Source organism: Polistes fuscatus, unplaced genomic scaffold (assembly GCF_010416935.1).
Source record: "Polistes fuscatus isolate 324 unplaced genomic scaffold, CU_Pfus_HIC Scaffold6, whole genome shotgun sequence".
NCBI classification, from domain to species: domain Eukaryota; kingdom Metazoa; phylum Arthropoda; class Insecta; order Hymenoptera; family Vespidae; genus Polistes; species Polistes fuscatus.
In genome coordinates, this window is record NW_025113140.1 from 4,994,853 (window position 1) to 5,115,846 (window position 120,994).

General features: G+C 30.7%; 1 protein-coding gene and 1 long non-coding RNA gene across 9 annotated transcripts; both read left to right on the forward strand.

Annotated features, from left to right (window-relative positions):
* The first annotated feature begins 855 nt into the window (after window positions 1-855).
* Window positions 856-86,144, forward strand: LOC122523088 (neural cell adhesion molecule 2-like). Of its 8 annotated transcripts, none has more exons than XM_043644647.1 (7): window positions 27,567-27,716; window positions 45,420-45,497; window positions 59,395-59,508; window positions 69,735-69,919; window positions 83,535-83,690; window positions 84,779-85,112; window positions 85,961-86,144. In XM_043644647.1, exons 3-7 carry the CDS (start codon window positions 59,442-59,444, stop codon window positions 86,113-86,115), a joined length of 897 nt encoding a protein of 298 aa, XP_043500582.1. In that variant the 5' UTR covers window positions 27,567-27,716; window positions 45,420-45,497; window positions 59,395-59,441; the 3' UTR covers window positions 86,116-86,144. The 8 variants fall into 8 exon arrangements, with proteins under 8 accessions (XP_043500589.1, XP_043500588.1, XP_043500582.1 ...); XM_043644649.1 differs by having other exon boundaries at window positions 45,420-45,493; XM_043644650.1 differs by lacking the exon at window positions 27,567-27,716 and adding an exon at window positions 44,977-45,222.
* On the forward strand, window positions 43,504-43,887 carry LOC122523090. The gene is made up of 2 exons (XR_006305247.1): window positions 43,504-43,664; window positions 43,757-43,887. It is a non-coding gene; the product is annotated as an uncharacterized LOC122523090 (long non-coding RNA).
* Window positions 86,145-120,994: the final 34,850 nt, after the last annotated feature.

Sequence of the window (120,994 nt, forward strand, 5' to 3'; positions counted from 1 at the left end):
AGTGTTGTTCGCCGTATGTAAAAATTTCATTTTTTCCGGGTTAAGAAACTCCGAAAGTTTCTTATATTCGATTTAAACACGTGTGCTGATCGACATCTTAAGGGTAGGAAACTCATCGGGCATTCATCACTGAAGATAAAAGGTAAATTAATTTTTCTATTAAACATTTTGTTAATTATTATTTAAAATTTTTAAACGATATCAATGATACTAATCGTTTTGTTCTTTTCTCTATTTTCAGAAACATGGGTAAGCATATGTTAGTATTTGATATTTGAACTGCGTGCAATGCAGTTGTAAAATTAGAGTCAGTGTTTGTGCGAATAATTAAAGTAAAATTTAATCACGGAATAAAATCAGTGCCGTGGTCGCGATAAGAAACTCTTAGTTTTTTATTTTCGTAATCGTAATATATGGGATTGTTATATCGTTCAAAATAATATTAAAATCACGAATTAGAATCACGTTCGTACATTAATTTCAATTCCATCGCGTTTCGCGAACTATTTTTGAAATTTATATAATAAATTAACTGCGAGCAAAGCAGTAATTGTGTTAGAATTTGTTCTATTAAAGTTACATTTTTATTTTAAAACAGTCGTACAGACTGTTCGCGTAGTAGAGTCAGTGCATCAATGAAGATCAAAGAAGACTTAAAACTTGCCGCGTTTCGAGATTGAAATAAAGTTTTAAATTTTTATATTTGCATTGATTGCGTGCAAAGCAGTGTTTGAAATAGTTGTAGAATCAGTGATCGGGTGAGTAATAAGTTAAAATCAAACGCGAATTAGAGTCAGTGTTGTTCGACGTATAAGAAAATTTCGGTCGTGATAAGAAGCTCATCTATAGTTTCTTATTGTCGTTAATAACGCGTTATTAGATTCACGCGAGTGCATCATCAAGGAACTACTTCTGCGATGAGTCTTCTTCAAGAGGAAATCAAGGAGCATGATGCAGCTTAACTATTGTCTACGAGGTAGGAGTGTTTTGGAGCCACCGCAGAACTTCTAATGCTAACTGTTCATGTTTCAAATACCTATGTGATATAACAGTTGGTAACGAGTGAGTCAAAAAATTTAAAGTTCCTCCAGCGCTCAATCATGCCGAGGATGTAAGGTCCAAATCGGCACAAGCTACTGGTTATAATTATTTCAATAAATTAATGACGAGCACATGAGTAATTCTATTTTTTGGGATAACTCATGAGAGAACTGTATATTCTATTGTATATTTTATTATTTCAGGATAGGTCTTAGTATCAAAGTACTAATTTATTTATTTTTAAATTGTCTTCATCCTGAACACACTATAGCCATAGTTTTCCAACAAAAATATAGTAAGTCTAAAGGTGTACGATTTTAAGTGACACACATTGTATACCTTCTTTGATATTTTCAATGATAATACGCGATGCGTTTCTCATTAAAAGAATTTTTTCAACCGAACGTGATAATTAATTTCTCTTTTATTTTTCGTTCACGTGAACGTAGAAACAGTATTTATTGTTGAAATAAATTCATGGGGGAATAAATCAATAAATAGACGAATGAAACACGTTGGATATTTTCTCGAAGTATAAAAAGAGTGATGAAAAAATCAGAACTAACTCGTAAAATATTATCGTTCGACAAAGTTGTTGGACGATAAAAAACAGAAAGAAAAAGAGAGAAGAGAAGAGAAAAGGAAAATATGAATAACTCAATAAATGCTCTAATTGTAAATCCAAAGGAAAAAGAAAAATGACGAAAGCATCGATAATTGAAAATAATATTGACGCGCTTTTAACATATATCTTACTCTCTTTCTCTTTCTCTTTTGTGACTATTAACGAAATGCAAACAACTCGTTCGTACAGACTTTCGTGTTTTTACACTTTACAAGATATATAGTTGGACGCATTAAAGTGAACACGATTACGATTTACACAAATCCTATATGTCCTCTTTGAATAATTAATTTAATTTGACTGTGCATTTCGCTATTGTAATGGCATATACATAATCGAATAAGTTAATCATAAAAGTTTCCATAAATGAACGCGTGCCTGTAGCAATACACAATTTCAATATAGATATGTTTTATTCATAACTGAAGAAATATCATAGTTTTTATCAAAACACATACATACCCACAAGACGATACGAAAAAAAGCGGCGTAATATTTTTTTATGCAAAGAAAAAGTTATTCGCGAAAATGCGTTTATTTTTTTGTTCGTTCATTTTTTTCTTTTTTTTCGTAAAAATAAAATAAATTACTTTCTGCGCATTTTTTGACGAGAGTTCAGTTAGGATTTCTTCACAGGGCTGTTACGCGAGATACGTTATAGCTACGTTCTTTTCCCCTGCTTTTTTTCTTTTTTTGCTTTATTTTTCTTTTTTCTTTCCAAACACTACGTTCAATTTCGAGATGCCGGGTTAGCGTTTATCGCTACAGCGCGCCGATCCCCTCATCGATCAATCACGTTCTCATCACTTTGATGCGTCCCCGTTCCCTTTCCACTTTAGGCCAACGCGTCGAAGGACAAATAGCAATTTGCGGAAATCAGAGACGGTGTGATGCTTTAAAAATGAAATTTTTCTCGACGAAGGCTGCGTTATAAAGGGCGTATTGAAATATCGTTTGAAAGTGTGCTTGATCAATATGTATATATGTATATACATACACACATGTGCACGTCTATCTCATTTGAAAAACTTCTTTTCGTATCATCGATTATGTAAAATGATGTTTAATAAGAATTCAATACGTTTACTTTGAATATTGAAAATCTAATAGAATTCCAGATTTTATATGCACAATATGTATGAATATATGTATGTATGCATTTGTATATATATGTGTGTAAATACCGAAAACACGTAATAGGATTTTCTAATTTTCTATAGCTATACAAGTATGTACATGTTATTGAAAATTGACGAACACAGAGAAAATGAATATTTCATACATTTCCCCAATATTATCATCATAAATTACATCATTGAATAATCTATCGTGGCGTATAATTATGAGTAAGCGTTATTAATGCTACCACGTAAGTTTAATCTTCCAAACGGTCCTTCCCTCGCTAATTGATTATTAACGGTACAGATTTGTTGTTACGGATCAACCATGGATCAGTACAAAATCGTTTAGAATGTTTCAATTAATTTTTTTCTTTAATTACTTGAGCTTTTTCTTAATCGTGTATTATGCTGAAGTACTCAGATTCAGCTATGTACACATACGAATTTCACATCCTGTATTATAAACTTTTACGTCCTATAATTAAATAATAAAATAAAATTCGAATAATTACGAATAAACTCACGTTTCAATTATATTTCATAATAGAATAATGTAATACGATGTTAACAATTTTTCAAAAAATCAAACAAATCTAATTATAAGATAAATCTGGTAAACTCAATTTTACAAAGACATCCCTTCGCTCGTCGTAAAATACGAAATATTTCAAGTTAGTATCAGTCCCTTTGTGAAATTCTTACGAGATAGATGAAATTCCCAAACGGGATCCCATGAAAAAGTGTGATAAAAGAAAAGAAAGAAGAAGAGAGAAATAAGAAAAAGGAATTCGAATTAGACAAATACCTAAATGTGTTGCATTGTTACCGTGTCTCACATCTGTGTAACACACCGTAAACCCATCTCATAACATTTAATTTAAACAAATCAAATACTAAAATAAATCAACAATTAAATTTCTAGTTAATTATCCGTTCGTCTTAATCACCTGTCTTAGTTTTGTTTAAAAATAATACTTGAGAAAAAAAATAAAATTAGAGAAATAACGAGGCGAATTTTGCTTAAGAAAATTTCTTATCGAAGATCGAAGTTAGCTTCGTCGAGCATGTTGTCTTCGTTAGGATCTAATCTCTTTTTTTTTCGCGTTACCCTCTTGGACAGTTTGCCAAGCTTAACCCGAAGCAAAGAGAAACCCTTTAAGTGGCATCGATTATTCCAATCGGTAAGATATGCAAATGATCGTCGTTGTTTCTCTCTCTCTTTCTTTACTTTTCCCCGTATCTTTTCCTATTGCCACATGTCACGCGCGACCAACATTTACATCTTTCTTTCTTTTTCCTTTTCTCTATCTTCATCTTTCTCTTTCAACGATAGTCTCACGCAAAGCGTAACGCAGTCACTGTCGCGTGATTTACGTTTTCTAACGAAGATATACTCCGCGAATTAGAAGAATCAACGTTTTTTAACTTACCACTTTAATTTCCATCTTTTTATCTTTCTCTCTTTTTCTTTTACTAACTGGAATAGCAGATTGATCTTTTGGAAAAGAAAATAGAGAGAGAAAGAGAGCGAGAAGAAAAGATAAAGAAGAAAATTAGCTTTAAAACACGTACATGAAACTTCCTTTAACAAATTCTACAAATATGTCTTTCTCTCTCTCTCTCTCTCTCTCTTTCTCTATTTCTCTATTTCTCTATTTCTCTCTCTTATAGTATTTTCAAGACACCATTATATGTACATACACATACATTTATATTGGATCTTCTCTCCTCCCGTTTCCCTTTTCATACACACACGTGTTCTAAGTATATAGTATAATACCTACAATAGTGCGAAACTGCCGAGGGCAATCGAAATATCACGAGCAGCTGCGAATCCCTTCTTCCGACCACGAGAAATGCTATAAAATCGTACGTGAACAAAACTATACAGCGTGACATCGTAAAATGTAGCTGTGAACAGAATTGTCTCTTTGTTTTCCCAATCTCCTCTCTCTCTCTCTCTCTTTCTCACTCTCTCGTTGTTTCTACATTGTTCGTTTTCTAATCGAACTTCAAATCATTTTAACAATAATTGCATTTTACGCGGAAAAAAAAAGTATACACGAATAATTGGGAAAAATTTGTTAAAATTACATTCCACAGTTTAACAAATGAAATAAAATTGGAAGAAAATTGGAAGACAAAAAAAAATATAGACGAATATAATAGTCGAAATAAGTGGTACGTATGATAAAAAAAAAAAAAAAGAAAAAAAAAGAAGAGAAGAGGAATCCTGGAAAAAGTGCATTTTTAGATAGAATGAAAAAAGAAAAAAGAAAAATAGGGAAAAGGTTATATAAGGCTCGATCGATTAAAAAGGTTGGTTGGCTGATCGTGACATGGAGGGAGTAAACGTAATCGGAAGACGAGCTAAACGCGCGCACCATTACTCGCATCGCATCGGGGCTTCACGTTAACGCCACAGGTATATGGTATAGAAGGTTACCGGCACCTAAAAGGTCTTTGTTCTCTCCGCGGTTGGGGCTTTTACATGCTTCCACGTGCGGATCCATGAAATAATAGGATGGCCCTACTAATACCACTGACGACTACACAACGATGACAACGACGTAGACGTAAACGTAGACGTAAACGTAGACGTAAACGTAGACATCTATCTTTACGTCTTTACAGTTCTATAGTCCTTGTTGATTTCATTGTATATATGATATTAGGTACATGTGTGGGTGCGTAAATACGTATGTGCACGTAAACGCATCCCTTCTATCGACACTTTCAGTTCCGGTCGAGCAACGCTAGGTGCAGGGTGCTTACCACCCCTTACAGCTTATACTACTCGTGAGTTTAATTATTCATATAGTAATTTCGTGCCATTGTCAGGACTCTAATGGTCGTTGGCTTTTAATAAAGGTACTTCTACTCTACCCTACCTACCTACCTTCCTACATACCCCCTTTTGGATTTTCATTGTCACCTTCTCTACTCTTCTTCTTCCTTTATTCGTTTTTTTGGTTCCTCTTTTGTTTTAGATTGGTAAGCCTCTTTTTTAGGATTGCTGCAATTTTTATATAAAAAATTATTATAATTTATATAATGTAATTTTCAAATAATCTCTCAAATCGGTATTTTAATAATTATTTCCTTTAAATTAGGAATGCAGAAACTAGGTATTTTGATTCTAAAAGTGGATTGTTAATGATTTAGGTTCCTTAACTAAAATTCTTCTATTTAAGCTCATTTAATCTTAGTTAATTATTTTTGAGATTTCTTATTAGCCATTCTCTTCGTTATTTTATACTCCATAAAGTTAAACGATTAAGGAAATAAAATGAATCTTTGGAGAGTTATTTAAAATTTTTTAGGAGTGTAACAATTGTGAAATAAAAATCATTAAGACGAAATCTTTCAATGCATGAAATTGAATTAAGTTGGAATTCTATTTAAATTTCATGAGAATCGTAAGGCGTTATGTACACGTGTAGAAAGATTGAAACTACTCGAGATTTTACGATCACGCGACTCAGCGTAGAAGTCGGTGGTGGTTTCCTAGTGACACTGGCAATTTATTTCAGCATCGAAAGACGCAAAACCTCTGGCCGGTTTAACGGATAACGATTATGGCTGGCGCGTTTTTCCGTTTCGGTAGCGATTTACGAGCGTACCTTGTCGAACCTTAGTAAGAAAGAGAGAAAATGATAGAAAATGATAGAAAATGATAGAGAAGAAGAAGAAGAAGAAGAAGAAGGAAAAGAGACGAAACGAGATTCTAGGAGAACTTGGATTTTCTACGTCGGGGATATTTTTATCGTTCTCGAACTGTCGACGCTTTTGATGTTGAATGGAATATGGTCGATCCCAGAAAAGTTCTCTATATGAAACGCTCGATGTGTTCTTTAGGAAGTGAGACTTATCGCACGATAAAATATACCCTGTTAACTATCCTAACAGCACGACGTTTCCTTCTAACATCGTCGATATATTTCATAGAACGAATGTAAATGGTATATTTATATTCATAATAAATTATTTCCGTAATTTATAATAATTTCATTCATAAAATATTTTCGTAATATACATAGTATATCAGAATGATAGGAGTAGTTGTTATCGAGAAAATTTGAAAGATTTTAAAGTAGATAGGTTCATGTGTGTTGTATGTGTGAGAAGAAACGAAATATCAGTAGTAGAAAAATATCGAAATTAACATTGACAGAAAATAAATAGAAAAAATACATGATAATTCGAACGAATTTAATATCGTATTAATAATTAATATGTATGTTCTAATTAATATTATCAGATATAGAAAATAATCATTATTATTGAATGGCATTTGTTTTAAATTAGCAAACAATTTATCGTATATTGTTTTCTTTCGGATAAAAAAGAAAAACAAGGAAAGTTTAAAAAAAGATTCATTGTTTTGATTATTACTCGACAAAGATGGCTTCAAAAACCACAGCATTTTCTGTATTCTCTCGTTACCCGCTTTAAGCTACTTTTTTTTTTGTTTTTTTGCTTTAATACCGCTCGTTGAGCCGAGACCGCTCCGCAAAGTTTTAATAACCCGATGCCACGCACTGCAGCCCATGAAAAAAAGGAGGAGAAAGAGAGAAAAATAAAAAAAAAGAATGAGCGAAACAGGAATTGTTTGTGGGTTTATTTTCATCGACGTTTAAAAAAATATACACAAGTGTACTTTTTATTTATTTTTTTATTTTTTCATTTATTCGTTTTATTTCTATCTTCTCTTCCTTTTTTCTTTCTTTTTTTTGGTCTATTTTTCATACTTCTATTTTTCGGTTCTATTTTATTTCTATTATTTTTCTTCTTTTTTAACATTACAAATCAAGCAAACAATAGCACTCGACGAAATACCAGCTGCACCATTTCTTCCTTGTTCGAAAATTTGCAAATATTTTGTTTGTTTGCCAGTCGATAGTCCATCAGAACGTTAACATGAATATGAATCGATTGCGACCTATCTTCATCCGATTTCTGTTACACCTTCGTTTTTTTATAAAAGCAAAACTGTTCGGAAATTGATTTTATCGGAATTTCTCATCAAGAAAAACATACGAACGTCTTTGTGCGCCTTCTTCGGAAGAAAATTAAAGAAAACAGAAAAATTCGTAAAATAAATACTAACTTTTATATATATATATAAAAAGATCGTTTTGTGAGCTGATTATTTCGTTTGAAAGATAGAGATAAACTCCTGAGGGATCAAGGGATGAAAACAATTTCCTTGCGGGTTCCTTCAAGGGACGAAAACAATCCCAAGGAAGTACTTTCGTTACTCCCGTGTGTTTCCATTGTGGCTCATTTCGTTCTTTTCCATTCCTTTCCCTTTCTTTTTTTTCTTCTTCTTTTATCTGTATTACACATATCTCTTGTCTCTTTTTCTTATCGTCGAAGTCTAATAACGGAGGAAACGTATAAAGCATTTAGCAAATGCAAAGATAATTTATAGGAACAATCCAACACAGTGTCGCAAGCTGTTACTATCGTAAAATTCGTTTTCCTGGCAGTCCAGTGTCACTAAGAAAAAGAGAATAGAATTTTCTCTCGCAATACCGAAGAAAAGAAAATTCGAATAGTAGCAGTAGTAGCCAGGTGCTAGAAGAAAGCTGACGATTCGCTAAACTAAAGTAGAATAAAAAGAAAATGACGAGAGAGAAATTATTATGAATAGAAAAAAAGAAAAAGAAGAAGAAGAAAAAAAAAAAGAAAATAGTAGAAGGAAGAATTGAAATATAGTATTTCATACGAATGGAACGTAATAATCCTAAGACTAGAATGAAATAATCTTAAGAGAAACTCTCGATCTTTGTGGATCTTGATCGTTGAGAATAGATCCGAACGTTAAACCCCCTTTTCCTTCGAAAGCTTTCGCAATGGATAGTCTTCTCTATCTGAATACTAATCAAGGAAGGAGAGAACAGCATCGAATCGACGTTACGTCTGCTCACCGAGAATTGTTCCTGATCCTTCCCCTTGCCATTTCAGTCTGAAGCACCTAAATCGTGCTCCTCTTCTATTCTATTCTCTGAGCAAAGAAGACAGGCATACATTGCTAGACGGAGATGAACAGACAGAGGAAGAGTGAAAAGGAGAAGAGAGGAGAGGAGGACGATGAATGTACGTTCTCTCGATGGCACGATAGGTATGGGAATCAATTAATGGTTGCCCCTGAACGACAAGGACCAAAGTAAGACAGACGAACGGATAGAGACAGAAAGAAGTGGGAGGGGGGAATCTTCACGTTAGAGATAGGTAAAATAGGAAGGTCCAGTAAGTACGTTTACGAGAACATCGGAAGACCGCAAGAAGCTCCTCTTCACCCAAACTAAGCAAACGCGTTACCTTCAATGCATATGCATCGACCACTTCCGGATGACCTAGTCGCATTAATTCTAATTGGATTTGCCATGATATGCGGAAACGCTTTTAGAAGCTAGTCCTCATCTCCCGGATAAAAACATTTTATTCATTCTCATCCTAAAAAACTTCTACGAATTCATCTAATTCTCTTCTTCTTCATCTTCTACTTCTTCTTCTTCTTCTTCTTCTTGATGATCTCATATCTTGAATTAGAGATTGTCAAGCTTTATCATTGGACTATAGTAAGGATTATAATTCTATTTTACCTTCTCACTCACATTTAGCGAGCCAGGCGTTAAGCTAAATCTCTGTCTACTTTTTGCCTTTTCGCATAAGTTTCAGATCCGGGTACGCTTACGCGACCAACGGACAAGGGAAGGCTTTTAACCGGCGGTAAAGCAATTACGTTTAATAAAGCTTGCAAAATTGAACTCTCCCTTCTCATCCAGGAAACGGTTTTACGTTGACTATTCACCCTGTTGTGTCCACTATCGTTATCTATTTCACACCTTCTCAATTTCATTTACGATTAAGCGTACTATACTTTAGAATTTCATGTGGTTGAAATAGATTTATGTAAATATTAGAGAATAATGAATATCGATGTTAATATTGATGTACCATCTACATTTTAAATAGATGAAAATTAAATTCTAGTTTCTATTGTATTAAAAAAAGATATCTAGTAGAGTAGAGCAGATAATAATCTTGTTTTCATTCGTAACAATAACTGGAAGGTAATCAAATAATAGAATGATTCAACTAAAAATTCCATCTCCCGTGAACACAATAACGATGATAGTCATACCTAAACATAAATTCAAAGGGAAAAAAACCAATTCAACTTTTCGACATCGATTATTCCAAACATTTGTCGTTTCCTTTTATTCCTTTCCTTTTTTTTTTCTTTCATTCCTGGCCTTTTTTTTATTCGCATCTTTTTTCTTTCTATCTTTTACGTAACATCTTCCTCCAATATTATTTCGAGATCCCCCTTAAAAGCACTTTCGTTTCAAGGTACACCTATACAACCCTCTGTTTTGTAGGAGGAAATTTATGGTATTGACACTGGCGTTAGCATTAATAGATACCACAAAGGAGGATGGATAGTATACATATCTCTCCTTTTCCACAATTTACCCTCTTATTTAGTTATACATACAAACAATATACAGATATACTTATACAATTTCTCGTACATTTACACTAGAAGTTTGGTATCATTGCGTAAATTTAAGGAAATAGCTAATTTGTAAGAAAAAAAATTAATGCCTTTAGGATAATTGAATTAAATTAATTTGCAAAATAATTTTTTAATAATATTATTTACATTTTAAGTTATTTTTTGTTTTATCAAGGAACGAGTATTTTATTTTTAAAATGTTCTTTCATGAAAACATTTGCCTTTATTTTTAATATATTCTCTGATAAACTGCATTCGATTGAGTGTCATTACAACGTGCATTTAATATATTCGCGAAATTTGCCTGTTGTTTTTATTTTTTTACTAAAAATTTATTTTTATGGTATTTGTAAATATGTAAAAAATATAAATTTTAATTAACACGCATTTATATGAATTGCCTACAGACGTATTTTAAACGACAAATATTTGAGAATTTTCGTGACCGATTTTTAGTCGATCGATCAAAAACAAAAATAAATGAAAATTCTTTTTTTAATATACCAACCAATCCATAAACGCTGCCAATGTAAAACATAATAATCAGCTATCTGTAAAAAATATTTTAAAAAGTCACTCGACTCTGTAACATTTGATTTAACAACGATGAATCGTTTGAAAATTTGTTAGTATATTCAATTTCTACGGAAATCAATGACTCGAAACTTTTAGCTGGTAGTATCGCGTGTAAAACAATCGCATTAAATAAAATACTGTTGTATAAAATTAAACAGTTATAATATATCTTGTAATTACCGTACTAAAAAGAAGTTGGAAAATTTCCATCCTCTGTTCTTCTTGTTCCTTGAGACGATAAAAAAAGAATACTATATTTGAATCTTTACGTTGTAAAGAATAGTTAAACATGGTCTACTTCAGGTCTAAGTACAAGAAAAGGGCAGTCTATTTACTCTTGGCTAAAACTCTTAGTCGTTACTTACAGAACTACCTCTTATTGCATTATGTTATATCAAATGTGAGTCATTAAATGAAAGTTCTGTTCCGTTCTACCTAAGAGTCATTAGATGAAACGTTAGTGAGGATAATTAAAGAAGTAGGAACACAACGATTAAAAACGTAGCGAAGTAGTTGGAACATTGTGTAGAAAGACTAAATCACGATAGGAAAGAGAATTCTTTAAGAGAATTTTTTATTTAATGAAGTCTCTTTTTATATTTTCTTCTTTTCTTTCTCATCTCAGCCTCAGATATCCGTCGTCAAATCCAAGATCAATTCTCGCTTCTATTAATACTTTTTAAGAGTTTTATATCGATGAAAAAAGAAAAAAAAAGAAGAAGAAGAAATCAAAAAATCAAAAAAGTAAAGAAGTTCAAAATAAAAAGAATATTTAAGCAGATTTAATAATCGTTCGAACTCGGAGAATGAGGAAGAGAAAGGGGACAAGAGTGAAAGAGATGATGAAGAAGACGCTTGAGTTTGAAAGAACTCATTGAGCCGACCATAATGAACTCGGAATGAAAGACGGATTCGGAAGTCGGGTCAGCACCCAACTATCTACCTCGACTACTATGTCGATGAGAACGATGATGACGGAAATGACGGTGTTCCAGAAATCCGAACGATTGGAAACTACTTGAAAAGTATTGTCAAACGATTGAGAAAGATGAAGAAAGTACTCCCTGATAATATCGTATATTCTGAAATGAAAATCCTTTTAAATTAAAATCATTTGGTATTGCATTGTTCTTGGTTTGGTTTTTTTCTTCCTTTTTTTTTTTTAATTATGTGAAATAATCGTAGCAATTTATTCTAGTTTAATTGTACAAAATTAAATCCAATAATTTTCCACGCGAATTTATACAATGATTTTTATTAAATAAAATATTTTATGTGACCATAGAATCATTTAACGTGTTAGCTTGAAAAATATGCAGTATTACCCTCATTACCCTTCTAACAATTTGGCTAATGTTTATAGTCAACTAGTACCAGTACTTTAGATGTGCAAAGGTTTATTCTTGATAAAATTGTTTTATATTTAATTTTTTTTTTTTATATTTTATTGAGCACGTAACGACGTCGTAAAAATAAAAGATAGTTTCGATCGACGAGGCGGATTACCCAGCAAGTTTAATTTTTTCTTTGGACGATCGAAAAATCGGTTGCGTTTATAAGACACTTTTTTTTTCTCATGACGTGGCAAAATCGACGGACAAACCTCCCTTACGAGATACTCGCTTTAGGGATAAAAGGTAGTAGAAAAGAAAAAGAGAGAAAAAAGTAGGAAATGGTTTTACGAGTAAGTTTCGCGAGCTCGTTCGATTTTATGAAATCGAGGATCGTTACTGGGTACCTAGAGTTTGCTGAGAAAAGGTACAAAATACTTGGATCCTTTTCTGTTGACTTGTGAAAAAAGAACTGACGACCAAAATGCGAAAAAATAAATTGAAGAAAAGTAAGAAGGTCAAGCAGGAAGGTATCTTACTTGGAATAAGGCTTGAAGAAAAGTGTAAGTATAGTGAAATAGAAGACTGTTGAAAGAAAGAGGAAGGGAAAAAAGGAAGGGTAGGTTTTGTAGTAGTAACAGCTACTACGGTACTCTACTAGGGTCTACGTGAACCGAATAAATGTCGATGTAGAAAATATGCTTCTTACAAACAGAGAACCTTTCGTTGGCCTTCCAAGAGATGTTGGGATCTTTATTTCATGTTCTTATAGCCTTTTCTCACTTCTTCTTATTTCTTCTTCTCCTTCTTCTTTTTCTTCTTCTTCTATTCCGTCTATCCATCTTTAGTATTTTTCTTTACTCGAGCACAAACAATATTACGAACGATCCTCACGCTCCAAATAACTGATCGAATGTGTGAAAAAAAAAGTCTATTTCTCATCTAACAGTCTCATACAATTTTCAAATACAAGATTTACGAGAATGTTTGTACAAGATGAAGAACAATCGTCGAGTGAATAATAAAATCCTATGTTTCAGCGATGTAGATAAAAAAAATAAAATATTTCATATCACTTTTCTGGCCTGTAAATAATTTTTTGATAGAAAAATATTTATTAATCGTTCAAAGAAAAATGAAAAAGTCAAATCATGATAATTCAATATTAAAATCAAAGATCTTTGTATAATTATTATTTGGATTAGATTATATGTTTGATTTCGATGAAATTGCAGAGAAATTTCAATAACATTTGGTTGTAGTTTTATGCGTACTGGACGTCTCGATTTTCATGAATATCTAGCCAATGAGATCTTCTTCGGCAGATCGGATATGCTACTCCGAGCAAAGAAGTCAACAGCAGACTGATAAGAAAGAGGAATACAGAAAGACGTTTACGGTATCAAAGTCACTTGAGAGCAGTCCTACGAAATGGAACAAAAGTTGGATGCCTTTCTCGCCTGAGTATACTATTTTCTTATTCTTTTGTTTCTATAATACCTGCCACTGACACTTTACTTTAACCCCCATAAAGAAACTATTTTAGATTATTTTCTCGATGCATTATTATGCGTGCAAGATGCATTTAAATATAGGCTGAACAAATTTATACGAATGAATTAATAACAAAATAAATCTATAGGAATGAATTAACAGAAAAACAACACTGTATACGAATGAATGAATTAAATCATTTTTATTTGTTTCTTTACAAAATTTATATAGAATTGCAACAAATATATTTTTATAAATATATATAAATAGAAGGTAAGATAAAAAGAATATAGCAACGCGACACATACGACAAAAATGCAAAAAGCGTATACGAAAGAAATGTGAAGTAGACGGGGGTAAGGGAATAAAAATGTAAAGAAAAAAAAGAATTAACAGAAGAAATCTTGCACGTGGCAGATAGAATAAGCGGGAGAGAAAGGGGGTGGGGGGAGAAGGAAAGAGGTAGACGCTTTAACATCGATGCAGAGCACGTGCAATGAAGGAGGAATCTGTTCGTACACGGGCACACTCTAGGTGGGATGCGTGCTTTCGTGAACAATCTATTCTTCTCTTTTTCTTTCCTTCCTCGAACATTCCCCCAAGTATTGAGAAAGGAACGCTTTAAAGCGACGCGTCCCTACGACATGCAAAGAAATAAATACATACGTCTTGAATCTGTCTACTTTTTCCGAAGAAACTACTTTCATATACAAGATATGTATATTTTACAATGTACGTATATATATATATATGCAATATACATCCATTTTATTAAATCCTTATAAGCAAATTATGTTCTCTATGAAAATTCATTTTACATAGAGTAAGATTAAGTGAACCAAAATTTATGGGGATTATTATTTTTGATTTTTTTTTAAATATAATATATTCCAAAATATCCGTAATTTTGATTTAACGTGTTTAGTGATTCAATTAATTTAATTTTAATATCCATACATATATATACATAAATATTTGTGGTAGATTATTTTTGTATTTTGAATTTAAAGAAAATTCTTTAAAAATACAATTACGAGTAGAGGAAACGTGGTAGAGATGATGTGAAAATTCATTTTATATAAAGTAAAATTATGTTAATCAAATTTCATATAATTATTATTTTTGATTTTTCTTTAAATATAATATATTCAAAAATATTTGTAATTTTGGTTTCACGTGTTTAGTGATTCAATTAATTTAATTTTAATTCACATACATATATATACATAAATATTTGTGGTAGATTATTTATGTATTTTGAATTTAAAGAAAATTCTTTAAAAATACAATTACGAGTAGAGGAAACGTGGTAGAGATGATGTGAAAATTCATTTTATATAAAGTAAAATTATGTTAACCAAATTTCATATAATTATTATTTTTGATTTTTCTTTAAATATAATATATTCAAAAATATTTGTAATTTTAGTTTTACGTTTTTAATGATCTACTAAATTTAATTTTAATTCACATACATACATACATAAATATTTTTGGCAGATTATTTTGGCATTTTTTGAGTTAAAAGAAAATTCTTTGAAAATACAATGTTTAGTAGAGAAAACATGGTAAAGAAAAAAAGAATAGAAGTGAGAGGAAATAAACGAGCAAGGAGAATCGTAAATTAAAAGTGTGATGCGCTTAGAGTTTGGTCTATCTGTCTTCCCAGAAGGCGCCATTATTTAGGTACTCTTTCTCTCAGTATGTTCTCTGTCCTTTCTTTCCCGTCCACTTGATAAGTCTTCGAAATGTAAAAAACGAGGGCAAACGGGATAAAAGAAGAAGATAGAGAAATAGTAAGAGAAGGAAAAGAAAAAGAAAAAGACCGAGATGTTCGAAAGGAGCTACATGTTTTACAAAGAGTTGCCCTTCTTTCTCTCTCTCTCTCTCTCTCTTAATTTTTTCTATTTCTTTCTCTCTTTCCATATTATTATTATTTTTCTTTTATTTTCCAATTTCTTTTAAAAAATTCACTTTCTTGTCATATAAATTTCTATAGACACCCTAAAATAAAATCACAAATATTTACTGAACAAAAATTAAAATTATTTCTTTAATTGATACTAAATATTTTAATATTAAAAAAATAATCTTGAATATTTCTAAAAGCAAGGATCCTTGTCAACAAGAAAAAAAAAAAGAACAAAAAAAGAAAATAAAAATCATTCATTAAAATAATCCCACCTCTTAGACCTACTACTCTACCTTTTTTTTCCGGTCTACGTCAAGCTGCCAACTTTCTTCTTCAACCCTCCTTCTCTTCACCATTCCTCGACATTTATCGTTCGCGCTCGTTTGTACTCGTAAAAAGAATCGTTAACACCTAGAACGGATTTGTTGTTGTTGTTGTTGCTGTTGCTGTTGCTATTGCTGTTATTATTCGTCTCATACTGTTCCTCGCAAAAAAAAATCACGTAGCCCCGATTGCTCTTCATCTACCCATCCTTTCCCTCTTTAACATTTTTCCTTCATTCTTTCTTTGCATTTTAGCGTTTTAGTTTTCCCGTTTTAGTTTTTACTTTTCCAAGCGTGATCGAGTAAACCGTGCATAACCTTCCGGCATAAATGACTACATCCGTGAAAAATACGGGGAATGTTCCAGGTCCAGGATTCAGCCAAGTCTCGCTAACAACCGCTTCTTGTTATCTCGTTTGCAACAACACTTCTTGAGTATTTGTACGAGCTGGATGAAATAATAAAAAAGGACAAAGTGTTTGCGTAGCAAGTATGCAACGATGTCACACTGATATTACCTCTACTTACATTTAGTCACTTCTCTTCCATCTCAAATCGTCTGTTCTTCTTCTTTTGCTACTTCTTCCCTCCTTTATTCCTTCCTTCCTTCCTTATCGTCTTTTTCTTTTTCATTCTTTATTTCTGTCGTACTTTTGAAACAATACACGGTACAATTTTAGCGACAAGTAGTATAGAAACTTTTTAATAGCATAGTCGAGAGAATATTTCAAAGGCGACAAGATGAAAGATATCTACTCAGTTTACGACAAAAATACAAATTGCAAATACGGGCTTATATCGTACTAAGGTAAAGTATTTCACGAATTTATTTTCACTCAAATCTATAGAGTGCAGCTAGGAGATTTGTCGTATAATAATCAATAATATTTACGTGTATTTCTTTTCTCTTTTTTCTTCCTCTTTTTCCTTTTTTTTTTTCCTTTTTGGCATGGGAAATTTTAAATACACACAGCTGCCGTGGGGTTGTTAGAGGATGAAAACGGATCAAGCTTAGGTAAACTTTGAATTTAATTTCCTTTAAAATTCTTTTCTTTATCGACTACACATTTTTTATTTAGATTAAAATGAAACGTAACAAAGGTTAATTTTAATTCGATAAAAAAAAGAAAAACCAATACACTCTCGGGTAATCGAATCCATGAGAGAGATTCTTTATTTTTATTTTTATTTTATATTTTATTTTATTTCTTTTTCTTTTTTTTTTTTTACGTCGTTCACTAGACTCTATCATCGATCACGGGTATAAATTCTATCAGCTGTAGACGTCCACCTACTTATAAATATTTCACGTTACTTTTATACAGCTTATTATACTTTTATATCGCACCGTTCGAATCACTATTCCCGCAAAATTTTTTTCACTGGACTCGCTCGATTTTTAACTCATACACTCTGATCGTGCTCTCATTGGCAAAAAAAAACCCAGGTATCTATCATTGATGTAAAACTGTCTGCAAGTAAACGACAAAATACAACTAACCTTATTTTAATCAGCTCTTAGCAAAGTTAACGAGACACATAATTTATAGGAATTCGAAATGATAAAATCTTTGATTCTTGGTACTGCAGGATTAGCTAAAAAAAAAGGATAATAGAGACTCGTATTAAAATAGAGTTCTTAATTTTTCTCTTCTTTTCGTAACAGCAATGATCTTCCTTCTGTCGCATTTTAATGTTCACGAGACATACAATCTCGAGACAATCAATTTATAACTGTGAATTATGAGTGAACTAAATCCCTATCAATAAGAAAATGAATAAGTTTTTTTCTTAAAAAATGAATTTTTATTTATTAATAATTATTCTTTTTATTTTTTTTATTTTCGTTTTATCGTAGTTTTTTTATTTTCTTTACAATAGCAAATGAATTATTCTGTAAAAAAGAAAAAGTATCCTCGTTACTTAAGCCCATTCAAAACTCAAGATTTTAAAGCACAAAATATAAACCACCAAAGAGACTAAAGTAATGTACCTCTTTCAAACATTGTTTGAATAAGAGAGAGATAGAAAGAGACTGAGAGACAGAGATGGAGAACAACAAAAGCCAGAAAGTCTTGAATGAAGTCTTCGTCGCAGAATTGCATATTATGCTAAACAGAAACGCACGAAATTCTAGCACAACAGGATAAATTGACTTACGCAAATACCACGTTACAACAACTCTATGATAATTTACCAAGCGCATTGTTGATAGACTGCAAACATGAAAATTCCACGTTGGAGGAAACTTGAATTTATCCACATTTAAACGACTGCATATATGCAGTAATTATTCGGATATTTTTTTTTTTTTTTATATCAAAATTCATCTCGATTTACCATATCGATGAAAAGTTTTATCTGATTTTTACGAGATACTTTTATTTTCACGAATTTAATTAAATTTCAAATAAAATACAAAATATGGCATTGAAACAACAACAAAATTTATATAAATTCATATTTAGAAGGAATTTTAATTGGGATAATTTTTTTGTGTGTAGAAAAAATAAAAACAGGAATAAATCTATGGATTATCCAACTTTTTATTTATTTTCTTTTTTTACCTAATATAAAAGCATATTTCCCATTAGAGAATGCTTTCTTATTCTGTTTATAACTGATCATTAAATTATATACGCATGACCAATTTCGATGCGCTTGAGAGATATGATAAAGTAGAGAAAGGGTAGGGGTAGATGTTTCGATTTTAGAAATTGTCCACGTTGATCTCGATTGGTAGTCTTGTCGTTCCATGAAACGAGTGTCTCTAACAAACGGTTAGAGTCAACGTTCATAGAACCGATTAATGTACCGAGACGAACGCTACATGTCTCTTATCTCTTACCGGATGTAATTTTCTTCTCTTAAACATTAAAATAAACTTTAATCCTAATAAAGAAACTTTAAAATCCAATCTTGTTAATGTAAACACATTAAACAATTATCCAGGTTTTTGTTATAATCGAATTAATAATATCATACACGTGTATGTTTTAATTTCAATTAATAATTTGTAGAAAAATATTAACCTAATAAACCCCTAAATAATAAAACCTGTGTGCTTTTGTTGTTGTTTTTAATTATTACGATGCTTATGCTATATATTTATTTTGTATAATGCACAAAAATTTGTGTAAATAATGCATTTAAATTAATATTTAATAAAAGGAATAACAATTTGATTTAAATTATTTGAAGACGAGAGAGACAATTATGAAGTAGTTGGATTTCTTTTGAAGGAAAAATCATGGACTTTTTAGTTCCTTCATTCGCATAACTGTCGACTCGATAAAACGTTTCACAAGTAGCCCTAACAATCCCCCCCCCGCCTCTCTCTCTCTCTCTCTCTCTTTCTCTCTCGTTCTCTCTCTCTCTCTCGAGTTCACCTTAAGTCACTTATACCGTACGTGCGAACATGACTTTCTTACGACTTAGTTCGTCGATTTAAAGTCACAGATAAGTACACTTCGGTAAGAAACTTGTGCCGGGAATTCTGAGGAAAGTTGTTACGTGAGTGTTGTTTGCCCCCGAAAACTGGGTCGTTGTATACGATGGACGAAAATCTTGAAAATTGTAGATACTCGAGACTTCCGATCGTTGCTCAGTCAACTAAAACATATTTTCATAATCTTATAAGATTCAGAAAAAAATTAAAAAAAAATAAAAAAGATTTATCTCGTCAAAATTTCATTTCATAGATCATGCGAATTTCAAAATCAATGTTATTTTAAAAAGATCAAAATGTTATAATAAATTGTTAGGGAATACAAAATTTGGACTTTTTCGAATGTCGTTTAAAGTTTTCTAACAAATTGCAACATCTTCGATAAAACTATTGCATCCCATAAGTTAGAAAACCTTAAGAAGAATTTCTATTCGTGTAAAGTCGTGGTAAAGAATAAGAAGATCTATGAACATACAAGAAAGATACATAGGAAAACTCGTAAGTCTAGTGAGAAACGTTAGTCTCGAGTCGACTTTCGCGTCGTTGCACTCGCTTGAATCCGCATAGTCAGACTGAATAACGGCTAGGGTGGGAGGTCGGTTATGGTGGTGGTAGTGGTTCAGAAGAAGAGGATTGTATCGAGATCCTCGCATATCGAAGACGATGGGATCACACTTCCGAAGTCATTTGGAAGTTGGGAGAAAGGATGGGGTGTGCAAGTATGGAGAGAAAGGTTTGTAGGGTGTATAAAGATACGGGAAAGGGAAAGAAGGGGGGAGGGGACGATTGAAAGAATGCAAACGTGCATGCGGAGGTAGATCAACGAAAAGAGAAGGAAGCGTTAGTGGGAGAAAGAAGAAACATTTGGTATATCCCAGTGACGGTGTTTTCCTCTTGGATGTAAATCGTAGCAGAAATTTCAAATGAAAGAAAAAGGAAGAAAAATGAATGTAAAGGGAGAAAGAGAGAGATAAGAAGAGACAGTGTAGAAGTGGATGGAGGATAAAGAGAAAAAAAGAGTAAAAAATGAAAAAGAGAGAAGGAGTGTTATAAAAGCAAGAGAAGAGGGGTGGGTGGGGTAGATTTGGAAGGAGAAGGAAGTACTCGACTAGGAAGCATTGCTTGGTGACGCTTTTCGAGGTGGTTTCTGTCGCACGAACGAAATTGCGGCTGTTTATCTGAGCCAACCGACAGAAATTCCATTTCGTCTCGTGCCGGCATACCGACTCTTCGTGGCATGCACGAAAACCTTACACATAGACTCAAATACGTTTCTCAACGTTTCTATAGTTGTATAGTGGATAAGAGAGAAAGAGAGAAAATAATATAGTTTGTTGTGTGTATATATGTGTGTGTGTATCTCTAGTAGTCGCGTTCGAGTCGTTGGCACTCTTATTTATTTCGTTTCATTGCATAGAACTAGCGATTCTCACACCGAACTAAATTATGTCCCCCAATATATATATATACATGTATGTGTATATGTGTAAACGTATGTATGCATTTAGGTAGTTCGTTAACAATACATGAACACACATTAGATTCGAAATAGAGTTTGCATGTTACCTGTCAATAAATACGACTTCGATTTTAAAGTGGTAACGTTTTATATCTGACATCTAATGGACACTTTTCCATGTCCTCTTTCTCTTTCTTTTTCTTTTTTAGCAATGGACTCAGAAGAAAAAATAACATTTTATATGTATATATATATGTAGATATATATGTAGATATGAAATATTAGCGTAAAATGTGTTACCCTTTTAAATGACGCGTTCCATTTTATTATAGTTAGATCAAAATTTATAGGACGGTTATATTTCTTTTCGTAACTAACTTTTCCTGGGTTTATACGTATCAAGCGTGCGGATTTAAAAATGGATACCAGAGGTATGGTATAAAGTTGCCGCGAATATTCCTGGTCTATATTATCTTGTTGTTTTTTGCTTTGCATTTTTATATGTTTGTTTAACTTTCTATATTTTTATTTTTTGTCTCGCTTTGTTTTATTTTGTTTTATTTTGTTTTGTTTGACTTTCCACCTCGTGTATTAAGCGATCCCAGATAATTTAGATTTATGACCATCCGTAAAGATACGTTTCCATAAAGCTTGTGTTATCAGTAAGAATAAAATACCTATACGAGTATGCTATTCGTTAATATCTCAAACGTAAATATCTAGAATATTTTTTCTTTATTGGCAGATTATCTAATGAGTTTAATTTTCATAGCAGAATACAAAAAAAATGGCTGTTTTTATTAACATTAATATCAACTGACCACATCATGCAATTGCTTTTGCAACGTTTCTTGCAAAATCTGGAAAAAGAGAGTATAAAAACCATTTTCCGAAGTATTTAAAATTCTCATGAAAAGTTGATTACTTTGAAACTTAAGGAAAAGAGAGAAGTTCACTAACTGAACATTTGTTCGTTCCTTCGTTCTCGTTCGTTCACGTTCGTTTGTTCGTTAGTTAGTCAAGTTCTTCTTTTGCCCTTTGCGTTCATTAACCGACAAGAAACTTCAAAATCCTCTACGATCTTCGTTTCTCTTTTGCACCGAAAGAAACGTATTCGCTGACTCAATCGTTACTTACCTAGTCTCGATTCTATTCTTTTCCACAATAATCATAAAACGATTATTTCATTTGGTTCTATTTATCTTTCTATCTTTTGGATTACTTTCTTTCTTTTCTTCTCATCCCTTCTTTCCTATTCTTTCTTTAATTACCTTTCTCGTTTTATGTGGTAAAAATAATTATAGCATTCAAAAGAAAACAGTCATGTATTGTTAAAACTTCTTGTTTTATATGGAAAATCTTTGCAAAAATAACTATTATCCAATTCTATTCTTATATAACTCATCATTGTTAAGGATGGAAGGAAGCTACTTGTTACTCGAAACGAATACTCCGAGGACAAGAATATTGTTCAACGATAATTGTTTTCCACTTGATGAGTTTTTAACTAGAAATCTTTCTATTATTGTTTAACCCTTCGTTGTTCATGAATTCATTGGTCTTGAATAAAATACATTATGAGAACTCATCTCTCTCTCTCTCTCTCTCTCTCTCTCTCTCTCTCTCTCTCTTGTGTGAAATATTTTTCGATAAATTTTACATAAAAATGAAAAAACTTAATGCACGAGAAAATTCATTATTTTATTAAACCATGGTAACCATTTTTTTCTTTAGGTAACTTAATATTTTAAAAATTACTGAAACCATGATAAAAAACTTAGCATAATATAATACTTGAAACGAACATTATTCTATTAAAATATCGCGTAACAGAATTTCACATTGACTCAGAGAATGATCGTCATCATGTTCGTGTCATATTTTCGAATGGAAAAAAACTTTTGACGGCTTTTTCCACTCGTCAGATTTCTAATACGGGACCATCCCTTTCCGAGGAGACATCTTGTCCATTCAGTTGTCACTTCATTATTCACCCGCATTTTTAGAAAGAAGATGACAACGAGTGTCTTCGAAGGAATCTATCCATAAAAAGAACCATCAGCAATATTCGACTGAAGTGTTCAGCTTTGATCGATTTCTTTCGTACTAGTAATATCAAAATTATCTAACCTTTCAAATTTTGTGTCTTTTGAAATGTCTCCATTAGAAAAAAAGAAAAAATAATATTTTTTAACCACAGCCACACACTTTAACCTGTCACAGACACTTCCCGATGCTCGATATGAAGATTAACTTAAACGGATTGACATTTCAATAATATTTAAATTGAAAAATGATTATTTCTGTAATAATTATTCGGCGGTGAAAAATTTTACTTATTAATTTTGATGGCAGTATTCATTTAGATTTCCGATAAGAAAAAATTGAATATTGATAGACAGATAGATCTATTGATAGATCTGATAGACAGATTGACTTTTTAAATTTGACAAGTTATCGTGAACGTTGAGCCAAACTTAGTAACTAACTTAGAACGTAGAATATTCTATCTCGAGCAGAGTGATTAACTTAAGATGTAAAGTAATACCACTGATCCTTGAGTTGGGTCGATGCGATTACCCCTATCGTAGTAACCGGAAGGCGGCTTCGGCTCTAACCCAATTAAATCGTTGCAAGCGTAATTCGTGTAGAATAGGCATCACACCTTACAACGAGAACGGTTTAGCTAAGTGACGACATTAATTGGTACTTTGAAATATATATGTGATCGTTCCACTCTACTCCACACTCCTAAATAATTATCAACATAATACAAAAAAAATTACCAAATATCCGAATTGATGATTATTTATTCGATATATTTTCAAAATAGAAGATCCTGTCTGTTTTTCTTTTCATTATCAAATGTAATATAAAAAAATGAAACGATTAAGTAAATTAATGAAAATAAATTGTCGGCACAGAACGTACGCGTATAATAATATTTTTTTCATATTATTTAATAATTAATTACTCAATAACCCCAAGAGAATACAGTGAAAAAGATATTCAATTGTTAAACTTAAATAAAAGATCCTATATAAGTCAGAATTAAAAATAATATTTCTTTGCATTCTAATTAATCATCACATATAAAAATGAAACAATTTAAGAAAGTAATGAAAATAAATTACTAATTCAAAATATACACATAAACCAATACTATTTCATAATGTTGGATATCTATTAAATATCAAGAAAATAACAACAACAAAAGTAACTTAAGATGAAGTTATCGAAGAAGCTGAAAAAGAAGACGTTAAATCGGATAAAACGAAGTTATACTATTCGTCGTTACTTTAAAAGAGAAGATCTCGTTTGTCAGCTTTTCAAATAGTATTTCTTTGTCTCGTTCGTAAAAGAGTGAGTATGATAGAGAGAGAAACAAAGAGAGAGAGAGAGAGAGAGAAAGATCACGTTGGTAAGCCTGCTTGCTTGCTTGCTTGCTTGCTTGCTTGCTTGCTTGCTTGCTTGCTTGCTTGCTTGCTTGCCTGCCTGCCTTTCCAGAAAAGTCCAACGTTTTTACGGAGAAGTAAAAGTGGAGCGGAAGAATGGAGTAGCCGAAGGAAGAAGAAGAAGAAGAAGAAGTTAGGTGCACCTCGGTAACGGGAGAATGCATTTACCCTGGCGAGCCGATGAAAGGTCGAGCGAACTGCCCAGTGAAAGACTAGAAGAAAAGGGATGAGGAAAATAGAATAAAAACAGTCGGATCGAAGGGCATTAAGTAGAATTCCAAGAAAATGGCGTAAAGAATTCTCCATCGTATACACCTATGAATGTACACGTGTATGTATATGTGTGTGTATGTATGCATTTATGTAATACGCGTGTAAACGCGTCCAAGTATATATGTGTATAAATGTCCTCGGAAAAAAAAGAAACGTTAGTTCAGGGGTCGAAAGTATGCGAAGAAAATATTACATCCTTGGATGCGGAAAAAATACTTACGCGTCATTCGCCGAAAATAAGAATTTTTTTTCTTTTCTTTTTTTTCTTTTTGTTTCTTCCCTTTTTAAATTACAAAGTCGACGAGAAAGTTTTCTACGGTCGGTTAAAAATGCATTTGCTTCTTCTATTTCTTAATTTTTTTTTCTTTTTGTTTTCTTTTCTTTCTTTCTTTCTTTCCTTCCTTTTTTCCTTTTTTCACTTTAGACAAATTAGAGGGAAGTTTGTGGTCAGAAAAAGAAAGGATGGAATAGAAATACGAGAATCGTTTAGTTTTTTTTTTTTTTCAGTTTTGTTTCAGGGTAAATGTTGGGATGTACAGAATTTCATTCAAAAATTTAATTAATGACTATGAGAAAAGGGAATTTAATAGAACAGAAATAGAACAAAAAAGTTCTCTTAGGATGTTCTTCGTGTTCTTTTACTTCGTTTTCAGGATGATAGTTGAATGTAATAAATGCTATGCGAAATCAGGATTTAAGCATAAAAATTAATGAGTAAGGAAGAGAAAGAGAGGGAGAGAGAGAGAGAGAGAGAGAGATAGAAAAGTTTTTATCAGTCTAACAATAATTAAAGGAAATACAGTGAAAAAGCAAATGAAAATCGAAATAAAAGTAAATGTTACCTAGATTTTCTTCGTATATCTCTACTCTCTATTTTTGAATGTAAAAAATGTCATTCGAAATCAGAATTTAGGTATAGGAATTAATGAATAAGAGAGAGAGAGAGATAAAACTTTTTGTCAGTCCAGCAATGATTAAAGGAAATACAGAAAAGAAACAAATGAAAATAGAAATAAAAGTAAATGTTACCAAGCTTTTTCCTCGCATGTTCCTTACTCCATTTTTGAATGTAAAAAATGTCATTCGAAATCAGAATTTACGTATAGGAATTAATGATTAAAAGAGAGAACTTTTTATAAGTCCAACAAAGATTAAAGGAAACGTAATGAAGAATCAAAGGAAAACGTTTCCAAAGTGTTCTCTTTCGTAGATCGTTACTTCATTTTTCACTGTAAAAAAAAACAAAAAAGCAGAAAAACCCGTCATTCTCTAAATCAGAACGTAGGCGTGGAGTTTGCAAAAAAAAAACAGAAAAAGAAGAAGCAAAAAGAGATATTGGGGACAAAGTGAATTAAAAAAAAATAAATTATCTTTCGTTCTCTCTCTTGTTCCCTCTATCTGTAAAAATTTTCGAATCTTAATTGCAGAAAAATGGTGTTTAATGGCGTGAAATATTGGTTAGAAAAAGATGCTGACTCTTGTCGCAACCGAGAAAGCTTTTAATCCGTTGGTTGGGAACCTGTGTGAAAAAATGCTGACCCACCGATTTCACTGCCAATCCGTTAAAGAAACGCGCAAGAGATACCGAAAGAGAAGAAGGCGCTTTTTGAAATAGTTTAACGTGAGAATAGAAGAGAATAGAAAGAAATAAAGAAAGAAAGAAAGAAGAAAAAGATGATAAAAGAGATGAAGTGACAGACAGAGAGACAGATAAAATATGAGTGAGAGAGAGAGAGAGAAAGAGAGAGAGAGTGAGACCGCGAGAGAAAGAGAGGGAGAGAAGGAGAAGGAAAAGCGCGGGATATGCGCGTCAGGGCCGTAACTTGGGGTTGGTATTTAGTGGGGCGCAGGCGTCGGAAAATAGGAAAGGATCCCCTCAGTCTTCGAGCGAACCCGATACGCGCGGCTTCGCTTCACTTCGTTTCGCTTTCCATGTGGAGTATCGAAAAATCCATTACTAGACTACTAACTTTCTTTCTCACGCGTATCTCCCTCTCCCCCCCTCCCCCTATACCTCATAACACAATCGTATTACGATCGATAAACTATACTTTTTCTAATAATAACATATGTATATTTAATACATATTTCTAATCCCAAAAAAAAAGAAAAAAACAAAAAAGACAAATAAAAAACATACAAATTTTTTGTTTTTATTTCATCAATAATTATTATTTTATTTAGTAAAGACAAAACATTGTTTGCTTTTTTTTCTTTTTTCTATTTTTCTTCTTCTTCTTCTTCTTCTTTCTATAGATTTTATCTCTTCTTCATTTCTAATTAATTTTATTATTTATCTTTCGTATTTGTTTTTTCTTTCGTTAAGAAAAATATTATTTTCTTCTTCATCCTCTTTTGAAATCGAGAGTCTCGAGTTGTTTATTACAATTTGTCTTAAGTGTTACTATTTTCACGCGATACTACTATCTTTTTAACTTTCCGATTGTAGTTTTATACTTTACTCGAATTTTAATTCGGTTTTATTCTTTTTTGTTTTTTTCTTTTTTTTTTTTTGGTAACGAAATATTTATGGTTGTTTCGTATTAAAGTATATATTAAGTTTTTTAATTTGTCCAAGTTGTAGTAAATTTTCTCTTTCAGTATGACCTGGCCGAGCCGTACTTAGTAGCAAATACACTGTAATTAACTCTTTCGATAATAGATTAATCATTTCGTAGCGAAATACGGTTGAGTAATTTCAAGTGCGTTGGTAATATTCGCTGACGCGTGTTAAATAATTAACGTGAACTCTCTCTCTCTCTCTCTCTTTCTCTTACACACACACGCAATCTCACACTCTCACTCTCTCACTCTCTCGCTCTATCACTTTCTCACTCGCTCGCATGTATCTATTTGGAAATATTGTAATAATAGTTTAACCAAATTAGATCGTGCTTCAATTATTATTATTATTATTATTATTATTATTATTATTATTATTATTATTATTATTATTATTATATGTAAAGCGTAATAGAAATTAAAGCGTTTATACTTTATATTCGTCAAAATTTAAACGATAACATCAAACGAGAAGAAACAAATTTTAATATCAACAAGAAGAACAGTAACAAGGAACAATCTTGGAAGAAATCATTGATACAATACAAAAGGAAGCACTTATACGAAGGTAAGCGATCAAGTATACTCGATAAACGAGTACGTACTTAAAATATATATATAAAAAAAAATAACTTTACTTACTTGAGTCACTTTAATTCATCCTCCGAGATCTCACTTGAAACGAAAGGAAAAATGAAAAGACAAGAAAGAAAGAAAGAAAGAAAAAAAAAGGAAAATAAACTTGAGAGTTTAGTTAAACCACTTTTCGTGTACTCTACACTTTTTATTATAATTCTTAAGAACGATCGATAACTTACCCTTATTGGTGTGTAATAACTCGAAGTATGGTTTGAATAAAAAAAAAAAAGATGAAAAGAAAGAAAAAAAGGTAAAAGAAATTTTAGCATTTAAGGGTCGAAAATTTTTCTTAGATTAATTATAGTCATTTACAATATTTTATAGGTCGAAAGTTAAGTTTTTGAAAAGTTATCGAAAATTTTATTTCGTGTAAAAATGTATACTTACTTTTAGGTAAACATTTGATTTAATATCTTCTTTTGTTTTTGAAATTTGAAAGTTAAATTTTATTAAAGATAAAATTACAATTATTTAGATTATAGAGATATTTCATAATTTGATTATATAATTTGAATTATATTACGAATTAATCATAAATTAATTTAAATGTTTCTTAGTATTAAAGTTTTCAAAATAGTGCTAAATTAGAATGTTTGGTAATTTGAAAAGATCGAAAATCCTGTCGTCTCAATAAAAGTAGTTCGAAAGCATCAAAAGAAACTTTAGTTCTTTAAGTAGAAAGAGAATGAGAGAAAGAGAGAGAGAGAGAGAGACAGAGAGAAAGAAAGAAAGAGATAGGGGGATTGGACTTCGACGTTAGAAGTTGAGTTATGGCTTTTTCATTCTCCCCTTTTAAAAGACGTTTAGAATCCTCTCTGGCACGTAAGGGCACACAGGATTGGTTGCTCAGGCACTGTGTGGCCAAGAAGAAAAATGAAGTGTTCGAGTATACTTAAATGGAATGAGAAATAGAAGCAGAAAAAGGGAGAGAAAGATGGGAAATTATTGATCTCTAAAAAGCAAATACGGGTTCGAAAAGGGTGGAGATTCTTTCGGCGTGACGTGAAAAGCAAAATGAAAGAACCCCCGTGACAAATTTCTTTGAAACGAGTCACGAGCCCCGAACAAGAATCGCAAGTACAAATACTAACACAAATACGAGTTACAACCACGGGAGTTAACGTATGCAGATTTATTACTACTGCTCGTGAAAAAAAGAGAAAAAAAGAACGAAAAAAAGGAAAAAAGAACTTAGGTAGTCATGCTTGCCTCAGGTTGCTGGAAGCTATCAAAAACGTTCTTACTTTCGTGGATAAAGACGTCAAGATATACAAACACGCATACACAGAGACATTTATATTGCGTCAGATAAAAATCGTCTTTGTATTTTAATGCAAAAATGAAACAAGCTTTGTTTTTTGTTCATATTTTATATACGACCATCTCCAAATTATTTAAAACATTTTTCTGATCGACGTTTAAATCTTTACTCACGTCATAACTACGTTAACGTACATAATTGTGTCCAACAATTCATCGATTTTTTCATTTATTAATCGATCAGAGTTCTTTTGTATCTTTCAAATCAAAATTTCCAAATGAAAAACATTTGAAAGAATTTTTCACAATCCTTATCCATACTGAGAACATAATTTAATTATTTTGTAATATATCACCTTTCAAATCTACTTTAGTATTATATTGACAAATCCAATTAGTAGTACGACCAAAAGTATACGATTATAAAGTAATTTACCGAATAAAATAGGAAGAAACTTTTTCCCCAAGTGCGATATATATTATCGGAACGATGGGTAAGTTGTAAAATCGAAGATTAACGTTGGAATTTTTTTTTAACGACTTTCGGTAGTACGATACGTGCAACGGGGGATACTCGAGAGCCAAGAAAAAAATATCTTTCTTGTATCAGCGTTACTACCACTGTGGCACTTTTACTTCTACTGCAACTGCAAATGCAACGAACGCGATATTCTCGCGAAAAATAATGGGGAATCCAATTACGCATGGGCCAGTGGCACATTTTCGTAGAAAATAATGTCGAAAGTACCTACCTCGTTACACTAACGAAAGGATTAGGGGGTCGAAAGGTGGAGGAAAGAGAGGGGTACTACTGAAAAAGTAGGAGAAAAAGAGAGTGCAATCAAGAACTTTACTTGTAGATTTTTAATCGTTATAGTAATCAACGAGTTAACTGCCGTAGAAATCGTAACGAGTTTCGTGTAGTCCAAACGGGGTAAAAGAAAGCTTACTGTTCGACTCGATTTTCCTACCATCTTGTCTCCTCTTTTTCCTCCTTCTCTTCCTCGTCTTTTTCCTCGTCCTGCGACTACGACTACTACTACTAATACTACTACTTTCACGTCTAATTATCTCGACTTACTGCTGCACTTTTAATTAGACATTCATTGTACATTTCCGGTCATAAAGTTTAGTCCTGCGTTACGTTTATTGTAACTAAATGAATACTACTACTTATCGTTCTAACAATTCACGACTAGATTAGTTGTATTTTATTAGGTGTTTTCTTTTTTCCTTTTCCTTTCTTTCTCTCTTTTTTTATTCAGTTGAGTTAAACAACAAATAATGCAAAATTAACTTAAGCTCCTATTATGTTTTTCTTAAAAATTTTCAATATTTTTCATGCACTTTGATAAATATAAACTTGTTATCCACGATAATTGTACCGCAAGAAGAATTTAATATTTTATATCTAAACAAATGACGGTCTAGAAAATATTTCGTTAACCTTACGATACTTTTTTAATATTTTATATTTAAGTAAACGGTATTCATTTTATTTTTTATTTGATATCCTAATATATATATTTTCTTCTTTTTTATTTTATTTATTTTTATTTTGTTTATTCGTATAGGACTATTTTTTCAGGAAACATCATTTATGTTATTTTGTTAACAATGTTAGCGCCTAATATCGACACGAACTTATGTTTCCGTTATAAATTTCATAACGATCGATCCCTATCCCCCTAACCATTCTAAATTACTCGACAAAGAAAAAAGACTCCCACGAAAAAATAAATGATTTGACCCGAAAGTGTCGTTCGATTTAATAACCGTCGGACGTTCACTACGTGACTAGGTTTCCCTAACGCAGAAATTCTCTACTATGGGGGGGCAATACTAATGGCCTCGAAAGCTCTCATTTTGAAACAACTTTTTTTTCTTTTTTATACAAAAAGAATGTCTAACTTTTATACATCTCTCTCTTTCTTTCCTTCTTCCTTTTTCTCTCTTTCTTCTTTTTTGTCTCTATCACCAAATCTTGTTAAAAAGTCGTTGATAAAACTTTCTTAAATAAATTCATTGAATTCGAGAGTGAAAGAATTAGAGAAAAAAAAAAGTAAATCGTCCGAGAAGGAATAAATATTTTTAATATCTATGAATTTTCGTCTCATTTGAATTTACAAACAGGAAAGAGATAGGAGGAAGAAACTATTACTCGGTGCATATGTATAATATATAGTACACACACACACACTCACAAATAGATATATATATATGTATATCTTTATGTAAGTAACGTGCGGAAACATTCGTCAACATGCAAATGCAAATGCAACGTGTGCAAATTTCACGTACAATGTTACGTGAAATCACTTGACGACATTTACATGAGAAATATTCTATGTGAGATATCGTTCAACTTTTAGATAAGAGTGGAATTTACAGGGTATTTCGTATAACATATACATATATATATATATATATATATATATATATATATATATATTTCTTTTTGTCTATTAACGATAACAATCAAATTATTTAAATGGCTTGTATTAAATGATTCACCTTGTATATGCTCATGTTACTTGAACAATGATGCAAAGTTTTATGAAACAAACAAAAGATAACAGAAATATAATGGAAATCGGTTTATCGTTGAATATAAAAGCGGGACAAAACTAAAGGTAAAATAAATGGCTTTTCTAAACCCTTCATGTATCTTCCTCATCGTCAATTTCCGTTGGATATTCTTTCGCTCATTCACTGGTTCGTTCATTCGTTCGCCCATTCGTTGGTTCGTTCATTCGCTCATTCATTCGTTCATTCATTCGTTTCTTCGTTCGAGTAACGAACATTCAACAACTATCATCGACCGAGTAATCCCTTCTAACGCTATCGTTCGTTCCGTCACGGAAACGAGAAACGCAAAGTAAACAGCTTAATTCTCTCTCTGTCCGTCTTCCTTGGAATTTAATTACAACGCTGAATTCCCTTTCTACCGCATGCAATTGCTATTTTCATCATTTAAAAGGCAACTATTCTCTTCGATACTATTCTAACAATAAACAACTATTGCATACACTAGATTAATTATTCTTCACTGTACGGATAAATGTTGATCGTTATTGTTAACCTACTTGATATATTAAATAATAATATTTAAAATATTTGAATACTTATCTTGAGAATATTGCTTTTTTTTTCAAAAGAGTGTATTTCTCGATATAAATTATAAATAAAAAATTCTTAATAATATCATACATCGTAAAGATATGATTATGAATCAGACAATGGAAGTGCTTAAATTAAATAAATCATCCTATCTGAAATATTATTTTGTTCCCAATCAATTTTCTGATATCATACGTAAAGTGTTAATTTTATACAAAAAAAAAAAAAGAAATAAAAAGTAAAAATAAAAAAAAAAGTAATAAAAAAAGTAAAAGTAAAAAAGTATAAATTACATAAGTGGTATAATAGAAATGAACTAAAAGAGAAGAAGAAAAAAAAAATAAAGGGAAAAAAAAAAACAGTTACACAACGGAAAGAAGGTAAAATTCCAGTCACATCTGCGTCGACTTACAGAATCCTTGAATTTTGGGATAGCTAGCAGTTTTCTCCGCGAATACGAATACGAGGAAAACTCGGAAAGTCGGAGTTTCGAAAGAAAAGAAAAGAAGATGACAAAAATAAGGAAGGAAGAAAGGGAAAAAAAAATAGAGTTTGGGAAACAAAACATGGAAGGTCTGCGGAAATCTTGTGGATCTTGCTCGCATTACTTTTTCTCTCCTCGAAACGGGCAGTCGGTGATGGGAGGGAAGGGGGGTTTAGAACGTGGCGACCACTGTTAGAGGAGAACTCGACCATGGAAAATTTGAATAAAACTCCAAACGAAAGTCAGAGAGAGAGAGAGAGAGAGAAAGTGCCTTTTTTTATTTCTGTCTTCTTTTTCTTCTTCTTCTTCTGAGTCGTCTAGTTTCCCCTCATCCCCTTGGCAAGACCCCACGTTACCCTTTCTTTCCTTTTCTCTTTCTTACTTCCACCCTCCCTGACGCAAAAGAAATGCAAGTTTTTCAGCGGAAAGTCGTAAAGAGTCGCGACCGTGTTCGGGAAGAATCGCACACTCGACTTTTCAACGTCGTCTCGACATCTGCGCTCTGAATTGCTTTCCTTTATCCAGCCCTATGTTTCCGTAGGGTTAATTTGATGAATATTCGAAAAGAATTTTCATTTTATTTTCTTTTTTTCTTCCGGTAGAATTCAAAAAGAGGATTATTATTATTATTTGAAGGATTTCTCGTTAATGCAAATTTATTCGTAATATCTCAATGGGTCGTTAGAATAACGTTTGAATGAAGTATCGTTAAGATAAGAAATTGATGAATCAGTGATATAATTCGTTGATATTTAATGTATGTTCTTTTAACTTATCTTTAATAAAAGGGAGATAAAGAGAGAGAGAGAGAGAGAGAAAGAGAGAGAGAGAGAGAGAGAGAGAGAGAGTAAGGAGAATAACCAAAGCTTCAACATTTCCTCCATCCATTTTCTCGAGTTGTTGAGAATCCACCTCAAGTATGCGTGCCGCAGTCCCCAGAAGCAAGTTGCTGTACTAACTTGTCGTTTCCGACCAAGGAGAAGGAATCCTCTTCTCATTTGTCCAATAACCCACGAACTGGAATATTCCATTTTCTCGAGTTTCGCACTTCTCTTGAGAACCGCGAACCAACCAACCAACCAACCAACCAACCAGCCAGCCAGCTAGCTAGCTAGCTAGCTTGCTTACTAGCTTGCTTGCTAGATAGCTTGATAACTAGATACCTGCTAATCCAAAGAACTAAATTCTATATGTATCTATCTATCTATCTATCTGTCTATCTAACTAACCTAGTTGAACCACGCCAGAAGGAGAAATTTCTTTCGAAAAGAAAATAAGGATATATCCTTGATCGTACGATAGAACGCAGATAGATCGTATACCGCATACGGTATCCTCCAGGGCTATCTTCCACAGTCACTCACTGACCGACACCCCAAAACCACTGGGAGAACTATGTCCTATCTATAACACTCTTCGATTTAAGAAAGAAACTAGGGATCGATTTCCACAAGATTTTCAACATTTGTGGACGTTTTATAAACTAGGAGAATTTATTTTTTACTTTCAAATATTCTTTTATTTCTTTTTTTGATTCTTAATATTTTTTTTATTACTTGATAACTATCATCCGGTATACAATTTTCGGTCTTCTCGAAAACTAGATATCTATCGGCTGGTATTTAATTACTATTCTTGTTTTTTTATAACTGTTTGGCCTACGACTGGTATCCGATTAATCGTATTTTTTTACTTTCTTTTTTTTTGGCAACACATATTTACCTTAAAACATAAACGCACAACATATTTAATTTTAATGCAGTTTAGATAAGGTTATAAAATGAAGTAGAAACATTTTGCATTGTGAATTTTTAGAAAAACGCAACTGATTCTAGTCACGAGTTCGTACTCAACTGATCTGGTACTTATCAAGTTTTCAGCTTCTGTCGTGAACGATCAATAAAATATTAAAAACATAATTGAATAGTATAATATAATATAACCTGATGTTGTTCCTTAACGACATAAACTTTTTTCTAATCTTTATAATAATAATAACGATAATACATTTGCATAATATAACGTTGATACGTCACTACTCATAAAAGACGTTATCACCCCTCAGATCTTAAATATTATAGATATACGGAACAAATGGCACGTGCAATACGTTAAGTATTATACTTACCTACGGAACTTTTCCAATCCCTTGGGAAAAGAATACAAAATCGGAGATTCTTATCGGTTACTCTGACGATTAGCATAAATACGTTTACGTATTGATCGTATATATTATATTTTATGTCAAGTTAACATAACTTTTCTTTTTATGTCATAGTAAAGATAAATTAACATTTATTGATTGACGAGAGAAACTGATCATCCTAAAGAAACAAGATGCCCAATCAGGGTACACCCTAGTAGTAAATGTAAATCTATCAAAGTCTCCCGAAACTTGGTATACAGAATTTACTCAAAGTCTGAACGTCGATCTAGGACGCTTACCTTATTACAGGTACTGGATCAATGTCCTGCTAACTCAGCAAACCAATCCTATAGCAAATACCTCAGTGGTCCATTACGAAACGGGTCGTTGATTCTCATAAAAGAAAATAAACCCAACTAGGGTTTAGACCTATTCTTACTTTTACGACAAAAGATTCTACTTTTATCTTCTCCAATTAATTTATTTTCTCCCAACCAGATCACATTTCATCAAGAGTTCACAATTTTTTCCGAATCCATAGAAAATGATGTTTCCTAAATTAAGTATGTTATCTGTTTGATAAAATTTAATCAATTTATGTGATATTTATTTTCCATCAAATTTCTATTCATGTTTATCTGACGCAATTACATTCAAAACGGGGTAAATCTTGTAAATAGATTTAATAAATTTAACTGGGACATCAATGATATATTTTAAATCCGTGTTCGTAATATATATTTTCTTATCGCAACAAACCATCCGAAATCATTTCAATAAATATTTGATAATCTCACTTATATTTTCAGATAAAAATAATTTACACACATGCACATATACACACACAAATTCATAGATACATATAATATTACACATTCTACGTCGATCTATCATCGTAATTACCAAAAACTTTTCAGGAATTATAAAGTAAGATGTATAAAATGAGAAAACAAAAGAGATAGAAATATATTATATAGATATATTCACTTGGAATTGTGTGAAATCGTGTGAAATCGTGGTAGAACGCGATCGTGATCGTAAGAGCTGATCAACTTGGTATAATCTATGCGAGAAAGAAAGAGAGAGAGAGAGAGAGAAAGCAAATGGAAAGTTTCCGAGTAGAACTTTGTGTTCCACAGAGGAAGTTAACCAGGACGATCATTAGCATAGCTGGGGATGAGTTTCGGTTAATTCCGTGGTTAGCACCCAGTGCCACCTCGTTACGGCCACCCTCCAAAGTGCTTCCCCATTTTCGGGGAGTCCCCAGGGACTTTGCGTACTTTTACTCGCTGCGTATCGTCCTATGTGGCAACTTAAATGGAACCAACTCGATATACATGTATGTGTGCGTGTATTCCTCTTATTCATGTATTCATCTATGTATGTATGCATGTATGTACATATGTACTTATATATTATGTATCATTAACCAGCCATTACCTTCAACTTTACACATGGACCATTTACTTTTTCACCTTCGCTTAACATCTATTTTATTTCTTTTATTTTTTGCTAATTCTATTTCTCTTTCTTTCTTTCTTTCTGTCTTTCTTTCTTTCTTATTAGAATTCATTGTCTTGTATTTGAAATTTTACAAATAGCCAATACTTGTAAATTATTGTCAGACGTTGCAGATGAAAATGTTACTTGGTTTGAAAATAACTGTATACTTGTGAAGATTATAGATAAATGACAGGTTGATATACTGATGTACAACTGGAAATAGATCGAACTATAAGCTTGGTCGAAGTTATATATAAGTATTACTTTGCTGAAATACGTGTATGCGGGCTTGAAGTAAACGTCAATAGTGCCATTAATAGATAACCGCATAAAGACAAATATCTATCAACGTGCAAAACAAATTTTGCGACCAAAAATAGAACATATTTGCATTTAGCTTTTGTTTCGTTTCAAACAAGTTTGCAAATTATTTTTCTTTTTGCGTTCTTCAACACATTTATAGGGATATAAATAAATACACGTGAGTGTGGGTTTCATTGAAAGAAATCAGTAAAAGAAAAAACATTGAGATAGTTTAAGAAAATAATCAACGAATCTAATTTGTTTGAATTTATCGTTTTATGGTTTAATAAGTCAAAAGTAATTGGATGATACTCAAATAGGATATTTGACTAACAAGAAAAATATTTCTTGGTTAGTTGATAGTCGAGGAAAATAAATTAAAATTAAACAGATGTTACGTCGAAAAGCGAACACGTACACACTACATGCGCACATATAATCTACGATGTTTCCAATTACAGTTGGTCAGAATTTCGTTAACAAGTCGGAGCATATTCCGGACATCTGTTCGCTGGAAGGGTCTCTATGACGTCGAGCTGACATTATTAGAAATTTTGCTTATATCTAGGTAACCAATGAAATTGACAACAACGATACAAACCATGTCATAACTTTTTTACAAAGTATACGCACATCTTTTTGTAACCGATTTATCATATCGCAAACGTGTCATTTCTTAACGAAGGATTTTTTTGCATTCCATTACGTATTATTACTTGATACGAAATATCACGATTAATTATAGTAATATTAATTACTTGTAAGGCTAATTTCATATTTTTAAATTTCAAATTCGTAGCATTCCTTAAATACGAAATCGCAATTTTAATTGACTTAACATTCTTAATTGTAAATATTAAAATTAATAATTGTATTATCATGCTAATTTATTTTAAGTATCAAAATTATTGTACAAATCCGAGATACTTTAGGTCAAGTTATTTGCTTTATTTTATCACGATTTTATAATTATATCAATCTAATTGATCCAATATACACTTTAGAGTTGGAAAATATTCATGAATTTTGCATTATTAGGAATGATATTAATTAGACCGTCATTAGTAATTAAAGATTTGTAGGAAATCCTGGAAGTAAACGAGTTGTATCCGATAGTCCGTACGAATGGAGCTTGTCTATCCATTTATCCATCTTGATAATGGATATTGAGTCAGGATACAAAGCGTTCGATGACCGGTCGTGGTACACGTTACGTCGAAATAGTAGTGTGAGAGTCTCGTACTATTGAACAGAGAAAATAGGAGTGAGAGAGAGTGATAGAGGACGGAGAGGGGGATAGAAAATAATGTACACCGATACGACCGCTAACCGAGCGAATGATCGGTTGCCATGATCGATCGTGATGCATCATGCCCGTTCTCGTTCGTTTTCCATTTGCTGCTTTTAAAATCGTCGTGCTTTCGAATAATTCGCTCGTCGCGTATAAAAGCTTTCACTGAACGCCATTTTTCTAAAAACCTTAGCTCCGATTCGATCACAAACCCCAACCTCCAACCCGTCCCTTCCCAGCCAATCCCGATTCCCCCACAAAAAAAAAGACCAAAAGCACAAATTCAGGTATATTTTATTTTTATTTGTCTTTTTATTTTTTGACAGTTTTGATAAAACTCGTTTTCATCTCCATAACAATTTTTGTTTGCTCCCTCGTAAACAAAACAAAACAAAAATATGGCCGAATAAATTTGGAGTAGTGAAATTCGTCTGACGATTGCATTTTTGACACGGCATACGGATATTAAAAATTGGGAAATTATTATTCATTACATTGGTATGTAAATGTAATATCTGATTACTGTTTAGGAATAACACTAATGCAACAATGTAATATATAGGAGTTTGGTTACTGTTCAATAGAAAACTTCCTAACGCGGGATTATCGAAGTCGATTTAAATTAGAATCTTTATTGTGTCAGAGTTTAAAATACGATATTTCTTCTTCTTTTTCTTTTTTTTTTATTAAGCTATTCCATAGAGTCAGCGAGTTAGTACCTAAGTTCTAACATGGAAGATACTTTAAAATAAGTACTTTGAACGTAAATCTTCTTTTACATTGCCATAGTAAAACTGGAAAGTACTATGATATTTAAATGAAAGTGATTGGTAATGTACAATAACATTTATTGTTAGAGTTTCAGTTTGCCAAATGTAACTTTATCTTGTTTTCTTTTTCTTACATATAATCGCATTTTGTATGTATACGTTTTGAAATTAAAATCGTCAGCTCATTTTCATTCTCTCGTTAAAATCCTTTCTCGAAATTTATTGTTATTATTTTGTTCTTTTTTTTTCTTTGTCTTTTTTTGTTTGTAACAGAATATTATTTTAAATATATATAAATGTATATAAAGATACGAGGATCCTTTTACTCGTTAGTTAAAAATTCTACATTGAAAAAAATTGGATTACATTTTCTTGTTCTTTTCGAGATGATTTAAGAAAATATTTATATCCTACACACGCGTGTACGTTTTCCTTTTATAAAATGTAATTTGGCGAAATGGTTGGTCGTAGTTGCTCGTTATCGAAGCAAGCTGTTGCACTACGGTTTAAGAGGCTGTGATTCGAGTCGTACAGTAAACTCACTACACAATAATGTTCATTTTTATGTTTGCTGTATTATTATCTTGCGGTTAACAAGTAATGCAGCATTGTATAGTATACTACAAGAGACTAAAAAAAGTATATCATATTACTAGGACTGGTAAAAAATGTCACCTTGCATTAATAAGTTTTCTTTTTTCATCATTATATTTTTCTCGTTACATAGAAAGAAGAATTACAATTTTTATTATCTTGCGGTTAACAAGTAGCATTCTATTTCGGTTTAGTAAAAAAATAATAAAAAATAATATCTCGTGTATACTTTAAACTGCTAAATGTTAGTATACATGTTTTTAGATTGTTAGATCTTATTGAATAGTAAATAGAAAAATAAAATTAGGAAATAGTATTAGATATAGTATTATAGTGATCTAAATTTTATTGAAAATCGAGAAATATTCATAGACATTTAATAATTTCAAACTAAAATCATAAAAAATGCAACGTTGGTTTGTTCGGTTTTGCAAAGAAAGAATTCAGGACATTTCTCTTGAGCATAACAAAGAAAGAATAAGAGAAGCTGACAGAAAAGTAGAGTAGAGTCGAGTCGAACTTGGGAGACGTTGTCGAGGATGTTTGAAGGGGGAACACACGATCGCGTTTACACGCGCTGGCATAAAAGTATATCCGACAAATCGTGACACCTGTTCCAAATGGAAAAAGCCTTCCTGTAACATCCTTTATATATATATTTTTTTTTCTTTTTTTATTTTGTTCAAAATGCTCATTTGTGCACTTAATTTATAATCAAGAATATTTCTCGTTATAAGGTACTAAAGAATTTATTTTTAAATATGATACTGCATAATTACAAACATATATTCGTCATTGCGTTTATAAGTGTACAGTTAATGATATTTAAAATATATTTCTTATAAATCAATCCATTCCTGTACAAGTTGCAATTGACTATAAGTTTTATTGTCACTTCGTGTGTACTTGAAATGGTACACGTGACTAGGAACGTGTTAATAAAATATTTTAATATTATTATTTTATATATTTTCTGCATACTAAAAATATATATATACCATGGTAAAATTTATTTAAACAAAAATAATTGAATACAAAATATGAAAACGCATGTATTATATCATGTCATTCACGTTTTTATTGAGCAATAATAGGTTGGATGTTAGAAGCACGTGTTTGAAATTATTGATGAAACGGTAGATATTTGGTAAAATAGAACATTGAAAAATCGAGGAACAAAATGTCGACACGACGTTCGAAATGTTGACATACGATATTTCGATAGCAACCGCTAAACTCTTCCTGGTTTCAAACCGTAAGCCATAAGTTACGCGTACTAACTGCTCATACACAAGCTCATGTTTTAGCGCTTTCAAGTTTTATGCATCCTACCGGACTGTTTCTCGATAGAGGCGAGAGATTTACGATCTTGTTTTCTATCTCTCCCCCCTCCCACTCTCTCTCTCTCTCTCTTTCTCTCTTTCTCTCTTTCTCTTTCTAACTCTGCACTTTCGTTTCCATATTTCGCGTTATTACAAGCTCATACTTTTAAATCGAAGTGCCAACGCGAGTAATGTTAAGTGTCAAAAGTTAAAAACAATATTTTGTCTCAAAGATAAATTTATTTCCAGTCGAACGAAACACGTGTGTGCCGTGCGCGCGCGCGCGCGTGCACACAAATGACCCAAATTCTTCGACAATATGCCAATATTTGTTACGCTAAAGAATAAATAAAATAAAATAAAAAAGACGAAAAAACCTATAGGTACGAGTATCCATTATAAACATTTGTCAAAGTTTGTTTTAGGACACTAAGCTCGAGTTACAACTTGTCAATTTATCTTTATGATCTAGACGCATATTACACTAGCAGCCTCAACTAACAATTCTCTCTTTATCTTTTTTTTATTTTTTTTTTTTTTGGTTTTGTTTCGTTTCGTTTCTTTTTGGTTTAATCTTTCTTTTGGATTCACGTTACAACGATACATAATGCCTCAAGTTTTGCTTCGGACATTTTTACGATATTCAATTTTCGCGCAGGATTAAAAATATCGAAGAGAGGAACGATCAACGATACGTTTCGTTCAGAATTACTATACCACCAGCGTTATGTATATTTAAAAAACATGAATTCTAAATTTACCTTGATTGGATTTTTCGCATAATTTTTCAACGTCGTCAAATTAATCGCCGTTGTTTGATTTCTTTTTTCTTTTTTAACAAACGACAATTCATCTTCTAATATTCGCAATTAATTTTTGAATCAAAGTTTTCATCGACATCCAAAATTCTTCCTTCTTTTCTTGTCATCATTTAAAGACACACACACACACACACACATACTTTTAAACAATTAATTACATTTGATAATTAAATATTAAATATTCGATTTCGAAGTGAGAATATAATCGGAGTAAATACGACGTTAATATTTATATGTTATATTATATAATGTTATAATATTTACTATAGTAACGCAATATTCGGATTATTAAAAATAAATATTAAATATTATTTTTATCAACGAAAGGAACGAATTGGGCGTATTTTTTACTTTCTTTTTTTTCATTTTCTTTTTTTCTATTTATATAATTCTCATCGACGTAAATTCGTATTTAAACATCAAAGAGTTAGGGATGTATATTTAAATGGAAACCCTTTTGACGAGAGGGTTTAAATCACGACGCGGAATATTTCGATTTTAATTAAACGTTGCATTCGTGAACGAACCAAGGCTGATAGTTAACAGTCAGCGAGCGTTCTAATCGCTTAATGCGCCGAGCACGACACGTTTACGCGCATTTTTATGCGTCCATTAAAGGTCTCGCCCGTTTCCGTTGTTTCAACTATCGCGCGCAATATTTTATCGCGGAAAACTGTGCTGGAGCTGGCCGGCCAGCTTGATTGTGGTGGTGTGATGCTGGCCTTTGGCAAAAGAAAGAAAAAAAAAGCGAAAATAAAAATAAAACAAGAAAGAAATAAAAAAGGGTACAATAAATTCATTCACTTACGGGCTTTTAACGTTACGTAAAGTATGTTCCTATGAACTAACACACGCACGCGCACACACACACGCATGCACACTTATACATTCAGACAGACAGACACGCGTGTGTGACATTTAATTCGCAATTATTGATCTCGACAATTCGTAAATCTATTTTTTTTTCTTTTTTCTTCTTTTTTCTTTTTCTTAAACGAGAATAAAGTATATAATAAAGTTAAAAAGCATTAGAAGGATTAGAATTTATCTGAAATCGACTTGATATAAATTTCGTGAACGATAAGGATCATTGTAATGTTAATAATAGCTAAGTTCTAACACTTTCTCTCTCTCTTTCTCTGTTAGTAAAAGGATAACGATAATGATAACGGTTACGATAACGTAGACCGAGATAAATTTCGACGCGGTTTTGTGCACATACATTCAGTCGAGAAAGTACGCCTTAAAGGGAATTACCGATACCGTATCTAGATCCTCCTGAGAACTCTCAGGGACATGGTTATCGTTCAACGATCGTTAGAAGACGAGAAGATAAAAATTTGTCTTACTTTTTTCTTCCTTTCTTTCGGACAGCTTAACTTTTATCGTTAGAAAGTCATTTCATTTTTCTTTTTCTTACTTTCTTTCTTTTTACCGTGCCTTACCTTAGTAGTAGATTTCATACAACTTCATTAATTTAGATTAGAACCTTAATAGATATTTGGGTACTCGAATTAAATACTCAAATAAATGGCAAATATTTAAGTATCGTTTATGTTGAATTATGTTACGTTTAAGATAAAAATAAATCGTGAAAATATTTTTAATTGAAAATCGATGACGGATAAAAAAAAGATGGGAAAGAATATGGAAAAGAAAAAAAATCAAGTGAAATTAGGAAAGTAAGAGAGAGTTCAGGTGAAATATATTCATGTAGGATTTCGTATATTTCTTATCGTTAGATCGTGACCATGTAACGTTCCATGTCACGACATTGTGTCACTGGTATCGACCTACTTTTAAGCGAAACCCGAACCAACGGGTCATTTAACATGTTGCATTACGTATGACAGGATTACAAGACACACAAGAGGTCGGTTATTAATTCGATGTATGCATATACGTGTGCATGAATGCATCATGTATGCATGTGTGTGTGTATATATATATTGAGCGTCCATGACGAAGCTTTCTCTCTCTCTCCCTTTCTCTCTCTCTCTCTCTCTCTCTCTCTTTCTCTCATTCTCTCTACGGATATGATATCAATAGTTCGACAAAGCAAACGTTTAACATTAACAATGTTAATGTAAAAGGAACGAATATGAAATATCAAATCAAAACGTTATAATAAATGCATTTATACATTCCAAGAGATAATGTCAAATTCTTTAGCAGGAAAGTTAATACTTAACGTAAACGTAGGATATGGAAATATACAGATTCACGAGTTGATAAATCTGCGAAGAGGAGGACAGGGGTGTTGGTACTGTATCATGTCATGTTAGAATCTTAAGAATTTATAAATGTGTTAGATCTATAGTGAAATTTACTGATCGATGTAATCATTATTCCTAGAATACATCAGCTTTGTAACTCAAATGATCCAGTTTCATCGAATCTCTCTATTGAGGTCAAACACTTGGATTTCACACGATTTATAATGCAACCGAATGAATCGGAATATGAAAGAACAAATTCTCGAAAAGTAACAATCGTATATATAATACATTAGTAACAACAAGAGTAAGAATTTTTATATTTGCTTTTTTCTTTTAAATCGAACTAACGTATTTCAAAATCGCAAGATTTCATTCGAATAGGTTTATCTAAAAGTTTGTACGTATTGAACGTATGGAATTAAACATAAATAAAGAATTATTAAATCCAACACACACACACACATGTTAAATTATTAAATAATAATCGTTTAACTGATATCAGTTCGTTGCATAAATTCATTTTAAACCGTTATAACTTTACGAAGACGTTTATCCAACCGCTTCATCGACCGCTATCCGATTACTCAGCTTTTCAGAGGAAACCATTGGTTATCGACCGCAATCCGATTAATCAAATTTACGGTTTTTACTCGTATCGTTGTTATTTTGTTTAAAAAAAAACTAAAAAAAAAACAGAAAGAATAAAACAAAAAAGAAAAAGAAATAAAAAAAACCGCACAACGTTTATTTTACAATATACTCAAAAAAATATTTCATTTTACATCGATATATCGATCTTACGAAATAGATTACATATAGATTATATATATTTGTTTAAATCTAATCACGAAAACGTATAACAATTTAGAAGAAGTTTCTAGTTTATCCTAAACTAGCGTAATCCTAACAACTCTCTTGTAACACGTAGGTACCTATAGCAAAGCCGACCACAACGGCAGACGTCGAGTTTGGTATTACAGGTTCTAAATCCTGTCGATCCTATCGTGTATCTTTCGTGTATCTTTCGTGAACGAGATTTCTCCGTTGTATCCTTCGTTATATCGTTTCTCAACGATATTTTCCTATCCCTATTCTCTTTCACCCAACCTCCCCTCCTTCCTCCTTTTATCCATTGTTCTTCAATTTTATTCTCCAATTTAATATCGAAACGAAAATCTATATCTGATTCCTTTATATCTTTTCTTCAATGTGTGATGGGGTGGGGTGAGGTGAGGTGGGGTAGGATAGAGAAAATTATTTTTTTCTTTTTCCGATTTTTATGAAGAAATACATTTCGTTTCTTTTTTCTTACGTCTTTACCCCCTCCCCTCCACCGCTCGTTCCTTCTCTTTTTCAATATAATACACACATACATACACACACATATATATACAGGAGTTCGTAAAGTTTGTCGTTATAAGTCGAGAAAGAAAAGTGGATTGATTTCTTGTATAGGGAAAAGAAGAAGAAAAAAAAAGAGAAAGGAAAAGAAATGGTATGAGATCGAGACGTGACCAAGCTGTTCTCGATAGGGATAATTTGTCAAAGAACAAAACCCTGAAGGAAGGAGTCCTTCTTCCTTAGCGGAATTTTCAACGAAAGGTAGTAGTAAGAATTCTTAAGAGAGATGTTTCTTCTTAGAGGAGGATCTTAAGAAATGCCTTGCAATCGTAAATCCTAAAGATTCGATCGACGAAATCTTTTTCTATCTTTTCGTTTTATTTTTTTTTCTTTCTTTCTTTTTTCTTTTTTTTTCCTTTTTTTTCTCATTTTTCCACATTCTTTCTTTTTTCTTTAAGAGAACTGAATGAGACTTGGAAATCGAGATTCGAGGAGACACACGACGAAAAGAGGTTAAAGAAGTAAGCTCGTAGTAAGTAAGTATTCTTATCTATGAGGATAAAGAGAGAGAAAGGGAAGTGGAAGGAGAGTGGGGGTTTGACGGAGAAGGGGTTGGAAAAGCTATGTCGTCTTAGTTGATAAAAAAACGATCTAATTCGATTGGACTTTTATCTTCTTTTAAAGTAGACATTCTAAGTAAGGAAGATAAATCAGTGGTTATATGTGACATTTAAATGATTTTTTGTATATATATATGTTAGAGAAATATTTCTTTTTTTTTTTTTAAGGTAATATCTTTTTTCTTCTTTACTTTTTTTCTTTCTTTTCTCTTATGGTTTCGATTATTCGTTTAAGATTTTAGAAATATATTTGTTTATTTATAAAACGTCCCTCAACGTGTTCATTTCATTTTCTTATATTCAATTTTCGCGTCAGTATGGTTAAATACACTCGCATAATTTGTTCTTACGGGAATTATTAAGAATATTTTCAAAAAATAATTACGAAATTACTTTGATAGTAAATAATACATAAAAACAAAGAGGAAACTTGTATTGAAATTAATTTGACTAATTAGAGAGAAGGGAAAAAAAATGGTAACATTTTATTGTCAATTGATTAACAAAAATAATACAATTTTATTATTTTTGATTTATTGAAAAAATAGACATTTTGTACAGACAAATTAACCTCTCTCTCTCTCTCTCTCTCCCTCTCTCTCTCTATTTCTTTCTTTCTTTTTATGATTACCATAAATATTTATCAAATATGTACTTACGAACATTTTTCATGTTTCATGATAATACATTTTGCGAAGAGAAGTAAAAAGAAGATCAAAAAAGTATCGTCATAGTCACGAACGCTTAACGCTATGAATGGAAGGGTGCGAATATTACTTTTCCACCCTCAACTTCCAACATATTTTCTTTCGTATCCCGTTGTCCTCGTAAAATCGAGGGAAACATATTGTACTTGACTTTTCTTCTTCTTCTTCTTCTTCTTCTTCTTTTTCTTCTTTTTCTTCTTTCTTCTTCTTCTTTTCCTTCTTCTCTTTCTCTCATTCTCCTATTCTCCCATTCTCCCCTATCTTCCCTTTCTTGAAACGGTCGTCTTACAGACGCTGATGTGGCAGGAGCCTTGAAATTCCGCCTCTTCGCTCCCGTCTTCCATTCCCTGGTCTATCTGTCGAACCGCAATCTCAGGAATTCTGCTTCTCGTGTTTGACATCGATAGGAGGGTACACACGTCCCTCTTCGTCCTACTCGTTGAGAGAATACCACAAGGGAAAGAGGGAATCTGAGAAATGAGGAGGAAGGGTACATGTATCCTGGGAGGAGTATATATATATATATACGTAGACATATATGTATTGATAGACCACCACAATTCCGTTTAATGAGTTCAAGTTTATCTCTACTATATGATAGAAATACCATAGTGTTACTATTTATACAGAACAATAATTGGCCAATTATTTTGATCCAAAATTTAACTGCAATTAACCATTTACATTAAAAACCTTTTTCGTTCGGACGAATCAATAGCAACTCGTGACGATTTTCCGCATATTTTGTGAATTTCTTTACAGCTATCTTGAAATGATTTAACAGAAAATTTAATTTGTAAAACATTTATATTTAAAAATTTTTTATATATCTTTATACTTCGAAAGAAGAACAATTGTTAAATATTAAACAATAATATTAGTATGACCTCCACGTGCTAGACTCTGAAATTTTTAATTCTTCTCTACGTATTAGACACAGTACATTTTTATTATATATAAGTATTACTTCCATTCGTTCAGAGTAAGTATGAAAAAATCTTATCGCAACCTTTCAAACATTATGACACAAATTTGCATCCCTCTATATGACAGTTTCTGAATTTTTCAATCCTTCATATGGTAGACTCAGGACTTTCTAGCCCCTTCGAAAACTGCTCTTCTTTTATATATAAAAAATACTTTTATGTATTCCATGTGTTGTCATTGTTATGTCGTACATTACCCGATCCCATAATCCGACAAAAATGGAACGAAATAACAGATATAATTCTACTACTTTTATAAAGTTACATACATTTTTTTAATTATTTAAAATCTTTATAATACATGCATGCATAAATTATTATTTGATATTCATCAAACTATAATTAATAAACATTTTTGAAGTTATACTTCTTTTGGCGCGTTGGGGAAACTGTAATGGGGAGTGATTTGTTCCGAGCGTCTGGAAAAACGACACCATGAAGTTTGTCAGTATTTACGACGCGCGGCAAAGCGATTTCAAGTATACGGCATGAAGTTGTCTTCTTCTTCTCCTTCCCCTTTTTTTCTCAAGCGGGTCACCCATCCAAATACTAATCGTACTCAGCGCTGCTTTACTTAAATGATCGAAGCGAGAACTAATGCTGTAACCGCGCCATTGCTGTTGATGCGTCAAGTAATTCGATATATCTCTCTTATATTTAGTGTGGACTGATATCTATATTTTGATGTTTTCTTTTTCTTTTTTTTATTCTTTCTTATATATGTATATATAATAATAATTATTTTTTTCTTTTAAGTTATTTCTTTTCTTTGAAGTTTTTTTTGAGGTTATTGAGGTTATATTCGTTTTGGTACGGCAAAGAAGTATAACTTCTTACGTGCGTACATAAGTACACACACCAGTTTTTGTATCTCTGACTTTCCTTCTCATTTAATCCGATTTCCTAAGACAAAATATAGATTTTTGTGTTATAAAATATATACAAAAAAGTAATATATATAAATATAATAGAGAATATCGAATTTTTAACAAAAACTTCCCAATTCTTTTTCATCATTAGCATAAAATGAAATGACGATACCGTCAATTCATTTTTTTATCGTCGTTTTCTCTCTGGATGTTAAAAAAAAAGAAAAGATAGAAAAAAACCAAAAAAAAAAGAAACAAAACAATAGAAAAGGAAAGCAAAGCGTTGTGCAGCCGTAGTATTGTTCACCAAAACAAAAATCGATTCAATCAATAGAGCAACGACAAAAATTGACGGTCAACGATTCAACGATTCGAACGAAATTTCCGGCAATTTGAAAGTCGACGAGTTTTCTCACTGTTTCGTACCTCTCCCCTCCTCCTCCTCCTCCCCTTTCCCCTCTTCTTTATTTCTGTCACTATTTTGTTCACTATGAATACTTTACCTTTCTAATCCCTTTCAACAACAACTATTTCTCTCTTACTCGTTTTCTTTTTCCGATTATTCGAGAATAAACCTCGAGAAGAAAATGGGGACTGATAGTTGAGGGGGAGGATGCAAGGTGGAGGAGTAACTTCGAGTGATGAAAAACTTCAGCGAGGCGAATAATAAAAAAGTTTCCTTTCAATCCGGTATAAAAATTTCACGCCACAACAAACCATGGATAAATATGGAAACGATGCGTTTTTTCAAACGCGTGCAATCGACCGCAATCGTTTAAATCGATCTATTTACTTGCCTACGATTCTTTCGAACATTCTACACCGAAATAATAATAGATTTAATTTTGTGTATTTATAGATAGAACGGATGTTTTTAATACTAAAAAGTATCAACTTTATTAATTAGATGAATGAAATATTTATTTTGAATATAATTGTTGAAGTATTGTTAGTCGTTTCTTTTCCTTTTTTTTTTTATATTATACAATTGAAAATGAAATTATTAATTTTATTATTTTAACTAATAATTATATTATGAACTTTTCGATAAATTTTAATACATATTGCGTTTATTAAACGTACGTATATATGCGTGTATTAATTTCTTTTTCCTCTCGAAATAATCGAATTTCTCTGACTTTAATTCACGATTATTTCAAGTTAGAGATCTCATAAAAAAAAGATATATATATAGGATGATATAAAAAGATAAAGAGAGAGATAGAGAAAGAGAGAGATAGAGAAAGAGAGAAGAAGAAAACGATATGGCGTTCACAATGCTCACAATCTATCGCGAATTCTATTTTTCTCCTCGTACTAAAAAGTGTTCGAGTTTGTTCGAGTGAGAGATACGAGTGGTACAAATACATGTACACATACATCCATACATACATACATACATGGTTATCCAATAAAGATAAAAATCGTAGTGATCGCAATTTTTGTTGCATCGAATCGGAACGTACGAACGAGAGTTCGATCATTAAACCGAACAAATCGAAATGACTGGAACGATAGTTCGATACGCTGGCCAAATTACAAAATCGGATGGTTCTGTTCGGCCGTTAAATCTTTTCTATATTAATCTCGATATTATTATTAAAAGAAATACGATCGGGTAAATTTAATAAGCTGACAACAAATGATAGAAAAATCATTTTTACAATTTTATTCGCACTATCACCTCGTTTAATTTAAAAATAAATTGTAAAAATAAATCGAAACGTAAAGTTCTTTAATTACGTTTATAATTTTTATAATTAATTTTTTACTCATAATAAAAATATTAGGTCTAAGTCTCTTTTTTTTTTGTATGCAAACAATACGTAATTTTATATAATAAATTTTTTCATTTATACTAACAATATAATTATCGTTATAATCAGCAAGTTCTCGTTTGATCACTAAAGTCAAACAACATTGGGCACGATTTAGTTTTGGATGGGTGACCGCTTGGCAAAACCTAATTATCCTCATCTAATTTTACATATAATAAAATAATGAAAATCACATAAACATTCAATGACATAGCCACGTTGAATTAATCGACTTAAAATAAACACGTTTCTATATCTACGTTGGATAAATAGTTCTCGGCAGATCACTAAAATCAAGCAATCCAGGTATCGTTAGTAAAATGGATGGGTTACTCGTCCGAAGAAACAAAAGATAAAATCCAGGCGGTAAAAAGACGCGACCATTTTTCAATGCTATTGAATAAATATGAAAAGGTATGTGTGTTTATGTGTTAGTAGAAAAATGAAACTGGAATCGTAAAATGGGAGAGAGAGTAAAATATACAAAGGACAATTAAAATCGAATAAACATAATTATTAGAATAAACATAGTTAATACTATATTCTCGTAACAATGTGCAGACATTGCAGAAATTTGCAAAAGTGACACAGAGAGAGAGAGAGAGAGAGAGAGAGAGGAATTTAATGGAATAATTAATTACGAATAACGAGTAGGAGAGAAGTGTCGAAGGCTAAACTAAAGTGTCAGGAGAGAGGATAATTGACACGCGACACATAGAAACAGCCCGTTAACCCTAAGTTGGACTACGCAACGATACACGCTAGGTTCACCATTGGTTCATCTAGCAATCCAGTTGCTCCGTTTCCATTGTCTATGCGGGAACATCAACTAATGTTTACCCTTGCTTAACCATACTACACTACCCAGACTGCAATTACTTCATTTGACGTAGTATCTTCACATCCATATCCTTCACACACATACAAACACGCACACATGTATATACACAATAGCATACGAGTTGGTCCCTGGAGGGCTCCGTACCCTAACGGCGTTCACTCTGTCTGGCAATATCGTTTATATGCGCCGTAAGAGACGAACTCGTGCATATATCCATATCCATATGCATGTATGAGTGTACGTAAGAGAATAAGGACTAAGGAGTAAGTAAGAGAGGGAGAGAGAGAAAGAGATTGAAATTGATGAAGGGTCATAGGGAAAGAGGATTAACCTGAACAATGGGCATTCTGTTAATTACCATCGTAATAACTAATAGCATAAAAGAGATAGGAATAAAAGGGACCACTAGATTTCTAACATCCTTTACTTTCAAGTATCAACGAGTCTTCATTATATCTTCGAGTAGTATTACTTCTCAATCCAATTCAATTCTATTGCCATATCGAAAGATACGAATATTATGGTTTAAAGAGGTTAACCAAATGTACACAAATTATTGGTCGAGTTCTAAAACTATACCAAACAGTTACTTGTCAAAGTTAAACATGCTGTCGGATTGATATGATGCGACAGTCTCGTTCTGAGTTTAGGTTAATGATTATTAAACTTGTCAATTTAAATGATTTTTAAATTATCGTTTATTGGAACATACCATATATGTGCCCATAATTATGAAAGTGGTCTAAGTCAAAATTAAAAAAAAATAAGTTTATTAGTTATTTCACACCACATTATTCAATGTAATTTTCACGATATTGTCAAAAATGAATCATTAGATAGTGTTTGTTATTTAAATATTATATAGAATTAATTTAATGTTCAAATGTTTTCCTTTAAATATCTTGAAACACAAGAAATATATGACTTAGACCACTTTCATAATTATGAGCACATATATCATACACATATTTTATATGTATACATAAACTCTCTTTTGGTTGTGTTTATTCAAGAAAAAAATGACGATGGTTATAAAAGAAGAAGGCATCGTGCTTTGGATACTCAAAAGTTTCCCCTTAGAAACTTTTCTTTTTTATTTTTTTTTCCCCGAAGGCTCACGTCGTTTCGTGCCTGATAAGCCCGATCAAATCTTCAAATACCTTTCAAACTTCCTTTGAACTTCTTTCAAACTGCACCACGTACTTAACTTTCGAGAGAAGAAGAAAAAGTAAGAGAAGGAGAAGAAAGAGGAAGGGAAAGGGAAAAAAAAAAGAACACGTTCGAAGCATAATTAAATTACGCTTCGTGGGGGGACTTCTTTCAAGTGGTAAAAAAGAAAAAAAAAATAGAAAAAAAAAAGAAAATGTCCCCACCAATTTTTGTTCTCCTTATTCTAAAATCGTGCAGTGAATAATATTATGCGAGATTTTCTTTCAATCCTTTTAAATGAATATTTCTTAAATTAAAAATCACATGTACAAATAAAAAAAATAAATATCAACGAAAAAGGGATTAGAAACAAATTATTCGTTTCTTTTGCTAATCGTAAAAAAAAAAGAAAAACACAAAATACGTTTAAACAAAAAATTGAAGTCTTTAAACTCGTATTAATTTGGAACGCAAGCTGTAGGGTTAAAACAAAACGCAAAGCGATTTAAAATGTGATTGGCGAAATAAAACGAGGAAGAAAAGAAGTCGAAGAAAAAAGGATAGAAACGTAAACAAAGACAGTATGCGAGTGAAAGAGAGAGAGAGAGAGAGAGAGAGAGAGAAAGAGAGAAGATAAAGAGAGAAATGAAGAGAAAGATGTCAAGGGATCGGGATCGTCATAGGGCGTGAACAAGCATCCTCTTTCATTATGACGTCCCCAATAAATCCGAGCCCTCACCGGGGGAGAGGGTTTGCCATCCTGTCGACGTTCGTTGGCTGACATCGACAGCTCATTACATCGTCAAGGAGACCGCTAGCTCACTCACTCGCATACTCACGATCCCGTGATATACATAATTCAAGTATTCCCGCGTGCGGCTTCCCCATCACGCGAAGACGTTTCCTACAAGGGCTTCTCCTATCTCCGTCTTTTTTTCTTTCTTCTTTTTTCTTTTTTTCTCTCATACTATGACGACAACAACGACGACGTCGTGACGACGACGACGACTTGACCTCAGCTTCTTCACGTCAGGCTTTAACGAAATACCATAAAAAATGAATTTACATTTATGGGAAAATAATTCGGTTTTTTTATCTTTTTTCTTTTTTCTTTTCTTTTTTTCGTCGAAGGAATTTTTTCGAAAGGAACATTCAATAAAGATGAGCGTAAAATTTTAATGACTTTTATGATGTTTATTTGGCGATTCGATGACGTGTATACGTTATTAATCCTTTGCACCCGAGGCCTTTTTTGATCGGGCGAATCAACGATTTAAAATGATTTTCCGAATATTTGGCAAATATTTTAAAGCTATCTTAAAATTGATTTCAACAGACAATTTAATATTTATAACTTTTATATTGTAATATTTCATATATTTTTATACTTCAAAGAAAGACATTTGTTATTGTTTTGTGTGTGATAATTTATAAAAGCAATCTCCATTATACGAAATTAAAGTTTATTTTATGACCTGTCAGTAATATATAATATTATTGACATGTCATAAAATAAATTAATAATATATATATGTATATAATTATTAAAATATATAACAGAACTTTTATTATAAAATATATAACAGTTCATAGCAGATTTTCTGTTTTTGTTAATATTAGAAAAATTAAATATTAGTTGTTAGAAGAACGTGTCGTCCCAGATTTTCATGGTATGTGCCATCTTGAATATCTACTACTACTTACTTCTATTCTTATTCCTTCTCTCTCATTCTCTCTCTCTCTTTCTCTCTTTTTCTTTTCAAAGGAAGAAAAATCTCTCCATATGTTACCAAGCCGGGTAAGGTGACGGAACGATACCAGCTCTGTGTAAGATATTATATTGCCTTCCTAACAATGGCGTTCACGGTATCAGAAGCGGCAAGAACGTATTACCGTTAATATATCGACGCTCACAGGGATCGATAATTTCGCAAGACTCGACATTAAATCACGCTTTCTCTCTCTCTCTCTACTTCTCTCTCTACTTCTCTCTTTCTCTCTATCTATTTCTTTCCCTTTTTCTTCCTTTCTCTCTTTCTTTTTTGTTCTCTTTATATATCTCTTTTCATACTCGTTAAATGGCACTTCTTTTGTAATATATTTTTATTATTGCTTATGACAAAATGTTTTTTTTCTTCCCCATTTTATCGCAAATTATTTGTCATAAATGTTTTTCTAGTTTTTTTCCTTTTTTTGTTTTTTTTTAATTTTAATTGGTAACGATTCAAATTTTTCTCTTCATTCTTGAACGACGAATTATTTATACTATATATACGTGTATGAATCTGTTGATATTCAGTATTTGCATTCGAAATAAATTTTAATTTAAGGTAACGTCCTACTCTATATTCATTTAAACTCGTATTTTTTTATCACTGAGAGTATCTGAAAATATAGATTTATTGTCATTAATGATAAAAATAAGTTTCTGATAATAATGATCATTTTTTCTAATAGATTTTTTTTAATTTTCTTGGGAAGATCTATTTTTGTTCTTTTTTTAATAATATGTTATTCTTATTATTTAGTAACAGAAACTGTACTACAGTATAAGAATAATTTTAATAGATTATTGCAAATTAGTTCATATCAGAGAAAAAGGGAGAAAGATAGAGGATTCAAAAAAAAAGACAAATTGGATGAATATTTCATAAGGATGTTAAAAATTTAAAGAGACCTTTTTATGTTCGTACTTAAAATTTTACAACGCATCGCGAGATTTTTCATAATCAAGAAAGAAGATATTATCTTTATAATACTCAAAAATATTCCTGTTTTTTTTTCTCCTAGATAAGGATTATGATACCAAACTCGTTTTTAGGCAAAGAAAAAAAATAAAGCTTAGAATTACAAAAAAAAAAAGAAGAGAAAGAAAAAGGCAGGAAATAATGGAAAATGAATCAAGAATCATATGTGTGAGAAAACTACCACTACTTACGTTATTAATGAGAAGTGAAATTATCCTTTAATGTTCTTTTTGTTTTCCTCTTTCTCTCTTGCATGTGAAACAAACACATCCACACACATACACGCACACACACATACCTATCTACATTCGTAGACTCATTGTACTCGCATTGAATATGATCGTCTTCGCATATAAAATATGAAACGGTAAGAGAGAGAAAAGAAAGAAGTATAATTCAAACGATTCGATGTGCGCTTGATCCAAGATTAATTCGTCGCAATTTACGCCTCGGTCACCCAACGCATCCACCCATCTAACCCCCTCTACATAGACACACGTACAGAGAAACTACCCTTCGCAAAGCTTCCCCGAATATACCATTCGTATACATACACAGAAACACACACATTCATGCAACCGCAAATCAATGTTAATCCTTTCCCACCGACATGAATATTCGTACTTCGAAACGATTTGCAAGCACGATTGTAAATCGACCTCCACTCTGCTAGACTTGCATGGCATTGCATTGCATTGCATTGCATTACATTGCATCGCATTGCATTGCATCGAACGATATAGAAAAATTATGGAAATGACATAGTGTTTAAAATGTCTACCAATTACAATCCTCTGAACTTATGTACTACAAGTATAAACGTTTGTTGTGGTTCGATGTATACGTATATGTATGTGTGTGTTTGTATGTGTGTATATATATAAATATAATATCGATAGGTATACTGGATATCACACAGTACACATTCGCATAAATTTCAAGTAGGTCAATAATACTCGACAGTTTCGAATGTGTACGCAAGAGTATAGAAATATTTACGAAAGTAAAAATGTATTAGTGTGTGTGTGTATTGCGTTTGTGTGTGCGTGCGAGAGAGAGAGAGAAAGTGAACAAATCGATCGAAACGAAAATTTAGATTCTTGATTCATCGACGAAGAGAACAAATTGCGCTCTTGGGAACGTAATTAGTAGTGACCAATTCATCGTACTTAATTGAAATTCGAAACTGACCAAACAATAATCTCTTATCTTTTTTACTGTTGTCATATCTTTCAACAAAAATTTTCATTATGATAGGAAAGAAGGATGACGGTAAAAGTTATTCATTTGGTCATTTACTTATTTGTTCATTTGCTCACATACACATTTACTCATTTACTCAGTTGCTCATTTACTCATTTACTGATTACTCATTACTCAAAGATACTGGTTTCCTTATTGATTTTTAAAAAACTAAATAGAAAAAATTAGATACTAAATTATAATAAATTATTGTATATTATTTCGCTATAGGTTTATAAAACTAATGAAACCTTTATAAAAGGGAAATGAAAAAAAGTGTTCTTGATGCGTTGTCAACGTAATCTTTGCTACAGAAAAAAAGAAAAAAATAAGGAAAATGAACCTATTATCGTATTCCGTGAATGGTTGAATAGATCTTATATAATCCAAGCAAAGAAGATTCAGGAAGAGAGATTAAGAAGATATCTGACAATAAGGAAATTGCTTACCATCCTTCCGAACTTTTATCCACATAATACATCGTCTAAGAATATTACGTTTAATCCTAAGTATTTTCTTTTGTCGTAAAAAAAGGAAAAGAAAAAATAATAATAATCGTTTACGATATGTTCTTGCATAATGATAAAAGAAATAAAGAGATAGAGAGAAGGAGAAAACGAAAATGGAAAATTGTCCTTAGTTTATATTCTGAAGTCAGTATTAAACATTAATAAAAGAAAAAATACACATATAAGGGAAATGAAATCTATAATAACCTTAATTTACTTGATTATAAAAAGTAATAGTACAATATAAAAACAAAACAATAGAGTGAGAGACAAAATATAAGAAAAAAGAAAAATCAATGAAGTCAATTATATATTTGATTCCAATAAACTAGATCGAACAATGATTTCTCGCGTACGATGAAACTATTTCTTTTTATTTTTTTTTTTTTTAACGTAAGCTGTATTCTTCGACCGAGTTTCTATCCTACCCTTCATCCTCGTTTTCCGCGTCTTCATTTTTCTTCAGATATATTTCTTTTTTCTTTTCTTTTAATTTTTTCTCTCTTCCCCAACTTCTCGTCGCGAATAAAAGTTTTCTTCCGCGCGCGAAGTTGTATAAACGAGAGAGAGAGAGAGAGAGAGAGAGAAATAAAATTGAGAATTCGTTCATCGATCGAAATGACAGAAAAAGACGAGATAAACGAAGAAATGAAAAGAGGGGTGAGGAGAGGAGAGGAGAGGAGAAAAGAAGTAGAAGAAGGGAAGAGAGGAAAAGTTAATAATTCGCGAGAGAACATCGAAGAGGATAGAATAAATGCAAATCGCAAAGTACGATGCGACGGTGTGACGTTGCATGAATATTCGCGACTCGCCGCAGGCACGATTTACGATCCGTCACGGATAAGATCCGTATCTTCCGGATGTGTACGAAATATACTATGCATATATATATATATATATATATATACCTATTCTCTATTTTGCTATGAAAATTTGGAAGGAAATTATGTCGCCGAAATACACGAAATACACCAATTACACGAATAATTTCATTATATTATCGAATTTTTTCTAATTCATCTTAAAATATCCAAATGATTTCTTACGTTACTTTTCTTTTTTCTATTTTTTAATTTTTCGATTTTTATACTAATTATATATAAAGGCTAATTATAGTAAGAAATAGTAGAATTATAAGTCTGTTATTCTAAACAGAACATTTCATTTGCTATTGGTCGACAAATTCGTTTATGAAGTAACAAAAATTTAATGGTAATTGGTAATGCTGTGAATAATTATAATAACTAATTATAATTACTCTCAATATACAATTTCTCGAATTTTCAATATTTTATTAAAAGAATAATTATTAAGAAAAATTTTGATCGTCATATTTGCAACATTAACAATATAAAAACACCTTAATATAATATAAAATACTTATATTATTATTCCTGTAAGAGATTCAACAGTTTCAATAATGAACCACGGAAATTTCATAGAGATAGAATCACCGTTACATTATTAAACAATTAAATATTATTACTCGAGTGATTAATTCAATGATAGTTATAAACGTTTAGAGAACAAGTACACTTTCAAAAATGATGCTCGTTTTTAATCATAATGATGAAATTAGCCGAACAAGTATTACACAGTTTAATTCAAGAATAGTCGAAAACGAGGAGACGATTGTACGAAGTTCGCAAACGGCATACTTTTGTAGAAAAGAGAAAGAGAGAGCGAACGAGTGAGTGAGTGAACGAGTGAGCGAGTGAATGAATGAATAAGAGAAAGACAGAGAAAGAGAGAGAGAGAAGGAGAAAGAGATAACAACAATACGAACACTGGGAACATAACGAGACGATGATTATGCGCTCCGTACGTTCTGCGACAAATCGTCGCTAATGCGAGACAATTTGCATTAGCAATTACTCGATAGAACGAGTAGTATGTAACTGCATCCGTTTAGTTATGCAGACTCTGCAAAATTAGGATAATAAAGAAGAATGTGTATGTATATATATATACATACAACTACAGTAAGCTTTGTAATACGATCCGTCGGGAATTCTATTATTTCGAAGAGGAATTTCATGATTTACCGATTGAAGTCTCACTTGATAAAATTAACCCCTCTTTCGAAGGATTGTGATCATTATCCATAAATCCATAAGATGAGAAAGAAAAAATGTTATAAGTTATAAATCCCTTAGGCATACAAATAAAATGGAATTCTATATGTTTGAAAAATATTCTTTTTTATTTTTGTTGTTTATTTCATTCTACAATTATATGCATAAGATTAATAAATAACACGAAATATTAACATTGTTAAATATTTATTTATATATAATAATAATGGACAATAAGTAGTATTGTTTAAATAATAAATTGATAGTTAATTCACTGTAAATTAAGCAAAAAAATTATGAAATCTTTGAAACATTGTATGACAAAAGGTTAATAAATTTGTTCGTATAATTTCAAATTATCAATCTTATTTAGAGACTTTAATTTACGAATGCATTCGATAATTAATAACATACAATTAATTTCTGTAAAATTTGAAATTTATCATTTCAAAAATTTATGTTTGATTATATGAATATTAATTTATGAAAAAATTGACAATGATTATTCTTAATTGTAGAATCGAGTATAAATAAATTAATGAAACTATGAAGCTCTTAGTAATACGATATATATATCGATCTCTCATAAATAATTTAACATAGTCAAACGAACGTTATTCTCGTGACCAAGTGCAAACATCTATTTCAAACATCATTTCGAAAGGTAAATGTTTTATAGAATAAATTATGAAGATTTTCATCTGATTACCCATACGCAAATCGAATAATGACAATCTATAGAAGACGTGGATTTGACCGAATTGATTTATTATTATTGATACACATATTTCGGTTATCTCTCGTGGTTATTGTTTAATCAAGAAACATATACCAGTTATTAAAGTTTTTCCATTATATTTTTCTATTACAGAAAACTTCACATAAATATCGTCGTTGATTATGGAAAGTTGAACGAAAATGGTGTTGAGCGTGTTGCTGCCTCTACTACTTGTAACAACTTTAATTTATCTCATACATTCTACCGGTAAGTATAATTACAATAATAATTACAGTAACGAATGAAACTTAACCGAAAATCATATTTAATTTGTCCAATAGTTTTAAAATAAACCATAAAAGTTTCTTTTATAGAATAAACAAATTTTTTAAACAAACACTTTATTTGTAAAAAAAGAAAAATAAATACATAAATTATTGATCACCATCCTGTGATGTAACCATACAATTCAAACTTTATTTTTATTTATGAATCAAATAAGAAGAATGGTTCGATTTATAGTTCGAAGATTAATTCATTGAAGAAGAAAACAATACAAAATAAAAAGAAGAATACAAAAACGAATTCATTAATCACGTAAGTAAAAGAGAAAGAAATATGTAAAGCATTTCTCGTGTAAGTCGAAGAAAGTATAGGTAACCTAGGTAGACTAGGAATAGAGGGAATAGTTCGACTATCTTCATCCAGAGGAAACATCGACCACGGCGTAGAACTTTCTCAATTAGTGGCCCAGCCTGATCGACCAAGAGCTCATTCGTATTCACGATGAAGCCACGATTGTAGCCACGATTGTAGTCCAGAACAGGACGATAACTCTCTGTTTCCTCCTTTACTTTATTTTCTATCTCTTTTTACTACCCCTTCCTAACCCCCTCTTTATATCCCTTTTATACCCCCTTTCCATCTCTTTTTATCCTTTTCTATTTTTCTCTTTATTTTCTATAGGCACTATCAAAATACTTTCTATCTGCTACTCTCATTAGTTCTCGTTTTATTTAACATTCCCCCCTCCCCAACCCCCCTCTTTCTCTCTCTCTCTCTTTTTCTTGTTTCATTCATCGTTTCTTTTTATCTTCTCTCTTTTTCTTTTCTATTTCTCTGTCTGTATCGCTTTCTATGATTTTAGTTTTCTTTCCTTTTTGGCCTATCAGAGTTTTATTTAACATTTTCTCTCTCTCTCCCTCTCTCTCTATCTCATATTTTGTTCCTATTTTCCCCTCTCTCTCTCTTTTTCTTGTTTCATTCATCCTTTCCTCTGTCCTTCTCTTCCTCTTTTTCTTTCAATTTTTTTTTCTTTCTATATATCCTTTTCTATGATTAGAGGTTTTTTTTCTTTCTTTTTTGTGTGGTCTATCAGAGATACCCTATCACTCAGAAGGACGACCAAAGATAGACGACGACTGAAGCTACAGCCTCGCGAAAATAATTAGGGTCGCTGCTTTTAATTACTCGTTCGTTCGTTTCCATCCATCTCCTCTTTCCTTCTCTATTTCTCTATTTCTCTATTTCTCTATTTTCTCTATTTCTGTAGTAAAGAACTGAACGATGTAACCCGTCTTTCTCGACTCTATGCACGACCATTCTCGATCCGGTCTAACGGACGTGCTTTAAAGCACGAGCTTTCATCTCTCTCTCTCTCTCTCTCTTTTTCTCCCATGGTATTCAATCCCAAGCTAGAAATAATATCGGGAATCGAAGTCAAGCGTGAATCCGAGTATCAACGTCAGAGAAATGAACGTTTAACAAAATTTTAAACTGTTATTACTATTTCCTTTCCCTACTCACCACCAACATCACCAACACCATCACTACCAACACCCTGCCTTTTCTTTTTTTATCTCTTCCATCTATTTTTCTTTCTTCTTAAAAATAAAGATAGAAAGAAAGAGAAAAGACAAATAAACAGACAGACAGAAGGAAGAAAATCGTTACGTTGAAATGAATTTAGAAAAATAAATCAAATAGAATAAAAATCTCTTATAAGCGGTGAAAAATACGGGAGGGAAAAAAAAATTTGTAAAGAATTTTCTACAAGATTCTCCATTACCCAGGATCTCTACTTTTTATTCCCTTCAACAACCCCCATAAGTCTCACGTTTAATACTGAATTTTTTTCATCTCTCGATTTCATTCGTTGTCGCCACCTCTTTAGATATTTTCCTCTCTCTCTCTCTCTCTCTCTCTCTCTTTCCTATTTTTTACTTTTTTATTCATTGAAATGCATCGGAAAACGCGATTGAAATACCGGTTGTTTCTACTTGAATAAATTTCAACTGAAAGTAAGAAGAATGAGAGATCTTTCAATGTAAAAAGAAAAAAGGAGAGAGAGAGAGAGAAAGAGAGAAACGAAATGGACAACTTGCTTTTTTATTTGCTTCTCTCTCTCTCTCTCTTTCTCTCTCTTTTTCATTCTCTTTCTCATTCCCCTTATTTCTTTCTCCCTCTCTCTCTCTCTCTCTCTCTCTCTCTTTTATTTTCTTTACTAAAACTCGATTCGTTTCCTTTACGTTAGATCTCCGCTAGGTTCTTTTTTTGTTTTTCAATCTATTTTCTTTCTTCTTTTTTTTTGTTGCAATCGAGCGAAGAAAAGGCGTTAGGTCGAGAACCAAATAAAAACCTCATCGTACAGATAAAAGGATTCCGAGGAAAATCAAAAGCAACATTACTGAAAATCTTTATCATCTTTATTTTTTTCTATTTTTTCTTTCCTCACACATTTTTGTCAATCTTATTACGAATGAAAAGGGAAACACGATTCGATTCGTTGTATAGATTAATTTGTTAACGAATAATAAATAGAAAATATATTGAAAAAGTTTAAACGCAAAGAAAATAAGTGAAAGTAAAGAAAAACGGAGATGCATCGTGTTAAATTTCATCGTTAACAATCCAACTAGATTTTTCTTCTCTCTCTCTCTCTCTCTCTCTCTCTCTCTTCCTTTTTTATCTTTTTGTTTCTCATTCTCTAACGTCTATGTAAGAAAGAAATTCGCTCGAAACTTTTCTCTCGGTTCTAACATTACAGCAAAATACTTTTCTATCGTTTCCAACATCCCACCCCACTTCACCCCACTTCACCTCTATGTTCACCTACCTACTTACACCCTATTCCTGTTCTACATTTTTATTGTTTCTATACGAAAAGACCTTTTTCTGTATAAGAATTACCACTACTAACCATTGTTGGTTGCAATCCCGATGTAATTGTATTCTCACCTAACCGTAAAAGTAAATATAATATTATTCTTACTATTCCGTTTAGAAATGATTACAAATTGTTAGTGTATTCTTCAAACAATAAGCTTACTCTAATTTAAAACTCTATATTAGTATTGCTCTATCTCAATAGATTGATCTAACTTCCTGCTGAGTAATTTAGTTCTCCAAACTTTGTTACGATGAATCATAACTAACAATTCTATCACTATAACGCTAACTATTAATTAGAAATTGTTTTCTTATTTAATTCCATTCGATATAATATAATAAATTCATAAATCGATTAATAAATCAAATCGGTAGAAACGCGATAATTAATTTAACATATAAAAGTAATATTTTCCTTTTTCTTTTCTCTTTTTTTAAAATACTTTATCAAATTATTAAATTTAGGCAAAGTTAATATAAAAAATTGTTCGATTCAATGATTCAAAAATTCGATTTACTGGCGAAGAGAGTGCGCATTTCAATGTTCATAGTTATTCTCTAGCTTCTTATTAGGAAGGAAAACATGCAGGAGATAGAGTGTGTGTGTGTATGTATTATATGTATGTATGTATGTATGTATATATGTGTATGTGTATGTATGCACAGCAGCACTTTCCACTTCTCTTTAAGAGGCCACGACGGCGAGCTCGTTTGCATCGTTATTGACTACTTCGAAGAACCGTTGCGAGCGGATCTCCTACTTTTGCCAACCACCCCCCTTCTAATCCTCCCCTTTTCCTCATCCCTACGTACCTCATTGTCAAACGTGTGCACTCGTGCTTACCTCAGGACCTGGGATACCATACCACTAGTGTAGTAGTTCTATTCCTAGCACATTGTCCTCCTACTGTTATATTTACCCACCAGCTTATACTCGCTGAACTAAAAGTTTTTACATTATTTTTTTCAATTAATTAATTAATTAATTGACTAATTATTTTTCAAACTTTGTTATCTAATTTTTTATTCCTTTTTTAAACATACGTATCATGAAACGAAACTTTATCTGCCCCCACCCCCACTTCAAAAAAAATACAAGTTAGTTGCAAAGTAATAGCAAGTTATTTTGTAAAAAATTCATTATAACTTTTTCGACATAACTTTTTAAATTAATTATTATTTTTTCTATTTTTTACATCGCAAAATCTCTCGTTCGTCCTAGAAAATTTTTTTTGCCCGATTTCGTACAACTTATCTCGTGAAATTTTTTATCCAATGGTAGAGCTTTTGGTACATTGTAATAAATTTTTTTTTTATTTCTTCCTTCTCCGTATTTTTTTTATGTCGTAAATTTTATCCTTTCTTTCTTATTTCTCTTTTTTCTTTTTTCTTTTTATCATTTATGTTTCGTTTATATACGCGATAGAATAAATTTGATTAAATAAATATTGTATAAACAATAACATGGGGCTCCTCTTATCGTACCTTTAAATGAATTTTGATCGATGTGGGATTTATGTAATTTGCATCTCTTTTCTCTATCGTAATTAGATAATACTTTATCAAAAAGTTTTCTCCATTCATCCATACCAACATCATCGTATATCTACATTGAGCATCAAACCGCGATAACTTGTACGAGGAAAAAGTTCGATACGGATTACATCTCTCTCTCTCTCTCTTTTTCTCCCTTTCTCATTCTCTTTTTTTTTTCACACAACCTATCATGAAATTCATGCATCCGTGCAATTTCATGAATCCTTTCGCACGTTCTTCTGACGAGTTTCCATCGCACTGATTACTATCGTCACACGTATAGACCTGAATCGATGAACAACGTATTTGTAGAGACAAAGTATTGGAAAATGTATGTAATGAAAATTTCAAAATAACGTTTTAATATTATATATACACAATAAAAATACATTTTTTTTATACTCATTTCTATTAGTTTATATTTATCCGCGTTACTTTGTATTTGTATCATCAACATTTTGTAATTATTGATATTATTTTGTAACCTGTTTAAAAAGTATTTAACATTTATTATATTAATTATTATTTTATATGAATTTTTATCAACCGATACGATTTCGTATTCATATTTTTATCATTTTGTAACTCCCAGTGCTTAACGTTTACTTTAATTATTGTTTTATTCGAATTTTTATCGACCGGTACGATTTCGTATTCATATTTTTATCATTTTGTAACTCCCAGTGCTTAACGTTTACTTTAATTATTGTTTTATTCGAATTTTTATCGATCGGTACGATTTCATATTCATATTTTTATTATTTTGTATCTCTCAGTGTGCATAACATTTACTTTAATTATTATTTTATCCGAATTTTTATTGATCGGTGCTATTTCGTATTTTTATTTTTATCATTTTATAACTCGTAATATTTTACATTTACATTAATTATTATTTCATTCAAATTCTTATTGATCGATGCTAATCTGTATTATTTTGAAATTTACATTATTTTACATTTATTGATTTAATTTCTTCTATTCCATAATATTGATTTAAACAACATTTATATTGTCGAGTTTAAATGTACTTACCTTAAGATCGATTATAAATAAAAAAAGAAAATATAAGTCACATTAGAATGACAATAATAACATAACAAACAAGTGCCAGAGAGAAGCCACAAATGTACTGCGAATTGACATTAAAGCATTCGGAATGGGAGAGCAAAGTACGATTAGGCAGTGACAACTAAACGATAATTTCACGCAATAGTTCGACGGATCACTAAACGAACCAACAGGTCTAAACCGATATAATATCCTCTACGTTTTCGAATGAACCGTCAAACGAATCACCACCACATTGCATCGATCTCGATTGATTTGAGTTTTGTATATGTGAGAACTGAGCTATTACCATATACAATTATTCCTTCTATATATATATATATATATGTAAATATATGTGCATATGTATATGCATTTATTGAGAAAATTTTACCATGTATTCGTCTGCATACATAATATATTTGTTAGTGTATATATGTTAATGTGTATGTATATTTCTATATCATATGTATAGATAAAGAAGTGTATCTGTTTGTTGTATGTTTGTTGTATGTATTCGATGATCGATTTGATGGTAACATAGAGAGTCAAAGCTTTCTCTTCTATGTAGAGATATATTTCTAAAGTTACCTTTATCCCTTTTAGTCAAAGCTCTTTCAACCATTGATCGTGTTCGTTTTAACTCCTCGGAGCTTAGCCAACAGGAAGATTCTTTATAATATATGTTGTTTGTGATTTATGTCAACTATATACGTGCATTTGATCCTTTTGATTCTAAACGAAGATCAAGAATAATCCAAATGACAAAGTTCAATTAATATATTATGAAGTCCTTTTGAAATAATTTAAACTCATTATCAATTTATTCCTCATGAAATATAATAATTTAAGCTTCATTATTAGTTTTAGTCATCGTGATATAAATTGGACTCATTATCAATTTATAGTCCTTTTAAATTATTATTATTTTTATTTATAATCGGATTATTTTAAATAATATATAAGAATAATCCTACTACTACTACTAATAATAATAATAATAATAATAATGAAAAAAATTATTTATGTTGTAGCCGAGTAAGAAGAAAAATATGAATAATGTTATATTATAAATAAAATTTGGAAGGATAATAATAGTGAAAAAAATAAATAAATTTGTTTTTATCCAAAACTTTGAATTTCAAATGAAGAGTTTAAAAAGACATAGTAGAAAACAGGTTAGTTTACGAGCGGTTAAAACAAAGACACTCGCTTTCCTTAATCGAACAAAGCGTATCCTGTAGAATGAGTTAAGAGATAATTAAGGTGATTCGCGACACTCGTTTCCTTCGTAATGGCATCGTCCAAGCAGCGAGCTAAGTTTTCGCGAAGGAAGCATCTGGAGACTTGTTCTCTTCCAATTTCATTCTAATCGACTTTGAGATCGAGATAGAGCAAATCTACGGATAAGATTTGTAAGAGAAAAATAAAGATAGAAAAGGTAGTGAGATCTTTTTCCATGAAGTATTTCGTTAATGAAATAAAGTGACAAGAAAATATTAGCTGAATAGAAAAATAAAACATTAAGTTTATATGTATATATGTAAAATTAAATTTAAGTAAAATTAGTAAGAATATATCTTTACTGAAAATACTAATTTAAATTTAATTCGAAATAGTTTTTATTTTAATGTAATTTTTTTTTATTTTATAAGTTTAACAATTTTATTTTTATTTTTATTACAATATTATGTCAATTTTATTTTATTTATTTAAAATAATAAATAAAAGAAATTTTATTTGTATTTTTTAATTTTTCAGACAAGATGTCAATTTTTCTATTATCCTTAAGAATATTTATTACCTATGTACTTTTTATAGAAATTATAAAAACTTAACAATTTAACACGAATGTGATTTCAAACGAATTGGTTTATGAATTTTTTATGATAGATACCTATACGATATCAAAATGCGAATATAGATATAGAAAGAAATATAAGTATGGATATATAGGGATAACCGATGGAATTACATCGTTGCCTTAGAAAGAAAGATATCTTGTATAATAAGAATTCAGATCAGATCTCAAGAGACGCAACCCTTATAAATATAAGGGTATATATATATATTTTTTTTAATAAACTGACGTAAGTTATTTAAATGTTTTTCTATACATAAAAAAAAACGCTCGAATTAAAATTTCCCCTCGCATTGAAATATATATATTCTCATTAATATTCAGAAATTAATAAAATGATGATGAAAAATAAAAAACGTGTAGGTAAGAGATTTAATGAGGGTTAGACTAAAGGGATTTAATTAGGAGAAAATTCGCAAAAGATTTCATCTAAGGGTCTTGAAAGGGTTTCGTCGGGTCTTAGCCAAATAGCGCATATAGTCCGTTGGTAGTCCGAGTTAATTCCCTCCCACTAACTCTCATCACCCTCTCCCTGCATCCAAACCACCCAACTTTACCCCACCTCACTAACAACATCGAGAGATAACGTTTCTCTGAGTCGGGGGATTGAATTAAACAGTGTAAGAGAGTAAGTGAATGAGTTGAGTGAGAGTGAGTGAGATAGAAAATGTTGTCCAGAACGGTATGCACAAGCTAGGCATACCAACGATGCAAAAAGATAGACAGAGAGAGAGAGAGAGAGAGAGAAAAGAAAAAGAAGAAGATGGAAATGTTAAGAGAACCAGAATTTTAAAGTACCCGCTTTAATAGCTAATGCAATTTAAGGAAAGTCTCGTCAAACAAGATGGCAGTTTCTCGCGTTACCAGTAGACACTGTGGTGGTTTAGGGAAACGTATAGCAACGTATACCACAGCCATGAAAGGGGCCCAGAATCTGAAATTCTGCTAGCCACCAACGCCACTGTGGCTAACGTCTCTTCCGTTTGCATAGTTAAAGGAATAGCTCGTGTAATTACCGAAATCCTGGTTTACTACTAACTACCATCCTTGTTTATGTTATTATTTTATTCGATTAGTTTGTTTATATAATTTTTCTTTTTTTTTTCTTTTTTCTTCTTTTACTTCTTTCTACCTCCCTAACCCCCTCCGCCCGCGCCCTAATTACAATAATTATTTTATCGTAATTCGTATCATATTGATTGTATTTCAAGAGATTTTCGTCTACTTCGAATTGATTTGTTTCTTTTTTTCTTTTTTCATGTATATTTTATTCACTCCTTTGACACATATTTTCATAGTTCTTTTTCATCCGTTCATCCGAATTTCAAAGATCTTGTCAAAGTAAAGGAAAGGAAATACTTAGTGATTCCATTCTCGATATATCCACTAGAAAAAGATCTTTCAAACGGAACAGTAAGAATATAAAAGGATTCTCTCCTATCGTTCATTTGTATAAAATATCACGAGAGCAAAAGAACAACCTTTTTTATTTCTTTCTTGTTTCCGGTCAACAGATACACACAAAGAATTTTCTTTTCCTTATTATTATTTCCTCGTGATATTAATGTTACATTTACAATAAATTAATCATACACACATATACAAAACCCACACACACATAATATATTTACGTAAAATTATAATAATAATAACCAATCACAAAAAAAGTACAAAAATACGTAGAAAATATTTTGCCAGTGCTGTTTTTTCTCATAATTTTAATTTGCATTTTGTATTGAATCAATTAAAATTAAATCAATATACACGTCGTAGAAATAAATTTCGATCAAAACCCATGTAAATACGCAGTAATTTAAAATGATTATAATATTTACATATATATGTGTGTGTGTGTGTGTGTGTGTGTGTAGAGCTGTTTCGCGTCGAGGGCGTCGTTATCTCTCTAGGCTAGTATAAACTCTCTATTACCCCCCGAGAAACTTCCTAGAAGTTTCCAAGAAACTCGAGGTATAATTAATGGGCTCTCACATTGATCGACGACTTTGGAATAGCAAATCCCAAATGGCAAAACGCATCTATAGATCCATTAAATCGCTTACCTACTCACATACTCGCATATGCACACGCGCGAACATGCACGTACACAAACACACACACACACACATCTCGTTCGACCCGAATCGTTAGAATAAAACTTCAAATCTGATAGTAATTGGATAAACGTCGAATAACTAATAGGATAAAAAAAATTAACTAGAAATAAATTCCACGAAGGAAGAAAATGTAAAGGGAGAAGAGGAAGGGGGAAGAGGATGGGGATTAGGGACAATATAAAATATAGCAAAGACAAGAAAATCGTTAGAAAGTAGGTAGGAAGCTTAGTTTAAATGTCGAATCCTGTAAGGCAAAGCAAATAAATCCGAACTCGAGAAAGTTTTCGACCCAAACAACAAGCCGACGAACTTTACCAATATACCGCAGGAGTAAAGTTTTAGCGGTGAACGTTTATGTCCCCTTCTCTCTCCCTCTCTCTCCCACTCATTCACTCACTCACTCACTCTCTTTCTCTCTTTCTCCTTCTGACAAACCATTTCATTCCACGTTTTGTCCTCAGACGACGACAGTCGGGAGAACATTCGAGAGAAATGCTCGAAATGAGTTTACCTGGTACTTTTTGTTTTTTTTTTTCATTTCGACCATGTAACAAGTCTCCACTTAACTCTTAGTGTACATAATCCTGTAGCACACACAAACATGTTAACCTCCTACTACCATAAACGTTTTAATATATAACCTTGAACGAAACAATGTATTTTAAAGTTTAATACGCGGCTTGAATTAAATGTTAACTTTCAAGGACTGTATGAACGGTGTAATTGGAAAATGTAAAAATTGTGTCATGGTTTGTGTTTGTTAGATGCAGTAAATACTATAAACACCACCACTGCCACCACCACCACTACCACGGTGGGGAATGAAAAAAGTGATGATGATGATGATGGTACGAAGGATGTTATCAGACGTGGGGAACTCGTGACAGATGTCCTTGCACAAAATGGCGGTACTGCTGTACTTCCTTGTATGTTTACTCATCCTGGCTTAGTAAGTAAATCATTTTATTTATATTTTAAACAATAATACAATTCTAAATGAAATAAATATTGAATATAATTGTGATTAACGTCGAAATTTATGTTTAATACGTTTGACTAAGATTTTAGGTTTTTTTATTATTTATTTTCATATTTATTCATCAAGGAAAATCATCACTTTGGTTTTGATGTGATTTAAAATTACAACTTCATAAATTCGTTTTTAAAAATCATTGAAATTATTATTATTATTATTATTGTTATCCAAACCCCTTGTGGGTAGGGGGATAGAATATATCCACAGTATTCTCTGCTTGTCGTAAAAGGCGACTAATAGGGGTTGAGTATTGACTTGACAACCCAAACTCGTAAAAAGTCACTTGTTAGAGAAACTTCAGGAAGAATAATTGTGCTGATTCTTCGATTCAAACTTTTTGAAAAGAAATTCAGATCCTTCTCCGAGCTATAAATTTTATTGGATATATAAATTATTATTATATTTGAAAAAATAATCAAATTATTATTCGCAATCATAAGAAATAACATTTCACAATTTTGAGATGAAATTATACACACGCGTGGTGTTAGTCTCAAAAAAATTAAATAAATTAAACAAAAAGATTGAAAAGAATAAAATAAGTGTGAAGTAATTCGAAATTTGTACACACAGAATTATAAAAATTTCCTTCAAATCGTACAACGAAAGAAACTAAAATTTGTATGCACGTACACGCGTATATCCATAGGGATACAAAATGTCAAATAATAAAACACACTTAACACTCTAACACGTACACGTGTAAACAGTGATAAAAATTTACAAAAAAAAAGAAAAGATCATACCACTGAAGTAACTGCAATTTAATCACATAAATACGAAGGGATGAAAAAAATCCTATCACACAGAGAAAAAGAAATTCTTCCAAATCATACGCTTGAAATAAAGCGAAACTAGGTGCGCGTAAATGTGCACACCATTAACAAAGAAACAAAGAAAAATACAGAGAGAGAGAAAGAATAAAAAGCTAGAAGTTCGTTCACAGTAGACGTAAATAAATAATCGAACTGGTCTACTGGGGTATTCAAGCCAAAGGCTAGTTCTCATGAGAAAGAAGTGTAGGGTCGAGAAATCGCGAGAGTTGGAAAGCACCTTCCGCGAATATATTACATGCAACGAACCTTGGCAAGATGAAAGGGAACTCGCTTAAGAGAGAGAGAAAGAGAGAGTGAGAGAGAGGGAGAAGAAGGGGAGGGGGAATAGCAAAAAGCAACGTCTTTCGTATAGAAGTACGTCTAGGAGGGCATCCATCCTCACCCGGACGTAATTTCTCTGCATTAATGTTGCAAGTGTCAAGTTGGCTCTCGTCAAAAAACTATGCCACAAGAGTAAACTCCAGTTCGGTTTAGACTACAAGCTCCTGTTCTTCAGCTTCTCTTTATCCAAAGAAAGAGATAGGGTAAGAAAATTGTTTGCTAGTATTACATAGGAAAACAACATTATAATAAAAGTATTATATCTTGCTAAAGCGAGAAGTTCTCGGGCAGATTTATTAATAGAGTAATATATTTGTTGTATATTTTATTCAAATATTATATTATTTTATATATAAACTATATACTCATTTATTTTGTCCGTAATTTTTTTCCGGGTAACCGAATGTCTGAACAATAAATACACGAATGCAGGAATATAAGAAATACAGGATATTGTTAGGTAGAAAGAGTATATTAGAAAGAAAATATCTTGATAAAAATTCATTTAATGGAAGGAATATTGAAAAATAATACAATAGGAATGAAATTGAAATGGAATGTTTTTGTAAAGGGGTTGTTTATCTCTTTTTAATGCACTCAATCGTGTTTTACGATTCCTTTCGGAGTTTAAAAGCAAGCCACGGGAGGCAAGGTAACAAGGAAGCGAGGAGGTTAGCAAACAAACCATGAGAAACGCGTAAAGTGTTCTACTACCTCCCTTTCTTCTTATTTGATCCTTCTTCCTCCTCGCATGGAAATAAGTTCGTCGTTGGACGGTGGCCGTTGGCTTTTGCTTCTCTTTGAAGCGGTCAATTTCAGACCAGTGTGCTTCGTTCGACGCCGCGGGGGAAATTGCACGAGAGAATTGCATTTCCTTTGTCCTTTAAACTCTCTTGAACGTTGGTATATATCTCTCTATCTCTGTCTCCATGTATATATGTGTATGTATGTGTATATATATGTGTGTCTTGCGTCATGAGTAGCTTTGATCCTCTGTTGGTGACCATTACCACTAGGTAGGAAGGATACGTGGAATTGATTTTCACTTTGCAACGTTTCTGACGAAGGATAAGTTTACTTGTTGACGATTAATAATTCAGATATTATTGATCCGCCTGCATAAATACTCTCATTCTATTATGCAATATTATTCGTTTTATCTCTCTCTCTCTCTCTCTCTCAACGTTTCTTTTATTTTTTTAATTAAAATTTATTTTTATATTAGATATATTTTTTTTATATTTCTTTTTTTAAGTACCATAGGGTTAAACGAAAATTTTTGAGCTTTAAAATTCGAGACTTCGTAGAATAATATTTGTTCGTAAACTATCTAAAAACATTAAAAATCTCATACAAATTAGGACGAATACTCTATTTTACAAAGTATAACATTTGTTTAATAATTTTGTATAGTATAACGTGTGCTAATTTTTTGCTCAAATAAATAAATCAGGTCCAATTAATAATTAAAATATAAAAAGTAAAAGAATTTAATATACAATTACGGCAGATTAAAAAAAGTAAAAAAAAACGAGAATAAATTTGATAGGAGGAGTAGTAGTAATATCGAATAGAAATTATTTTCGATAGATCGATCGAGATGTTTCAACGAGGGTAACAAAGAAATCAGTTTGATGCACATCCCCCTCTCCCCCCACCCGACTCATTGCTTCCTTTCTTACCCATTCTCTTCTCTTCCGGAACTTCCCCTTTCCGTGCTGCTTTGGAACGCACGTGCATCTGACAGGAGTTAATTACACCACGAGAAGGAAAGAGAAAGAGAAAATGAAAGACATAGAAAAAGAAGTATAAGAAGAAGAAAAGAGAACGGGAAAGGAATTATCGTGACAATGCGACCACCTTTCGTTGAACCGAAGATTCGAATTGGCCGAAAAGATTTTTCCCTGAATTCTCAATCTATCTATCTATCTATCTATCTACCTATCTATCTTTTTATCTATCGATTTATTTCTTTTTTTTATCTCTCTTATTTTTTTCCTTTCTTTCTATTTTTGTTTTCTCTCTTTGAGAACTCGCCAAGCTCCAAATAAACGCACGGCGTATCGGATTACGGTCGAACACGTCGAGAAGGAAAAGGAGATTAAATGTTTGTACGACCCAATTCCTGTGCGAAGCTCAGCACTCGTTGGCTAATCGTGCGATTCGTCTCTAGTCCTTTCGCCGATCGCCACTTTCTTATCAAAGAAAATCGCCACCTTTAATTACACGAAATTATTTCCAACGTGTATGGAAAATGAATACACGTGGCAAGGAACCTATAGCACAACAGTAGTTTCCTATTATTACTATAATACTATAATTTATAACACATATTTACTATACTACAACTGTTCAGGAACAAAAAACTAATCGAAAGAAAAATCCCTTCTCATTGAAGAAATTACACGAAATTAGTTCCAGCGTATACTAAAATTGATACAAATGGCTAGGAACGTATAGCACAACAGTATTTTTCGTTTACTACTAAAATACTATAATTCAACATATATTTACTATATCACAATTATACAGGAACAAAAAATTGTGGAGAAAAATTTATACATAGCATAATTTGTTTTTTTCTATTTTAAAGCTGTCACATACGTATGATGTCGGATTTTCTAAACAAAATCCAGGATGTCATACACGTGACGTTGCTCAGAACGTATATTTGAAAAATATACATAGATCCATTAGATATTTAAAATATATCAATCTTCTCTCTTTTTGCTTCAATTTTTGTTATTTCGAGTCGTCACGTTGATATCCAGTTTCAATAACATAAAATTCTATCATCCTTTAATTACAATATATTTTAATTTAGATCCCATCTAAATATTAACCATGAAATTATATGTACATATTCTATCTTTTTCTTTACATATGCATATATAAGTTTTTTTCTTTTCTTTTTGTGACATTTTTCGTTTCTCTCGGGTCAAACTTTAAAATACGAGATAGCTTATTTCGCAGACGTGTCTTCTCACTAAAAGTTGCTTCATCTATTAGAAATAAGAGAAACGAGGTCGAACGGTAAGATGCAAAGAAAGATCATCGACTCGAAAGATGAAAATAAAATTTAACAACATTCCTCATACTGTGGAAATCTGTCAATTCAATTTTCAAACCCCTAATATATTTATATGTATTCTGGATAGCTTTGATGTGGAAGTTAAACATTAGAATGGTTTTTACAGTACACTGTACCATATTTGCTACACGTTCTAAAAATATATAGTACGCCATACTCCATAAAAAAATTTCAACCTATTTACATTCCCGAGGCATACGAACGAAAAATTCGTTATCGATATTTTACGGAACTTCGTTGAACATGAAACTCCCTCAAAAGAAAAAAAAAAAGAAAAAAAAATATATATAACAATTTATTCTTAATATTCGTCGAAAACGTTGTAAAACAAATAAAGTAATTGAACAAATCCGCTCAAAACTTTATCACAAATTATTTATTTATTTAATATCAATTCACGAGATACATGAATAAATATTAATAATAATCTTTCGAATATAAACTCATCGATAAATTTATTCCACTATTAATCGTTTATATTTATATTATTTAGATATTTTATAATGAGAATGATTTATCCGTAAACGAGTGTGTTCCGATTAAACGTAGAAAAAAAACCAATAATTATTTTTATCGAAGCGTTTACTTTTCCCTCCCCCCATAATAAATGAAAATACAACCCCTAATGGTTATTGATCGTGATTATTGGATCGTTCGATTTAACCATTCGTTTCTTATTCTTTTTTCTTTTTCTTTTTTTTTTTTTGTGTCGATGACAGATCGTCGACAGTTGTCTTGATGGGCTCGTTCGAACGAGAGGGTAAACGTTCGTCGGGAGTGGTAAATGGAACCTTTACCGAAACAATAGGCAAAGAAACGAGCTTACGGAAATAGCCCACTTAACAATCCCTCCACAATATATACACGGTTACTGACATTAATGGCTAAGACTTTTCTTACTGACAATGATTTTCTCCGTTGTATTTTAATATCATTGTCTTTACTACCCTCATTTAGTATTATAATTCATTTCTAGTTTTATTCCCTTTAATTAAATCCTATATATAGTACTTTGTGTTCTAATTTTAATCAACATCAATTATTGTATTTCATTCAAAGTTTTGTACAATTAAGAGTTACCGGTGCGGAAATAGCAATAGAAAAATTTAATTCGAGATTTCGGGAGGAGAGGAGAGGAGAAGGAAGGGGAATACACTGAAATGACTTTGAATAATTTTTGTGATCTAATTTGATTTCATTTAATTACTTGACGCACAATTTGATAATAAGATTGTGATATAAAAATTGCAATAAAACAATTAATTCGAAGTTTGGAAGGAACACATTGGAACAATAGCCTTGAATAATTTTATGACCTAGTTTTGCTTTATTTTATTTTATTGTATTAAATTTTATACATTTCAATAATCCTAATTGACATCGATCCGAACAAAATGTGTTATACTTTACATCCAATTTTATATTTAACAAAAATTACTCCCATGACAGAGAAAAATTGGATTGAAAAAAAAAACAGAATTTAGATGTATATAAAAATATTTAAATATTCTCAATCAAAAAATCAAATTATTTAGAAAAAAAAGGATTTAACATCAATGAACGTCAGTCTTAAGAATAATACAATAAACGCGATGTCACTCGTAATAAATGATCAGCCTGATAAATATTCATTATAAGATAGAAAACATATTTAATAGAGGTACGTTTAATGAATGAAACGATTAAATTGAACTTAATATTCCTTGAATATGTTTCACGTATCATTAATCTCGATAGTTTTGGATCGATCGAGTTTCGAGTGTAAATTCGATTTCATCAAATAGCTCACGTTTCTCTTGCTTTCGATATTCTAACGTATACATGTATATCTAATTGTAAGTATATACATCTTTCTCTATGTGCGTATGTGTAAATGTTTGTTGTATGTTTGTATGTATCGTTTTGAGTAAGATGCAACGATGTTTTCCTCGGATCTACACTTGACTCCTGTGATTAATTCAGCAGTAATATAAGCAGCACACACCTACACAAATACATATATTGGGTTCAACACAAATACATAGACATATGTATCAAACCATTGGCGAATAGGACTTGCATGATACGGCATATCCAACGTGTCGAAGCCGGAATGGCATTCTCGTTTGATGAGACTAATACCTCAAGCTAACTACGATCCAACCTATATCCGCTTATAATTCGCTGTTAGAAACGCATCTATGTCATCTGTTCATTCCAATAAATCTTTCAAAAACTAACATTCTTAAAACTCCTAATTAAAAAAACTATTCTATTACGATATCATTTCAAATAATTGTCATTTCAAATACTTCGAAACCGAACAAACATATTACGATATAATATCAATCCGATTAAACTATAAATATCATTTCAAATCTTCATTCAAAAACTTTAAAAACAAAAAATACAATGATAGTTATATATATAATAATTTTATTTGCAAACGTAGTACCTATAATTTTACATAAATTATAATTAAATTAAAATCAACCTACGTAAATCTATTCTTTTATACGCCATTTTATTAATGGTCAGAAAATTTTTCTCTGAGACACACATATACAGACTAAGAAATATTAATAATAAAAATAATCAGTGTCAAGAATAATAAATTATGAGATAACATCAATAATAATAATAAATTTCTCAGATTATTGTTGGAAATATTGTTCAGCAATGAAAATTTTTATCAAAATAAATTCAAGATTTTTCTTGTCAGATTTTTTTTCTTTTTAAGTCAAAAAGTTTATTAATTATTAGATGATAATGCTACTAATAATAATAATAATTTGTTAAAATATAAAAGCAATTATTCATACTGAAAGATATTGTAGAATCTATAGGGGGAGTGTATAGTGCTGGTGGTCGACGAATCGGTCGGATGGAAATTACAAGGAGAATAACGCCTACTTTACAACTAGCAGTTACACTAGAGAGTGCTTCGTGGTTTTACAGGCATAGGGAAAGCCTGCTCTTGGCTAAGCAATTTACGTCGAGAGAAACTGTTCAGGAAATTAATCTTCGACGATTAAACTGTGAAAACCGTTTAATACGTTTCGTTCGAATCTATTGCTACATAACTTCGAATTTCATAGGTGAACATGTTAAGACCCTACATATACTCTAACTAGGCATATATCATTCCCATAGTTATATTTTAAACATTATAATAAACTTCAGTGTAATCCTATATCACGTGATCTTGGGAATTTAACTAGAAATTTAACCGAAATATATACATATTTTTTTTTATTTAAAATCCTAGTGAAATTTAGAATCCTAATGAAATTTTTGAAGTTATACTTCTTTTGGCGCGTTGGGGAAAATGTAATGGGGAGTGATTTTGTTCCGAGCGTCTGGAAAAACGACACCATGAAGTTTGTCAGTATTTACTACGCGCGGCAAAGCGATTTCATGTTTTCTTTTTCTTTTTTTATTCTTTCTTATATGTATATATAATAATTATTTTTTTTTTTTAAGTTATGTATTTTCTTTGAAGTTTTTTTTTTGAAGTTATTTTTGAGGTTATTGAGGTTATATTCGTTTTGGTACGGCAAAGAAGTATAACTTCTTACGTACGTACATAAGTACACACACCAGTTTTTTTCTTTAAATTGGACAACACAGTTAATCGTGAAATTAAATTAGAAATTTGATTACAATTCTGTTATTTTCTGGGGTCTAAAGTATACAATTTTATATTGTTTACGAGAAATAACAAAAACATCATTGAGAAAATATTAATTCTATTGGTGTCGATCGATCGAATAAAGTTAAATGCGGTTTCGTACAGAACGCGACGTTCGTTTGATAATCAAAGCCCTGACACATAGCAAGCTGTCGTGTTACTCGTGTACTCGTAACTCGGTACTCATGTACTGTTCGCCTACTTGATCAGCCATGTCGAATTAACCAACGATCAGTGTACCTTTCGTAACATATCTATTCACGATTTCTAAATGTACCCTTAAACAACAAGTCCATAAATTACCATAATGCTCAAACTAGTACTGAACTCTGTATCGGTTTATCAAATTTGAACATCTGAAGTTAGCACATACAGATCAGACGACTCATTTTTGTATTTTTCAATTGAAATTCACTATTTAAATTTGTTTTTTATTTGTATACATTTAATTTTTAAATATTTGCGATTACGAATTAAAAATTTTATTGGTGTTTAATAATTATGTTAATTATTATTTATATATGCATATATTTTTTGTCGTTGTAAAAAAATGGTCATAATTTACGATAACATAAAAAAAAATATAAGTAGCGTGGTATGTTAATAAAAAATGTGTGCATTTGATAAACTTGCATTATAGTGGTTTCGAATAATTTTACGTTTAGGACCTCGGATGATAAAAATACATTCCTGTCTCTGGTTACGACAGGACATGGAATATGACAGGTGAACATTTCGATAAATTTTTCTAATATTTTGTCGACGTAACATCGTAATTGTCAAGTGCGTAACGTAAGAAGAAAGAATAATAAAATGGACAAATATTTATGTTCATCGTAAATTATTAAACGATATCAGACGACATTTCTCTGCTACGGTTCGACAAGTCCCATCGAACTTTACGTTCAGTTCTCGTAAAATGGTTATAAAAGGGAAATATCCAAAGTCGATAAAGTTTAACATATCGATTGTCACGTGACGTTAAAAGAAATAAAGAAAAAGAAAAAGAAAGTTAACTGCAACGAAGGATAGAATTAATCGTTCAAAAAGATATTAAAAATGAAAGTATCGTGATTAGGGGGAAAAAAAGAGGGGGGCGATAAATTTGTGGTGACTTATTTTTTTTTTTTTAAGTATCACACGACATAAAAATTGAAAACAAAAAAAACCACATAAAAAGAAAAGTAAAGTAATTTAATGAACGAGTACGATATTTTATATATATACGTTGAACTTAAATAAAATATGCAAATGAATAAATGAGAATTGAAATAGAATTTTGTCATTGTACTAGTTGAAATATTATCGAGTTATATCAATGTTACTCGGAGAAATTGTAATTTATTTTCTATCCTATAATCGAGAGAAAAAATGAAACCAAGGTAACTGAAAGGGGACAAGAGAACAAAAAAGAAAAAATATAATATATTATGCGAACCGTTGGAATTTGGCGTCAATTAATTTTGAACAAAATCTAGGCTAACGAAGGGAGGTGGGAGGGTGGGGATGAGGAAATGAAATACAAATTTGTTGATCAAATTGGAAAAATAACACAATATTTCTTTACAAATTGAAGAATATTTTACACCATTCGTTAATTCGTGCATGCGTGCATGCGTGCGTGCTAATCGATACAAATATTTGCGAAAAATTTTTCTACATGTGCCTGTCAAATCGAGCTTTTTGTTTTATTTTATTCTCCATTTCTCCGAGATTTTTTGTTTTGTTTTGTTTTTTCCATATATGAATTAAAGTGAGCAAAAGCGATCACGGTTTAATTAGAATTGACGTGGTGGGAATTTCAAAATTGATTAACTCGGTTGCGACAATACCGAACGCGATTTGTTTCGTCGAATGATTGACAGTTTTATCATTTACCGGATGAGAATGACACGTTCAGCAAGGCACTAGCAATCGGATTTTCCGTAATTAACGTCATAGTCGAAGAATCAATATACGATCAGCAGAGAAACGTTACTTCTTTAATTAATCTCGACGTAATTTTGGTCTCTATCGTCAGAATTTAACTTCCAAAACATTGTTCACAAGTATCTTTCAAACAAATACTACAGACATTTAACCAAAAATTCTATTACCGCGTGCCTAATCGACGCGATAAAATTTCTACTTAAAAAGAAAAAAGACAACGAGAGAAAAGGATAGGAAGAAGTGAAAACAAATTGAACGAGGGCCATAATAAAATTATCCTATTATATTATATTATATATAAATATTTATTTTTATCTTTTATTTATCCCCATAACAATGCCTATTTATTTTTCATACTTTGCCTATCCTACATTTTTACATTTTTTTCTTCAAGTATCTCTCTTTCTCTCTTCCTCTATCATTTTCTTTTCGCAGAAAAAGCAACGTCAAAATATCCATACACATATACGTAAATTAGGTAAACGAAAGGATCATAAGAAATGGTCTATCGTAAACTCAAGTATTGAGCGACGATGTTTAGTATAGTTGAAGCTGTGAAAACTCACATACACATACATACGCGTGTACACACTTATATACACTTTTAAGCTAACAACGAAGTAAGCCAGCATGATACCCAGCAATAGAAACGCGCATACGCGAAAAGCTGTAGATAATAGGTTCACATTCTAAGCAGACGTATACTTGTCGGTTGGCTTGCTTGCAAGCTGCAACGTCGAAAAGCACCAAAGAAGGCAATCAATATGCCAGTGACACCATGGACACGCAGAGAATCATACGAAGCATCGTCATCTTTTATTCATGGTGCGTGTCGTCCTCGCTTTTACTCCCACAACCCACCTCTTCAGATTCTCTTCACCCCCTTCACCCCGCTCACCATTTTCACCTCAACCTGCTTCTTCTCGAACCAGTAGCAGCAGCAGCACCACCACCACCACCACCACCACCAGCCCCCCTTTCACTATCATCTTTATCCTTCTTCTTATTCTTATTCTTCATCCAATACTTTTTCATCTTTACCCCTATTTTTTCTTTATTTTTTTTCTACTTCGTCTTCTACTTCTTCTTTTTCTGCTTTCTTTTTATCGCATTCAATGCTATAACTTTGACAGGTTTCCTTTATTGTTTCGTTTTGTGTCACTTTATTTTCTTTTCTTTCGGAAAATGGAAATATCGCGTTTTAAAATGAAAAAAAATAGGATAGATAATTTTTGTTTCATCGATTTGTCGGATCAAACTCATCGAATGAAATTGAAGATTGTGTACGTGTGAAAATTTACAGGTCATATATCTCAATAAAAATTTATGAATTAAAAGTTAACAGCACATTGATGTCCAATAAATGTTGAATTTGTCGAGTATTTGGCTAGGTCGTTTTTATCAAAGAAACCTTTCGTTTCACACCGTCATTGTACCTTTAAAGCGTTTAAATTAGTCATGAATATTAGCCTTCTCTCTCTCTCTCTCTCTCTCTCTCTCTCTCTCTACCTTGATTTCTCTCGGAGTATATTATTATCCAAACAAAGAGAGAGAGAGAGAGAGAGAGAGAGAGATTTTAGCTGAAATAATCACGTTACGTTGCACACAGGACAACAAGACAACTTACTACCGATTAAACACAAACATCATTTCACCGAATCTCTGTGTTTTTGTTAATCTATTTAGTTAGTATTTACAGATTTATACACTGTTAGTATATATAATAGTTATACACAAATTACCAACGAATTTAATGAAAGTGCAGTATTTGTTTTATACCTTTTTCTTTTTCTTTTTCTTTTTTGTAGTTTTTTTTTTTTTTTTTTTTTTTTTTTTTTTAATTATTTTTTCATAACTCTTTTCTGCAAATTACATTATTACAGGTTTTTCATACTGACCTCAACAATTTGAGGAATAAACAATAACCTACAGTTTACCACTACAACACACACACATACACACATACATACGTTTAATAAACGATTTATGCGTAGATATATTTTTTTTTAATTTTTTTTCAGATCCTTTTACAAATATACAAACCGTACAGGGTATCCGTACTGACCTAAATAATTTGAAGGATAAACAATAACGTTGAGTTAACTGACGTTTTATAAACGGTTTATACTGTAACTCATACACATTGGTTTTATGTATATGGGCAGGTGCATAGACGATGTTGCAATAATTAAAGGGACGACTATGGTAACAGGAGGCGTTTGCAAATAGCCGTCCATTTCAGATGCAATAAATTTCTGAACTAGTCATAGTGTTCGTACATAGTGTTGTTACGAATGTTCTCTAACGAGAAATCGAATGGTTCCATCTCTCTCTCCCCTTTTCTCTCTCTCTCTTTCTCTCTCTCTCTCTCTCTCTCGTATTCTGGCTTACGTTAGTCGATTAAATCGGACTAGCAACGAGATTTCAACAGAGAAATATAAAAAAATCAAACAAGATCAACTGAACTTAAATCGATAGTTTTGTATTTTTAATTTTTATTTTCTCTTTCTCTTTCGATTCAAAAAGTTGAAAACACAAATAAAGTTTTATTTTGTTTTTACTTATTTTTTAAAGCTGTAACAATGAAAAGTTTTACAATTGATTCGAATATATGGTTCAATGAAGCTTGATGGTATTATAAAAATGATCGATTTAAGTAGTATAAACAGAGCCAAACTTATTTGGTGAGTCATTTTTAAGTAGTATAAGAAAGAACATTTTTAATTAATTTTTGCAGAGAAAGATAACTTATATAGCGATTGTTGATCATTGTAAATAACGGGGTGCGACTAAAAAAAACAAGAAAAAACATTTCATAACTTTCTTTTTATTAAAGTTACGAACTGATTTTAATTTTCGATCTCTTCAGTAAAACGTCCTTGTAAAGTTAACGAAGTAAAAGAAGAAAGTTCAATTATTTTTTGTTTTTTTTTTCGTTTTAAGTCAGAAACTTATTTCCTCTATTATTTCGTCGTTTTTATTAAAAAAAAAAAAGGATTATTGTATACTGGTTTTAATAATACGGAACAAAAAACCGTACCGTTTTATACGATGTTTATAATAATATGCGAAGAAATACAGATTTCATTGGTTTAGAAGGAAAGCAGAAAATGGAAAGAAAGAAAAAAAAAAGAAAAAGAAAATTCTTATTACTTTTTTCTTCCTTTTCTTTTTTCACAATTTCGATTTTTTTCTCTTATGAAAAAAAGAAAAAAAGTAAGAGTTCATTTTGTAAAAGAAAAAGCAATATCTCGGCTGTAGTATAACAATTATGGTAATCTAAATTATCGCGTACTCTAGGTGAATTAAACCATTGAATTTTCAAGCTCGTCTTGGGCTTTGTTTCTCTTACGAACTCGACTTTATCGAACGTTGATAAATAGAATTTACTGGACCGAGTTAGTGATTCGATTTATAACGAGTAAAACGAATGAAAAGCGACTTTGTGGTTACTTTATCCTTTCTCTCTCACAAACTAACACTCTCGATACATTAGTACGTAGCACAATTGCGAGATTCGATAGTTATTCGCACTTTGTCGAATAATTTGGCCTAGTGATTTACCGGTTCGCTTTTAAAGAAAGCTTTTTGAGTTAATGAATACGAAGATATGAAGAAATAAAGAAATCAGGTAAAAAATAATTCAATACATATATGTAAGATAATTTTTCTGAATTTTAGGTAACATGGATAAGAAGGAAGGATAAACAATTTTTAACATTAGGGAGAATCACGTATTCCATAGACACGAGATTTATCGTCTTACCCGATAAACCTAATTGGAATTTATGGATTAAGAATGTTAAACACGAGGACGGTGGTATCTACGAGTGCCACGTGAGATAATTTCTTAGTTATTTATATCTATGTACTTAGAATGCGAATGTATAATGATAACGGGTATATATAAATCAGTTTTGGGAGGAGAGTGCCTTAATATAGGCAACCATTTGTACGACAACGTGTTTCTTTACGCAACTATATTTACTAACACCTGTGTTTGTACAAATATATTGCCTATATTAAGGAGTAACTCGTCCGTAATACGAATATAAAGGGTTGCCTATTCTAAGAAACGTTAATAATTGTTAACTTTTTCAAAATTGACAAATATGAAAATTTGTCTAACTTAAAGCACAATTTTTTGTCTAGTATTCTGAAAAAGAATAATACAAGATATTCGATTAAATATAACCGGTATAGGAAATATACAGATGACATTTTAGTAACTGTTTGAGAAAGTTATCTTCTAGTAAACAATATAGTTGAAAGTATTTCTATGGTTGACCTAACTCGTTTATATTGTCATTTATTCATGAGTACTAAATCCAGTTCCAAAGAGACGACTTCGTACCGACAGAATATATTCCTATAGTCTGATCCGCGAACACAATACGTTTATATTAATCGCATAAGATAGCATGCCAATGGCAATGGTGATGAATCGTACGGTCGACGGTAGTAAAGGTTTATCTTGGACAAACAGTAGCTATGACCAGTCACGATCGGACAGCAGTAGTGATAGTATAATACTAATACGGTGTGAGAGAATAGAATGGTGACGAACTACAACCGGACAATAACTACATACTATACTTACTCGGAAACTACAATAATAGGATAACCTAATCTTAATATCATTCTATCAAATCTTCGACAGAAATGTTAATACATTAAAAATGCTGCGATTAAAATGAATCTCTCATTAAAAAAATACAAAATAAACCCATAATCTTTCGGTAATTTCAAAAAGTATAATTAATACTAATTTTTGTATATCTAAAAATTAGAAGCCCCTCGCTCGTAAGTTTAAACAAATGTTGTAAGCATGTGGAATGATTTTAGAAACTTTTTCTTAATCAATTTTTGCTAAATCTGTTACGAATAAATAATATATAATCGTATTATTTTGTATTAAATTAAAGATACAATCGGAACCAATGAAACAACGATTGATTCGTTTAAACATTACCGACGCCTACTCCGTCATACCTGGAAGTCCAGACCTACATATAAAACAGGGCTCGAACTTACGTTTGGAATGTCGGTTAATGGCAGCTGCTGAAACACCTAGTTACATATTCTGGTATCGCGATGATCGTATGATCAATTATGATAACGAGCCTGGAGTTAAAGTCGAGGCTACGAAAAATGGTTCGGTTCTTCTAGTAGACAAAGTTAGATTGTCCCATGGTGCTAATTATACTTGTTCACCAAGCAATGCAAAGCCAAGTTACATCAGGATACACGTTATCGAAGGTCAGTCGAATACAGTTAGTAAATAGTATTTTTTTATAATAAAAATAATTTTTTATCCAATAAAATGTAAGATAATTGATCATTTTTTAATTGGTAGATAAAATTTATAGACGATTTTTTTTTAATAAATCATCTTTCAGTATATAAAACGATAATAAGAAAAAAATATTTGTTCGCATAATTCGGGCGTAATTTTATAAAAATTTATTGTTTGAAAAAATATCGATCTATTCTTTATCGTACAGATTATATACGTTTATACCGTGAGAATAAAAAAAATTGAAAACAGGAGTTCATCGAAATGGAAAGATAATGGAAGAACTCGGCGTAGTGCATACAAACGAGAAGTGGAATCGACCACGACTCATGGCTCAAGATATCAATTTATATCTGTCTTTCAGCAAGAAGAAGAAAACAGTCGACGAGTTTAATCCACTTTTGATAGTAGATCGAACGTGATCGTGAAAAAGTTAATGGAACATTGAGCTCTCCGTGCTAGGTTTTTCAATAATCACGAAAATAAAATATTCTAAATTTATTGAACACACATACGATACGATATAAATTAAATTATTTGTAATCGATAAAACGTATATAATTAATATCTTATATTACGTTATTTGTAACGTAAATACAATAAGATTAAAATTAACATTGTTTTTATTCAAAATTATGTTAAACTAATATATCTTGAAATCAAAAAGTCAAAGGGAAGTAAATTTATTTTGTATAAAGATCCGAAAAAAAAAGAAAGGATTTTTCTTAAGGATTTAAACTAATATGAATAGTAGTAAACTTTTAACGAATATTTCAAATTAATATTTGTTTGTATATTTCGTTGTTTGCAGAAGAAGAAAATCCAGCAGCCATGCACGGTGGCAGCGAGAGAAGAAATTCAACATCGAATACGAGGAACAACGTTTGGTCCATTTATTTTCTTCTTTTATTTTCTGTAGGAGCTTTCGAGTTAGTCTTTCGGAAAAATTCCTTATCAACTACGTGACTGTCAATTTAAATAAATCTAGGTATATATATAGGATCGTTGCAAGTTTTATCAAACATTAATAATAATATTTATAGCAATAATAATAATAATAATCATCATCATCATCATCATTATCATCATCATCATCATTATCATCATCATCATCGTAATAATATCATTTCTTTTCATCGATTAAATATAATAATTAAAATTTGAATCATTTGCAATTTAATAATCGATACAATTTAGAAATAAAATTGAAATCTAAAGTTGAAATAAAACTTCTTATAGAGAAACCTAATACGATTCGAAAGCTTCTACAACTTTATCAAAGCAACTATTCTATATAGTAATTTAACAAACTTTGCAAATTCACTGTAAAGTTTTCAATTCACTCGAAGAACACATCAAAGGTATTTTCGAAACGTACACTTAACAACGATAATGATCAATACAAAGTAATCATTTATCTCGTTCTATTATATATAATCAATAACGTTTGTTAGTAACTAAATTGAAACTCAAACAAATTATAAGCCAATAGAAATATTTCATTTGATTTGAAAGCTCGTGTAAATCAGTTTATTGGAATTCAAATTTTACAAATTTTCGATAAAGTTCAATCAAATGACATATCAAAGAGTCCGTTGATTAAAAAACCAAAATAATGATTCCTATCAAAATTCAATCGTTTAACACGTAGAACCAACAAAAATATCTAATACGATTTAAATTTAATTTAACAAGTTTTTACGAAAAAATATAATTCATATAAAACAGAAAGGAATAAACCGTTTAAAGACGAAAATATGAATATTAAAGGTGAAACAAATTCGTATTGAAATGATATAGAAAATCTTATAATATAACCAATTAATTTACAAAAGCATTGTAACATAAGTCAAACTTGGTAAATTATCTACGAAGTTAACTCGAAGGACACGTTTCGAATTTCACTGAAGTATCGCTTCCTTGGATGTAACTAATACAATATCAAAAACTTCCAGCGTGGCATTATTAGGTGGAAACTTGGTACTTTAATACTAAAGTTACTACCACTAGTGGTATAACTTTTGACACGCGTTACAATTCGCCGTAGACTATATTAAACTTCTCGTAAATTTTTGTCTTCCCTACGAACGAAACAATGAAAACGGGAAATGATACGTCAACGTATACCTCGAGACACCCATTGTTTTTAAAAGCTTTAAAATTCGTAATAGAAAACTCTGATAACAATTTTTTTCATTTTTTATTATTATCATTATTTTCATTATTATTATTATTACTATTATTATCATTATTATTATTATTTATTTCTTTTTCTCCCATTTTTAATTTTTTCCTTCTTTTCTTATTATTTTTTATTTTTTGCTTTTTTGTTCTTTATTTACGTGACATACCACCATTTTTTTTCATGCGCGTCTAATACAAAACTATTGTATAATACATTACTTTGTGTCAGAACAGTCACGCGCCTCGCAGCACGATTTTTCCCAGTTAACGTTGGGCACTTTATTAAATTCCACGCCACCGGACGACGTCTTGAATGCGTTTTAATTAATCCACTAATTGAAGGTATACGCGACAGAAATGAATCGTAATTTTCTACCTCATTGAAAGTCTTCATTCATATCCTACAATTCTGAATTATAAATATATCATCGATATAACGTCATTTTAACCACTTATTTATTCGTTAAAAAGAAAAAAGAAATGTGTACTTCGCATGAAAAAAAAAGAAAAAATTTAACCATTGTTCTACCGGCAGAAATGCACCATCATTTTTAAGACCACTGCACAACCAACAAGAAAAAAATAATGACTATGTCTCTATGTGTAAATGAATGTGTTCACTGGTATTCATGTATATAAGAAATATATTACACACACACGCACACATTCTCTCTCTCTCATTTTCTGTTTTTCTCTACATATAAAAATACGTCTAGTTATTAATTACAATAGGATATAATTAAAAAGGTAAGTGTTATTAAAATAATTTTTTGTGAGGAGGGGGAGGTAGGGTAGAGGGGGAGGAAATATCATGTTAACCTGCACGTAAAAGATTACCATTGGGGAAATCGAAAATGCAGAGAATTCGTTTTATACTGAGCCTGTCATAATCCTTTCATAATAAGGATTAGCTTGAACACACCGAAGACGATTACGATCAGGCTCGGCGACGACGCTCGATTATTGCGAACATTGCGGAAAACGTATCCAGCGTATCAGGGTCAACATTTAATCCTATTTACCTTCGCAGATTAATCCCTCGGTCTACACGTGAAATTAATTCTCAGCAAACAATTTCGTATAGTCATCTATATTGTGTTTTATCGCTTCTCAAAATAAATTTTAGTAATCGCGTTCCCTTCTTTCTGGGATACATACACCCCGAAGTACGATTTTTGTATTTTTGTTTCTTTTTTCAAATCAAATCATTACGGTAAAATTATTTTTCACGATTCACGAAGACGTTACTTCTTTTTCATTCGATTTATGCGAAATGCGCGTCTGAATATTTGTATACCGTATAAATGAGGAAAGTAGGGGATGAGGGTGGCATATTATAATTTTTTGTTTCACGGGAAAATGTAGCACATTTAATATTGTTGATTATTAATTTTCATCGCGTATGGTTGTTATTATTACTTTTTTTTTCTATTAAACGACAATATAAATTTATTTTCTTCATTAAATTCAAAATGGAAAATATAACTAAAGTAAGACGTTAATTTGTTAATTGTTTGCAATACTAATTTGAATTGGTACACATTTGTGAATAACCCACAGTATACGTTTATATTGATTCACACTTTTGAATTATACATAGTACAAATTTGAATAGACACACATTCGTTAATAATTTCCCACAGTACAAATTTACAATTGTTACCAATATTTTTTTGTTTCTTTTTAATTCTTTTTGAATTAATAATTAGATTGACAGATTACAAAAAATATATTTTGTTAAGGGATAGGTTTCGATGTAAAAAAAAAATGTTTAATTGGATAATAAAATAAAAAAAAACAAATAAAAAAATAACAATAAGAAGATCGGAGAATACAAGAAAAAAGTCCGTTACTCCATTGGTAGAGAAAATTTGATTTACCGGTGCCTTTCGAGGATTCGAGGATCATTACCAGGAACGATGATTTCGGAAAGAATTTTTCTAGCGTGATATTACAAAGGGGAAAAGACATTTGACGTATCTGACGAGGGACAAAGAACAATCGTTTCGAAAAACTCGTGACCTACATAGATCAGTTCTCGGTGATGCAAATTCTCGCCAACTCCCATGAGATAGGAAAAGAGAAATAGAATGACAACAGAGAATAAAAACCAAAAAATATAATAAAATATTAACAATTTATTCGATATTCCTAGACTTTTTGTAATATTTTTTTTTATGTTTTTTCCGTTCGATTATATCAAAAGTTTGAAAGAAAGAATCTCTTTCTCTCTCAGTCAGTATTAAAAATAATGATGATCAAGATCAAACGAAACGAAATAGAAAGAAGGAAAGAAGGAAGGAAGGGTCAAACGTTGTAGACAAAAAAAAGAAATTTGAAATTATTTTTTCTTTTTTATAAACGTAAAACGATATAAATCAAATTATCTCGTTATTCGTTTCTTTTAATTATACAAAAAGAAATTATTATCTTAAAGATACTATCGAAATATATAATAATAACGAAAAAGGAGAAGACCTGTTTTATTTTCTTTTCTTTTTTTCATGCTCGCTGAAACGAATGCAAAAAAAGCATTATTTTTTTCGGAATACAAAGCTCAAGTTACTCGGTGTACCGCTTAAAAATGAGGTCGGATCTACAATATGGTCGAAATAAAAAAGCAAAAAGGAAAAAAAAGGAAATAAAAAAGAAAGAAAAAAACAAAGAGAAAGATAGAGGAAAAAGATAGAGATAGAAAAGGGAAATACGAAGGCCTGCACGGTGCTTGGAAATACACCTCCACGTGGCATTGTTAGCCGAACATTGGATTACTTTCTTTAACGCCGCTTGATAGCAAAGCCATTGTTTTATCCTGAGACAATATAGATACATATATATGTATATGTGTGTGTGTATGTATGTATGTATGTGTACATATGTATATATGTGATACGTATCATGCTCACAGCTCGTTTTTGCTAGGAGTTTCGAAAATACACAGATGGTACTCTTGTTAAATGCAATATCATTCAATATTGAACAAATAAAAAATAAATAAATAAATGTATAATAATAAAATATAACGTAACTACAAATAAATGATAACAGTCAAAACAATTATCCATATATTTTACAAATTAACATTTTAAAATATCAATTTTGATAGTTGAGTTTCGACAAAGGTAATTCAATTATTCGATTAACAATTTTTCATATCTTTATTTCGATACTCATTAATAATTTAGAAAGTTTTGAAAAGACTTAACAAAATTATCTTTGAAAATAGAACTTTGTAAAGAGAGAGAGAGAAAGTGGTCTTCTTTTTCTCTTTCTTCTTTTTTTGTTTTTTTTATTTTTAAATTTCTCCCTTTAATTTATATAAGATGAAAATGGTTGCTGCTCAGTTATATACGTATTTTCACTTGAAGCTTTTACCTTCTGGAAATTCCTACAAATTAAATAAATAAGATTAATAGGAGAGCCACTCGTTGAAGAAATTAAATATCCGAGAAAACGAGCTAATTTAACTTCTTAACGTTTCATTCGTATTAACAAGTGAATCTTTCGGTTCTTATCCGTCACGTATTAAATTAAACTAATACAATAATATTAATTTAAAAAAAAAAAAACATTGTATGTATATTGAACAAAATTTATTTTTTCATACGAATTTCATATGATTACAAAAATAGTTTTCTAACGATATTTATAATAGAAAATTACTTGATTGGAATTACACATTTAATTTTTGAAATTTATTTTTTTATATTGAAATTCATGAAAATTTTCAATTGGTATTAAAAATAAATCAAACTTCTTTATATTATAACTATATCGGTTAAACTAAATTTAATTGAAAGGTCAAGTTAAACTAGAGATAGTTAAGCTAACATGAAGTAATAAACGAACAGAGTCAAAGCATGTGTACATGTTTCCGAACAAATTGAAACTAATAGAAACACAAAATTCACATTCTCTCTCTCACTCTCACACACACACACACACTCACACTATCTCTCTATCTCTGCCTTCCTTCAATGTTTAATTCAATTTTCTTCCTGGACCAAATATTGTACAGCTTGAGAAGAAGAGTATCACTATCTGAATCACACTTTTTCTGTTTCTTATTTTTTATTTTTATTTTTTTTTCGGACTATACAAAGAAACATAGTGGACTAAATAAAAGAAAATTTCGTCCAATTCATGAAATTGAATAAACTTTACACTTTAAATCGTTATACCCAATCGAATTTTAATAGTTTTCTATTCAATTGACTGCTAAATAATATCCGAATTTTTGATAATTTATATTCAAATAAATTACTATAGTATTTTTTATATAATTTAAACACAAATTTTATATTATTGCAAAACTAAATAAATGAAACAACATTAATGCTTTAATAATAAAAATTCTGACAATACTTTTTGGACATATTGAAAATTTTCTGAAGATCGGAATAATTTAAGAAATCGTAAAGGATTCAAAATATATTCTTTTTTTTTCTAAAAAAAAACAAGATCGACTATCAACTTATTTTTTTATACCCCCCTCTCCTAAATACATTAAAATAGATAACACACATCCATACATACATACATACACATATATAAAATAATCAATTCAGGAACAATTTGAAGATTTCTCCAGGGCAAATGAAAGTTTCGCTCGATCGTGTCGAATTTAAAGAAATCAACGAATGAAAATGTTACTTCCTACGGGAACGAACTCTCAAGACGCGACGTATCGTGAATAGAAAAGGAAGAAAAAAAAATAAAGTCGAAGAAATGGTCGTTTTTATCTTTTCTTTTCGTGATGTCACTATGATTAGACAGAGACGACCATCCCATCAAACGAAGAGAAAAACCCAGACGAATATGCTTTCAATTTTCTTCTTTTTATTGCATCCCTTTTTCCTCCTATTCTTTTTCACAATTGTGCAATATATGGTCCTAATTAACCCCTTCAACTGCATGGAATTAAATAAAAATCGATATCTCGTCAATTTAGATTTCTTTTCGTACAAATTATTTACGAATAATATACGAAAAAACAATATATACTAAGAGAATTTATAATTATAATATAATAATATTAAATTAACAATTACTTTAATAATAAAAATTCTGAAAATAATAATTTATTTAATAATAATTTTATAATATATATAATTTTATATTTAATATATTTTAAAAAAATTAATTAACTTTATATAATAATTTATATAAAATATGTATAAATTATTTACGAAGGATCTATATACTAAAAATTATATACGTATAATAAATATATATAAATTTATATCTATATATATAATGCATCTTCGTTTAATTCTGTTTTTACACGATAGATACGTTCCCGTAGAATACGATTAAAAAAATTCATGTAAAAAAATATATTGCATCTATCAAAAAATAGAAGATTTATTCTAGTGCTAAGAAATCAGCAAAAAATAAAACAATAAGCCATGATTTTAAAAATTTTCTTCTTAGAATTTGGGTCGATCGTGTTAAATCAAAATCGTGTAAATAAAAGTTCGTGTAAAAACGGAATCGGGTATATAGTATATAATATATAAATATATTAATATACTATATATATATATATATATATATATATATATATATATATATATATATATAGGTATAAATCCTTAGGAAGATTTGATCCCATAACGAACACGATAGATGATCAATGTTGTTTGATTTTCGCTGCAGCTGCGTTAAAGTAAATAGTAGTGAGAAACGAAATAGTAAAAAAGAGAAGGGAAGTTTAAAAAGAAAAAGAAAGAGAGAGAGAGAGAGAGAGAAGGAGAAAAAGCAAACATGAAAAGCCGTGCCGCTGGCGGCTACACATCGAATCGATCACGTGAAAATTCGATGATCCAATAAACGCGAATTCAACATCGTAAACATCCTTCCTATTATATCAGCTTATTTTTCCAAGAAAATATCGATAATCGATATAATGCTATGTAATGAATTGAAATATCTATTCGAGCATTTGTATACTCGTAATTTATTCTTAAAAAAAAAAAAAGAAAAAAAAGAAAAAGAAAAAGAATCAATTAAAACGAAAAATACGGAAAAACATAAGAATATTTTACACGCGCAAAAAAAACTCGACGTCAAGAAATTCATAATAATCTATAAAATAAGTATATTATTATTAAATATTTATATTAATAAATTATTATATTTCTTAATGCAACAGGAGAGAAAAAAAAACTTCGTTTACTTACATCAATTTTTATAATGGTTCCGTATATCTTTTTTTTGTTTTTCTTTTTCTTTTTCTCTCATCATCTCTATCCATCTTTTAGAACAATAACGTGTTCGCAATATAAGTGTATGATCGTAGTACTTTACTATATATACAAGTAAACGCAGCATGATTCATGGATATCGGTTTCCGATATAAACGCTTGGTATATTCGTGCGAGTTAATTTCAAGTATCTTGGATGGCACCCTAGAAGATTGAAAATTCCCTTTCAAGGATATAACCATAACCTAGGTTTAGAATAAAGTACATCATGGAATTAATATAGATACCCATAAATCCTTAACTGGACACTACATTTTTATCTTATTTCTATTTTAATATTTAAAATAATAAAACCTTAAGAAATTATATCAAATATTTATCCGTAAACGTATTTTGCCTGGATCGTAATAAATTTGAATTTCATAAAATTAGAAAAATATTTGTGTGAAAAAAACTAATGTGTGTACTTATGTACGCACGTAAGAAGTTATACTTCTTTGCCGTACCAAAACGAATATAACCTCAATAACCTCAAAAATAACTCAAAAAAAAACTTCAAAGAAAAAAATAACTTAAAAAAAATAATTATTATATATATATATAAGAAAGAATAAAAAAAAGAAAAAGAAAATATCGAAATATAGATATCTCAGTCCACACTAAATATAAGAAAGATATATCGAATTACTTCACGCGTCAACAGCCATGGCGCGGTTACAGCATTAGTTCTCGCTTCGATCATTTAAGTAAAGCAGCGCTGAGTACGATTAGTATTTGGATGGGTGACCCGCTTGAGAAAAAAGGGGAAGAAGAAGAGAAAGAAGACAACTTCATGCCGTATACTTGAAATCGCTCTCTGCCGCGCGTCGTAAATACTGACAAACTTCATGGTGTCGTTTTTCCAGACGCTCGGAACAAAATCACTTCCCATTAGATTTTCCCCAACGCGCCAAAAGAAGTATAACTTCAATAATTTATATAATTTTTGTAATATTAGAGATGCACGTTCCAATTTGTTGCATATAAAATAATATTGCTAATAAGGAACCATGAGTAAAATATTGAATTTCCTAGTGACATGCTTGGTACGGTATATAAACTTAACATTGATATTAGGTTTACAAATAAGTTTCCGCCGTTTTAGTGTAGATAGCGCGGCGCGGAGTTTCCATTAACTTTCGCAGATGATATCCTGCTTAAAAATTGGTTTGGACGTTTAAGAACAACATAACCTATTATTATTATTGATTTCATATTGGTAAAATATAATTTTTTTTAGTTGAAAATGTCCAAATTTGAGCCAAATAAGCGTCATTTGCGGGAAATATTAGTTTACTTCTTTAATATAAAGAAATCTGCTGCTGAGGCGCTTCGATTGCTCATAGAAGCATATAGTGAGACTGCTTTGAGTGAGAGAACGTGTCGTGAGTGGTTTCAAAAGTTTAAAAACGGTGATTTCGACGTAGAAGACAAAGATCGCAGTGGAAGGCCAAAAATTTACGAGGATGCAGAATTGGAGGAAATATTGGAGGAAGATTCATCTCAAACACAAAAAGAACTTACTGTAACATTAGAAGTCACTCAGCAAGCAATCTCACATCGTTTAAAATCATTAGGAATGATTAATAAACAAGGAAATTGGGTTCCGTACGAATTAAAGCCGAGAGATATTGAACGCCGATTATGCTTAAGTAAAATACTGCTTGCTAGACATAAAAAAAAAAGGGTTTTTTACATCGTATCATCACTGGTGACGAGAAATGGATACATTATGATAATCCAAAAAGAAGAAAATCATGGGGATTACCAAGCCATGCGTCAACATCAACAGCAAAACCGAATATTCACGGAAAAAAACTCATGCTGTGTATTTGGTGGGATCAGCTGGGTGTAGTGTATTATGAGTTGCTTAATCCGAGCGAAACAATCACCGGAGCCGTCTATCGAACACAATTAATGAGATTGAGCCGAGCTCTGAAGGAAAAACGCCCTCAATACTATTCTAGACACGAAAAAATTATTCTCCTGCATGACAATGCTCGTCCACGTGTAGCGGCTCCCGTGAAAAAGTATTTGGAAACACTTGATTGGGAAGTGTTACCCCACCCGCCGTATTTACCAGACATTGCACCGTCCGATTATCACCTCTTTCGGTCCATGACACATGCTCTGTCGGAGCAACGGTTCAAATCATATGAAGATACCAAAAATTGGGTTGATTCGTAGATAGCCTCAAAAGACAAGGAGTTTTTCCGACGTGAAATCCGAATGTTGCCTGAAAGATGGGAAAAAGTAATTGCAAGTGATGGACAGTATTTTAAATAACCTTAAAATTACCATTCTTCTAGAATAAATACTTAATTTTAATAAAAAAGGGCGGAAACTTATTTGTACACCTAATACTTGTAGGAAAAAAAAGCAAAAAATAAGTTTCCTGTCTAAGGGCTATAAGCTCGCGGTGTTTGCGAATAGGTCGGCTAGAAAATAAAAAGAAAGAAGAGGAGGAAGAGGAGTAGTTCGTATCACAGTCATGACTACGATGAATAGAAGCTGAAAGCATTTACACTAAGCAACCAGGTTCCATAGAAAAAGAAGATCCCTTTGCTTCTACTACGACATGTTTTTCTAATATGTATTTGAATTTCGTTCAAATAAACGTGCAAAATTTCGTCGTACATTTTGTTGCTTTTTCATTATTTATTTATTTTTTTTTTTCGATAATTAAAATCAACGAAATTATTCTTTTCGCTAAAAATTACGTCAATGAGGATTCTAAACGTATTTCTATTTACGAATACATAGTATTTTGTTTTTTCCTTTTTTTTTTTTAAATGTAAAAATTAATGAAGTTTTTTTCGTTGGCTAATAAATTCAACGACTTAAAAAAAGAAATGTTCGACTCAAATAACCAGATCGAACTTTAGAAAATTTTAATCATCCTGTTAAAAGGTTTACCGTTCGAGCGAGAAAATTAGCCGAAAAAATATTAGCAGATTAACGGGAGATGATCATGGGAGAAGAATAATTGATTAAATTACCGGATCGTTCCATTCATCTTCCTTTATGGACTATTGATATTAATTACATATAATCAAGAATTCGCGGAATTACGAGATAAGGTTGATGAGAGCACGAGCTTGAAGTATCGTTTGCATTAACCTAATTCCGATTTTACTGATTCAACGATAATTAGCGATATTACAAACGAAGGGGTATAGGCGGGTGGTTATTGGAATTTCCACTGATGAATTCGACCAGCGAATCATAGATTTATGTTAACTATTTTGTCGTAGAAAGAGAGAGAGAGAGAGAATAAAGTATTCTAAATCTATCGAAATACTACATATATACCTAAATGATTATAAACAATTAAAATTCTATGCTATTCTTTAAAACTTGTTTAAACTTATTTATATTTCATTATTAAATCAAAAGTCTACAAAATATTTTCGATTCTACAAAACATAGGACTAAATTCATCCTGATCGTAACAAATTTTTCCAAAGAATGTTTTTCCTAAAGTTTCCGCACAATCAAAACTTTTGATTCAAATCGCATTAATAAAAGTTAACGCTTAAATGATAGAATATTTAAGAAAAAAATTTCATTAGAAAAATGAGCTTATTATTTATGCGAAAACATTAAACGCGGGTTAGGAAAAGCTAAGAAGAGACTAATACGTAATTTCATTCGACCCTCTCAGCAAATACTAATTCGCTGGAATTAGTCTCCCTAATTTAAGCGACTCCAGTCCTAACATAAATACAATTTAGCGACCCTCCTTCCTCAAACTGAAATATCGAAATTATACTCTGCATTTGTCGGAGGCCCGATGAATGAAAAGGTAAAAAAAAAAGGGAAAATGTGAGATAGAGATAGAGAGAGAGAGAGAGGGAGAAAAATAGAGGAGGATGAATAAAACGAAGGGGGAATAAAAAGTAAAAGTAGGACAGCCGAATCGGCTATAATCTTCTCAAAGAGTGAAACAGACAGAGACGGATAGATGGATAGATAAAAAAAAAAGGAAACAGCAGTCCCTTATAAGTTCCAATCGAAACGATATATCGGCAGACAGCTGATTTCCCATGTGTATGTGGTAGACATCGTCTTTCTACGTCGGATTATTCGTACTAATAATTCGACGCAAGATGACGTCAAACGAACGCAATAATACGCGGAGTATGGTGTAACGTTGATTATTAAACGAGACCATTAGTAGAGATAGCTCGTAGTCGTGGATTATTAGTGGAAAAGTAACACACCAAAGTAACGTCAAATTTTTAACGGGAATTTTGTCAACCCCGTTTCTTTTTTTTATTTTGTTTTATCTTTTCTTTCTACGTTGCGCTCATTGGCAATCTCCCAATTTCGCTTGTCAAATGAAAATCTCAAAAAGCATGAAAAATTTCATTGTGCGTATCAAAAGAGAAGTGGGTAACCGCCGCTCGATAAATAATACCCATGAAAGTATACAGGAGGATAAAAAAACAAAAGGAAGGAAAAAAAGAAGATAAACGAAATAATTAAAAAAGTCATCGCTAAGAGGAGAAAGTTTTATAACGCAGCGATTTAATTTTGCAATATTTTTTCACTCTCTTCGTAGTCGGCTCCTTGAATTTACTACATTGCGGTTTTGCGGTGAAAACAACGGGTTACGAGCTTTTCCAACTTCAAGCTTTTTCTTTCTCTTCTCGAGTTTGCACTTTCCGGGACGCTAAAGAACGTCTTTTTTTCGTTTTTTTTTTGGACAGGTAGAAAATCTTCAAAAGATATTTCTATTCCACCCACTTTCGCGACCGCTTACTTTGGAATAATAAATACAAAATTCCCCGTAACATTACCTACTGCCGATGTTCTAGTTTTAAGCAAATTACACTCTTGCATTTCTGCGCCCAACAACCAACCTCCTCGACGAGCTAGGAAAATATTCACCCTGTTCTCGTCTTTAATATTCGTGAAGATCCCTCCCGTTTGTAGTCTGTCCACAAATAACCTAATGCGGTTGTCGTGATTTTATAGAATAATGTTAATTCTTGTCTGTAAATATATATCTACATATGATAAGGCAGATTTCGCAGAATTCTATAGTTGTTAACGTGTTTCTACGTTATTGACAAAATTACTATCGATAACATATTGCCTATAGTTACCTTTCTTATCAACTACTTACACTCGATAAGAATACAACCTACATTATTTAACGAGATTTTTTTCCTTATCAATCAACGAAACTCAATACTAAAAGAACTTTCCCAAGAGATGGAAGATTTATCGTAAACTGACTCCGAAGTAACTTCCAACTATTGTATCTCCGATCGATCAAAGCAGTAAATGTATAGAAGACACGACTGTCTCCTATAAGCAAGCTTCTTGTCAATTCCGACGTCCTTTTAAATGTGAAACCAAATAGAACAAATAAAACACGAGACAGTGTATGCATTTAATAGGTAATCTAGAAAAATGTAATGCGTCATCGCGCATTAGTAGGCCTTTCAAAGAACGAGATGCGTTTGCAACGCTACGATCCGATTAGTCCGTACACGAGCGGCAAACATTATTCTTTCGTGGCGTTATGTAAAAGCGAAGGACGGCGCTTAGCTAAAAATAGAAAACAGGCGTCGAGTTTATATATACATATATATGTCTCTTTCACACGAACTATCTTGCGTTCTCTACCGTCCCAACCAGTCAGTCAACAGAAATCGCCTGTTCCATCTCACATTTCCCTTTTCCCTGTTTTTGCGACGTACTCCAGAACAAGAGAGGACGAAATGCGCATAACTTCGAACAGCCCCACCAAAATGTCGTAAAGCAAAATCATCGAAACGAACGACGACCACGTTTCCTTCGTGTACGACCAAGGTCACTTGGTGCTTATTCCATTCGAATGGTTACGCCTTTCTTTAACTCTTTTTCGTCTTCGAAAAAGATATTACAGCGTCTTCTTCGCAGTACCTGTAGGCCCAGAGGTTCTCAACCTATCGAAATTAATCTAATTGTAAAATAATTAAACAGATAAAAAATAATTTCCAATTTTATATCATAAGCTAGAATATTTTATTTTTTTTTTCTTTATCCGACAATGAACGAATTACTGCAACGATGATGCGCGTTATAGGACACCAAACAAAACAGATCGCGCCTCTACCACCAAGAGAAATCAATAACGAGAACGTGTCGATCGAGAACGAAAGGCGTTCAACTACGACGAAAGAAATAATCGTCAATTGTTTTATTCATTTTTAGATAGGAAATCAAGAAATCTGCATAAATGATCTATACAATATTCTCTCTCCCCTTTTGTCTGTTTAAAGTAGAATTAATCTACGAAAATAGATTAGAAACTAGTCGCTCTCTCCCTCACTTACGTAACAATCAAATAGAATAGTCATCGTTAGTTGAGAAACTGAACGCTAAACTACTTCCTATATTACTTAAAACAAACAATTATTAAAAATAACCGTTTAAAAATATTGAAGAAAAAGTCATTTTGCAAGCGTAGATGGCGCTACAGTTTGCCATGCTCCATTGCTAGTCTCCATTTGTCTACCCTCTAAAGTAAAGGAAAAAAATTCTCGAAAAAGTAGTGACCTTGAGAACGATCTCTCCCTCTTATTCTCTCTTTATCTTTCCCTCTTTTTCTGTAAGATCGTTGGTATAGATGGTAGGGCAGCGCTAAGGCATACTTCGAAGGCTTGGAACGCGGCGCTTATTACGAAGAAAGAGAAAGAAAGATGGACATAGAAAGACTGACAGAAAGAGAAAGAAAGAGAGACGAGAGTGTAAAAAGCCAACCGGCATAACTTCACAACGGAGGACGAGGCTTCGTATTGTAAGATACGAAAAGTGGGGAGGAAAAGAAGGAGAAGTCATCGTTGTGAGCATTGCGCATATGTGTGCAGCACAGCACACAGTTGAAGAGAGTCTTGAGGTAGGGCAGTGGAAATTTCCACTGTGCTCGCTCCGAGACGACGGTCAATACTCTCTCCCTCTCTCTTCGAATTGCTTGCGGAGTATACGGCCGGGGGAGTACAGGATGTTTCAAATAAAACTATCTGTCTGGGTTGTCATTACCATTAGACTTCACCCAAATTCATTATGACCATGTCATTAAGGAAGATTGGGATTTCTTAACTATTAGGATACTTCTGAAACAAGAGGGTAGAAAATAATCTTCTTAGGTATCAATTAAAACGGTCAAGAGCTTGTTTGATTCAACAATTATCTTAAAATCTACAATTAAGGTCTTAAACATGAATAGTAATGGATACACGAAAACAAATTTTCGAAAATTTGCGAAACAGATGACCATAGAAATAATTAGATATAGTTCTTCCGTGTTTTCTTTTTTCGAATATTCAAGGAGGAAAATGAAGGTTATTTGAAAGCGAATAATAAGCGTCAGGGATAAGAATTTAAGCGAGATTGACTTTCAAAGGAAAAAGTTGCTTGCTGCGCGTCCTTTCGTACATTTATCGAGCTACTTATCTTCATCTGTATACCAGTTTATATGTCTCTGTATATTTCTATATGTATAGTCGATTCTACTGTAGGAATTGTCAGAGACTCGACCTCAGCACCGTCTCGACGCGACTACATGAATCGAGGCCAGCCTCGAGATCGGTAAATTTAAAATGACCAACGAACGAACTTTCTCACCGATCGAGATACCAAAACCGACGATGCTCGCGCCAACCCATGACCGACGTATAAAAACTTTTCTCTCCAATGATAGTCTCGCAAAGTTATCTTAGCGAACTAACCCTTTTACGAGATGATCTTTGCGAGTAACGCCATCATCAATCTTTCTAACAGTTAATTGTTCATCTTGATTAAAATGGCGGATAGAAAACAATATGGCTGTTACTACATTTAACCTAACCTTTTATATTTTCATTGGACTTTACAGTGATTTATATAATTAAAAATATTATTTTATTTATTATTTGAGTCAGTACCAACTTAGATTATTATCTGGAATTTATCAGCGCTAATAGTTTTTAGGTTAAGTGCAAACAAAATGTAAGAGAAATTTGAAAGTGGTATCTATTGAAATAAAATAGAAGACGATCGAAGTCTTTAATAATTCGCATTGAAATAGAAAGGTATTCGTTACCAAGCTTGAAGTAACCTGTACAAGTCTGTAGATTTTCTCTTTCCACGAAAGAACAGCCTAACCCCTTACTTACGAAAGGGTCGCCGAGGGATTCGTTCCTGACGACAAAGAAACGGCAGCTAGCCAGCGGTCACGTGACACGATTTGAATGCAGCGAGAATCTTTAAATAGCCCTCCGTCTATGCGCGAATACTTCGAGTTCTCTTCGTTCGTTCAGAGTTATCGCTAAGAGAGTAATTCTGCATGGAATGCACCGAGTCTCATTGTCAATGCAATCCTTCTTACAATCTTTCCTTATAAAAATTACACCAATTTGCACCAATCTTTTTCAAAATTCAAATGGCAGCGGAGTGTAGTGCGCAATAAACAAGAAATACATAATAGGCAGAAAGTCAACCGTGTGACCACATTTTTTCTTTTAAATTAAGCATATTTCAGGAATCAAAGGTCAATTGATTGCATTAATTAATTTTGTATGTGTGTAATGCATGATAATAAATTAATAATAAAAATAAATAAATTAAAAATAAATAAGACACTGCAATTTGATGTGCCATGATATTTTTTTAATTTGTCTTTTTTTTGTCTTAAATGAAAACAATTCAAAACCCAATGAATAATTGGTATTACATCAAAACGATTAGCTAAGAATTTGAAATATATGATAAAATGTTTACACACCTGTATAAGTAAAGTAAGTAAAGGGGAAAAGTATGTAATCTAAATAAGGAATTTCTTGTAGAACACAGACTGACTGTGAGTGAAACTCACATATCGTTACGATTGAAATTTGCAACGTTTTTCTTTCTTAGGAAGAAACTGTCTCTAATATAAGCAACGTCTTCTCTTACGTCTTCGATTCTTCCTGGAATACATCCGATGCGCCAACCTATTACCGATCGCTTTTGCGAACTACGAAGCAATTTGAATTAATGGCGGGAATCTAAATCTCTTCTTTTCATTATTTTATTGAATAAATCAAAAAAAAATTATCATATATTGTAAATAATTGATTAATTATTTAATTTAATGTCTGTAATTATATTTTGTTATTAAATTATTATTATATTTAATATAAATTAATTCAGATATAAATATGCACACACACACGTACACACGCATATGTGTTTAGATATTACAGAAGAGGAATTTGAACGGAAAAGGTTAACCACCAAATAAGAACCCAATAAGTCTCGTCTTCTCTTCACATTTACGTCGTATGGATTAGAAAGTACTGCATTCGATGGAAAGCAATCTCAAAGGAAGACGAAGTTCGAGTCCTCTCGTTCGAAATAAGAAAGAAACTCGTTCGCAGGCTCGCTACCAACGAGAAATCAAACTAACATACAACTTTTTACACATTCTTAACTCGGCATATTCTTTTCCTTACTTCTAAGACTAAATATTACCATGAAATAAAACATAACTATTCCTTTTTTTACATTTAAACACACATAACATAAAAAAAAATCATAACATATAATTAAAATCACGAATAATTTCTAAGCAGGGCGAAAAGGAAAAAAGTAAAATAAGCAGAAGCACGGGTAAAGTGCGTCGCCATTTTGTGAACAAAAAAGTTTGCGAAAAAAGTCAAATTATCATCTTTATTTTCTCGTTTTAATTTAAAATGAAGAAAAAAGGAAAAAGATGATTGTGTTTAAATAAATTAACTTGAATGTAACCGAGAAAAAATATGATGATAATGACGCGCGTGTCAATTTTACGTTCCTTTGAAAGACGTCATATTAATATTATCGTTGGTTGAGTCCAAAGCTAAGAAAATAGTTTTGATAAAAGTAGATAGTATAAGAGTGGAATGGCACGTAAGTAGGTATATTTACGTATTTAAATACTTATCGTCAGATACTAAAAGATACGTGTTTAATAATTTAATGCATGCACGCGAGCAAGAGAAGAAAAAAAGATAAAAAAGAAAGAGAATAAGCCTAATCGTTTTCATAAAATTGAATACGTTTAAGATAAACTGTAAACATCTGGCGGCAAACATTGAGATAAAATCGATCCAGTTTCTACGAATAAATTTCATCATTGAGTCCAACGTTTAGCGTTGTTCTCACGTTTTATTATCTAAACAAATTTTATTTGTTTTCTTTTTATTTTTCACTATGCAAACAAAAGATGAATTATTTAGGTGACGGAGGGGGAGTAGAAAAAGGAATAAAATATCATAAATTTAGTATTAAAAATAATTTGAAAGAATTTACCAATGTAAAAAATTGGATGATTTTTCATAATTTTTGTAATAACCCAGGGTCCTATTGTTAACATGTTCGTACCTGAATTACGAGCGGGTCGTCCTCTCGTCGTCATTAAGCAGAAGCTCCAAAGAGTCCAGAAAACGAATCATCATCGTCCGTTTCCAGAACTGAAAGCGCGACCGCTTTATCGTTCGTCCGACCAACCAACCAATCAACCCAACCAACCAGCCAACCAACAAACCGACCACGACCGACCGAGTTCACTTCAGACGACCATAGTATTGCTCCCTTCGCTCGGTAAAACAGAGTTTTCGACCAACGACTCGTTCGAAGAGCTCGAAATCATCCACAGATGTCATCGAGTTTAATTACTCTTTCATTCCTACTGAAAAATTTTTTATTTATATTTTCAGTTAGTTCATCCAATTGTAAGATTTATCTTACATCGATGTAACAACATTATTTAAACGAAACAAACAAAGCGGGAAAATTTTACTTAGAATACACGCTAAGTATAATACGTCGAAAGTTCGTGATGCTTTTTTGTTTATTTTTATTCTTTTAAAAATATTGATGGTTACCCGCCTTAATATATGCGTGGTAAGTAATTTAATATAAATTTGATGTAATTGGAAAATCGGAAAAATTTAAATACGCAATCACGCGAGATATTTGAAGAAACAAAAAGACCGTTGGATTAATTTTATTTTTTATTTTTTATTCTTTTAGAAGATTAATAGTTACTTAATATACGTGTGAAAGTAATTTAATGTAAATTTTATATAGTATAAAAAGACGAATTAAAATTCCATATGGTAAGTGAAATAGAAAGTGAAAGTAAAATATTATCTCAATTTTAATTGCTTTAATTTGTTCATTTTTATTATTTCAATTATAAATATCGTAAAATACGTAACAATAATAATACGTGTATATGTATATGTATATATGTACAATATCCGCATAGAGTAGGAAAAGCTAATCGATAACGATGTATGCTTGTAAGCTTCAGCAGTCTCGATAAAGTTCTCACACAATATTCTCGAAGAATCCCTATCGCCAAATGCTACGTGTTTCCTTGTCTAATCCGATCTAACGAATTTCTTTTGCAAGTCACTTTCTTATTCTTTCTCTTTCTTTTCCTTTTTTATTTATTTATTTATTTTTTTGTTGGATCGTAGTTATCTCTTTGTTGTTACACTGCTTGTTGATTGCCAACGCACTATGTGATATGCGTCTTTGGAAATGTACGCTGGTGATATTAATTGCTAAACGATAATTGAAAGGTGACTTTACAACTTTTTTTTAGTCTTCTTGTTATTCTCCAATGGAATAAAACTTGTGCACACATATTATATGCATCTATTATACATAAACAAATATGTATCGATTACAAATATTTTAAATATACAATTATGATGAATGTACAATTGTATAAATAAAATACATTATATATTTTATTAAATTTTAATATTACAATATTATATTAAACAAAATTAAATATACTTTAGAAACTTATAGAAATTTTTTGGAGAGTTTATAATAATAATAATTTATTATAATACTATATTCTTAATTAATTTTAATTTATTATTTAAATCGTATATTTTGTCTAAAAAATTATAAAATAATAACCTAACGAACAGACTAGAAAAGTATTAACAATTGTTTAGTTATCATTAAAAAATATTTCATATATAAATGAATTAAATTAAAATATCCTTTGCCTATAAATAATTTATATTATATAAATCATTTGATAATTATATTATTAATGAAAATATTTCTATTAATAATTTCATATCGATCGATAAGAATAAGATAATTCAATATAATTATGATTCATATATTAAACAATACATTATCATTCTCAATAATAATTTTTCAATTAACATTAATCATAAATTAATATAAATCGATAAGAATAAGATATATGTAATAATTATTGCGTATTTTAGTGAATCATTTATCAAGATTCTTGACTGATTAGAAGGCTTGAGATTAAGAAATTTCCGTTGGCTTGATAAAAATCGTTCTTTCTCCCTCTCTTTCTGTTTTTTTATTATCTAAACGATAAAATATCCAGAAAAGAAAAATGATGTTAATCGTATCATGACGCGTGCCATGCAATGAAGTTTCGTAACGATTCTCGCAGTTTGTTTACAGTCTCGCAACCGTAGACACGCGTTTTAGGTCAGGTTCGGCGAACCTACAAAAGAGAACAAGAGAAAGAAAGAGAAAGGGCAAGGGGTTCAAATTTAAACGAGACCTTCTACGATGCTACGAACCTAAGAACTTTCATAAAGATTAAATTTAGAATTTAGAGTTTGATTTATATCAGCTCCGATAACACACCTAAATTCAACTTAAAATAAAGGATCACCGTATTGATTACGAAAGTGGTCTCCTTTTAAAAACAAACAAACAAAAAATTTCATAAAAATAATTAATTACATAATTATTACAATGATAAAAATAACGAGAGAAACTAATTGTTTTATTTATTTTTTATCTCACCTAAAATGAATTCATTTTTACAATTAATTTTATTTTGTTCTTTGACGATTGATCTTTTTAAAATTTGCAATTCGTTCAATTGCAATATCGTGGTAGAAACGACTAGATGAAAATACATTTAATTATTTTGTTATATTTTCGATCTATATTACTTTTTCAATCAGTTTATTTATTCTACGAATTATATTTTTGCCTTACGTTATTAGATGGTATTTGAAAAACGGCAAAATATATGATTGGATTTATTTCGATCTATATTTTGTTTATTAATGTAAAAGGTCACGTGTCAAGAGAGACGAGATCATCCATATAAATCGCACACATACACAAACATATACACGTATTTGTTAAATTTAGATAAGAAAAAATATGAATATTGAAATGTTAAAAATATAATCAAAGATGTGTACGTTAATTGATAATAATTTCTAGAGACATATAAATATGTGGATCTATTTGTATAGAATTTATAGGGAAATTAAAAATAGATCGATTGATAATAAAATTAAAAAAAAAAGAGTAAATAAAATATGTTTGCAGAAGAATATAGTAACGGATTCAATGAAATTAACGAATAAATAAATTTAACAAGTAAAAGAAGGTCATGACGTAGTAGGCCAACGTAGTATTGATTTCAGTTGGTTGGAGAAGCTCTCTCCATCGGTGCATCCCTCAATTTCGTAGTGCATCAATTGTACTACGACGTAGATCGAATATTCACAAGAATGGCCAATCCTAAAGCAAGAAAAACAAATTCTAAAAATCAAACATTCATTTACTATCAAACCTAGTTATATACTAATTCTTAAATTTATTATATAAAAAAAATAAACAATTGCAATTAACCGCAACAAGGATAATCGATCTAGAAAAAGAACGCAATAGGAAAAACAAAAGAAGTTTCACGTTCTAAAATTGCACGACGGTAAATAAATTAGCCAATTAACTATTGACACAGGAGAAGAAGAAAAAGAGAAGAAGAGAAAACCATTCGAACGATCAGAGAGTATCATCACTTAAAGTACAATCTAAATTTACATCAGTAGACTTATTTAAAGATCCTAATTCCCCGTAGAAAGGAACACACTAGTCTCATTGGCATTAGTCCATAACGTGATTCTTAACAGTGGACTATAAGAACCATTACCAGTTGTAGCATCCAGATGACCAGCAGAAATAATTCTTCTTTGGAATTCTTTTGTATAGTAATTGTAGTAGTAGTAGTAGTAGTAGTAATAATAGTAGACATTGGTGTCCGTGACATTAGAAAGACGATGAAAAAGGATTCTTCAGACTTTAGCACTTCCTCGAGTTATTTTAAGCTTGCAAATTCTGACACATTAAATTTAAATTCAAACAAACCCACATATTCTTCTTGGTATTTCCGGTTCTTGATTGATTAGAATCAAAGTTTATCCATTTCCACGTAAACTACATTTCTTAGAACAAATAAATTTAACAAAAAATAATCTCTCTCTGTTAAAGTATTTTAATATAAATTTATGGGAAATAATATAAAAGTTTTATGTGATTTGGCGGATAATGATTGGTGACCTTGAAAAAAGAATCATCGAAGATTATATACCTAATAAACTACCTTTCTTCGACCATTCTGAATAGAATACAGACGACTTGGCAACTATAACTACTTCGGATATGTAACATAGAAACGTTTTCGAGACAATAAACGTCGCGTTAAGCGAATCTAAGACGCCTTAGATTTTTATTGTTAGCATGATCTTATTATGCTATTGGTTATTCCCCAAAAATAACTTAATACAAATCTGTTTGTTGTTCTTACTACAAATTTAACTGCACGTATTATATTTTATATATATATTTATATGTTATTTATATATATATATTTAATTAAAATATAAAAATAAAATAATATAAATAAAATAATAAATATATTAAACTAAACTATATGTGGAAATTTTTATATTAATTCTTAATCATTAGAAAATCAAGAATGTATATGAATGGGTTTCCTGCTACGCGTACCATTTTAAGTCAGATGTTTTGACAATTTTTACTAAACATTCAATACATATATATTACAACGTATATAAGAAAAACAAGACGAGATTGTTTTAAGCAAGCAATAATTAAACTGTAGCATAGTATTTTTCGATTAAAAAAAAAAAACTTTAAAATGGTAGAAAATGTCTTCATTCAAAATTTGATTTGACACAACAGTTGTAAATGCGTTGATGGTTGCGAACAAATTACACGCTTACATTAATTTAACAAACAAAATTGGTTAGAATTTGTAATTTGTATTGTGGACGATTCACAAATGTGCGCCGATTAAAATTTGTACTGTAAGTTAATTCACAAATGTGCGTCAATGAAAATTTATATTGCAGACTATTTACATACTAAACGAACTTTACTTTAAATATTTAAATGAAATGTTACACACATTTTTGTAGATAAAAATATAAATAATAAAATTTCGATAAAATTGTTCGCCCACGTTTCTCAAGCGTGGTATCGATAAATCGATTGAACTTTTCCACACCCTTGCATTATATTATTTATTTAAAATATTAAAATAACGTTCATCCCTTATCTAAAAATATAATTGAACTGTGACTAATTCAACATTTTGTATCTGTGCCATCCAAATACTCAGAAATTGGCTCATTTTTCCTAAGAAAAGTTTTCTCTATATGTTTATCTCGTTTCTTTCTCATATTACTTCAATTTATTTGTATAAATTCATACGCGAATAAAATAAACATACAAACATACTGTAAATGTTATTTTTATAATTTGAAAATGAAATGATGTAATAATTTAATAATATAAATTCATATATAAATAAAATACATGTACACGCAAATAATACACACATACAGTACACGTTTCTTTCTCGTATTATTTAGATTTGTCAATGTGAATTCACATGTGATTAAAATACACATACACTGATAGTACATACGTACTTACATTATTTCTATCAAACTTAATAGAATTCATTTTGAAATAGTTTTATAATTCAATTTTATTGGCTACTGAACGTCATTTTAGATCTCTTTCTCTCTCTCTCTCTCTCTCTCTTCCTTTCTTTCTTTCTTTATCTTCATCTCTGTCTCTCTCTCTATGTTAGAAAATAGTTATTGCAACACTAACATGTGTCCGAGGCGTGAAAATCACGATCAAATCTTTGATTAAGCCAAACGGATGATGATGCATAAGATCTGTATTAAAGGTAACTACGATTGACACATACATACATCGATTAAATTTTTTATTGTTAAATCGTTTGGAAGAAAAGGTTGAATAATATTAGAAAACACTCTTTATTTCTTTTTTTTTTCATTTTTTTTGTACGTTCTTATTTACTTACTTTCATATTTATTCAAGTTTAAAAAAAGAGACAGATTGAAAAATCTTATTATCGCTGTCAGATAAAAAATAAAAGAAACGATATTGGCAGAGTACAAAAAAATAGAATTTATTTTCGTCATGCGACGATGACTTCGTCTATGTTTAAATCTGACAACATTTACTGTGACGTAAAATCGTGTATTATACTATGTAAATCGAAGACAAACGTGTATAAATTTGTATTTCCATTATTTGCATTGCTAAAAATAATCTGATAAATCATTACCAATCATTAAAATATTGCTTCTTTTTTTTATTTCACCAAACATTTTTTAAACATATTAAAACTATTTAATTTTGTTGTTGTTAAATTTATTAATTAATTAAATAATATTTACAGATATAAATATGATCTCAAAAATCATCCAAACAATTCTACATTATTTATTTGTACGTTTCCAGACAATTATATAAGTAATACCTCGTTTTAAAAAAATTGTTTTTAAGATCGAAAAATATTTGTCAAAAGGTTTAAATTACCTAAAAAATATTCTACTGTAATTTATTGTAGCTAAAAATGTTTCTATTTTTGTTTCGTAGTAAAATATTACGAAACTTTAGATATATTTAATAAAATGATCTATTTCAGGGAATAGTCGAATGTTTGTTGATAGCAGAACACGTACGTTAAACCAACACGTGAATAGTCGATACTATGAGTCTTTAATTAAATGCAAATTCGCGCGTGTTCGTAAAGAGGATTAACTGACGCACGTGTACTTTCAGAGAACGTGTTATTAACGCATGCAAATTTTCCTTACCGAGTGTTGAAGACTTCAGGATTTTCAAGATTGTTCATTTATTGCATGCTTCCTCCTCGTATTTGCGGTTAGAAAAGTTTTAATAGAGAATTATCCACGATAAAAATACTTTTATTATATTAATATTATATATAGCAGATAATAAGATTAACTTTAGATATTATATTTTCATCTCAGAAAATCGTTATCTTTTCTTTATTCTACTCGATTTAAAATTACATTTCGCGAACTATGAAAAACTATATTTATTAAATCATGAATTTATTTATAAGTTTTGAAACATTTCTCATACAAATTTGAACAATTCGTAAGATATTGATAATTAATTTATATTGAATTAAAGGAATATTTGTTTTCTTGTTTTCTATGAATAAATCACGTTCAATATTAATAATAATTATCATTATTAAAAGCAGCATAACAAAATGATTTTTACAATCTTCCTGATAAATTGACAATTATAATAAACAACATACTGGTAATAAAGTTCAACGATAACGCGTACAAAAAAATATGCATAATCTCTCGTAGCTTATTATGCACATTACACTGAAACGTTCACATATGTGTATATATATATATATATGGTTATACATGCGTATGTGAAAAATAAAAAAGGAGAGAGGGAAAGAGAGATAGAATAATATTAGCCAAGGTGGGAAGAAGAGAAGAAGAGAAAGTCATAATCTCTAGTGACTTACATGAGTTACACGAATCGTCACAAGAATGGAAAATTTTTCATCTATTTTTATCGACTCGATTGAATACAAGTTGCAGTATTATTTTCCTCTTTAAATATATGTAATTACTTTCAACATTATCCTTCATCGATTTACGATTTCTGAAAAACATTTATCTTACCTGAGAAATTATTTCGAAAAATAATTTTAATTCATATTTTAATAAATTAATTTTAATATAAATCGAACATATTAAATGGATACAAAATGTTATTATTGTTTATTATTAATTATAGATTTAAAATAATAATTTATTGTTTGAAATGATTTTCTAAAAAAAAAATAAAAAATCATTTCACACGAGATGAAAGAAACAGACAAATAATTTGAACTTGAATTGACAATCTAACAATTTCAATAACGCGATAGATTTCGTAATCCTTAGATTTTCTTGCGTAACTTTATGAAATATTACGATAGTGTTATCATCTCATTGATATAGATAACAAATGATCTATATCAATGGGATTATATTGCAAGAATAGATATTTTCGATTTATCTTCGATACAATGATTTTCAATGACTCATATTGATATTTCGTAGAAAATAGAATTCTTAATAAATATGACTGATTTTTTAATGTCATCGTTAGAATCTTACAAGGATAATACCAGATCCGTATACCTCGGATATTTTTAAAACTTTATACAATTGTAACCCACACGATATTTCATCCATGATCCAGTGATTCGTTATGAGATTAAGGACATTTATTTGTTCTTAAGAAAATGATTATTTATGCGTGTATAAAATGAAACCATAATTTATTAGAAAAATCCTTTACGAAGTTTTCTAAAGATAAAATTTGTTCCCAATAATTGCAGTTTAAATCTAAATACGAGAGAATAAATAACGCTATATAATAATATAAAATAATGCATATAATATAATATATAATACCATTTTATGTTGTACAATTAGATATAATACACGTTAGGCACCCTTAAAATTTTATTTAAACGTTTAAAAGTATTTAAAAATATTCATAAAACATTTTTATAACTAAAAAATTTATTTGATAATAATTGGGTGTGTTTCTGAATACAATACCACCGATTATTTCCAAGTGTACGCATTCTCACGATAAGATTATAAACCAACTTTCATGAGTTCGCATTAATTATGGATCATCGATCGTATGATAGATAAACCAACTACGCAAATATTAAAAATATAAGATTGTAATCTGTTATTAAATGTTGATAACATTCCTCCATCTATTTTTTATAATAATTACAGTAGATTACTTTCGATGAGTCAACGTCTACATCCTATGAGTAATATTTAACAATTATTACGCTTCAATAATCTATTATTTTGTCGTAAGATTTTTAAAATTATTTCTTCTTAATAAAATTTTGAGAAAACCAAAAATACATAAACACGTTTTCGTAATTCATTGATATAATTATATATTTTGTTATTGTTAAACAATAGCAAAGTATTAAATATGTTACATTTTATACACTTGTTATAATACATTTATTAACTATGATATATTTGTTGATACATTTTTTGTTGTCAGACGTACAAGAATTGGGTTGCAAAATTTGTACACCAACGTATCTCTTATGTAATTATTACATTTGCAATAAAATATTATAAATAAACGATTAATTATAATTAATAATTTATAATAATTCCAAAAATAATTTCAATCAAATCAGAAATAATAGCATCGTTTTGTAGAATTGATTGCAAGTTTTACTCTACACCAGCCAGAAAGTCCATCGACCTGAATTCTTTTTCGAAACACCGTAGACCTTAACTTCAAAATATATATATATACACACACACACTCATATACATATTTAACCATTATACATGTAACAGTAAATATTCTCTGTTGTAAGAGATTCACTCAAACATATAAAAAAAGTCATCATCAACAGTCGACTTGATCGTACAACGTCGTGTATATTTTAAAGAGATGAAGAGATGAAAGAAGCAAAAGACACACACACACACACACACACACACACACGTACAAACTCTACTTAACATGCATACACGTGAAAAGTTCAAAGACACTTTTCCTATTTTCTTATTTGTCTCTTCCAAAATATTTCGGCGATCTTAACTCGTAAGTGTCGACGACTTTACAGAAACATATAAATATTATTCCTTTCTCCCCTACCTCCCACCCTCCATACACATACACATACATACACGCATGAAAGAAACACGTTGTAGGATTTAATTTAAATATAAATGATATGAACGATTTTTCAAAATTATTAGCATACTTAATATACGAAATAATTACCGTTGTATAAGTTTTCATCAAATTATCAAAGTATCGTCGAAATAATCTCGCGTGTTTAAAATTTATTTAGAGACTGTCTAAAAAGAAAATTATATACAAGTACAAAAATGTTCATGAAGACATTTTTGTCGAGTTTTTTATGAAGCTCATCATTGGTAAGCTTACGACCTCGGTTTCTTGGCAAAACAAGTCATGAGATATTATTACCACCCGAGACCGAGGTAACAAAAATTCTTGCGATAAATTTCAGTGCTTATTTGTTATTATTATTATTATTATTATTATTATTATTATTATTATTCTACTAAAACTAATGCAACAAAGTTATAATCACAGACCCTGCATATGCAAGTATCATATTGTATGTAATTATATAAATGTACAAGCATGTAATTATAAGCACGTATACGGGTTTAAAAAGTTTCTTTAAAATTAAATTCTAGAAATTACCAAAAAATTAATAAAATAAAATGGATGACTCAATTATTGAAACTAAATTAAAAAGAAACTTTGCAATATCGCGCAAATAAAATTGGTTTCGATGTTATAAACGAGTCATTTTTTGTTTCTATCATATTATACATAATTTATAGTTACTGGTAATTAAAATCAGATACATCGAGGAAAAAAGATCCGATATAATAACGATTACGAAAGAACTTACACTCTCATTCGTGTCTTCTCGCAGTGTCATTGCAATTTTCGCCTAATGACCGACCGACCAACGAGAAGACGGTGACACACCGTCGACTTACATACGAGGCCTCTGCACTAACGGAAATTTCCATTCGAGTTAACCATTGGCGTAACCGTTCGCACATTCCTTGCTAAAATTGTCAAGGATACTATTTTATCTTTCATTTCATCAGGAAAATTGAAAAAGAAAAAAAAAAGAAAAAGAAATGTTCGTTTACAATTAAATACAAAACTATTGCACTAAAGGAAATTTTCATTGGGTAAACTCATTGGCGTAATCATTCGCATATCTCATTCATGAATTGTTTAAAATATTTAACTGTGTCCTTCATTTTAATCGAAAAATTTCCTATTTTTAACTCACGTTCAGTTTTAACTGAACAGATTAACTGATATTTGCATTATTGAAAACTATTAGCAAAAATATTCTCTAATTGCGTCGGAGAAATTATAAATAATACTTTGATCTGTTATTTTATTTGGAATATTGAAAATAAAATTGTTTTTTACTACAAAGAATGATTCTAACTTTGTGAGTTCTTTTCCAAATATAGGTTATGTTCAATATGACTCCTATCATACTAGGAAACAGGTTATACATATATCAGAAGATAATTTGTAACGTTGAATTCTTTGTTAATATAGTCATCAAACGAAATAGGAAACATTAGAATTGAATGGTAGTGAAAAAATCTGGAATTTTGACTTGCTGTTAATTTAATTGCGTTTCATTTTTGTTTAAACATTGATATGTCTAATTTTAAATCAATGATGATTTAGGATAATAAATTTATACCATTAAATCAATCCAAGTCGAGATAAATTTGTTAAAAAAATAGTATTAACGATTACTTCAACTTAAACTGTAAAATTTGACATGTGTTGTATTAATGAGCACATTAACATGTGGTTTTTATTATCATCACATTAATCAAAGTCAAGATAAATTACTAAAAAAAGATCACATTTTTATGTTTAAGTATAAAATCAAAAATCAAATTGAATTGATGAATGCATTCAGATTTATTTTATAATTAAAAGAATTTGGCTTTACTTTATAAATTCATTTTTAATTAAGAACATGATTTATGATATACTAATAATTAAATCAATCGAAATCAAATACCATAAGTTTGTATATTAAAAGAATAATGTTCATCATTAATGTAATTTAAACATTGAATCTGAAATCCATCGAAAAACAATTCGATCAAAACTCCATTACTTCTTCATTATAACATTATACAAATTTTAAATGAAATTAATAAAAAACGAAATATAAATTAAAACTATAAAATGAATGCTACAAAAGAATAGCCACAATATTTACAAATTCTATCATAAAATTGATCAAATTAACGATCACATAAAAATCCAATTATTTTTCCGAATAACAACAAATGTAATTTAATTTGAAATCAATAAAACCATATAAAGCCTTATTAAAATCATTGCATTAATATTAAAAAAAAAAAACTAACACTAATATCTCCAAATTTTGGTCAAAAATCTGTCAAATATAAAACCTAATTATATTCCCTAATAAAACAATTCTATAATTAAATATAAAATTAATGCTAAGAAATAATAATAATAATATACTAAATAATCATATCTTGAAATTTTGATAAAAAATCGATTTAACTGACTGAATCAATAAAATTACCAAAAATCCTGTCTAATCTATCAATTAGATATCAAAACAAATTTCTAATATGTATATATGTATACCTATGTATCTGTATATGCACATCTATAATGTGTAAATATATAAAAAAAAAAAAAATTATTCTTAGAAAGACCGCTAACATAAGTTGAACCCGTTATACGTCGCAGTTCGGTTTAGCTTTGTCGAGTTCGTCGTTGTCGACATCGTCCAGAATTGCACGACGCATATTGTCGTCGACGAAACGACGCCACAAAGCCAACGACGAACAGGAACCTATAACAACTCGTGACACGTTTCGTTGGATTATCGATAAACGATATATATTCTTATCATTATTATATGACTCGTCCAAAAGCTAATTCGGATAAGTCAACATTTGTTGTCTATTTTAATGGAATTGTGATAATGAAAGAAAACAATTTTAATATTGTTTTTAGTTATTGCAGGATTTACTCGTTTTTATTCTTTTTCAGCTTATCGAAATATTATAGATTAAAATCCTAATGTTTTTAATAGACCACAATTGATTGTACAAATTGAGTTTTTATTTGCACATCCTGTACGTATTTTTTATTTTTGTTGAAGAAAAAAGATTTTATATACTTTTCTGATCAAATTAATAAATGATAAATTTTTAAAACCGATGTATTAAAAAACATTGATTTTCTCAATTTTCATTTTCTGGATTTAATCGTATTGGATTTTGAACGAGTCATATATTACTGTCGTATTTGTGATATTAACGATTTATTAACGAACACATTTAATGTTTTTATGAATAATACATACACTTTATTATCTTCAGCCTTTCCTTTTTTCTTCTTTTTTTTTTGTATGAATAATTTATATTCGAATGAGTTTGCTTTATGTTAGTTATCCTTAAAAGATAACAGAGCAACAATTGTTCTACCTTCCCATTGAAAAAGTAGAAACTTCCAGAAGGTTTCAGCCACGCGCGTTATTCAATTCCTACGTGTAAATGTATTTTATATATACGTGTTGTATGTGTGTGTATTTATATATGTTTCTATGAGTTTGATGGTGTGAAATAAAACGTCGATGATCTTCAAATGAGCTTCGATTGTGTTGGATGGAATTGAAAGTTGAACAAAAATTTCTTTCAGGAATGTCTATCCTTTCTAATTGTATTTTCTATATATAGGGTGGGCTAAGCATTGCTTAAGCGATTTTAAAAATTAATTACTATTCCTTACATTTATTTGAAGATATGAATTTTTGTATATCGCAAATATCAGAGGCATTTAATCGTAAAATGGTAGGACTTGTTGTTAGTTTTAAGGGTTTTCAAAATTAACAACTAGAATCGTTGAATTAATGATGAATCATTTAGTTACACCATGTATATATAATTTTTTTTGTTATGTATACCTACGTATAATCTAGTATATAACGTTTGACCGACTCCAAGTACATTGACACTGTTTTTTTCCTCCGGACATAACTCTCGACGAAGATATATCCTTCCTACGTTTTATTCTTCCCCCATGTTTGCCTTCACTTCCGATAAATCTTTCATTTCAATGTATACTATATCATGGGAAACGTTGTTACTATAATTATTTTCTTGATTATAATTTCATTTATCTACTACCAGTAAATTCATTTTTATCACATTTGGCAAATGATTCGATAAAGTTATTAATAAGTAGAATTTAATCGTAAAAATAATTTCTTTCATTATCTCACTTTTCACAATAATACATTATGAAAATTATATATTAATTTATATTACGCTTAATTATTTAACGAATTTCTAATTTTAGTATCGAATACCTTAACACATTGAAAAAGAACAAATTTATATGTAAATATAAGGGATTAAAAATTCAAACTATGTACACTTTAATTATTCCTATATTTGCTTATGTATAATTCGACTAAAAGCGTAATAAATGCTTTGCCTTTATTCTCGATCTGTTCATTGAAAATGCAAACGTAAGAATTATTTTAGTAACTCATTCGCATCTAAATATAATTTTATAACGAAATATTATTAATTAACGAGAAAGTGTGGGATTAAACATTTACGTAACTCACCCACGCATACATTTGCGTATTAAACAGTAATGGTGAAAATTAAATATAGGAAATAGAAAAGAAAGGGGCTTTGTTTAAAACTCATTTATTGAACGTGACATAAAAATTACGATACATAATAATAATAATTAATGAAAAACTGAAGTCTGTCTCGCAAGCTTCGAAACTTTCAATATATTATCTTCGTGTTTAATATTATTTCGTATGAGAATTCTTATATCAAACGCTAACAAATTATTCATTTATTTTTTTATTTTTTTTTTCTATAATATATATATATAATATACATAAGCTACATATGTTATATATATATATATATAATACATTATATAATATATATATAAAACTAAACACGTGGAATGTGCACCCGTAGGCTCGTCCATTCACTCATAGTCTAACCATAATAAAAAATTCAAAGATGATAAATAGTAAGCGTTTATTAATACACTTAAATCATTTCTTATCAGTAATAATAACGATTATTACTGAAAAATATCAAAGCGTTTCGTTTCATCTTCAAGTTGTTCGTTGTTCTTGCTTCCTAAAAGCACAAACTCTACCCTCTTACTTTATTATTTCTCTATTTCTCTTTCTTACTAATCATAATTAACATAACATTTCAATTAATATTCTCTGTGTATCGTATTTCTCACTATCGAACGATATAATAATAATAATTTACGAACAAGTCTTAGGAATATTTTCGCAGCGTATTGACGAAGATCGATGTAGCGAGCACAAAAAAATGTTTAAAGAAATTATTTACGTATAACTTACTATACACGCAATAACTTTTTATAATGTGTATAAATATAATTATATTGTAACGAGTAATATAACAAAATTTTGTATTAAAGTTCAAACAATATAATTCGCTAATTAATTTTAAACGAATTTATTTATAATGAGCGAAAAATGTTTAGGCAAAATTAAAGTATCTCGAGTAATTTTTTAAATATCAATTATTCGTCCTTGAAAATTTTTCAGACGCAAATAGTTTTACAATTTTCGTAAAGAATTGTTCGAAAAAAAGTTTCAATAAAAAGAAAATGAATTTTTAAAATACGACGAAAGATTATTATACGCCCAAAAAATTTTCAACCCACTCAAAATAGATAAATAAATAAATACCGAGTAAATAAATTTCGATCGATAAAAATGGAACTTCTAGCCACGAAGTATTCCCTTTCTTTCTTTTTTCTTTTTTCATTTCACGTACATTCCAAATGGAGCCGAGCTTTACGGGTAAAATTGAAACGAAATATATAAAGAATAAAAATTAAATCTAGAAAAATTAAAAAATAAAATAAAATAAATTATAAGGAACAATATTTTATAGTAACGCGAGTGTTGTAATTTCGTTAGAATTTTTTTGTTTGTTTATAAATCAGCTTCGCCGCATACGCATATAAACATAGTTTATTTTGCACTATCTCGCTTTGTGTTTAAAATCCTGGGCTTTTGGCAGTGACATTCAATCGCTATGGATGAGGAGAAAATGTGTCCTTCGAGTAACGCGATAAACAAAGATAAATATATATATAAGATCAAGTTTATTTCAGAACACTGGATTCTATTTTTATATTAGTCGGAATTCAAAACTTCTTTCTTCTTTTTCTCTTTTCCCTTTTTTTGCGCTTTTTAACAAAAGAAGAGTAAATAATCGATTTAGAGTCCCCGACCTAATTTTTTTTTACTCTACGATTAAAAAATAATGAGAAAAAGATGAAAGAGAACGCGTTGTATTGTCAAGTTCTTTTAATAAAATAATGCACGTTTATTAATAAACATGAAATGTTTAAAAATAATTCGATTGAAGTATGGAAATTATTATTATTGTTGTTATTATTATTATAATATTTTTTGCTTATATATTGATGATAAATTCATAAATCATCGTAATGGAACAAACAATCTCCTCAACCATGCGCTAAAAATCCGCTCAAAATGTCCCGAATAAAAAATATCCAACGTATAATCCATTAAATATTAAATAGTAATTATTATAAAAGATAGTCGATCAAAGCATCGAATAATAAATTATTGTTTAACGTACATATGTATATCTCTATATATGCGACCATATGTTTATTATTATTATTATTATTATTATTATTATTGTTATCATTATTATTATTATTATTATTATTATTATTATTATTATTAATATTAATATTATTATATTACGATCGCGCGAGCATTGCGATCATAGAATAAAAATGTTGATCGAGCAATAAAAAAAAAAACAATTCATTTACTTGTATTTATTAAACAATCAAAATTATTATTTTTTAATAAAAATGTGAAATATATACCAGAATTACGTAACACGTACTAATTTCTCGCTATTTAGGATGAATAATTTCTTAAACCGAGATTTTTCCTATCTTTTTTTTTTATTTATATATATGTACCGTTTCTTTTATATATTATTAATAAAAATATAGAACGTACTCACAAAGCAAGAACGGATAATAAAAAATGAAAATAATCAAAAGGAAATAAAGCTCGATCTACTTTTTCTTCTATAATCCGAGGCCGCCGTTCAATAAATAGAACGTTTATAATACATGTCTCGTCGTTCGACTATAAGTTTCTAAGTTTTATTAAACACTATTGTTTTATTAATTTTTTCTTGTTGTTTGTTTAATTTTGTTTCCGTTTAATTTTCATTTCTCTTTTCCTAATCAGTACGAATTATATTATTTCGACGAAGATTTTATCGAGACGATTTTATGAATTTGAATTTTGTTAAACACACATACGGATAAAGAGACAATTGGAGAATAATTGAAAATTTTTGTTCGCATCTCGATACCAGCCCTTCGTCGCAACAGATGCACATCATTCTGATATTCTAAATAATCTTCATATATATTTATACGACTATATTTTTATTATTCATCTCGTAAATCATCTTGTATTTATATATTTATATATATCTATCTATATATATTTATAATGCAAGATATATATATATATATATTTTTTTTGTTATATCTCTAAAGCAGTC

Coding starts and splice junctions, on each gene's coding strand:
- LOC122523088 (XM_043644653.1), top strand. CDS start 59,442: ATGGTGTTGAGCGTGTTGCTGCCTCTACTACTTGTAACAACTTTAATT. Junction 69,920..83,534: donor TGTTTACTCATCCTGGCTTA/GTAAGTAAATCA, acceptor TCTGAATTTTAG/GTAACATGGATAAGAAGGAA. Junction 85,113..85,960: donor CAGGATACACGTTATCGAAG/GTCAGTCGAATA, acceptor CGTTGTTTGCAG/AAGAAGAAAATCCAGCAGCC.